This window comes from Sinohyriopsis cumingii, chromosome 7 (assembly GCF_028554795.1).
Source record: "Sinohyriopsis cumingii isolate HCF-2022 chromosome 7, ASM2855479v2, whole genome shotgun sequence".
Classification (NCBI taxonomy): Eukaryota; Metazoa; Mollusca; class Bivalvia; order Unionida; family Unionidae; genus Sinohyriopsis; species Sinohyriopsis cumingii.
In genome coordinates, this window is record NC_142967.1 from 35,443,232 (window position 1) to 35,587,410 (window position 144,179).

The 144,179-nt window shown below is 38.1% G+C and overlaps 2 protein-coding genes across 2 annotated transcripts in view; one reads left to right on the forward strand and one right to left on the reverse strand.

The window, feature by feature from the left end:
* Window positions 1-588: 588 nt before the first annotated feature.
* LOC149795013 (uncharacterized) lies at window positions 589-70,673 on the reverse strand. The gene is made up of 16 exons (XM_089964678.1): window positions 70,476-70,673; window positions 58,910-58,983; window positions 58,052-58,171; window positions 57,123-57,174; window positions 50,348-50,497; window positions 49,707-49,783; window positions 49,267-49,383; window positions 48,641-48,698; window positions 47,232-47,372; window positions 46,333-46,467; window positions 45,424-45,564; window positions 19,538-19,672; window positions 18,008-18,151; window positions 14,770-14,910; window positions 6,740-6,871; window positions 589-824 (listed from the first exon to the last, which is right to left on the reverse strand). Exons 1-16 carry the CDS (start codon window positions 70,594-70,596, stop codon window positions 652-654), a joined length of 1,911 nt encoding a protein of 636 aa, XP_089820804.1. The 5' UTR covers window positions 70,597-70,673; the 3' UTR covers window positions 589-651.
* Window positions 70,674-99,057: 28,384 nt separating this feature from the next.
* The window catches only part of LOC149795014 (negative elongation factor A-like), a 45,873-nt gene continuing 751 nt past the window's right edge, over window positions 99,058-144,179 (forward strand). The window contains exons 1-11 of the mRNA XM_089964679.1: window positions 99,058-99,262; window positions 101,612-101,783; window positions 102,592-102,753; window positions 106,000-106,089; window positions 108,603-108,775; window positions 115,002-115,065; window positions 119,546-119,670; window positions 124,724-124,832; window positions 133,110-133,378; window positions 138,582-138,681; window positions 140,547-144,179. The exon at window positions 140,547-144,179 is cut by the window's right edge and continues 751 nt beyond it. Of these exons, the coding sequence (XP_089820805.1) occupies window positions 99,062-99,262; window positions 101,612-101,783; window positions 102,592-102,753; window positions 106,000-106,089; window positions 108,603-108,775; window positions 115,002-115,065; window positions 119,546-119,670; window positions 124,724-124,832; window positions 133,110-133,378; window positions 138,582-138,681; window positions 140,547-140,722 (1,641 nt within the window). The 5' untranslated portion in view covers window positions 99,058-99,061 and the 3' untranslated portion in view covers window positions 140,723-144,179. The remainder of the gene's footprint in view (window positions 99,263-101,611; window positions 101,784-102,591; window positions 102,754-105,999; window positions 106,090-108,602; window positions 108,776-115,001; window positions 115,066-119,545; window positions 119,671-124,723; window positions 124,833-133,109; window positions 133,379-138,581; window positions 138,682-140,546) is intronic.

A 144,179-nucleotide genomic window follows, 5' to 3' on the forward strand; every position in this document is an offset into this window, starting at 1 on the left:
TCATTTTCTGAATTCCCACTTCGAAATGGCATTTTATGAGTTCCCACTTTAAAATGGCATTCTCTGAACAAGTTGTGGGATTAATTGTGGACTTATTACAATGATCTGAGTTGTGTATGAAAATGTTCAGATATTCTGACAATTTTAGAGCATGAATAAAAATATGAAGATTCATAAAAGTGACTGAGACTAAAGATCGAGATAGATTGTATATGGTTGATATTAATAAAGGCCTTTGGGAATTGGATGATTCAAGATCTTACGGTGTACTATTAAAATTCCTTCTTAAGACCCACTCCATATCTGAATTTTTTTAATTTTAGTTTACATTATTTTTTTTATTTTAATTCACAATTCGAACAAATATATTGTAATTTCGCCTACATTTTTGGGGATAATGAACATTAAGATATTGTTAATTACTAAATAGTCTAGGATTTTAAAATGGGAAGTGGTTTATGGCTTCATTTTATGGATAAACCTATTGTCGTGAGTAGCATCTCTGAAATTCTTTGGCATCCGCTATTATGCATGAAAATGAAACTTAAATTAATGTGACTTTTGAACTTAATAAATGAATGCTATGAATTCCAGTTCCAGTTTTATTAACAAAATTTCATTATTTGTAACCAAAAAAAAGGAAGCAGAAGTTTAGCCCACAAGTGGGTTTGCTGTAACACCCACACCTGCATGAGCATGTGATGTGTATGCAGCACACGTGGCACAACATTCCATTCCCCGAGACGGGCATATCCTTTGGGCGGTGGCTGCATTATAGATATCAAACCCACAGCTGACTGGATCTCTGTCTCCATATGGACAAACTGGTGACAAAATAATTTCAAACAGTTAAGATCTGTAGCTCTCTCTTCACTTTTAAAGTTCAGTATCATTCCCTTATAAGGCATATAGTAATTTATTTTGTCTTTTGATATTTTGGTGTTTTAATTTCTCCAGCTAATAACATTAACTTCTTCATCCCAGGGATTCAACCATCCCAAAATGATCCCCAAACTGTGTTTCACCACTGTACAGAGACACTAAAAAAAGTAGTATCTGTGAAAACTATTTACAGTCGGCTCCACTTAAATGCATATCGCTTAACTGCATAAATCGCTTAAGTGCATGTCAAAAGTATGGCCCCATTTTACGTTGTAAATATACATGAATTCCGCTTAAATGCATGCTCCGTTTATATGCATAGCTTGGGTCCGGTCCCAAGACTATGCATATAAGTGGAGTTGACTGTATTATAAATATCTAGTATTGCTGCAAGGTAACGTACATGTTCTGAAATTGTTAGATTTTTCTTGAATCTTCACCCATTCATAGCAAAGTTGGTATTTTGTTTTGTCTTTATTTTCTGTTTTCACCAATATTTTTGCATATTTTTTTTTGTCACTAACCATGTCACTTTTGCTGTTTGCACATTTTGTATCATGTCAGTTTGTCCATTTGCTGTTTGCATATTTTGTGTCATGTCAGTATGTCCTTTTGCTGTTTGCATATTTTGTATCACTTGCCACGTTACGTTTGCTAAGCAAATTTTGTGTCATTGACCATATCACTTTTACTTGTTTGCATGCCATGATAATGTTGTATAGTAGCATTGTTTAATTTTTTTTTTGAATTTGTGTACAGACTGCGCCTTTTGTGGTTATTGTAGTTTTGGGGTTTAACAACATTTCTCAGCACAAGGTAGGTCATACATGGCAGCCAGTATAACTGGTATAGGAAGAGCCCAGGGAAAACCACGATAAAAACCACTGTTGAGACTGGAACCCACACAGACAGGTGAGATGGTGGTGATTAGTAAAGACATGCATGTTAACTACTCAGTCACCTAGAGCCCCTTTGTGGTTATTGCATGACATTTTAGTAATTGTCATTAAAGATATACAATTGTGATAAGTTGCATAAAGTTCAAAGTCTCAGAGAATGTTGACGAGATGTACTAAATGTACTTATCTAAACTTTGCAAAGCCTGTACAAGATGGTAAGAAGGTGCCTAATGTTTTGTCAAAACAAATGAATGCAGGGGATGCTCGAGATGAATGACTTAGATATCAAGGTCTTGAGCTTTCATCCCTTCATCCCACACCGAGTTGGTTGTCGCTATAAGTGGGTGATTACCCTTTGCCACTGGCAACTATCTCATATATAACTTTTCTTTTCACTATCAACCCACCACAACAGCAGGGCCAGAGTGCCAGAAAATCTAGGCACATGGGACTTTTTGTTCATCTTGCCAGCTATCTGCAAGAGCCATATTTTGGACATAATGATCAGAGGTTAGAACTAACAAGTCAGGCTACAACTGTCATACTGTTCCTTCATTGATGGCTTCTGCAGGGATCAGTCCAGTGGGTTCAAACTTCTGGCCTACCACTAGTGTCTATGCTGGCTCCCTTGGCAATCCAAACTCTTCACACCAAAGGTCAGCAATGTATAGCTTAGCTTTTGACTTCCTCTTCCCTTTTGTCCAGTGTGATGTACACATATATGGAAGGCTTTCCTGATGAGGACAACCACATGCAGGAACAATTTCCGTTTGCCCGTGCATTCTAGTAAGATGAATGAGAATACCGGTCATCTGTCCAGACGCCAGTAACTCCTAAAAATTCTTTTTGAAAGCCAGCTGACATCATCATTCTCGGCCTGCTAGTATGAAATGGACTTGTACACCTACCATGTAGAATACCCAACAGTAATTATGACTGCCTCACCTTTCTTTAAAATAGATTGGAGGAGAGTGTCCCAGGTATGCCACTTTGAATTTGGTGAGGAATATTGTAGTGACCTCATTGCTTGACGTGGATTCACTTGCAATCATCATACATAAGATAAAGTGGGCAAATGATCCTATTTTGGAATTGACATGCTGCGTTGCAAAGGCAGTTAACAAGGCATCTCACGACACAAGCAGATGCAATGACTGCCTCGTGCAACCTTGATTTAGTGAGATAGGATACTTTACTTTGCTATTCTTCACCCGACACCATTTCTCCATGGTGCTTAAATCAGCACCGTTTTGGTTATGAGTTAGAAGGCCAAACAAGAAGCGCCTGTTCACCTCGTCTTAACCTTCCTATTAAAACCTAGAGAGAATCTGACGGTCACTAGAAAGCAAATGGACAAACTCTAGTCAGCAGTCACAACAGCATTTTATGTGGCAGCATACGTTAAAATGTCAAAACGGTATAATAAAGGCGAGAGGAAAAACATCTCCAAACAAATGCCACTGACGTTTTGATCTAGCAATACACTGACAACATTTTTGTACATGCCAGGATTTCTCATTATCTTCAAACTTGTATTGAACTGTTACGAGACGATGAATACTTGATCAAAGTTTCAGAGGGGCTTCGGGTTTTGTTCACCTAACTTCCTCCACTTTTGCAATAACTTCAATTTACCACAAGCAGGCCTCAGTTTTGCTGAAGAACCTTGCTGCTCCGCAACCAGGCAGTGACCTTAACAGGCTTTCATTTAAAATTTGTACTAATGTCATATGTAGAAAGAAAGCTCCGGCTGGTAATAGAACTATATTGGCTCAACAAGTTTATAACCACGCCAAAGTTCAAGATTGAGAAAACAACAATTATTGCCTTCCATAAAGTGGGATGAGTTCGTGATCAGTCTCAGTTTGACAACTGCATACTTTCGTATTTTGATTAACCCATCTTCGCACAAATTCTTACTGTTCACATTTTATGGAGTTAAATATCCAACTCAACCTAAGCCTATGTGCATTGACAGCTGCAGAATACCTGATACATCTATCAGAAACACTTGATAAGTTCTCTTTTGGGTCAAAATGAAATAGTGTCATATCAGTAATACTTTTGTTGTTGTTGTTGTGGGGTTTAACGCCATTTTTCAGCACACGATAGGCTATACATGGCGGCCAGTATTAATAGTGGAGGAAGAACCCGGGAAAACCTCAGAAAGAACCACCAACCAAAGAGAAGCTACTGGCAACCTTTCTCACATACCCACATTGGCTGAATCCGAGACTCGAACCGGCGCAGACAGAGGTGAGATGGCAGTGATCTGCAACGGAGAGCGCTTTAGACCACTCGGGGCCCCATCAGTAATACATTTTCTGTTTGGAAATAGTAAGCTTCGCAGTAGCAATATCAGTAATGCAGATGTTGCTATTGCGAAGCTTACTATTTCCAAACAGAAAATACCTGCAACCATATGATGAGAATTCATCCTTCCATTAGATGACTGTCAAGACAAAATAGCGAGTCTAAACCATGACCCTGGCCCATGCTCAATATGCGTGGTTCATCTTCCAGTCACATCCATTACAGCTGCTTAAAATACTTCTAAGAGAAAAATTTGCCTTTGCTTAGTGTCATATGTCGCAAATTTAGCGTATGCCTTATGTGCATCGTTTTTACCGTGTGAAACTACTCTTGGATTGAGTTTTTGTCCGGTCTGGAACTTTCTCTCGAGTTACTGGCAAGTTTTTGTTACATTCTTTTTATAACCTTGCATTAGGTTACTCCCCCTCCGCAGGGGGTCGGTGTAACAATTATTGTGTTTAAGAATTATTTTGTCCCTTTTTGTATCTCGGGTATGTATTTAGTTTTCCCTATCCTTGCGGATTTGGCCTGCAGACTCGTCTTGATTCTGTTTTATTGTTTTGAATACATCCATCTGCTTCCATTTAATCTGATTTTTGTTAGATTAAGTCTGTAAAAAGAAAAAGAATAATGGGAAATCCAGTGTCCTGAGGTTTAATGTTGGTGCTCTAATTTTTCAGGGCTTCTTATAACAATTTCCAAAACACAAGATATTTGGCTTGATCAAATAGTAGAGGGCCAGATTTATTCAAGTTTGATAGCTACTCAAAATATGACAGAAAATCGACTCCCGGATGTTTACAATGCTCCTTAATGAACGTTTCGACGATTTGTTGCTCACTTAGCCACAAAGCTGCTTGTCTGATAAATCAACCCCACAAATTTGTGTTGATACTGATGGATGAATTGTGACCATAATGTCACCAGTTCATTCGAATGTGCATAAGGATCTTTCTGGAACACACCTGCGTACGGTTTAGGCAATTACCGATATTTGGTAACAGCCATATCTAGCACGAAATTCAAAATGGCCACAGGACATCGGGTTGTGCTATTCCACTTGCATTTACAAGTCGTCAAACATACGATTTTGCGGGGCCCCGAGTGGCCGAGTGGTCTAAAGCGCTCTCCGTTACGGATCCCACCTCTGTCTGCGTGGGTTCGAGTCTCAGATTCGACCAATTTGGGTATGTGAGAAAGCTTGCCAGTAGCTTTTCGTGGGTCGGTGGTTCTTTCTGGGGTTTTCCCGGGTTCTTCCTCCACCATTAATACTGGCCGCCATCTATAGCCTATCGTGTGCTTAAAATCCTACAACAACAACAACAACAACATACGATTTTTATTAGTAAATGTTATGTACATATTGCCAAAAGAACCCTTAAGCCGACGGTAACTCAACAGCCGCGAGAAGTACTGGCAAGTGTAGAAAATGAAAACTGATGTGTGCAGACATGTCTGCAAATATTTGCATGTTTTAATAAATAGGTGAGACCAGCCCCTAAAAATTTTCAGTCCGTATTATTACAATCGTGGGGCTTAATTATCAACCTACCCCGATGCCAAATGGGCTTATGGTATGGACATTCATCCATCGTCCAACGTTTGTTCAGTTATTTTATGACCGTTTCTGAAAACCGCTTGACCAAGTAGTACATACTTTTACATGGAGCATTTTGTCTTCAGTGTTTTTTTTATATACAATTTCGTCATCCAAATGGTCAGCTTTAATAAAACTAGCAAACGTTTAACATCGTTTTCCAAAATGTCTCATTTGGATTTGACCAAATCGTATAGAAAATATTATGGCTTAAAGGTCTATAAAAAAATTATTCAAATGATGCTGATTTACCATTAAATATGGCCACAATTACTAAAAGAAATAAACTTTCAACGACTACGAGAGAAAAAAACAACCGGAAAAATAACGACCGCTTACGGGCCATGTTCTTGTAACCATTGAATTATGCAATGGAAATTCAACTTTCAGAAATCTCAGAAAATCTGAAAGTGAATCGGGTCGTTCAGCACACATTGATGTTCTTCAGCTATACAACTCAGTTTCCCACACTTCATCTGACTGGCTGATAAAATTAGCGAATGTTGCAATAACAGGTCACCAGAACATGATCCCTACGCGGTCGCTGTCCGATCTTCACGTAGGACAGTGGAGATCTGATTTTAGTCAGGTTGATCTTGTCTCTGACTAGCTGAGTAAGTTGCCACTCTGGGATGACATTTCTTAACTGTTCTTAATCAGTCTTCGAATTTGTTGCCACTCTGGAAGGACATTTCTTAACCATTTTTAATCAGGCGTCGAATTTGTGTTTCTATAATCAATATCTCTTCATTTAATTCTTGTCGAAAAATGATGCTGCATTTATTTTCAAATGATTTTCGTGGGGCATAAAAACATTTGTATAGTCAATAGGAGCCACTCTTGATTTTGAAATAGAACTGTGTGATCACATGTAAATCTACCAATTTTCGGGAAATCACCGACAGAGTGGGCAAATGTTGCTTGGAAACACAAACATACACCATTCTCATACCCTTAACTTATACCCCACCCCACCGCACACTATCCTCACGCATTTACTTCCTCATTCCAGTATTAAATGATGAAATATACAGTTTAGTTCACGTACTTGGATTGCTTGTATTCTTTATTTCCTTGCATATTGCACAACACTGGTCCTCGCCGTGGTAACAGAGGAAGGCATTGTGGGTATCATTTATACTGGAACAAAACGACTCGTAACGATTCCCATATTCGCAACCTGTAAAGCAATACAAATCATTTAACGCCATTAGCCATACACAGTGCATAACAACGTGCGAACATCATAGATCCTGGTGTGTCGTCTCATGATATATCGGTAGACCCGTGCCAGGAGATGAATATCAGCATCATCTGCCTGAGATCACTACAAGATCTCATTCACCCAGCTGCACTGATCCTGATCTATCGTCGCATGATGCGCCAGTAGATCAAGATCTGAATCATCCGCTTGAAATCACAATAGATCAAACAGCACTTGTCCTGGTCTGTTCTCGCAAAATGTACAAGTCAATCAATATCTCTAACGTCCGCTTACAATCATAAGAGATCAAGCAGCTTAGATCCTCATCGATCGTAGCATAATGCACCAGTAGATCAAAGTCTGACTCACTATAAGAGATCAATTAGCCTATAATTCTGATCTGACGTTGCATGATGCGCCAGTATTTGTTGTTGTTGAGTTTAATTATAGTGGCGTGCGCACAATTGTGCATGTGCCACTTTTTCTGACTGCACCGCAGCCTGCTAGTTGTTCCTGGGGAAGGGAATGGTGCCACCTCCCCCATGCTTTTATGGGTTCAAGGAACCCTGATAGTTTGGCCTCAATCTATGGGTCCATAAAGGTCCCTTACAGTTGAATGGTTGGCTGTCATTAGTGGGAAGGAGAGCTCGGGAACGGCCAGGGTTGCTTCACATCGCTGGTTTCTTGTTGCATTTGCCTGGTGTGTCTTGCTTTTTTATTTTTTATTTTCAAAATGTTCTAAAAAGGGGGCGGGGTGTTCTATGCTGTTTATAGAGATTGTTAGTAGAACTCATGTATGAAGAGAGATTTTCAAGGTTATTATGGTATTACTAGTCGAGGTGTTTAGGGTGTGCTTCCTACGTTGTTATTTATAAGTTTTTAGACATTGCCTCTTTAACTTATTTATTTATTAATGTTTTTAGTGATTGAATGTTATTTATACTTTATTTAGCAAGAAACCGGAGTCCTAGCCGATTACACGGTTCGTTAAGGACATCTAGGACCGGAATCCAAGCTGATTACTCGGTTCGTTAAGGACATCTAGAACATCCGATTTTGCGGTTTCCTTAGTTTTTGATAGGTGCTTCGTAAGCGAATTATTTATTAATATTTTTATAAAATTGAATGATATGTTATGGGGTTTTATGTGGGAGCTTCTAAATTTATTTAGCTAGTTACTGGGTCTTTTGGTTTTGTGGGAATAGTAATTATATTTTGTTCCTAAGTCCTGCTGAGTCAGTGAATTTATTTATATTTTTATATGCTGATTGTTTTTCTTTATTAGAGTCCATAAGTAACTCTGGGTATGTGTGTGGTGATCCAATCTCTTTTTGGTTTTTGATAAATATTTTCCCTGCGGGTTGATATTTTGGGCATATATTGCTGCTGCTGTTCTTTGTGGGTTGTTTGTTTTTGATCCATCGGTATATATTTTAACATAGTCCCGGTATTTTTGGTTGATTTCGTTTACCAGTACAGGTTTTAGTAAGTTTTCTTGTCCTTCTTTATTGCCTAATTTGGTAGCTTCAGTGTTAATCCTTGGTGCTTTTTGTAACCATGGTGATTTGTTCTGGTCTGTATTGTTTGTTACCTTTTTTTTTAGTAGAGGTATCTTTTCTCTTAGTTCAAGGATTACTTTGCCACTTGGTGTGATGGGTATGATTTTGGGTTTGAAGACAACTTTACACTTGTTTATAGCTATTTTGGTGGGATGGTTGTCTGGGTGGGTATCTAATCTAATCGAATGGAGTATCGGAGGAGCAGTTCTTGCCTACGTAATGTTAAGGGTAGTTCTCCTGTTAGTGTTTGTAGTTCTTCTAATGGTTTTGAGGGGAGTGTTCCTGTACATAATAGTAAGGCTTTTCTCTGGATAGTGTCAAGTTTTTGTAGTACAGGTTGCTTAGCCGAGTTATATGCTTGGCAACCGTAATCAAGTTTTTATTTAATTAGGGTTTTAAATATCGTGAGGAGGGTTTCCTGGTTGGATCCCCAGTCAATCCCTGTGATGTTCCCGAGTAAATTGAGATCTTTGTTACAATTCTGGGTGAGTTGTTCAATGTGCTGTTTCCATGTGAGGTGGTTGTCAAAGAACATTCCTAGGAATTTTACTACTGCAACGTATTTGATTAATTGATTTTGTATATAGAAGTTTAGATAGACTAGGTTGTTATTTCGTTTGGGGGTGAATATGATTGCCACAGTTTTTTCATGAGATATTTTGAAACCCCATTTGTCCGCCCATCTCCCTATGTTGTCTAGGCTCTGCTGGATTTCTTTAACTACTGTGTTATTGGCAGGATTTCCATTCCTTCATATGCCACTATCATCTGCAAATTGTGACAAGTTTATTTTTGTGGAGGCTGCATTGAGGTCAAGGTCGTTTACCATTAGGTCAAATAGTAGGGGACTTATAACACTGCCTTGCGGTGTTCCATTTTCAAGTGAAAATTCTTCCGAATGGGTGTTGACTATTCTTGTGGTAATTTTCCGGCCTGTGAGGAAATCGCCAATCCAGTTGAACAAGCGTCCAGTTATTCCAAATTGGTTTAATTTGGCCATTAGTCCATTGGTCCATACTAGGTCGAACGCTTTTTCTAGGTCTAGAAAAACCGCTGTGAGGTTGCGATCGGTTTTCCTATGTGCGTTAAAAGCGAGTTTAATGTCTGTTTCCAATCAGAGAAGTTGGTCAGTGGTGGACCGTCTGTTCCGAAAGCCACATTGTTTTATGGAGAGTAGGTTATTGGCTTCTAGGTGGTGTTTTAACCTATTTGCGATTATTGTCTCCATTATTTTGTAAATATTGTTTGTAAGGGAGATGGGTCGGTACGAATTTATGTTGTTGGTACCTTTACCTAGCTTGGGGTATTACTATGGCCTGTCTCCATTTGGTGAGTAGCTGGCCTTTATCCGATATCCTATTAAAGAATTTGATTATGGCTATTGTTATATTGATAGGTATTTTTTTTTATAGATAATGTAACCTAACTGATCCTTACCAGGGGATGTTTCGTTTTTGGATCGTAGGGCTATCTCCCATTCATGTGCTGTGATGTCGCTATTTAGGTGAGATTCTTTTGTTCCTTGGTCTTGAAAGATTTGAGGTTGGGTTTCCTCCATTAGTTTTTTGTGTTCTTGAAAGTTTCTGGTGTGGTTATTGTTGCTACTCATGTTCGAAAAATGCTTCGCTAGGAGGTCTGCCTTATCTTTATTTGTTATGGCATTTTTAGTTTTTGGGGCTGAGGTAGTTGCTTTCCCTTTTATGGCTTTTATCTCGTCCCAAATTTGTTTTGAATTTGATTTTAGACTCAGTTTACAGCAAAAGGTTTGCCATATATTAATTTTAGCAGTTTTTATAGTTTGTTTTAGTGCTTTTTCTTTATCTTTATTTTGCTGGAAGTAGATAGAATTTTGGTGCGTTTATATTTATTTAAGACCCTTTTTTGTCTTCATGTGCTATAGTGCACTGTTTAGTCCACCATGGTACAGGGTTTTTATTTTGGATATTAGTTGTCTTTGGGATGCATCGGTTAGCTGCCTCTATAATTGTGTCTGTTATGTTATCATAATACATGTAAATATTTGGGCTTTCTAAGTTATCTGGATTTACTCTAGCTAGTAATAATTGGAATTGGTCCCAGTCTGCCTGTTGGTACCTCCATTTAGGTGGGGTTTCGTTTGGAATGATTTGAGTTTTTGTTTGAATATTGATTGTGATGGGGAAATGGTCACTTTCTAACGTATCTTCTTGATCCACCCACCAATTTGTGATTTGAGCCAATTTTGGGGTAGTGATGGTTAGGTCTATGGCTGAGAGAGTGCAGTCCTCAGGGTTTTAATCTAGTGTTCGACCCGTCATTTAAGATGACCAGATTGTTCTCAGTTATCCATTTTTCAACCATGTTCCCTCTTTGATCTTTCTTTTTACCTCCCCATAATTCACTGTGTCCGTTGAAGTCGCCACAGATAATTAGATTGTTGTTGTTGTTATTAGTGATTGCCCTTAGTGAGATTAGGTTGGTAGGGCAGAAGGTACCCCCTAGGTCGTATGCATTTATTATTTTAATGTTTGTGGTTTCTATGTTTATCATTACTGACATTATTTCGATGCTATTATTGATGTTTAGGTTAGGGGGTACTTCTGTTATTTCATAGTAGATTAGTGTATCTATCAAAAAAATTGCTAATCCACCCCCTTTCTGCCCCTTGGGTCTGTTTTTAAAGATTCTCTAGGTATTGCATTGTAGTTTGGGCAGGCGTTTGTGTTCTTGTGTTATGAGGGTTTCCTGTAGGCAGATTACGTCTGGTTTTACGGGCGTATTATTCAGTTTGTTCCGCAGTTCTGATAGGTTTTTAAAGATTCCTCTGCAGTTCCATTGCCAGATGGTGATCTTCCAATAGATCAAAGTTTGAATCATTATAAGAGACCAATTAGCCTATAATTCTGATCTGACGTTGCATAATGCGCCAATAGATCAAAGTTTGAATCATTATAAGAGATCAATTAGCCTATAATTCTGATCTGACGTTGCATAATCCGCCAGTAGATCAAAGTTTGAATCATTATAAGAGATCATTTAGCCTATAATTCTGATCTGACGTTGCATGATGTGCCAGTATCATAAGATCTATGTCTTCTGCTAGAAATCATGAGATCAGAAGAGCCTAAATTTTGATCTGCCATCGAAGTGCGCGACTGCAGCTTAAGGTCTATGCTGTTCACACTCGTTTTCAAATTATTCATTTGCAAATTATGATAATGTTTGTGAATCTGGTTCTAGGTGGCCAAGCAAAAGAAAATGCCAATGCTTATATATATTTGCTTGTCTTGGTTCCGATATGTGAACCCTATCTACATAGGATTCACATATCGGAACCTTGGCTAGCGAAAATGATGCTCATGGTGTCATGGTAAATACTTTTGATTTAAACACAAATATATATATATATATATATATATATATATATATATATATATATATATATATATATATATATATATATATATATATATATATATATCACATTACAACCATACTTATTCTTACATGAGGAAAAACTCCTTACTGATACAGTTCCCTACACGTCACAGGGAACACCTGTATAAGAGTATCGCAAACGTCACATGACACGCTCGTTTCATACCTTTCATGTATTAATGACCTCGACATTTCGTGGTTGTCTGCTTTTTTTAAGTGTTGTTTTTCTGTAAAAATAAAATGCGTATTTTTCTTTGTTTTCTTCTGTATTGTTTTTTATTATTATTTAATTTTGAGATATTTTTGCTATTTTAAACAAAGAAAATAGATGTTAAAGATCTTTCCCTAGGAAACACGGAGACGGACAATCCACCCTGAACTGTACTGGATATCTAAACCAGAAACCATTGGATTACACGTCCAACAATCAATTACTGCGGCCCCAACTTGACATTTGAACTACGGACGTGACTAATATACGATAAGAGATCGACCTTAGTTAATGACACTACATGTTGGGGTTAAAAAGTGACAGCTTGGATAAGAAAACAAGGCACTGACTTGCATTGTTCTTATTTTGTTTTCTTGAGACCGGGGGGGGGGTAAGAATACTTAAAACTTATTAAACCAGAAAGAGTAGAATACGTTAATAAATTTAATTGTAAGAATGTAAGAAAACAAATTCAATGAAGGGATATGTAAAGCAAACCGGTGACCGTTGCTTTTGAAATTAGGTACGATATTTTATGTACTACTGGCACCGATTCCATCTATTTTTATACAATTAACAGCTACTTTTTGACATTTCTAAATGCAATATGCACTGATAACGTATGGATCTGTAATTACTTTTAGCATTTCCGAATGCAGCATGCATAGACATCACATGGATTTGTAAATATGATTGACAGCATACAACTGACCGGTCGTGTCCTTTTTTTTTTTGGAGGTGGGAGGGGGTTACTGTTAGAACCCTTACTAATTAGGTCAACTCTGTTTCAGTGTTGCGGATCTCAGATTTTTGCCCATGTTAGAAAGAAGTGCTTCAAAAACACACGAAAGTTCGTATTTTTGGGGTAATTGCACCATATTGTTAAATCCCTGATAACTACGCTGCCGTATCTGCGATCATATTTTGTAAGGAATATCCATTTTGTATATCATTCGTCCACTACTGACCTTTATTAGGAAAGAAACTTACAAAATAAAATCGTAATTCTCCCTCCAGTCCTACTAAATGTCATTTTTACCAAGAAATTCTCATATATTCCCCCCTACCCCCGCTTAATCGGGACACTCGTGCAAAACACTCAGAATTCATTTCCATGCAAAGATTCCGTTAATATATCACCAGAACTAATACTGATCGAGTGTACTATGCTCGTGATTTTGGAATTTATAATGTAGCTTTAACATTTTAGTCATGCCACTACGATGACTGCAGCGTGGCAGTTTTTAGTGATGTCTAGCACTGGGGCGTTATGCCGCATACATGTAGCATCATGTCCCACCCAGTCACATCGTCGGGACACGAGGCCTACCAGTCCTAACACTAACCTCACGCGAGGCAACTACAAGCACCATCGTAAGAAGTCTTTTGGTATGACTCGGCCGACGCCCTCGCCACTCACAGATCGTGTGTGTGTGTGTGTGTGTGTGTGTGATTTGGATCTTTAGCGTAGCTTTAACAATTTTTCAGTCATATCGCTACGATGTCTGCAGTGTGGCAGTTTATAGTGATATCTAGCACTGGGGCATTATGCGGCACACACGTACCATGATGTCCCACCCATTCACATTATCCTGACGCCAGGCCAACCAGTCCTAACACTAACCTCTTAACGCTGAGCGCCAAGCGAAGCAGCTGTTAGTACCATTTTTGTAAGTCTTTGGTATGGCTCGGCCGGGGATCGAACCCACGACCCCCACATCTGATGCGGACGCTCTAACCACTAGGCCACCGGAGCGGTCCACAGATCGAGTACTTAAAACTATGGGATATTTGCACTTATGAAGTGAAACACATAGAGTCTGTATGTATCGATGTATTTGTATTTACCTACAATTTGATTTCATGTATTCAACATTTAAAATTTGTTGCACGGCTGTAATACACTCACTCTATTTTTTATACGATCGTTAAGTTAAAAAAAGAGCCAGCCATTTAAGGAGGTGGGGGAGCATGAAATTTTGTATTGCTTTTACCTCAAGTTATTTTATTTGTTCAACAGATACAACGGATGTTATACTTCTTTTCTTCCACAAATTAGAGCAAGAATATTTTTTCTCATCTTATTTTTGGGTAGGGCATAATGTTGTAAAAAAAACAATCACACGTCCCTCTCTCCTCATTCCCACAACCACAATCAGTATCACTCGACACACACCCAACCAACACATTTGAAATAGTTGGTCCTTAATCTATTATACTACTAGTTCGTTATTTAAAAAAGAAAAAGAAACAAGTAGATGTTGAAAACTGGGTAAGAGTTCAAGGTTCAATCTTGTACCACATCCGTTCGTAGCAAAGGACTGGACAATATGGGGAACGCTGACAAAAAGGGTAAACATGTCGAGAAAGATATGTCAAGATATACAGCCCTATTTAATATGGCTCTCTTATTGAGTCAGCGTTTGAAAACAGCAAAATGTGCCCTCTAAAACTGGACATGTCTTGAAGACTGGGACTGTACGTCCTCTGGACTGTATGAATATCCAAGAACTGGGCAAAAATGACATCGGTAAAACTGGGCCTGTAAGCTAGACTAACCCATGACTGTTACCTAACGTTTTAGAGGAACTTTGCAACATTACTCAAGCAGGAAATATAGACAGGCCGCATTTATAATCAATGCCTATTTTCTTAAAGAGACCAGTATTAACAGGATCTGAGAAAACCTGAGTTGGATTCGTTTTTAAGTTGTCCACAAGTCCTACAGCACTCGGACTGAGTCACGATTTGATAGCAGTGGCCTGTTCCTACATCATCCTTCATCCATTCTTTGCACTTGGCCGGATTTCTATCACCATACTCGCAGCCTAAAATCAGATGGGTGGACCATGTTTATGCATTTAAAAAATTGATGTTGAATAAAACATACCATAAAACATCATGATTAAAGATTTGCTTTCCTCATATATTGTTTGTACACGTATGCGTGCACTCACACACGCACGTGCGTACACATACTAAAGTGTGAATGATAGGAAAACTTAGTGCATTGTATAAAATGAAATTTAATGTTCAGGTGAAAAAAATAAAATAATTCAATTACTTTCCATCCATCTTTTTCCTGAGTTATTTAAGAGTATAAAGAGAAAGCTGCCCTATCCCTTTCGCAAGAATTTCGCAGTCTTGATTTCTCCTCTATATCTGCAGCTGATGTAAAAACAGTGTGTTGTGTGTTGTGTGTGTGTATTTGTCAGTGTGTGTGTGTGTGTGTGATTTGGATTTTTAACGTAGCTTTAATAATGTTTCAGTCATATCGCTACGATGTCTGCAGTGTGACAGCTAATAGTGATGTCTAGCACTGGGGCATCATGTCGCAGACATGTGGCATGATGTCCCAGCCATCACATTATCCTGACACCAGGCCGACCAGTCCTAACACTAACCTGTTAATGCTGAGCGCCAAGCGAGGCAGCTATTAGCACCATTTTTATAAGTCTTTGGTATGACTCGGCCGGGAATCGAACCCACCACCTCCCGCATCCGAGGCGGACGCTCTAACCACTAGGCCACCGGATCAGTGATATAGAAAAATAAACAGACGAAGAAAAAAAAACAGTAAAGTGCTCTTTTAATGGTCAGTTATGAAATAGACCCCTAATGTAATGTCCACCCCCAACCCTTTTATCGGATTTTTAACTGCGTGATCTTGACGTTTGGCCAATGTTCCACTCATAATGTGGAACGTATTTATCAAGTTTACTGAATATTTCATGTGATAAACCCGTTAGAAATCAATGGTCAAAATAAAAGACGGACAAGATTAACCCACCGCACCTCACAAAAACAACAGACCAAGATTTGTGTCTATGAGGTGGGTGACAGAGATGAGTGAAGGCTAGACACAAAATATCGTAATACGGTCTGTAGCGCGCTCTTTTATACAGGAAACTGAAGAAGTATCTTTGTTTAAACTCTTAAAAATTAGATGAAAAAATCTCGAATTCATATAGGCACAGTTCTCGCATGCACATAATTTGTAGTGTTCCACGTGACTTTAAATAATAGCACATATATGACTTGACGTTGCTTCGGTCTTTATACAAAGTATGCGAATGATTTTAAGTAGCTCGCGTGTCTTTAAACAATGGCATGGAGATGACTTGAAGTAGCCATCATAACTTTAAGCAATATCACACAGGTGATTTGAATTAGCTCGCGTGTTTTTATGCAATAGTATGTAGATGATATAAAATGATCCGCGTTTTTTAAAAAAAAAATATTAAACGTAGATGATCTGAAGTAGCTCGCGTGTTTCTAAAGTATAACACTTTAACGATCTGAATTAACCCGGGTGTCTTGAAGCAATGGTAGATAGCTGATTTGAAATAACTCGCGTCTGTAAATATTAACACGTAGACGATCTGAAGTGGCCAACATGTCTTTAAACAAAAGCACGTTGGTAATCTGAAGTAGCCTGCGTGTATCGAGCAGTATCATGAAGATGATTTAAAACAGTAACAATTGTATGTGCAAAATGAATCACATTTTTGTGTTGTTACGATTATATGGTATAAAATTAAGTAACAGAAAAAACGAGACCAATAAGTTTAGTGAAATGAACAAATACATTTATTTATCTAAGTTACAAACCGAAAATTTAAGTGGAGCCTACAATATTGTGAGTGAAATCCCAAAATAATTATAAACGTTCTATAAGTCCTAAAGTACAGATTGATCCGAGTGAATTCCAATACTTAACGTGTGCTGATGTACCAATAGCTTTGAATATATTGATTTACCAACAGTCTTGATGTATCAAAATGATATAATCCAAAATTTCTTTGAACGAATTTACAATACTGTCAAAGAAGCGTTTTTGTCCAAATGTCAACGAGCACTTTATTTTTGCAATTAATAATTTTTAAATAAATGATTCCTCTCAGATTATGTTTAAACACAACTGTAAACGATTCTACACAACGACCTTGAGATAGGAATGAATAATTTTGTTGACCACAACCTTATATAAAAACCTAAGACAATAAAGCGCTCAGAACGTGGGTCACAAGTTCTCTTCCAGAACATTCTAAGTTTGTAAATATGGCTTGACCTAAAACTCAAATATCGGTAAACAGTGAATATATAAATTACAAACATGACAAATACATGGAAATAGTCAGGTAGGCCAAACCTCGATCCTCAATTATGGACATAGGTCAAGCGCACAACACGCATTAAATATACATAAAAGTGTTCCCATTTTATATGAAGTTATTCACAATGCGACTTAATTCTAAGGTAAGGACGTTGACTTATTATCCGCATCTCTCTCTCTTTCTCTCTCTCTCTCAGACACACACAAAACCTTTCCTACGCATATCATTGAATTATCACGCTTGTACACACACACACACACACACACACACACACACACACACACACATATATATATATATATATATATATATATATATATATATATATATATATATATATATATATATATATATATATATATATATATATATATATATATATAGTTCTACACTTTTCTCTACCTATGGCAATGTTCTCACTTTATTTTGCTTCCCTATGTAATAAATAATTATCTCCCTTTAATATTTATTTTGCTGGACAATGCATATTAAAAAACAAATAAAATCTATATTCATATTTAGATAACAAACGTTAGGATATATAAATCTGCAGGGTTCTGGTTATCTAAACATACAATTTATAGTAATTGACTGACAACATTTCCTTTTTAAAACATCATTTTAGACTTTTACAAAAACAAACGGATCTATTGCCATAGGAACAGAATGTTATCATTGATGGCCATTAAACAAGAGGTTTTATTTCAAAGAGGAAAAAAAAATCTAAAATGGGCATCACTGTCAGACTTGGAAAAGCAAATACTTTAACAGAAAAATAACAAGAAAGTGAAAATGCATAGTTAGATACCTGGCATAGACTTGTCCTCTATGTTGTGGCAAGTTAGGCAACAACGGGAGGTCTCAAAGATGTCGTAACAGCTGGCCTCTCTGAGGGTACTGTTGTGTACCAATCGGTCACAGTAATCAGGATCACGATCGCCGAACTCGCATCCTAACAACATGGATTTTTATTCAGTAAACATGTACTACTCATTCTGACACTGCTATGAAACGGAGAACTCACTTGGCGTCTGTATCTCCTCAGGTTCGATCCCTGAAGACGGGAGATAAGATCAGCATACATCTGAATATGGTTGTTGGTAGTTTAATCCACATCAGAGAATACCCGAGTTTCGCTATTTACATGTCTTTGAAATTACATGAATAGATTACGAAAAGATGAGAATATTCTGAGAACTGAATCGCCCCCGCCCAATATATATATATATATATATATATATATATATATATATATATATATATATATATATATATATATATATATATATATATATATCATACTTTCTTGAAAATATTTCAGTGGGATTTGTGCAATCACATTGGTCGACGGAAGTTATCAATGGAGAAGAACTAATATATTCGACATAAGATTATGTTGATAAAAATGGACGACATTATTGGCCAATTACTGTTGCATATCAAAGATACGGCTGTTGGGGATAACATAAATCTGCTTAATATCGAGATTAGCTTATACATATGTACATCTGACAGTCATCCATAAAAAGTTTATGTTCTGGTCACTTTGGGATTTCCTGGTCCATTTATTTTTAGTTACCCTACCAGTTATCATTAGAAACATTATATTTCCAATGACGTTTTCATCAATATGAAAACCATAATTTGACTGGTGAATCGAAAGTTTAGCAGAACATAACTTTATACTAGAGTCCGTCGGATCTCAGTTATGTCTGAGATCTCTATTTGAATACAGTTGGTGTCAAGTGGTCTTGACGATTATTGTACAACTAGAGAACGTCGTTTTGTGGATTTTTAACGGTACTTTAAACACTGGATTTGTTATGTCATTCCAAGGACACGAGACATAAGCACCTATTCGAAAGACACCGAGGCAGACAACCCAGTATCAAACCCACTACTCTTGGATTAGGAGTCCGACACTCAACCAACTGAACTACTGAGGAGAACTTGGAGTCAGTTTCAGCTTTAGGTGCGTCAGAGTAGAGGTAAATATGTAATTTTCATAAATATGTAATTTTCGTAAAATCACAAAATAATACAATTAAGTATAAAATGATTTCACAGTACCTGGTCACATTTTGTCAACAAATTTAAGCCCCTGTTATGTTATGTATGGAACTAACTCGATGATGAAACTACTGTCAGAATAATAACTAACTTGAATTAAGAAAATGAGAGAGATACTACAGTTTTTGTGTTGTTTTATTTGTTTACATCTTAGCTTCGTCCAGATATGATTGTCATGAAGACATTATTTACACACACATGCACGCACGCAAACACACACACACACACACAAACAGACAGACAGACAGACACACTCACACACAATCACCTGGGAAGCTTTGACTTTTGATCCTGGTACAGGTCCCACAACATTGTTGCTGATACTGAACACAAAGACTTGCAGCTTGAGTACCCTTGATGTTCGTGGCACAGTAATCCTTCCAGTAGTCTCCGTATTCACATCCTGTAATGATTTTGTAACCTGTAAATATCTTATGAATCCCTGTATAATATGCACACATATAAGGATTGCATGGACCATGGTCAAAACTTCAGCAGATCACGATCCTCTGTCATGGAACTCTACTCAGTATTTAAATTAATGAATATAACACCAAACTTGACAGATACAATTTTTTGATTGGTCAGAATATTTTCTAGCCAATATTTTCATATAAGATATGGAATAAAGTTGCATGATGACGTGGCCGCATGATCTAAATTGTTCTCTTCTAGTCAAAGAGGTAGGAAAACAGCATACATCCTGCCACACAATCGCATGAAGTGATCTGTCTTTTCTATGCTGTTTGGAGCGCCCTAAACACCAGTCATTACGCTAACGGAAAATATCCAGCTTCCGCATTCAACATAAATTAACTTTAAAATAAGGAAAAAAAATTAAACGAAACCAGCTTAATATACAAGAAAGGAGGCTCCAAGCAGCTAGGTGAACTCAGCCGTTTACGATATATTTACGGTCCAATCTGTCATCCAAAAGTATCGAAGAATAAAATGGAGAGAGGTTTTATTGTATCTTTGTGGATTTTGAGAAGTCATTTTAATTATATTGAGCAAAAAACGAAATGAAATAAAGAAGGGGGCATGGATATACAATGTACACATCTTAATTTCTATGAACAGTAATCTATGTTGACATATTAGGGTAAGCAGTATGTATACACCATTTTTAATGAATATTGGAAGAAGACAGGGATGTATTCTCAGTCCAGTTTTCTTCAATCTGTTCATTAATGATTTAGTAACAACTGAGATGCGTTAAAAACCAGACAAAGGTATATTGGTATACGAGACATCACAATTATACACGGATGATGTTGATAATTGCATTGATAGAACCAGAGGACGTTCAGTCCCAGCTGGGTGTTATAGAACATTTCTGTAACATAACACAAACGAGAGCAGATTTAGATAAAACAACGATACTTGTCTTCAGAAATGGGGCGTTATACAAATAAATGAAAGATGGTGGGGGGCGGTAAAATAAATAAAATTATATCTTTTATAAATATGAAGGCTTGCTTTATTCTTCAAAACTCAACTGGACAAGGTAAGATAATACCTAACAATACATGAATACAAAGCTGCTATTTTAATTAATACGACACAAAGAAAAAGGGTTGAATTGTAGAGTCTCTAAAATATAGTTGATGCTGTGGGGTTTTTTCATCTATATTACACGGTACTGAAATCTGCAAATAAAAATATGCTCCAGAAAATTACAAAAAGGACAAAATCGTTTTTGTACAAAATTCCTTTCTGATCAGCGGAGAATGTGCACCATACCCTCTATGTGTGTGACTACATTTTTGAAAACGAATGTCGACTGAATTGTAACGGATTTATCCTGTGTACCCGACGAGGAGCTTGACAAGAAGGAAAGACTTTGAAGATATGGTGATACCAGCCCTTCACTCGGCGGTACCCATCTTAACGCAAGGGAAAGAAATTTGTCAAAATTTAATCTTAGAGCAACAGAGTTCCAGACAAATATTACTGATGACAGTAAAATTTGTGTTGATCCAAGGAAAGGAACTCCTTGGCCGCCGAGCGCGAAGATGCCGTTATAAATTCACTTCACACATGTGTCGATGGCATTGATTCGTCCTCTGCGACACAGCGAGGACAAGGCAGATAGAGACGTCAGAAATCATTAAGATCTCACAGACATAACCGAATAAAAAGAATAAGGAAAGAATTAAAGAGATAATCACTTTGTTGATAACCAAATCAAAGGATACGCAGAGATTACTACCAATGTTCCAAGATAAAACTCAATATGTTAGTCATGCCCCTACCCCTCCTCGCGCGACGATAATAACATTCGAGAATCCAAGTGGGTAATATTTTATCCCATATTGTCTGTGACCATCTCAATTCCTTGAGAGTTTTTAAATCAATGGACAAACCGGAGATTAGATCGATCTGAATAATAGTTTTTGAAAGTTCTGAAAACGGACAACACCAATCCAAACGCCGATGACAAAGCGACACCCATTAACATTTATATGCATTCGTTGTTCGGCGAAATGAAATTGTAATTTAACAGCAGACAGGTCAGCAACAGCATGGACACTTACCCTTAAAGAGCTTACCTCGAGAATCTCCTGCCTTAAGGGAAAAAAGCTAAGAATGGGCACATAGATGCATGGAAATAATGGATCTTACACTTCGACATGTGATTGCGAGACAAGCATTTGTTGAATGGTGTGGATGTTCCATCTGAGACGGATCGAAGTAGTAACGTGTTTCATCTGATGACAAATACAAGCGAGTACAAACATAACATCACCAAACACTACGTAATACGTACGGAAGACTTACTAAAGGTTGAAAACTGAATCAGTCAAGCTCTTACCATTTATTGATGTTGTTTTAGCAGCACACATTATTTGCTATATCATATCAAGAAAATAAGAGCTACATGCCTTTCCCAATGACACATTGAGGCAACCGACTCGGGCTGTCCTGGGTGTGTATCGAACCCGCGACTCTTGCATTATGAGTCCGACACTCTACCAATTGTACATCTGCTCACAAACACAGCCAAGTATCCCCTGCACTGCATAGAAGTAAAAACTTTCACCACTGTATCTGTATCACCGCTCCGGTGGCCTAGTGGTTAGAGCGTCAGCCTCGGATGCGGGAGGTCGTGGGTTCGATCCCCGGCCGAGTCATTCCTAAGACTTACAAAAATGGTACTAGCAGCTGCCTCGCTTGACGCTTAGCATTAAGAGGTTAGTGTTAGGACTGGTCGGTCTAGTGTCAGGATAATGTGACTGGGTGGGACATCATGCTACATGTCTGCGGCACGATGCCCCAGTGCTAGACATCACTATAAACTGCCACACTGCAGACATCATAGCGATATGACTGAAACATTGTTAAAGCTACGTTAAAAATCCAAATCACACACACACACACACACACACACACAACCTCTGTATCTCTCTGTTTATAAGAACACTGGCTGTCCAGGAAAAGGATAGTTGGTTTTGAAGAAAACAAATTATAATCTTGACAACAGAAGTTTCAAATATCTTAAACGTTTTCCACGTCAAAGTCCATAAAAGTCAGACTGCTCATGTTAGTTCCACTGGTTGCTGCTGGGTCGCAGTCGTAATAGATGTAGTCATGGGAGGTTTAGAATAAGTCCGCTCTGCTACAGGCCCCACAAAATAGTTGGTTTGGAAAGGTTTTCCGTTTACTGAAATTTTCTTAGCGTATGTGTGACCTTTAAGCTGGCTCTTTACTATGGCGCATTGAATGCCGATTACCCTACTGTCATCCATAATCTGTCTAACGTGGAACATGCGTGTCAAGTATTACTTTAACCTTGTGTGCCCTTGGGACATTTCTGGGTCTTCGTGTCACAGATAGGCCTAATAACGTAATTGCTAATCGTAAATAGCCCCGTTCCAGCGTGTCAGGAATTTATCAGCTAAAGTACATTTCCAAGTATTAAGTGAGTTTTAATGAAGATTTTTGTTCTTCTTCAAAGTGCAAATTTGTGATTTATTCGGTCTTCGGAGCTTAGGAGTTTCGACTTACTGGGGAAACTGATGGTGCGTATATATATATATATATATATATATATATATATATATATATATATATATATATATATATATATCTATGGACAGAGAGATTATCTGAAAGAGAACGATCAAGGACTACAATTACAAACTACAAGGGGATCCAAGTGTGCTTTATATCCCTCACTGATTTACATCATTTAACAGATGAAAACAAAATTTTCACTTCGAAGACTTGTAGACTCGTTCGAACATGGACCAATGTAAACTTTTCCCCAAGCATTAGCTTATTATTTTGCATATATTTAGCACATAATAAACTCATCCAAAGGTCTTGCTGATATAACCCCAATTAATATTTTCTAATTTGTGTAGATCTCGCTTACTAAAGAACCTGTAAAAGATTATCCCGATGCTAGCTTATTCTCCTTGTTGGAGCACATTTTTCCGATTCGGTCTTCACAACGTTAACAAGCCAGATACAAGATTACTGTATAAATACAAATGGATCAATCCAGCTCAAAACCAAATCGAGTCAAATTCTGATCATAAAACAGTTGATAGAGTGTTCATAATCTCAAACAAACCAGTATGTGATCTTACTGATATGAGGGTATATTACAAGTCTCATTAATATGAACAAGCAAATGTTGACGGATGGAAAACGAAATCGACATACACTGAGCAACACCATTAGCTTAACTGACCTTGCGACCTGGCCATGTAGTCACATGGCTGATGGAGCACGAACATTTATATTTTATACGTTTCGCTTGAAGTGATATAAGAATAGCGAAAATGTCCAGATTATCTTATTATTGTTATCTCCACGTACATTCCAACTTATCTATATTTGTGTCCTCTGATTACGAGTTTCAGTTTTGGTGTTTTAAGACCAAATTCAGTTGCAGTTTTGGTTGTTTTAAGATCAAATTCAGTTTCTGTTTAAGTGATTTTTTTTAAGTGTGTATGTGTGCGAGTTTGTGTGATTTAGATCTTTAACGTATCTTTAACAATTTCTGTCACAGCGCTACAATGTCGGTAGTGTGGCAGTTTATTGTGCTGTCTAGCACTGGGGCATCATGCCTCAGACATGTGGCATCATGACCCACCTAGTCACATTATCCTGACACCAGGGCGACCAGTCCTAGCAATAACCTGTTAATACTCAGCGCAAAGCGAGGCAACTGTCAATACCATTGTTATAAGTTTTGGATATGACTCGGACAGGGTGATTTCAGTCCCATTCATTTTCACTTCTAATGTTTTAAGTCCCAATTCACCTTTTGAACTCAACAAATTACATGAATACGGGGATAGGAGTAGTGAATAGGGACGATTCAGGGACAATGGGACTTATCATTAAAAACACCCCTGGGACTATATAGGGACTATGTAAATTTAACATGGAGAAAACCCCTGGGACGATATAGGGACAAGGTGAATTAACATTAGGCAATAATTCGTGGGACTGTCTAGGGACAAGGTTAATTAACATGGGGAAAAATCGTGGGAGGATATAGGGACAAGGGAAATTGAACATGGGGAAAAAAGTCTTGGGTCACTCTAATTTTTAAAAAAAATAAAAAAATAAAAAAATGGGGTAGGCAATGGAAAGTCAGTCTCTTTTCGAGACCTATGAGTGGCCCTGAAAAGGGCCTTTGGGTTTATGTTAATGTATCCATTAACATAAGGGGCACCGCATTGGTCTTCTTCTTGTCCTTAGGCTGCGCCTCACTGTAGGACCGTAAATCAGCACTCTTTTGAGGCATCCTTGTCTTTCTACGTAGATCCTACGTATCCACAGACTGGTGTCTGTCCTGTGGACAACTGTCCACTTGGATCGGATATACATTAGCATGTCCGTCCTAAACATCATTGAAGACACAAGGGTGGATGATTCAACTGTGGTCCACATCTTGAGGCGACGAGAACAGGTGAATCAATGCAGTGAACTGCGCTTATTTATAGGTAGAGGAAGGATTGAAACGGATTGAGTTCATTCACCAATCCAAACACGCGTTACAAAATTCAGTCAGCCCGCATCCAATCCGAAGAGAGCAGTCTGTGACGTCACGTGGTCTATATAGATTCGCTAGCGCCTGTGTGCAGTCAATCTATGCGACAGTGATTCAAAATGACGGAAACTCAGAAAACGATCCATTGGGGTGCACCAGGAGTGGAGACCGCCCAAGGGAACCCGGACTTCCTTTCAGAAGAGGTAAATTGGGATTTTGTGGATTTTCTTACCTCGCAAGAATTTGTTCCGGAACCTTCGTCACCTTCTTCATTACCGCAAGTGGAGAATTTTAGACAGAGACAGAAAGAAGAATTGGAGAAATTTATACAACGACGAAAGGAAGCGGAACAAGCTTTTCTCCTACAGCAACAGCAGCAAGAAGAAGAGGTAAGAAAAAAAAGCAACAAGAAGAAGTAGCAGCAAAGAAACAAGAGGGTGAAAATCAAACGGTCACGGTACTGTTGGACATTTTAGCGGAGTTAAGAAGTCTGAAACAAATGTATCAGACTTCTTTATTACGACCGAAGAGAATACGACCTTCCCGAGCTAAACACGTCAACCCTGTGACTAAGCCTACCGTACCACCCTTAGTGATTTCAACCAAATCATCATCATCAACAGTACAAAGTCCAGAAGTAGGCCTTGGCCGTGGCAAAGGCTTAAGACAGTTAAAGTTGATTGCTTAAACTCACCCCTACACCAAAAAAGGCCCTTTTCAGGGCCACCCACGTCTCTCGAAAAGACATACACTTTCAATTTGCCAATAACTCAAAAAAAAACATTTTACCCCTATAGTACGTGTTTATGAGTGCGTGAGTGTAGCTTCTTATTTTAAAATCAAAACTCAAAGACACTTACCTTATATAATTAATGTATTTTTTTCTCAATAGTTACAACCCAATTCACAATTCACAACAGAACACTTTAAAAAGTTCATAGACTTCTTCTATCTCATTGTTTACTCTCTCTGTTTTTTCAATTTCTTCACCGTCTCAGTCTTTTCATCTTCTTCCCTTCTTCTTTTCTTCTCCTGTTTCTTTTTCTTCACCTGTCTGCTTTCTTCCTCTGAAGAATCCCTCTCTTCTTCTGACTCCTCTTGTTTCTTTTTTGGGCAATCTGGAGACCAATGTCCTTTTTCTTGACAATAATAACAGGTATCTTGACTTTTGTCTTTTCTAGCCCCTGTTTTTCTTTTTTGATGGTTTGGACACTCTGAAGACCAATGCCCTTTCTTCTGACAGATATAGCAAGTATCTTGACTTTTATCTCGAAAGGAAGGAGAGTAGTCCGTGGGCTGGTCTGAAGAGAATTTTCTAATGACCCCTCGCAAAGCTCTGATGAAACGTTCGATTTGGCTAGTCTCTTCCATCGTTGTGCTCGGTTAGAGAGTGAAATGAATAGTGAAAGGACAAGACACACACCCTTTTATATACGCTGGTCTGCCATGACTATAAATTAGTCCATGGTGTTTAAACTTGAGTCATTTGACGTTTTTCACTCAAGATGAAACGATCCTATTCATTCGAGAAGAAAGAAGAAGAAAGTAAGAGGCAGAAACGTGATCTATCGCCTGGTACCAGAGCTGAAGTCTTGGCACAAATTCATGCCAGTGATTTTGAGGAGGACATGAGTGAACCAGAATCCGAACCCTCTAAACAAAGTTCACCACCCTTAGTCAACCCTGAAAAGTACTATTCCATTCGAGAGACGGAAAAGCGCTCCTCTAGAAAATTTAGAACCACAGCTTACAAATACACGGTGAAGTTTAAAGATTTCAAGTCCGAAGTACCGTTAGAGAAAGCAGAAGGGTTCATCACTGGGGTGTGGGATTCTTTGCTCACCACACTCAAGCGACAATGTCAACCCAAAGAAGACGATCGCTTGAGACTCTCCATACAACACGACGGTTTGAAATCCCCTGTTTGGATCGAGTTTAGCACCCCTGCAGAATTGACCGCTTCCAAAGTCATGGACAAGATTCAACACGTGCAACAATCCAATGACCAGTTTGACATCACCGATGGAAAAGCCACACTGGACATGACCCACGTCTCTTCTCCTCAAGGGACCGGACAACGCAATAAGGTGTTATTGGTGAACGACCTTCGCAGCACCAAAAAGAGTCTCGTCCAAATTCACAATTCTCAAGACCAGATGTGTTTAGCCCGAGCCATCGTGGTGGGACGAACCTATGCCAACAAGAACAACACGGTAGAATGGAAAAGAGACTGGGAGAACATTCGAAAATCGAACCGAGCCAAACAACGAAGTGAAGCAGAACTCCTGTTGCAACAAGCCGACCTGTCCAAAGACACACCCTGCGGCATTCCTGAAATGCAAAAATTGCAAGATGCCCTAGCCCTATTCTACACCTTGAAAGTGCACCCTCAAGAAGTGCGTGGGTCTCTGTTGTTTCGAGGCCAAGACTTTAAGGACGGAAAATACATTCATGTCTATCATCACGATGAACATTTCGATACCATTACCAGTATCACTGCATTCCTGGGATACGGTTATTACTGTGAGAAATGTGACCATGGTTATAACAATCGAGAGCAACACAAACATTGCGGATTGAAATGCTCAGGATGTTTGGCCTCTCCACCCTGTCTGAGCGAAGGACAAGAAAGAGTACATTGTCCTGCTTGTCTGCGCACGTTTGTCAGCCCTGCCTGTTACCAACAACATCTGAAGACGCAAGGATCAGAGCAGAATGTGCTTGTCAACTCCTGAGATTGTGCCCTACCTATGGACAAGGCCTATGTACCAATACTGTCAAGGCACACGTATGTCGAGGAAAGAAAAAATGTCACATTTGTCATCACATCGTGGACTTGGAACACCAGTGCTACGTGCAAAAATACCAACCCCCACCAGAGAAAGAGGATGGTCACAAGAAGAAGAAAGGCAATTTCATCTTTTTCGATTTCGAATGCATGCAAGAGACCGGCACTCACATTCCTAATTTCTGCATGGCTCATCGAGCGTGCGAGAAGTGCATTCAAGAACCTATCTTGAGTTATTGCCCTCACTGCAGTAAGATTCCTGGAGGACGTGAAAAAATCTTTCGAGGGCCGAACACGCTAGCCGATTTCGCTCGATGGGTCTTAGACCCCATCGACAAGACGTGGAGCCAAGAGGACAATCGAACGTTACGGAGATTGTCATCGTCATGCCACAGTGATGGCTCACAATTTCTCCGGATACGATGGACAGTTTCTTTTTAGGTACTATACGGAACATGGCACCGAACGTCCTAAAGTGACTCTGAACGGAGCCAAGCTCATTTTCATGCAAGTGGGACAAGTACAATTTAAAGATTCGATGAGCTATTTGGCCATGCCTTTGAGCCGAATGCCTAAAACGTTTGGAATGACAGAAATGGCTAAAGGGTACTTTCCACACTTTTTCAATACGGAAGCCAATCAACACGCCGTTCTACCCCATTTACCTGAGGCTCACTATTACGACCCCGACAACATGCGTACCGAACAACGAGAAGCTTTCTACGCTTGGTACCAGGCCCACGCCTCGGACCCTTTCGACTTTGAGGAAGAAATGCTAAAGTATTGTCGTTCCGACGTGGACATTTTACGGCGTTGCTGTGGAAAATTTCGAAAACTGTTCATGGAGCACGGAGGGGTCGATCCTTTGAAAGAAGCTTGCACCATTGCCAAAGCGTGTTCCTTAGTGTATCGACAACGATTCATGCCTGAAAACACCGTGGCTGTCATCAGTCCTCAAACGACCCACTATGTCAAACGTCAATACTCGGTCAAAGCCCTACGCTGGTTACATTACTTGTGCGACAAGGAAGACAAGTGGATTCAGCATGCCCGCAACGGAGGAGGCGAAAAGACCATTGGAACGCATTCGGTCGATGGCTGGGACTTAGAAAACCCCAAGATCGTGTACGAGTTTAACGGTTGCTTATTTCACGGATGTCCCGTCTGTTACCCTGACCGCGACACTAAAAATCAGTTTTTACAACGGACCATGGAAGACTTGTACCAGGACACTTGTCAGCGACGCCTAAAGTTAGAACAGCAAGGATACCAAGTGGTGGAAATGTGGGAACACGAGTACGATCACCGTTTGAAAACCGATCCCAAATTTAAACGCCTCGTGGAAAGTTACCAGTTCATGGACCCGCTGAACCCGAGGGATAGTTTGTACGGAGGAAGGACCAATGCCACCTGTTTGCTGTACCAAGCTGACGAAGAAAAAGGAGAAGAAATCAAATACTTGGACGTGTGTTCGCTGTATCCCTACGTGTGCAAATATTGTCGCTTTCCTGTAGGGCACCCACAATTGTTGACGGAACACATCGACATGAAAAACATTCGACAATACGAAGGCTTGATCAAGTGCAAAGTTTTGCCTCCCAAGGACTTGTACCATCCCGTCTTACCTCACCATTGCCAAGGCAAACTGATATTTCCTTTGTGCCGTACTTGTGCCGAAACGTGCAACCAAGATCAACCTTGTCAGCACACCCAGGAAAAACGGGCTTTGACGGGAACCTGGGTCAGCGTAGAATTGTTCAAAGCTCTGGACATGGGATACCAACTGTTAGAAGTGTACGAAATTTGTCACTTTCCCAAGACACAACAATACCACAAGGGTGACCCCACGCAGAAAGGCATTTTCGCCGACTACGTGGATGCCTTTTTGAAACTGAAACAAGAAGCCAGCGGATATCCTTCCTGGTGTCACACTCCCGAAGACCAAATACATTTCAAAGAGAAATACTATGAACAAGAAGGCATCTCTTTAGACCACATCGAGAAAAACGAAGGCAGGCGATCGTTTGCCAAAGTGATGTTAAATTGCTTGTGGGGTAAAATGGCACAACGCCCGTGTTTACCCAAGACGGAGTATTTGACCGAATCTTCCCGCTACTTCCAGATGATTCACGACAAAACCAAATTCATGAAACACGTGGACGTCGTTCGTGAGGATTTGATCTTGGTCAATTACGAAGAAGATCTGGACTTTGTACAAGACGACCCTTTTGGAAATGTCATCATTGCGGCTTACGTGACAGCTCATGCTCGCTTAAAATTGTACGAAGCTTTAGAACTGTTAGGGGAACGCGTTCTGTACTTTGACACGGACAGTTGCATTTACATCCATCACCCGAGTCAACAGCACCCTGACATCGAAGGAGACCGTTTAGGAGCCTGGACAGACGAGCATCCCGACGACAAGATTCTAAGTTTCGTCAGTGGCGGTCCCAAAAATTACGGCTACGAATACCGGGACCCACAAGGAGAAGTGCACACGAAGTGTAAAGTGAAAGGATTGACTCTGAATTATCGTACCAGTCGAGTGGTCAACTTTGGGGTATTGAAAGAAGCCTTGCAATCTGGAGAGGATGAACATTTTAAAGTCACCACCTATCAACCGAACAAGATTGTACGTTTACCCACTCACCACATCGTCAGTCGACCCTTGGAAAAAGTCTATCAAATCGTGTACCAGAAGCGAGTGCGACTTCCCAATCATTTCACTTTGCCGTATGGACATGTTGGTATAAAACTTTGGTTGTAAGCGGATAGCCACCCACCAGAAGGATGACTTCGCCACAGCAAGAATCGAGTGAGAAACCCGATGAGAACTCCAAGTTCAAACCCTACATTTTCCGGTTTTCTTGCCTGACTATTGTGATTGGACACGTTTCAAGCATGGCCTACGGATAGGAAAGGATTACCTTCTTCGCATATTTTAGCTAGAACAGGATTTGTCTACTTGGGACCTGAGTCAGGATTGGGATATGAAGTACAGTGTTTCGCTTGTGGCCTGAAGTTACGAATGGATCTATGTATCTATAAAGATTCAGCTATTCTGGAACATACTCGAGTGTCTCCGCACTGCCCTTACCTTTCTATGGCCTTTCCACCCATGACATTACGGTACAATGATGACCGTACCTTAAAGACGGTACCTTCCAAAACAAGACATAAAAAACATAAAAAAGGAACGATGTACAAGCTTGAGACTGCATTGCGACTAGTATAAAAAGGGGCTATGGTCAAGATCGATAGTTCATTGGGACTACCAAGACCGAGCGAACAAGATGAATACGTTCAGAGAAACACAAAACAAGTTTAGACAGGCACAATTCAAGTGTGGGGCTTCGGAAGTGGAATGCGATTGTGAGCCTTGCGATGGGTACGATGCTGTGCGTTGTGACCTTAGCGATGCCGTAAAGCATCATGGGAACTTTGTTCTCACTACACCTATCATGGAAAGTGATGCTGTGCGTGTCAAACCTGAGGGATGCGAAAGCGATGCCACTCGTCCTCTTGGACATTTTACTGGGTTTCGTTTTAAAGGGGAATGTTCACCTTCACGTCTACCCCCTACGGATGTCATCCAGCCCTGAGCAAACTCCTGCCCATGTCACTCAACCCTCATCGAAACGAACCTGTGAAAGACGAATATACGTTTCCTGTGCGTTTTTCGGAATACTGCGACTTTGAAAATCGTCTTGAATCTTTCAAAGGAAAATGGTCTAAGTATCTGGGAGGCCCGACCCCCGAAGAATTAGCCAGAGCCGGATTGTTCTACTTGGGCGAAGGAGATAAAGTCAAGTGCTTCAGTTGCGGTGTGTCACTTCACCACTGGGAACCGCAAGATTCGGCCTACGTAGAACATGCTCGATGTCACCGAATTGTCATTACTTACCCTTAGTGGGACCGAGACATTGAAGTAACTTACCATAATCTGTTCATGGATACTTTACACGAGAACATTCGTGCTTTGCCTGTGGAGTTGAGAGAACGCATTTACCGAGAGCTGGTCAAAATACAAGTCAAACGTAAAGACCAATTGCATCCGTTACGTCACCATATGTTTAATCACTGGTACCTGAATGCTATAAAAGGACTGATTCAGTTGAAAGTGTTCCATTGGACAGACATTGATCAACAACCCCCTGGTTTTAAAAAGGTTTGGTTTGTTACTGACGATTCTATCTACTACAATGTAAACGTACTGCATCGAATTCCAGAGGAAGAGTTAACGAATTACCGACATCTTTTACACAATGTCAGCTTAGTGAAAGAGGAAACTTCTGAACGAATTGTAATGTGTAAATTAGTGACTAAACGATTTAAATTTGGCACTGAAGTAAAACCATGTCTGTGCAAACGGTACATTTCTTCTGTCAGACAAAAGAGGATTTAGTATGACCTGTTTATGGATACTTTACAAGAGAACATTCGTGCTTTGCCTGTGGAGTTGAGAGAACGCATTTACCGAGAGCTGCTCAAAATACAAGTCAAACGTAAAGAACAGTTGCATCCGTTACGTCACCAGATCTTTAACCACTGGTACCTGAATGGTATAAGAGAACTGATTCGTCAGAAATTGTTTCAGTGGTCAGACCTTGTTCAATACTTTCAAGCCCCCGATGATCCACGTGTTGATCATTTTGGTTACTTCGAGATTCACCTAGTACAACACATTGAGGAAGACAAGGTAAAGGATTACCGACATATTTTACGTGGAATCTACTTAGCGGAAGAGGAAACTTCTAAACGAAGTCTGACGTTTCGGTTACAGTATGCAACATTTAAATTCCCCACTGGAGAACGAAGATCTCTGGCTAGAAAGTACGTGTATTGTTTCCGAAACAAAGAGACTATAAAAACAGGCTGCCATGCCACGACTTTTATCGCATTTAATCCAACAGATTCCGTGGAAGGAACTCAATGACCATATTCAAACCGTGGATCATTACCATCGGTTATTACAAGAACTGTATCCATTCAATTTGGGTCGACAAGTGGTGTGTGTCTTAGTGACTTGTTTTCTGGGATTTCGTTTACCAGCCGATTCTTTGTGGACTCTTTACGAACAGTATTTACCACCCATTCAACATGAAAGTGGTGCCTTTAAATGTTCACGAGAGACTCATTTTGCTCAAAGCCTTACGTTTTCATCTGGATACTTCTCGACCTCTGCGGGAAAAAAAGATTCGTCAACTTTTAGCTACCTAAGACGTGTATGACGATGTGTGTGTAGCTTGTGACTTACACCCCCATTGGACAGATGTCCGTGCCTGCAAAAAATGGGATTTTGAGGCTTGGACCCAAGAAGTGGCCCAGTATGCTCGAGAGTTGTGATCCTTCCTTTCAACGTCCAAAGAAAAAAGTTACTTTTCAACCAGTGTTAGTGATGGTGCCAGAAGAACCCGTCACCCAGGACAGAACTGTCGTGGACAGGCCTGAAAGACCCTTTCGGGAGGACACTTGTGTGACCTTACCCCCTATAGAACTGGTTAGAACATTACCCAAAACATGTTGTACAGACACTTGTTTCTATTCCACGTTGATGGTTATCATGTGCCTTTTATCCTTGTACTTAAGCCTTTGGCTTTTATGTATTTTTGTCTTTCGTATTCATGTTTAAAACATTCAATAAACGTGTCCTGAAAAAAGTATATAAACTCTCGTCTTGTCTGTTTTCGTGTCACAAGTGACATTCCTACCACAATGGCTACCTCTACTGTCTCTGCTCCCTCTTCCTCCACTGTCAAAGTCATCGACGAACACTTAGATCGTGCCAGTTGGGAGGCTTTGTATCTTCGCCATCCCTTTAACATGCTCATTGCTGGACCTAGCGGTTCAGGCAAAACCGAATTCGTCAAACGTTTGATCGAACATAAACATCATTTGATCGATGGACCACCTCAGCGGATCGTGTGGTGTTACAAAGAGTGGCAATCGGCGTACAGCCTCTTGCGAGAAAGTCAAGGCGATTCCATCGTGTTTGTGGAAGGCATTCCTAAAGAAGACGACGGCATCGTCTCCGACTCCCGTCAAACCCATTTGGTCATTTTTTACGACATGTTAGGAGAAGACGAAGAAGAAATTAAACTGTGGTTCACGCGCAAAGGGCATCACCGTAATGCCAGTGTCGTTTACATCACCCAAAATTTGTTTCAACAAAGTAAAGCCCATCGCACCATCAGTCTCAATGCGCATTACGTGGTCTTGTTTAAAAGCCCTCGAGATAAATCGCAAGTGCAAGTCTTAGCCAAACAGTTAGGAACGCCTTGGCTGACTCAGGCGTACGACGATGCCACTCAAACTCCACACGCCTATTTACTCGTCGATTTGAAACCTACGACCCCCGATCATTTGCGATTTCGTACCCACTTGTCTCACCACTGGTGCCAAGACGGAGGGCCTGTCCTGTACACGTCTCCGTCCTCGACTTAATTTCACTCCACAAAAAAAATCTATAAAAACCTCAGACCCTTTTCGTCTGTCTCACACACATTTTGAACATGACTTCCCTTCAGTCGCATCTTCCCGTCAAATTGATTCGTGCCTTGTATGGCATCAGTCGAGAAAAAAATCCACAAATACGAGCTCGTGTCTTAGAAGCTAGTCTCAAAGAAGTCTTACGATGGTTCACGGTGACGGCACGTCAATTACTCCAAGGAATCATTCAGATTCCTCATCAAACCAAACGCTTTTTTGATCGAAACAAAGTCGCTTTGACCCAACTGGCCGATCGACACTCAAACCAAAAAACAAATCATTTTGAAACCTGGAGGGAGCGGTACTCTAGGAGGGGTCATCATTCGCTCTCTCGTAAGATGGGATCCTAATGCCCCCAAACTTCTCCCCAAGAAAAAAGTCAAACGAAACCCCAAGAAGAAGAAAAAGACCAGGTCCCCAAGGAGAACTTCTCCAGTGGCGGGACCCTCCTCTTACCAGACACCACCCCGGAAAAAGAAAAGAAGCCCCCAGAAAAAGAAACAGAGAAAAAGCCCCCAGAAAAAGAAAAGTCCACAAAAGAAATCTAGTCGCAAGAGAGGCACTTCGGCCAGGACGCAACCTTACACTCGCAAACCACGACCTGCCACGGCGGTGACTGCGTCTCCGGCAGCCTCACGTTCATCCACTTCTCCGTTGATGACACCAAGAACTGAAGAGTACTTGGAGACGTTGATCACAAAAAGAACTTCTCCGTTGATGACCCCAAGAACTTCCCCATTGGCAGGACCCTCCAATTTAGTGGCAGTGGCTGCTGCTCACAAAGTACCTGCTCCCAAAATCAAAGTTCAAGAAAGATCGGGCATGTTACAAAGTTTACTGGATTTGTCCAAGCAAGAACTGGCTCGATTTAGTCCGTTGCGTACCCCTGCACGACGTGTCATGCCTGTCCTGAAGTTGATACAACGTAAAGACAATCAGTGGCGACGCGTTCCAGTATAAAAAACGCCTGTGGCCAAGTCGGGGGTATCAGTGTTTTGGTGCTCCTGAAGATGTCACCCTCCAGAAAACATCCCTCTTCTAAACAACCCCAAGGAAAGAAAAGAAAAGGACTGCCTCCTCGTTTAGTCAAACATGGGGACATGTTATCTGTCCTGTCCAAAGCTTCTCCACCCCTACGAAAAAAGCTCATTCAATCAGCCTCCAAAGAGGTCATCGATACCGTGTGCGAATGTTGTTTGAACGTCTTGAAAGGCACGATCCCTTTGTCCAAATACCAGAAACAATGCTTAGGCAAACATCGTCACGTTCTTCGCCAAATGGTTCAAAAGAAAATTCCCATTCGTCAAAAGAAGAAGATGTTGGTCCAACGTGGAGGTATTTTACCCCTCTTGTTAGGCCCCTTACTGAAAGGAGTCTTGGGAACCATGTTGGGAGGATTGGTGGGAGCAAGATAAAAAGGCCCTCGAAAGTCCCAAGATCTCAGAATCGACCCCTGACAACCCCATGGAAGGACGAAAACTAGCTTTAGTGCCTTACAAACGATGGATGGAATACCATCGTTGGCAAGAACAACGCACCCCGCATTTACCTCCCAATCCCAATTTGAGCGAGATGTCCCAGTTACAACACGAATTGCAGTCCATGATGGATCGCCAAGATTTGTCCGAAACAGAAAAATCGCAAAAGTACGGTCAACTCTTGCAACGACTGCAACTCTTTCACCAGAAAGCTTTAGACGAAACAGCTCTACCCACTCTGAAAGATTTTAAGACCTTGACGAAAAGTCCAGCACAATAACCAGTACCACGACCACCACCACTACCAGTGACCAAGACAGAAAAAGGAGAAGAAGAAGAAGAAGGGTTTCAAACTCCACCAGAAAAAGTACGCAAGTTAACGACACCACCTACCTCCAGAATTGGATGGATTAAAAAGATGATGACCACCCCTTCTTCATCAGAAGAGAAAAAGAAGGTGAAGACAGAAGTGAAACAAGAAAAAATATCCCCTGTTCAGACATTCTCCTCCTCCTCGACACCTATTGCCGGTCGCACACGCAAAGCATTACAATCCAAAATAATACCCCAAGAGAAAAAGAGTAGCATCTTCCAAGAGTGGGTGCCTTATTAACACACAAGCCAAAAGAAATGGAAAAAGTCTTAGCCAGCATTTACTACGATCCCTCCCATCCTGCAGGTTACGCAGGAGTTCAAAAATTGTATCGTGCTGCCAAAACGCGACTGAAAAGTCTCCGTTTACCTCAAGTGCAACGATGGTTACAAGAACAAGCTACTTACACTTTACACAAACCCATTTGACGCAAGTTTGCCAGAAGTCGCACCCAAGTGGAAGGCATCGATCATCAATGGCAAGCCGACTTACCCGATGTCTCTCATTTGGCCAGCTACAATCGTGGCTACAAATATTTGTTTTGTGTCATCGACGTCTTTTCCAAATTTGCCTGGGTCGTACCCTTGACTTCCAAATCGAGCAGCGAGTTAGTGCGAGCCCTGCAACGGGTGTTGAAACAATGCAGTCGTCACCCTCTTTGATGGCAAACGGACAAAAGTACCGAATTTCTGAACCAAGCTTTCCAAAAAGAATTAAAGAAACGTGACATTCATTTTTTTACCACCGAGAATCCTGAAACCAAAGCCAGCATCGTGGAACGTTTTCAACGCACTTTGAAAGAACGCATGTGGAAATATTTTACGCATCACCACACTCTGAAGTACATCGACATCTTACCGCACCTGGTGCAAGCGTACAACCAATCTACCATCGAAGCATCGGACGTGCCCCGCAAGAAGTGACTCCCGAGAACGAAGTGTTGGTGTTTGAGCACCTGTTTGGTACGTCCCCGACGAGGACTGTCCCCAAGAAAAGTGGAGAGTTGACCGTAGGAGATTGGGTGCGCATTGGCAAAACCAAACGCACTTTCGACAAATGTTACTTACGTAAGTGGACCACCGAATTGTTTCGTGTCACTGGACGAGTGCATGGCCGTCATCCTGCCGTCTATAAATTGGAAGACGTGAACGGAGAAGTGCTCAAAGGAACGCTTTATTTGCCCGAGTTACAACGTGTCACCAAAAAAGAAGACGACGTGTACGACATCGAAAGCATTCTCGAACGCAGAACCCGTAAAGTGGGCAAACGACGTGTCAAAGAAGTTAAAGTACGTTGGAAAGGATATCCACCCAGTTTTGATTCTTGGATCGACGCTTCGCAAGTCATCGACTATAAAAAGAAGTGACCATCATGCCCTTTCAAACAGACGCAGCTACGTCGACCACTCCTTCACCTAGTTCTTCTGTGCAAGATTTACAAAAACAACCCTTGTGGGTATGGTGTGGAGAACGTGTGCCTGAAACGCAAATCGTCTTTTTCTGCCAAATCTTCGTGGTGTATTGTGTCATCGGGGCAGCCATCGCCAATTTGAGTTTGCAACAAGGAGACAAACAATTGTGGACCATTTTATTGAGCAGTTGCATCGGTTACCTGCTTCCTAATCCCTCCCTGAAATTCACCTCGAACGGGAACCACGAGAACCTTGTGTCCAGTGCCAGTGCCAGTCACCATTCCAACCACAACCAGAACCCCATTTTGAGCGGAGACACGCCTCTGACGTCCAGTAACCCCTCGGACAGCCACAGAACTCTGGAATTATGAGTCACCAAAACCAATTTTACTTAACCTTACCCAGTGACAGTTCCATGGAGGTGTTTCCCCACAACACGTTGTGCTGTTACACGGCCAAATTACCTCAGGCCATCCAGTTAGATCACGAAGCCCATTGGGAAGTTGCTTTGGTAGAAATGATTTATCCAACACAAATCAAAAACATCACTGAAACTCAAAACACTTTTGACGTCGAAATTCTGGACCCAATAGTGCAGCAAACCATGACGACCACTTCTCAACATAAATCACTTCCGAAGACCCCAATACCCCGCAGCAGCAGTGACCCTTCTCCTCCTTTTTACGTTTATCACTTTAAAATTAACTCAGGCCATTATTTTAGTGGTCAACATCTGGTGGAGGCCATCGCTGACAAATTCTGTGCAGCATTTGACAAAGTTCTGACCGGACTAAAAAAACGTGTCACCATTGAGTTCCACAAACTGTCTCACCGTCTACTCGTCAAATTTGAAAGTGAGGAAAAAACTATACGTATTAAATTTTGCCCTGAATTGTATGACATTTTGGGTGGAGACCTCAATTTGGTCACGGATAAAAAGACCAAAAAGATTGAGAAAGCAGAGATTGACAACAACGGGCATTTTGCAAGGTATTTTCGTTTCCCGGTAGAACTGAACCAGGGACTGAATTTGATGTTCGTGTACTACAGTGTGGTGGAGTACAACGTGGTGGGACACACCTCTGTGCCGTTACTGCGTGTCATTCCTTTCAAAGTGGATTCTGCCACGGTCACTGACCAGGAAGGTGGAAACACTTACCACGTCCACCGCGAATTTGTACATCCTCATTATTTGCCTGTCAGCAAATCGTATTTGGACACGGTCAACATTGCTATAAAAGGAGATTTGGGACAAAATATTCCATTCACCAAAGGAAAAGTCACGGTGAAACTCCATTTTCGAAAACGGTTCTCTAGCGACTCGTAAGTCATGTATCCAGTGTACCGAGGGGTTGCTCGACAGCGAGGACACGGTTTAGGAGATATGTTAAAATCGGCCTTTCGTTCGGTGGCCCCGGTGTTGAAACCGATGGTGACACGCGGATTGCACGCCTTGAAAGATGCGGCACTGACGCAAGGCAAAGAATTTCTCCAAAATGTCATCATCGACAAACAAAACCTCAAAGAAGCCTTCATGAGGGCAGGCAAAAATGTCTTGCTACAAACGGGTAAAGACCTTTTGGGACGACGAGACACACCTATAAATGCCCTGCACGCTACCGAGTCAGGTATTCAGCAAGGACAAGGCAGAAAGAGACGACGAAGAAAACACCCTTTCACCAGACTTCACACGTCTAAAGCTAGAAAGGCAAAGAAAAGAAGAACCGTTCGAGACTTAAACGTTTTCGATTATTGAGAAACAGCAACAAAAAAAAATGATGCACCGAGAGTCTTGCGCCTGTTCCAGGTCGGAACTGGATCTGTTTGCCATGCCCCCCACCATGATGACCATGCAAGAATCCCAATGGGTGGAATTTCACCCCGTCTCCTCTTTGACAGATTCCGCTCCCATCGAGTTTGAAATCAAGGGACAGCCCGAAGATTACATCGATCTGAATAGAAGTTACTTGTACTTGAAAGTCAAAGTTCTAGATAAGAATGGAGGTGGTATAGACGGTGACGAGAAAGTGGCTTCCGTCAACAATTTCATGCATTCCTTGTTCAGCTCAATGGACTTGTACTTGAATAACAAACTGGTCAGCAGCAGCGTGGGTACTTACCCTTACCGTGCCTACCTGGAAAATCTCTTGACGTACGGAATAGATGCCAAGAATACTCATCTCAATGCTTGCGTGCTATGGGAACCTGACGAAGCGACCAAGTTTGACATAATAGATAAAGACAATGACGGCTTTGAGGAAAGACGAAACAAAATCAAAGATGGAAAGAGTTTAGAACTGATGGATCGTTTGCATTTGGACATGTGGTTGCAAGAGAAATATTTGCTGAACAGGGTAAATGTTCGCTTGAGACTGAATCGTAGCAGTACTGCTTTCCATTTGTTGGCTGATGCTGATGCTACTACTGGTGGCAATCCTAAAAGCAAAATCGAGGAGGTCAAACTCTACGTACGACGCGTGGAAGTGTTACCCAAAGTGGGAAACGACATTAGTCAGACATTGAGCAGAACGACCGCCAAATATCCCATACGACGCGTGGAAGTGAAAACCTTCACCATTCCCACTGGACATCATTCCATGATCGAAGATCATCTGTTTCAAGGACAGTTACCCAAACGTTTAATCCTTGGTATGGTCAAGAATTCAGCCTTCAACGGAGACTTCACTAAAAATCCATTTAAGTTTAAACACTTTAAGGTGAAGAAAATCGAAGTCAGTCGCGATGGCAAGACCTTGTGTACCAGACCTTTCGAACCTGACTTTAGTGACACGAAGATGAATTACTTGAGATCGTACTTGTCCCTGTACGAAGCCACCGGCCAGTTAGGGACCAACACCAGTCACGGCATTACGTACGACGATTACGCTGGAGGCTATGCTTTGTGGGCTTTCGATTTCATTCCAGACCAAGGCAGTGACGAGGGACATTTCCACCCTATAAAATCCGGCCAGATTCGTGTGGAACTTCAGTTTGCAGAAGAAGTGAAAGAGACAGTAAACGTCATCCTGTATGCAGAATTCGATAATACGATACAAATCAACAGTTTGAGAGACGTCATTCTAGACTATTAGAAGCTATGGAAGACTGTTATCCCTCTTTACCTAGTGGAGAAACTTTGGGCATGGAATGTGAGGAGACCGTGGAAGGAGAATCCCAAGACAAAGACGAAGAAGTTGTCATGATGAAGTCAAGATGGCCAGAACAAGAAGCCCATTTAGTCTCCTGTTTTGCCAAACACTTGGTCGAAAAAATGACGGAATTGATCAAGAAAGATTGCTATGGATGTCAAAACGATCATCCCAGTCAAATTCAACACGATAAATGCCTGATGCTGAGTCAAGAAGAAAAATTGGACGAGTATCTGGACGAAGCTTGGAGTCTCATCTCGGACGAAGTCGTGTTGCATCAGTCGTATAAAGACTTGCGTGAACATTCTTGTCCACCATTAACCACTCAAGAGATCCATCGTATCGAAGCTCTCCTGAATCAGAGTGAGGAGACGAAACGAAGAAACGGTTATTTGTCAAACATTTTCAAGCAAAAAGTCAGGATCGAATTGATGACTTATTATTACCTGTGAAGAAGAAAAAAAAGACACAAAACATGGATACCTGGGAACTTTATTACCTTTTGAACCACAGTTCGTATACGGCTTCTTGGAATCCTGTCGTCTGTGCTAAAGATGAACTCCCTCATCGCAAACCTCAAGACCATCTAGCTTATGTGATCAACACGGACGACAGTCATCTCCCAGGAACCCACTGGGTAGCCGTTTACTTTCCTCAAGAAGGATGTGTGGAATATTTTGATTCGTACGGATTGCCCCCTTTGGAAGACGATATCATTGACTTTATGAGAAGAAATGCTCAGACCACCCGATTCAATAATGTGAAATTACAAGGCACAGATTCCTTGGTGTGTAGACAGTACTGTGTGTATTTTCTGCATCATCGCAGCCTGGGCTATTCCTTAGAACATTTAGTGACTCATTTTGATCCTCGTTCTTCTTCTAGAAACGATGTGAAAGTAGATAGATGGTTTTGTGACCATTATGCTTATCTTTTGTCTCAAGCTAGGAAACGTAGTGTCCATCAATGGCCTAATGACTTCCAACAGTGGAAATCACAATTTCATTCACAACGTTGTCAGCCCTGTTTAAAGTAGAGTGTTAATTAAAAAAATGTTTGTGATTTGAAAAAAAAATGTTTGATGTTATATTGTTGGATTATTGTTAAAAATGTTAGAGTTGTTTGTTAGTGTTAAGTGATTTTGAATAAAAAATCTTGTTTTGAAAAAAATGCCTTTGTCTTTTGTTTGGCTATAAGAATGTTGATTCATGCTCTTTGACTTCTTACTATCCCTCTCATGACACTCATTGAACGTTGCGGCTCGAAAACCGTAGAGGGATGTTTTCCTTCACGTCCGCGCTTGGACTTTAAGAACCGGGGAAGTTTCCAGTCTAACCATCCATTGTCGACTCATCCTCCTACGAAGATGTGCTCCAAACTAGCTAAGCTAAACGAAGCCTACGTGAATTTGCATAGGGTCAGACACAGTCTGATACCGAAGCCAGAAGAGATAGAGAATGTGAGAATGCTAAAAGTCACTGAAGACCTGATAGAAGAGCTCTTCAGAGAAGAAGTGAACAGGGAGAAAGAAGAATGGACAGAGAAGTACAGACTTCAGAGACAGCAGCAACAGCAACAACAGCAGCAGCAGCAACCTGAACCTGACAGAGGCTTTGTCGATTGTCGTATCGACACCAAAGAGTTCTTCTTCTCTTTCCGAAGAAGCAGACCTATCGTCAGAAAGTCTATCCTCAGAGGACGTCGCATTCTTAGAAACTAAAAGATTGCCATAGCAAACAAAAAAACAGCCCTTTTCAGGGCTACCCAATACTCTAGAAAAGAAATAACAATCGATTTGCCAATGTGTGTAGGTAGAGTAGCGTGAATATAAACACTGACTCTTTTTTATAGTGTGAGTGTATGTGTTTGTGTATAGGATTGTGTGTTTGTAAGTGCTCACGTACGTTTGTGTGGATAGTAGATTAAGATCATGTTTTTTTTTTTGCTGTTTGACGTGCGTGGAGAGTAGATTTGGGGTTTGACTGGATTGCTTTGCGTATGTGAATAGTATATTATTTGTTTAATAAAATTTTTTAGAATAGTGATGGGCAGTATAAAAAAAGTGAGTGAGTGTTTCTTTTAGGTCCGCGCGTTGTTTGGTCATGATCTAGCTAAGATCAATTTTGTTTTAGGGGATGTTTTCCTTCACGTCCGCGCTTTTAGTATAAATTTAACATCACTGGGCAGTCTAGCTACCCTGTTCATTCGTTGACAAGACAATGAATACCACAATTGTGGAAAGAGGAGGAGGAAAGAAGAAAAAAAGAAGAGGAGGAAAAGGAGAGAAGAAATTTCAGAATCCCAGAGACAGAAAATTGTGATTCTGAAGCCACTTATCCCGCCTCTGCACTCCCAAGAAAAAAGGTAAAAGGAGACTGGGGAAGAAGATGTGTGTGTGGTGCCAGGCCAGGAAGGTGCCAGCATTAGATAGGTGCATCTGGAGTTAAAAACAAACAGCCCTTTTCAGGGCTACCCAAACCTTTAGAAAAGAAATAACAATCGATTTGCCAATGTGTGTATGTAGAGTAGTGTGAATATAAACACTGACTCTTTTTTATAGTGAGAGTGTATAAGTTAATGTATATGATTGTGTGTTAATAAGGGCTAGCATAGGTTAGTGTGAATAGTAGATTAGGGTTTCATTTTAATGCTTTGCGTGTGTAAATAGCAGATTAGGGGTTTGTTTATTGATGCTTCACGTATGTGGATAGTAGATCATATGAAATGAGAAAAGTAGGGGATGTTTTCCTTCACGTTCGCGCGTTTTAAGTGATGATCTAGGTAATATCAATTTTGTTTTGGGGGATGTTTTCCTTCACGTCCGCGCTTTCACTATAAGAACCCACAAAGTTTGATGTTGGAACCATTCTAAGGAATAACTGATGCAAAATGACTCAAGTATCAGTTTTATTTAATCTATTGAGAGACATCTATTTTTGGATAATGGATGTAGAATATGTTGTAGGAAGAATAGAAGAGGAATGGAGGCATGGAGATATGAAAGACTTGGTAACCAGTCAAGTTCAAGGCCTAAAGACAGCAAGAGATATCATAGCAGGCATGATAGAAGAAGAAGTCAATAAGTCAAGAGGCTTCATTAACCCACCTTACTTCAGAGTGGGAAGTTTGAAGGAAGCACTGGATCATGTCATCCAAGTCCGGTGCTTCCTAGAAAAGATATTGTACTGGACAGAGTGGAGGAATGTAAAATGGGGGTTGGACAAGATGAAGAAAGGAGAAGATCTGATGAGAAAAGTAATGGAGGAAGAAGTAGAGAAGATTAAAGAGAGATGGAGGGAAGAAAGAAAAGATGAGGAAAACAAAAAGAAAAAGGAAGAGTTTGAGAGGCTTAACAACAATTGGATGAAAATACAGAGGAAGTTTAGAGAGTTGGGCCATCCTGACTGGTTACCGGAGTCAGATATAAAGAAGAAGAAGAAAGGATTATTAGAAAAGATAAGGGGATGGATGAAGAAGTGGAGGAAATAAAAGAAGAAAAAAAAAGAAACCCAAAGGCCCTTTTCAGGGCCACTCATAGGTCTCGAAAAGAGATTGACTTTCCATTGCCTACCCCATTTTTTTTTATAAAAAAAAATAGAGTGACCCAAGACTTTTTTCCCCATGTTCAATTTCCCTTGTCCCTATATCGTCCCACGATTTTTCCCCATGTTAATTAACCTTGTCCCTTGACAGTCCCACGAACTATTGCCTAATGTTAATTCCCCTTGTCCCTATATTGTCCCAGGGGTTTTCTCCATGTTAAATTTACATAGTCCCTATATAGTCCCAGGGGTGTTTTTAATGATAAGTCCCATTGTCCCTGAATCGTCCCTATTCACTACTGATAGGTGATATAAAAATGGAGATAAATAGTTGCCATTGTTATGTCAAACACCTCATGGAAAAAGGGCTTGATCAGTAAATATATTTAAACTTTGTTCACGCAGATTATCGGGTTTATATGAACCTTGTGTTGTATAGATTTTACTGATGTGATGAGCACACAAAGACAGCTAATGTGACAGTACGTACAGATGTAATGAGTACACGTAAAGACAGCTAATGTGACAGTACGTACAGATGTGATGAGCACACAAAGACAGCTAATGTGACAGTACGTACATATGTGATGAGTACACGTAAAGACAGCTAATGTGACAGTACGTACAGATGTGATGAGCACACAAAGACAGCTAATGTGACAGTACGTACAGATGTGATGAGTACACGTAAAGACAGCTGTTGTGACAATAAGTACGTATGAGATGAACACTCAATGACAGCAGATGTAACAATACGTACAGATTTGGTGAGTTTACGTAAAACATCTGACACGACAGTAAGTGCATGTGATATCAACACACATAGGAACAGCTGATATAAAAATACGTGGATATGAGATGAACATACACAAAGAAAGCTGCTCTAGCAATACGTACAGATGAGATGAACGTACCGCTATGTGAAGCATTGTAGTATTTAGGGCAGGTCTCACAACAGTCTTTACTGTTCTGATAGTTGTAGCAGTTGCCTGGTCCAAGGGTGTCATCCATGAGGGCCTTACAACGGGCCGAATTCTTGTCACCGTACGGACAGTCTAAGAAATACATTAAAAATACGTCAACTGATCAATATTTTATGTGATAAACGTCATCAACAGAACACAATTACAAGTATGAGAAAGGATTAAAATGTTTGTGTTATATCTGGAAAGACTCCAGAAACTTGAGATCGGTTTTGTTCAGTCTGATCTTTGGCTCTGCCCAATAATGATGTGTTGCAACCAGTGTTATTTTCTTCTTCTTCTTCGAATTATTTCACGATCTGGATAACAATTCAGTACTGCACTCGTTCTGCACCTTATTAATCTCGGGGTTGATTCCCTCTTCTTGGTTCATTATATCGCACCAAGTTATGTGATTATCGCTTAGTTTTTGGGTTATCTCCATCTCTATGACCCGTTACAATAGCTGAACTGTTAGAGCAATGTTAAGTAATGAAGTTTACATACGTTAAAACTTCAAACACTACCAGAGGACATTTCCAAGCAAGATTACACAAGATTTATTTGTGCTATATTCGACTTACACCACAAAGAAACAACATTACCCCGACATTCCTTGTGCATCTATCTAAATGTCTGTTTGTCTGCCTGTCTCTCTCTCTCTCTCTCTCTCTCTCTCTCTTGCACACACATACAAATACACGTACAAAGAAGTGATTTTATTTATATTTTCTTCCTTCAACTCTAAAAGTACAAAGATAGTGTGTATATACATTGTTATGCATATATAAGACTTAACTAAAACAAAACGTAGAATAAATTTCACACCAAAGTCATCAACATTTCAATATGTAGACATACTTGGGTTACTGACGTTCTTGTGTCTCCCACACGTGTCACAACAGTCTGCATCATGGGCACTGCAGTATTCACTGAAAGAGCTGGCCTCCACTCCTTTCTTACAATCATCTGGCTTCTTGTCTCCATACTTACAACCTTTAGGCAGATGAATATATATGTAGATACATAGGTATATAAGTAGGGAGTCAAGTAGTTAGGAAATGATGTAGATACTATGTAGGTGATCGGTCAGGAAGGTGCATACATAAATACATATATGCATAGTTCAGTAGGTAAGTATGTAGGTACATACATACATACATACTAGCTTTGAAAACCCGAAAAACCCCAAGCTATACTGTTTTGTTCGACTTAGCGATTGTTCGAATTTTCGATGACTAACACATGAGAATGCTTTACAACAGGACTTTAAAAAAATATTCGAAGGATGCAGAGTATTCGAGTAACTGCTGATTGATTTACTGAGATGTTACTGTAAACAAGTGCAGCCATAAAAATTATAGAATTAAAATAGTTACATACAGAAAAATATCTCTCTGCTTTTCTTTAATTCAAGATACGATTCTTTTATACAAAATACTTGATAACTGGTACAATTTGCATATTTTAGCGTAAAAAATGTGAAATTAAATTAAATGGCTATTAGTGGGTCCACATTATGTATAAAAAAGGTACATCTTCTCTAGTAAAAGCCGATATAAATTGTTTATTCATTTATATTTATTTTTCTTATTTTAATTTGAAATGGTGATCCATTCCTACTATGTGCCAATTCTACAGGAAGAGTTAACCAACGCAAACAGACTGACTCATTATTTGATGCTAAAATGCGTTCTTTCTGTGTGTGTGTGTTTGTGTGGGGGGGGGGTGGGGCAGACAGAAAGAGTGAGTCATTTTACTTGGATTTGACTCGTTGGCATAACGTTTGCACGTAGAACAGCAACTCTTGAAGTAGCCTTGTTGCGTGCAGTAAAGGGCCACATTTGGGTACTGAATGTTTGTCTGGCAGAATGCCGGGTAGGCATCACCGTAGAAGCAATCTGATGAATTATTATCAATATCATGGTGAGATCGCTGCTAAGAAATTCATTTAAATCGTACGATAAAAATGCATCACATTGTACAAAGTTTAATTGCAAATTTCGCTATCATTTCTATATTAATTTGCAATACTTGTCGATATTTAAATTTATCAGACCTATTTCTGCTATGGGGCCATCCATAAATGACGTCACGCGATTTTGGCCGATTTTTTTTACCCCCCCCCCCCCCCCGGTCACACATTTTTAAACAAATTCCTTCCCCTCGTCACACATCGTCACAAATGTGTGACCCCCCTCCCCCCCCCCCAGGTGCGTGACGTCATTTATAGACGGTCCCTATGGTATGACCGAGTAGTTTCTAAGATGTAACTAGGTTGCATTTAAAATTCAATGAAACCAGTATTACAAGAAATATTATTCCCCCCGCCCCACCTCCGAAATTACGTTATATCAGTTATCAGACACTCGCTTGTTATTGATAGTATATATTATACAATTGTACATTAATATATGTACTTTTGCTTTATCCAGTAATATGCAGCAATATTACATCATAACGGAAGGTAATATACTTGGAAATGATGTCACAGCTATTCTGATTGTTGGTTCAAATACATCCATAAAGCGTTGTATTGTAACATGGAAAAATATCGAAGTAATCAAAGCAAATATCATTTGACTGATTTCACTATTTTCTTAAACTACATTGTAATGATGGCGTTTTGCTGTACAAACTGCGCCCAAAGGAAACAAAACTAGGAAATAACTGTTTACAAACCTAGCACCCACTACAAAAGGGAATATATTTTACCCGTACTGATTTTAGCTGCCTTCGAGGAAAGTTGTTTTTTATAGGGATATGATTGGCTGGCTGGCCTGGATTACTAATGACTAGATATTGATACATGTTGATTGACAGATATAGCTTGAAATGTGTTATTCAACTGGATAATTTAGTCGATACCCGACTGATCACTTAACAATGTCTACTGGTTGTAAAGGACTAGGCTAATTATTTAAGCCAGTCAACTATGAGAAAAAATTTCAGATTTTGATTATAATTGTAGATATATTCATTTTACATATGCAACCAGCTGGTTTCCAAAACTCGGCATTTCAGCTGGTCCGGTAGCGTTTTGCACGCTACACCGGCAATGCGATGATGGGGATGGAGTAACCAGGTTTTTACAGGGCCTTGAAAAACCGCAGTAGAGTTTTTAGATTTCCAAGTTGGGTAAATTAGAAAACTTTTATAAAAATGTTACCGTTCCCGGGGTCAGCCGGTGCAGAACTAGATATGACGCAAACTCCTCCGACACACCACTGAAATAATTACGAATGACAAAATTGGTTAACAAGTTCAACCCAACATGCATTATGTAAAGACCGACCAAGCTAATAATTGTGAGTCATTACAATCTTTATACAACCATTCAAATTCAGACGATGCTAAGCGCCGGTGGTCACACATTTACCTGTATAAAGGACAAACGGACAGCTAGTCGCCATTTTCATCAACGCATAGTGTGATCAGTCAGCATACATAACTAACATTGGCACTCACACAAACCATTTTTCCATTCATTTCATATACGCATGTTAACTGATGTTTTCTGGCGATTCGTGGGTTTATTTAACTGTTATACACAGTATATCGGTGTTCAGTTACGTAATAAAAACTTATATTTAATAAGCTAGATCATTTTATTTAAGTTTGGAACATTAATAACGCCAAAACGTTAAGGCTTTTGATATATAGATAAAGCGATATTTGTACTGCATTATGTAAGTGTAGAGGCAGTAAAAACATTCAGATGATATTAAAGTAAAAAATGGTCCATTTTTCTTTCTTTTCTTTTCTTTTTTTCTTTAAAATGCATGTCTTACATACCTTGCCCGGTGCGCACGGGGTACCGTCATCCGCCCCTTGAGGGACACATGTGCCTATCTTGTCATCATAACAAGACATTGATTTGCATATCGACTCGTATGAACCGCTGTATTCATTCTAAAAATAAATATATTTTTAACAGTCTGCAATCACGACGTCCAAGAATCTCTCTCTCTCTCTCTCTCTCTCTCTCTCTCTCTCTTATATACAAGCAAAGCACATTTAACTCAAACATTAGCATTTTACTCACACGCGTAATTTTTTTTTTTTGTACAAATAATTTAGATCAATTTAAAGTTTCGTTGTGCTGTCTGCAATTAATTCTTCTTCCTCTATTAGGCTTTGGGGAATTTTCGTTTACAAATTGGTCTTGTGAAATCAACAAAAATATATCGGGATGTAAAATATACTGCAAGATAATGTATGTAAAGGGAAAATACCCTGCAGAAGCTGGATTTGGATCCAAACATGTCGACACATTGGTCATTTGGACTCCGCGCCGGCCCGATAAATCTGTCTGGAAATAATCATTAGAAATTTTCACAACAACAGCTCGGTGGATTTCGTTTTATTTATACTCCTAAAAACACTCCTTTACGGTGTTCATCATTTCTTTCTTGTGAAAAGGTAGTTCCTGTAAATACAATCGTACCGAATCTGTTGATTCGAATATATATGTACCACCTCAAGACAGTGAATAGAGAACGTGAAGTTAAGAGTTCCTCTTGCACGGCAAAGAAATGTTCAAATTAGCTAAATGTATATGAAGGTGCATTTATATATACATGTATATGTATGTTTATATATATATATATATATATATATATATATATATATATATATATATATATATATATATATATATATATATATATATATATATATATTTATTTATTTATTTATTTATTTATAGATTTAAATGTTTAGTGCATATCATGCGTTTGGCGTGGAAAGTCACAACGCTCTCCAGTAACATTAAATTATCCATTGTGTCTATTGAATAGAAGATAATTTACAAAATTATTATTCAAAATATTACGTTTTAATAAGTATAACAGAGGAAAGCACGTGCATTGTTTACCTGGCGTCGGATGATCCACAGTGGGACACGTGTCACAACACCATGTATTATTTATAAGCGGATCATAGCAACTGCTGCTTCTGGCTTCCACCAGTCCTGTACAGTTCTGTCCATTCTTCAGCACCAGTGTGTCCCCGAGTGGACAAGAATCTGCACGCATATACAGTATTTAAAACATAACAATTTAAAAAAATAACCTGCATGAATAATAAATGTTGATTTTATTTTGTATACAATTATATTCTTGCTATTACGAAATCCATATTAACTGATCGCCAAGTTATAAATAGGTCATAGACCACATTTACAACGTATGAACTGATTGTCCAGGTCGCGAGGTCAGTTTTTTCTTTTGTTGGCAAATTTCAGACGCTTATATGACAGTCTATCATTCTTCCATTACTGAAAATATTGCATGTTTCTAATAATAGTAATTAATGGTATTAATGACAAGAGGCATAACTCAAATTTCCTAAAATGGAATAAATGTGACACGTTATATAATTACTTCTGATTGATTGGTGGCTAGTAGTAGTAAAAGTACTATGATAAAAATCTGTTTCAGTACAATAATGTCTCTAAAGAAGTTCATGCATGTCAGCTATTGACAGTGGTTTCATACACATCGATTTCATGTCTATCAAATATCTACGGTGATTTCACACACACTATATACGGTAGTGATTTCATACAGATCAGACATGTACGGGTTTTAAAATTATTTTTGTTTTACACTGTGGTGATTTCATACATGTCAGATATCCACGGTGATTTCACACATATCATATACCATGGTGATTTCACATATACTATATACCATGGTGATTTCATATATATATATATATATATATATATATATATATATATATATATATATATATATATATATATATATATATATATATATATATACAGGTTATCACATTTATTTTGTTATCCCATGGTGATTTCATACATATCAGATATCCATGGTGATTTCACACATATCGTATACTACAGTGATTTCATACAGATCAGATATATACGATGATTTACCGCATGTTACATACCATAGTGATTTCGCACATACCATATACCATAGTGATTTCATACAGATCAGATATATACGGTTATTTCACACATATTACATAAAATGGTGATTTCATATGGTGTGATGTGATTTGGATTTTAACGCAACTTTAACAATTTTTCAGTCATATCCCTACGATGTCTGCAATGTGGCAATTTATAGTGATGTCTAGCACTGGGGGCATCATACCGCAGACATGTAGCATGATGTTCCACCCAGTCACATTATCCTGACACCAGGCCGACCAGTCCTAATACTAACCTGTTAATGCTGAGCGCCAAGCGAGGCAGCTGTTAGTACCATTTTTGTAAGTCTTTGGCATGACTCGGCCGGGGATCGAACCCACGACCTCCTGCATCGAGTTAAACACTTGGAAAGTATAATTTTAAAAATGGAAAACTGGATGTAATAACATAAATAATAATGCCCAATCAGCCTAATAATATATATATATATATATATATATATATATATATATATATATATATATATATATATATATATATATATATATATATATATATATATATATATATGTATGTATGTATGTATGTATGTATGTATGTATGTATGTATGTATATATATATATATATATATATATATATATATATATATATATATATATATATATATATATATATATATCCACGGTGACTTAATACTTATTATATATTCATGGAGATTTCATACAGATCATATATCCACGATAAGTGCATACTTATATTTGTGATTTAAACAAGGGAGACAATTTATACGTTTAGTTCAACTAGTAATCGCTAAGCAAGGCTAGATAAAAAAATCTGCGAGAATCACTAGCTAATTGGCTGGCAAGATCTGCGATGAAAGGCAAATTAATGTTGGGGGCTGGGTAATTAATCGGCCGATACTTATTATTATAATAATGGAGTCAATGTATTATAGCCGAAAGGGATACTGGCGGGGTAGGGCTGCTATTAGTAAACTTGCTGACGCTGCAGGTGTTACACGTGCTGCAGATGCAGATTGGTTAGGACGACAGGTAATATGGCATATTTATCTACCACCCCCTAAACAAATTCAATATGGACATTTTGTTGTCAGTACCCCCAATGAAGTTCATCAGGCCGATATTTTGTTTTTACTCAATGATACTAGTAAAGTAGCAAAACTAGCCATTCCGCTAACGGATCACGTACATATAAATATGCATTAACTGTTGTTGATGTTGCAAGTAGATACAAAGAATCAAATCCGTTATTAACTAAAACAGCAACCGAAGTTGCATCTGCCTTTGAACGAATTTATCGACGAGGGCCTCTGCAATGGCCCCAGTTACTGCAGGTTTATCCTGGCAAAGAATTTCTTGGTGCAGTAACGTCGATGATGAAACAACATAACATCAAAATCAGACGAGGGTACACTACGTTTCATTGTGATCAGGCAATCGTTGAACGATTTAATCGAACAACTTGCCGACCGATTATTTGGATATTAAAAAGCTCAAGAAATGTCCTCAAGCACAAGATCTCGTGAATGTGTTACAAGAGTGCCAAGTGTGATAACCGTATTAAATAAAGAAATCACACGTGGAATTTCTATGAAACCCATCGATGCAATCACGAAAAACTCATACCATTACAACGACATGACTCTTTCTCAAAACAACCAGTACTCGGTAATGTGACTATCAGATATTTATATGAAGCTGGAGAGCTTGAAGGAGGAGGTAAGCAAAAGAGCGACTGATCCAGTCTGGAGTGTAACCGCACATAAAATTTACAGCGTGGTAAGATCCATGGGTAGACATGCAATCTACAGATCAGATTCAACTGCTTCTCAACGTGAATTTGTCCGTGAACATTTACAAGTAATTCCTGGAGATATTAAATTACCATCGCCTTCCCGAAAGTGAAAGTTTCACTGACCCCCAGGGAGCTAGAGCCTCGACATCTAATACACTCAAGACGGATCAGCATCACATTTTCACGTGTATGGCCACGACTACGAATAATTCTATCCACGGTAAATTGTCTTGGATTATTAATCAAAAACTGCTGCCTTAACATTACTGCGTTACAGCTCGCACAGTGATTATTTTGTTGTTGTCATAGCGTCATGATCATCGACACATCAAGATCAAACTCACATTCCTTTGTTTTTTTTTTTTGGGGGGGGGGTCACTTCATTCATACTCAGCTTATTTTTTTCCTTATTTCCTTATTATAATATCATCGCCATTGCCCCGATTTTGATCCTTGTCCACAATGGTGCAGTTATCGATGGATAACTCTTGAATAAATTCAGGGATAACCCTCGGTAGCTGAGACATTTTCGTAACTATTGACACTGCTAGATAAACTTAATTTGACCATTGACACTGCTAGATAAACTTAATTTGACCATTGACACTGCTAGATAAACTTAATTTGACCATTGACACTGCTAGATAAACTTAATTTGACCATTGACACTGCTAGATAAACTTAATTTGACCATTCGAAACGGTCATCGATAATCCAAATCGTAGTATCAGAAATTGTTTCAGCTCTTTCTTTGACTCAGCACAAACATATCATTGTTCATAAAAATATTAATCGTGTTCAACTTCGTCGATAATGCGATGAGTCTCTTTGTGTAAATTTGACAATGATTTTTCATTTATCATGGATAATCCAAGTTACATCGCCTCTGTGGTCGACGGCAACGATAAATTATATTCAGAAAAAAATATCTTTTTCCGTCCTGTAAATAATCCACGATTTTTGCTGCTCGTTGCTCGTTTATGGTAGCATCTATGAGAGTAGTGTCCTTGTCATCCGACATGGGTCTGGCTGTCAATGTTGACCACACATGAATTTCCCCATCACGGCTAAAGTCGTTATTGGACCCGCGAGTTATCTTTATTACACGACCCTATCTCGCACATAAAGACTGATCGATAGGACTTCATTTCTCGTGTCCAAAATATAATTGGTTTGGTCTGTGAGGCGAAAGTGTATACTGGATTTACGGAAACTAGATTAATTAGGTGGCCGGAGGGGTGGCTTTGTGGTAAAGGAATAAAGAATATATCCTTGGGCTGCTTGTTTTTCAAGGTCTGCGTGATAGCTTCCATCGACCATATTGGCAAGTGAGTTGATATATATCGTGGAAGTGATTGCGACAACACCAGGGGATATACGTCGTCCACCCCGGTTTGAGTCGTTATTGTGTTTGAGTATCGGTGCTGTGTCCAAACATTTCATCCATGATTCAATACTCGCGGGAAGATATTTATCGATGATATTGTTGAGTTGGGTTGGGGTTTTTCGCTCTTCAATGTCAAATCTTTCTATTTTGAAAGTTGGCAACGCTTCCTCGGTGACCTTACAGTACTCGATAAACAACCTTTTGGTTAAAATTTCGAGCTCAGTTTGGTGTATGAGGACCCCGTGCATATAATCAAAATAAGCACCATATTTAGATGCTGCATCCTCGCAACGATTTGTTGCTTTAGATAATCGTTGGGATATTCATTTACGTAATTGGAAAACAATTGCAACATCGAATCTGTCCCCTGATTGTACTAACTAGCATCCCGGTCAAGAAATTCGCTAAAATTTGTGTCAGAGTAACGGCCGTCTTTTTTTCTCGTCCAACATTAACCCACGTGGAAATACGTGGAAGAGGTGCAGTACCAGTGACATCCATAGACCGGTCTTCGAGTATGTTGTATTGATCTATGAGCGACCACGGGTAGAAATGCAGATAATTTGGCTCTTTTAAAAATACCCTCTCATTTGTCTGATAGTCAGTACGCTGTGGTTGTGGCAGTGGTGCTGGTGCTGGGGGCGCCACTTCTGACCATCCTAATACAATTCGAATCGATGATTGATAGTAATCAACGGCATACTCGGGGTTGGATATTTCTAACTCAGCACTTATCGTTGACTCTTGTACACTTATTGCATTTTTTTATTCTCGCCCTGTGATGGATTTAATTCGACGTTAAAATTTATCATTAATTTGTTCGATTTTATAATTACCTGTGGGAATGCCGGTTTACCAATCGGGGGTTCCATCGTTGAGATTTTTATACGCAAATACCAGTGAATTATTGGCGGGTAATCAACCAAACGATTTTGATCTAATATTGGGCCAACTAATGTACACTCGCAATTGGGCAAGTGCTATTTCAAGAGACCTACCGCTCGGTGCTCGAATCGGTGTAGGAAAACTAATGTAAAATTCTGGTTGTGTTGACGCCGCTGATATCATTGTAGTGGTGGACGGTGCTGTATTCGCAGCTATTTGTTCTAGTAATACTCGAATTTTACGGTCTGCCATCGCCATTTATTACATTTTATACCCTTGATTCTAACCGAGGTCTTCCCGCATTCCCTAAAGGTGGAGGAGGCACGGGGGGGGGGGGGGGGGGGGCGGCACCACCAATTGCGTGATAGTAAATTTTAGTCATCGTATCAAATTCGCAGTCAGTAATTCTAACGTCATTCAACGCCGACCTAATCAGCGATGATAATCTGGTGTACGCATGTGTTGCCGTTGATAGCAACTCTGTATACTCGTGTAATTTATCAGTCGCGCATGTCCATAATTTCTTGGCGATGATATTAGCAACGCCTGTTATAACAGCCAGACCGATTCACATTACTGGGGCTGTCACGTAGGTGGCGGATAATGTGCCAGTTAACGTCATCGTTCCTGCAAATGTGGCTGATGCAGCGTAGACAACAATGTCAATAAGCACGATACGTCGTCGCTATTTTTTTAATTTTGTTTTGCTGTATACGCGTCGATGATATCGCTCAGCGATCGCGGCCAGTCATGGGGGTGGACATTATACGAGTAACTAATACTCTAAGTGACCAATGGAGGCGCTGATGCTACAAATTCCAAACATCACCAGTAAGTGGTTGCGATTAATTTTTATAATTGGGGTGTAGTATACATGTTTCTTCGGGGTTTTGATTTAATTCGATTGTCACAGTTCCAGAAAATTCATCGATTGAATGGCGCCATGGGTACCTTGTAAATATCCTAAATTTTGCAGCACTAAACACGGAAGGCTGTACAGACCAGTGGCCGTAGCGGTATATTTGAGGGTAATATTTTGCTGTGACCATGTTGCGAGTCCTGATGCTACTGTGTATGGAACGTTGATGGGCGGAATCGTATGCGGGACATTAATCGCTTTTTTTTTTCTTTGATTATTGCTAGTTTAATGTTGGCCACCATTGGATTTCCAAAGAACTCAACGTCGACTCTATTTATGGTTCTGCGAAAATATGTAAACGCGGTCACGTGAGTGGGATAATTTGATCTAAAATTAGCTAATCGGTCATTAAGTGCCATTAACGTAGTCCTCATCGCATTGTCATTGTTGTAGACTTATAATGTTGTTGCAGAGTCGTCGCCTGAGTCTGGTTCTCTCACATTAACATTTTTTTTCTATTTCATACTGAGTTCGCCGGCCATCGTGTCACCGGCCGATTGTACACACTTGGCAACACTTTTTATAATCTCGTTTCTGATAGCTGCGATTGATACAATGAAAAGGCCACCCTATTCAAAGTCAGTTAGAAATTCTAAATCAACGAATTAAATCACTAAGTTCTGTGCATTTGTTTATCACATTAAAGGTTTTCGTTATTAAAATCGGGGGGTTGGGGTTTGAGTTTACAAACAAACGTGGATTTATGCAAAAACAGTTATAAATTTGATCTTACCAGAAGTTTCTGGAGCAGCCTCGGAATGTGTACACGAGCCACGAACACACCACTAAAACAAGATAATAATAGTAAGAATAATAATGGAAACTAGATAAATATTTGTAAATCATGTTTGCAACCACAATCAATAAATTTAGATTAAAGTTTGGAAAATTTGTATGATGGCAAGAAAATCTAATCAGCTAATCGACACATGCGTACAAATATGCAAACCACATTCTTTTGTTGTTTTTGCCTAATGGTGCTAACAACGTTTTTGTCAAAATACTCAAAGTTAAAAAAATTAAAGTAATGTCTTCAAAATTTAGAAAGAAATGCTTTAATGGACAGAAAATCTTATTATGGTCATCAGCATATAAATTCAAACATGCCTATCACACGAGTGGCTTTGTTTCGCTGTGCTAAGAAGTTCTTTTTGCTTTTAAAAAAGTATTAATTAGTAATGGCATTCTAATCTAATCAGGTCGTCTACACAAATGAGCCTACCAAATTTAGTTGAACACTTATAGCGCATTTTAACAACCTTGCTAAGAAGTGTCTCGAGACGGAAGGAGAAAAGGACGTTCAGAACGAAATCGAGATGTTCCCGCTGCAAGCATTGGCATAATCAGGATGACTAGTACAACGGCGACGATGATGATGGTGATGAAGACTTCTATGCTACTGCTGCTGATGACAACGTCGATTATTATTATTAGAACAAAAACGTCGATTTCATTAATGCCGGTGATTTTCTCATTGTAACGTTATTTATCAATTGGGAAAGGAACCCGATAGTAGGTATTGCTTGTTTACTTTGGTATTTAATATTTTGTTTCTATACATTCATTATACTCATGTCAAATACAAACATTCATGTGACAAGTAAATCTTACTAATTCGCATTTATAAATCTTATAGACATTTAAGCTGAATTGATATATCACCTTTTTATTTCCACATATAGTTCTGTCCGGCGGTGTCGTGTGGAAGACGCACTTGTCGTGCACTGCATCGTAACAGTACATAGAGCTACATAAATAATTGTATCCTGTAGAGTATGATGCCTGAAAAGGACAATCAATCAATCAGTCAATCAATCAATCAATCGATTTATGGGACTGAACAAAAGTCAGGCCATGAGATAAATTTCGTAAAGTTTTCAATAGCATTATACTGCATTTACTATTGCGTAACATCTTTTTATAATATAAAATTAACATTTCTTTCTATATATTTATCTAAAATAAAGGTCGCAGCAATACATAAATACTGCTCAATTGTGTCAAGCCGATTAGACGGGCAATGCAAATCTCTTATCCACTCATATGTTTGTTTGTATGTACGTCCCTCTACAACAAATATTTTCTTTAGAATCTTACTAGTGTGCATCAAATGTCTGTTGTATATCACAGTCACACCTTTCCGAATGAAATGACCATACGAAATATGACATAGATGTTATCTCATGCTGAGATGGATATAACACGCATCGTTCATTTCTCGCAACAAATTAAAAATTCCGTTTATACCTATCGAATATCGTATTAAATGGAATCGCGTGATTGCCACGCCTCTTAAACTCGCATTCATGAAAACGAGGGTGAATTTTCGAATTTAAAATAAATACGTTTGAAGCTTAGTGCTCAGGATCGCATTGTTGGCATATGGGTCCTCCAGGAAATCGCTGACAATTTCAGGTCTTGGGGCAGATTAGAAGTTCCTAGAGGGCCCACCAGACCATGGGGTCCACTTGGACATTCTCTGGGTATCAGTATGGTCCACAATATGTATTCGATACTTACTCTACATAAATAAGACCTGTTGCCTAAGGTCTCTTGGCATACCTCGTCTGCAGTTCTCATACGAGGCAGCGCACCTGGAATTGAAAATAGGAAGAATAAATACAAATATACAAAACGTGAGAGCATTTGGCATATTTAATACCCAATATCCTTTCTCGCCTAATGTAAATATTTCATTTTTTATTTATTGTGTATGAGGAAACATTTCAAATTACTATTTTAAGCATTCAAGGCATTTATCAAAGACTATTATTTATTTGGTATACCTAATCGCCTGTCTTTAAGACAAGTCAGTTGCTATCTAACACAATTAGCCTTGGCTCAGCTAGAGTTCACATTTTTCTATCGACATATTTGTATCCATGCGTAAATAACCTGATTAGAAGTTTGCATCCATACGTAGATAATCTAACTTGAATTTTGTATCCATATCTAGATAACCTGATTAGAATTCTGTATCCATATGTTGATAACCTAACTTGAATTTTGTATCCATATCTAGATAACCTGATTAGAATTCTGTATCCATATGTTGATAACCTAACTTGAATTTTGTATCCATATCTATATAACCTAATTAGAATTCTGTATCCATGTGTAGATAACCTGATTAGAATTCTGTATCCATATGTTGATAACCTTATTCGAATTTCGTATCCATACGTAAAAAGCCTGATTAAAATTTTGTATCTATATTTAGATAGTCTGATTAGAATTTCAGGTACTAAAGTCTTGTTTTACCCTTACTTCTTACACAATTGTTAATTGTCGGGGACTTTTTCCCTCTCCCGAAAAACGAAATTTGTAACACAGTCAACAAAAAAAAAATACTTTACGTGGGAAACTTTTTTTGTTGTTGTTGAAAAACCGCTTGTTAGCATGAAAAAGCGAAAACCACTTCACACTGTCAACTGAAATTTTTTAGATTTAGTTTTGTACACGTTATTAGGCTGATTGGGCATTATTATTTATGTTATTACATCCAGTTTTCCATTTTTAAAATTATACTTTCTAAGTGTTTAACTTGATGCAGGAGGTCGTGGGTTCGATCCCCGGCCGAGTCATGCCAAAGACTTACAAAAATGGTACTAGCAGCTGTCTCGCTTGTCGCTCAGCATTAAGAGGCTAGTGTTAGGACTGGTCGGCCAGGTATCAGGATAATGTGACTGGGTGGGACATCATACTACATGTCTGCGGCATGATGCCATAGTGCTAGACATCACTATAAACTGTCACACTGCAGACATCGTAGCGATATGACTGCAAAATTGTTAAAGTTACGTTAAAAATCCAAATCACACACGCTTCATTCCATACACTCAGCCGCTCTCAGGTGTCATATAACAACATCCAGTGTCTCACCAATTGTACGTTGACGGCGCTCAAATATACAAATCAAGCTGCCCAACTGAAGTCCATGCTACCATCTAAGGCGCAAAGAGTTGCATTTCTGATGTGAAGTCATGGAAGACATGTAACAAGCTGCAGATGAATGACGATAAAACTGAATCCATTTTGATCACCACAGAAATACTTTCTCATTCACATTCTTTACATCAAACAATAAGTATCAAAAATGCCAATATTAAATTCACTCTAGCTAGTACTCTCTCATTACATTACCATTCCCAGTTTGTATGGTACCGATTATCCTGCCAATACAAGGGCTGCATTTGTTAACAACGGAATCATGGCGCTGTTGAACAGTGATAGTTATTCCATCGATGGAAAGGAAATGAAATCAATTCTTGATAACGTCGATGTTGCCACGACGATTTTCGGACTTGCCAGATACAGCGATAATTTAATACTAATATTAGTACCCCTACTCCAACCTTGTGGACGGGGTACTAACATTAGCTTATATGTGTCAATGGAGCAAGCCGGGTGTGATTCACACCCGGTGCTCTTTTTAGCCTAATATCAGCAATTCGAACATATTCCTTGCATATAATGAAACAAATTAAGCAGTCCTCTTACTTAATACCGGAAGTATCGCAAATAACAGCGTAGAATATCCAAACGTGGTCTCGCGTTATCTGTCATGGCGGACACGGTGAGGTTAGTGTAACCATGCCAATTTATTTTATCGTGTAAGGGTTTAATACATTCAAAATACGCCAAACTTCTTTCACAACATTATTATTCTTATGTAGTAGATTTCTACACTTTTTGTTTTTCTGACTTTAGTGATGATTTTGTTTTTGCTCCATTACATTGTATAGGATCAGTTCGTTGCCTCAACCACAACAAATCAAGTTGAGACTAAGACAACGTAGCCAAACTATGATTATGCTGAATCGGCTGGTCCAGCTATGATGTTTATCAAGGATACAGCTGCTAATGCGAATTCTCAACACTATTCAATTAAGTGACCTCAAAATTTTGCATACGACGATGGCACATTTAATAACAGATTCGCACAGCGTCAAGGAAAACTTCGTGGAGCCTCGTTACGTTTTTCATGAGCATTTTAAATTCGTCACATACATTATTTGGTTTGTGCAGAGATGTTCGCTGGGCTATTTTTGGATCCAGGCATACAGTCACACTAACTCGTAACAACTCCATCGATGCAACTTGGCGTGATGGAACTGCCGATGATGGTAGAGATGTATTAACACTGTGGATACATGTGTTATCTCTTTCACTGTGGACAGAATCACGTTTGCTGTCGTTTGTGCGGTCGGGAACCGCTTAAACGCTGTCGTTTCTCGCGCATACCACAAAAGTTTGTGTGGCAATAAGTACTCAAGATGGTCCTACCGGATCAAAGCGTGTTATAGGCGTTACAACTTATAAATGTGGCCCCGAGTGGCCGAGTGGTCTAAAGCGCTCACCGTTACGAATCACTGCAATCTCACCTTTGCGTGGGTTCGAGTCTCGGGCTCGGCAAATGTGCGTACGTGAGAAAGCTTGCCAGTAGCTTCTTGTGGGTCGGTGGTTCTTTCCGGGGTTTTTCCAGGTGCTTCCTCCACTATTTATACTGGCCACCATGTATAGCATATCTTGTGTTGAAAAATAGCGTTAAACCCTATAATAACAACAACAAATTACAAATGACCAAACTCAGTAAAACGGTTAAACGGTCATCAGGAACATTCGGAAGAAATCGACTACACATCAATCTGTCATACCGAATGTGCATATCCCAATCTGTGGTCGTATATGGACTGGCACCAAAACGTTGACACTGATGAACATGACTCCATTACACAGTACTCGATTTGTTAGATGTCATTAGAGCACATAGAGTTGTTCAGGTAATCTTTTTTTTTTTATTTTTGGAGAGGGACATAATTTTGTATGCACGTGTCGATGTTGCTGGTACTAATTGCAGATGTGATGCTGTGACTCTTTCTGACAAGAATGTTGTTGGAGGGTGCGAGTGGACGAATGAGGATCCTTGATGCGCCTATGGAAAATTCATAGAATTTTTATCAGATTCATAATTGATCCTACTACGTCATTAAATAACATAACGAAAATAACACCTCAGTGTTATTAAAATTATCTAAGTCAAAGGTGATGCCCTTGTGAAAGACCTGTGGAATATTTCAATTCTTTTAAGCGATTTCAGCGTTACTAGCAGCAGCGGCTCCAGTGGTTGCAAAAGCGGCCTCGTTTGGAGCTGCCGCAACTGCATTAGAGATGGCTTTGAAAAAAAGAGACCAAGGCTTCCTATTCAAATGAGAAAGGAAAAGGCCTTCGTTTATCAGGAACACGTCATCGAATACCATCCGGAAGAGGTCTTTGAATATCTAGTACAAAAAGCAGTAGGCCACGCTGTTAACCAATCTTGATTTATTCTTGCTGGCAAAATCAATTGAGCATTTTCGTGCTGTCTTTATACGAACTTGCATCAATGGTTCCATGCACACGTGTAACCGGCATTGTCAACCTGGATTTGACAATCGGACATGACGTTCATGTGTGTGTGTGTGTGTCTGTCTGTCTGTCTGTGTGTGTCTGTGTGATTTGGAATTTAAACGTAGCTTTAACAATTTTTCAGTCATGTCGCTACGATGTCTGCACTATGGCAAATTATAGTGATGTCCAGCACTGGGGCATCGTGCCGCAGACATGTAGCATGATGTCCCACCCAGTCACATTATCCTGACACCAGTCAGACCAATCCCAACACTTACCTCTTAATGCTGAGCGCCTAGAGAGGCAGCTGTTAGTACCATTTTGTAAGTCTTTGGCATGACTCGGCCGGGTTTTGAACACAGACCTCCCACATCGGAGGGGGAGGGGGGTAGGCACTCAAAGGGACGCAAATGTAGTGACTCCTCGACATTGTTTGTATTTCGCCTCATTTTGGCTTGCACCACCTGTTGAAGTTGCTATTTGTTTAACCCTGTACTGTGGACGACAACTACTGTTTTATTCGACTCTGCCGTTACAAACTCGTCTTAACACTGGTATTCCAAAATCTTTTGCATACATGGCCGGATCGAGTTTTTTGTTTCTCTCAGGATTTCCGGACCCCCCCCCCCCGCCAGATCAAGGAAAAACGTACACACACACAAAAGTACAGTCAATTGTCACTTGAAATTCTTGCGTACGTTTCCTGCTTATTATGCACACTTTCGTGCCCTTTCTAGGAAAGTCAGAGCCCAGTTGAAATTGTGGGAAAAACAACAACAACAACAACAACACTTTATGGTGATTTTGTTTCACTGCAAAAGAGTGATGATACCTCACCCTCGTATACACTCAGATATAATTTTGCGAAGAGTCAAATCAAAACTGATTGTTGGAACCACGTTGATGTGACAATACCAACTCGAGGTCAGCTTGGTGTCTTAACATTAGCATGTGAAAACACTAAATCGTTAGCGGCATAGCCAGGTACGAAAACCCTCAGATAATATTTCTATAACGACGAAGTGGAATTCACTGACAAATCCACTAGAATCATGGCAACATCAACGATAATAGTTATACTAATCGGAATTGTGAGGGCTACTGTTATGTATATTTGACTTAATTTAATTGTCTGTTTGTAAGTTTAATTTTCTTTTAAATTTCATTACATATCAAAATAATGTAATCTTGTTTTCTTGATTTGGCATTTTTTTTCCCCAGAAAATTCAGTTTGACCTGACTCTTTCTTTACACACCTAATAATAGAAACACTGTTTCGATTTTTGACGTAGTTCCCGACCTTGATTCAAAAATCAGTGATACAAGTAAATAAATTTCTATTTTTATTTTATTCTCAGAGTAAAATTATTGGTTTGAATCAAGGTCATACTAGGAGTATGTGACTTTAGATATATAAACAGCCTCTATTTCAATATTCTCGGTTTTACGAAATTTTGCAGTAGTTAGATTTAATAGTGACGTTGAGAGCGATATTTCTCAGTTGGGCATTTACACTAGAAAGTGTTTGTTTGTGACCAGTTTGGAATTACATTTCAATTTTTTCGTAAAGTTATTTGCATCCTAAAAGATTAATTCTTTTTCCTGGAAATATTTGAGTGTTCATACAGAATTCTTGGACAAAGGCATTTCTTAAAATTTTATTCGAAAATTCAAACACTGGAATATTGTTTGTGGATCAACAAAGAACTGTAGACACATTTGTACTATAAAGCCTACAGTATACGTCATCGCCTTCCATGAAAACCCAATCAGAAGATACCTAAGGCTCATCTGCAGCCTATTCTTGCATTTGACGAACCATTTAGTAGAATTATGGTAGACTGTGTTGGTCCCTTACCTAAGACCAAGTCCGGTAATCAATGCCTGTTGACCAATATGTGTGCTTCAACAAGTTTTACAGAGGCAGTTTTTTTGAGGAATATTAAATCTAAAACAATAGTAAAAGCTTTGATAAGTTTTTTTTTCTAACTCAGTTTCGCATTCCTAAATCTGTTCAATCTGATCAAGGCTCAAATTTCATGTCTGGAATTTTCCAGCAAGTAATGTAAGAATTAGGCATCCAACAATTCAAATCGCCTGCCTATCACCCTGAGAGCCAAGGGACATTAGAGGGATTTCATCACACTTTGAAAAAATTGATTCGATCGTATTGTTTTGATACGGGTAAATGAATGAAGGCATTCATTTACTTTTGTTTGCTGTTAGGGAATCAGTTCAAGAACCGTTAGGCTTCAGTCCCTTTGAAATGGTTTTTGGACACACTGTGCGTGGACCATTGAAGTTGTTGAAAGAGAAACTTCTTTCTAATGAAGATACTGAAATCAATCTTCTTGATTACGTTTATAATTTTAAGTATAAGTAGTCAAATGCTTGTGACGTCGCAAGAGCAAATCTGCACTCTACTCAATAAAAAATGAAGTCAAGATATGATAAAAGGTCGAAGGAAAGGATTTTCCAAATTGGTGATAGAGTCCTGGCAAGTAGTATGGTCCCTACACAGTTGACAGGAAAGTAAATGATTTAAATTACATCATAAATACTATTGCGAGGCGAAAACAAAAGCAGCTCTGTCACATTAACATGCTAAAAGAGTATTTTGAAAGAGACAGTCAGGTTAAACATGCAGTCAGTTTAGTTGTACATGTCTCACTCAGTGAAGATTTAAGTGAAGGAATATCATCGTAATCTACTGCTACTGGAGTGACAAATCTTCGGAATTCAGAAATTATGAACGAGCTGGACCAGAAAAGTTCATATTTGCAAGAGCAAGCAAGAAATGAACATAAACAGTTATTAGTTAAATATAAGCACTTATTTCCAGATGTTCCTACAAGAACAAATAAAATTTTCCATAATGCTGAAATTGTAAATGCCAAACCTGTGAAACAACACCTATACATAATGAGCCCTCTCAAACAGGAATACTTGAAAAAAGAAATTCAGTATTTGCTGGAGAATGATTTTATAGAGCCCAGTAAAAGTGACTGGACTTCACCATGCATACTTGTTCCAGAACCAGATAAAACTTTCCGTATATGCACTGATTATAGGAAGGTGAATAGTGTGACAAAAACAGATTTTTTCCATTACCAAGAATCGATGACTGTATTGATAAGATCGGAAATGACAAGTATGTCACCAAATTTGACCTTCTGAAAGGATTTTGGCAGATTCCACTATCTGGAAAGAGCAAAGGAAATTTCGGCATTCATGACTCCAGATGGACTTTATCAATATAAAGTAATGCCATTTGGAATGAAAGTGTCGCCAAGTACTTTTCAACGTCTTATGAATATGATTACCTCTGGTCTAGATAATTGTGATGCTTACATAGACGATATCATCATCTACAATTACACCTGGAAAGAACATTTAACAACAATTCGGTAATTCTTTGACGGACTCACAGATGCAAGTTTGACAATTTATTTATCCAAGGATGAGTTCTGCAGTGCCAGTGTATCTTTTCTAGGACATATCGTGGGACATGGACAAATTAAACCTATATATGCTAAGGTCAAGGCTATCTCTGAATTTCCTGTGCCTATTAATAAAAAGCAACTGATGTGATTTTTAGGTATGGCCGGATATTATCAAAAAATTTGTTCCAATTTTTCTATATTTGCTGAACCCCTGATAATTTAATTGTGTAAGAAAAACAAGTACATTTTGACTGAAAAATGTCAAGAGGCTTTTGATATGTTAAAAGCCATACTTAAAAGCGCGTCAGTTCTTACAGCTCCAAATTTCAGCCAATCATTTAAACTGTCTGTTGATGCAAGTGATGTTGGGGTTGAAGCAGTTTTGATTCAAGAAGATGAAAATGGTACTGATCATCCAGTGTGCTATTTTTCTGAGAAATTAAATAAGCACCAAAGAAATTATTCAACAACAGAGAAGGAATGTGTTTGGCTTTGATATTGGCATTACAACATTTTGAAGTTTACCTAAGTTCAGCTCCTTCTTCGATTATTGTGTTTAATAACCACAAACCCCTTACTTTCATCGGCAAGATGAAAAATAAAAATAAAAAACTACTAAGGTTGAGTTTGTTTTTACAGGAATATGATATTGACACCAGGCACATCAAGGGGAAAGATAATTTAACAGCAGATGCACTTTCCCTTGTATAACAATGTATTATTTCATGTACGCTTTGTATAACTTACGAGTTATTTTTAACCTCGCGTATAATTAATATATGGTAACATAAAGCTTTATCATATAAATATTTCATTTTCTTTGTTAGGTAAGTGTCATGTATATTTTAGGGCTCATACAGAATTCTTGGACAAAGACATTTCTTAAAAGTTTATTAGGAAATGCAAACACCGGAATATTGTTTGTGGATCAGCAAAGAACTGTAGACACATCTGTACTATAAAGACTACAGTATACGTCATCACCTTCCATTTTGGATTTTTCGTCGAGACTCGAACTTGAATTCATTAGACCTTTTCATTAATAGGACTTCTAAAATATAATTCGTGGAATATTCTTGGATTATTTCTGGTTTTGTTTTCTTAAAACCGTACGTTCTTATTTTTTAATTTTTCGCATTGTTTTTCCAGGGAAATAAATTATTTGTTACATTTTTCACTCTTTCTTTTCTAACTGTTTATTAGAGCCTAAACATGTAACATAAGACTAGATTAATGCTATAGGGTGTTGTGGGTGGTGCTGGTAAAATAACTTCGATACGGTTATATTTAAGAGTACGTGTCTATTCAGGACTGCTTGCAGTGGCACAAAAATAGTCTCAACACGATCAGTAAACTGTACTCGTTGGCTATAGGGGATGTAATAATTATCAGGGCCGAGTTCGAAACTATTGAAGAAAATGGAAAATCACTTACAACTCTGAGCGTAAATAAGGAACCGCGCAGTGAATTTACAGCCAATAAAAGGTCGAGTTAAACGTCTGCCATCGGTAGTGTCAGAGGCCGTTTTGCCGGTTACTGATCTAGGTCACTTCGACTATCTTGTATGACTCTGTTCACTGTCTGACCACTTCATTTGCGTGGATAATTAAAACCCACGGGTTGTGTATAATATGCGGCTTTTATGATAAAATCATGAAAAATCTTGGAGATAGAAGGCAGTGACGTGTATAAAACTAAATATTTTTTCTAAAAATCGCCATGATTCCTTTTCTGTACGTAACACAAACTTTGGTGTGCTAGTGCAAGAACCCAAGTTAAATAGATCATAAAAGTTGTTTGCTTATAACTTGAACCCAAGTAAAATTATGGAACATCCGAGGTTTTGGACTGCAAAACTAAACTTGAGTTGAACGCACGCACGCTCGTACGTACGTACGCACGCACGCACACATGTATGTATGTATGTATGTATGTATGTATGTATGCCTAACACAAGCAACACTTGCAACGCTAGTAAACAAATTTCACTTATCTATTATTGCCAAGTCATAGAGGTCAAGTTCACCAGATCGTATTATAATCCACGTGTCTCTCTCTCTCGTCATCGTTTCTTTTAAATACTATTTGGAGTGTTTGAAACCTCCATTTTGTAACTTAATCTCTCGTTAGCCGCCATCACAATCACAGAGACACGCCCATTTATTATAACAGAGTTGAGCTAAAGAGGCTAGCTCGTTCAGAATGCCTTTCCCTTCATTTCAGTGAACCATGTATATAGTTTGCCAGACTATGTACCTGGATTATGACCAATAATAATAATAATAATAATAATAATAATAATAAAGACTTTACTTTCAGAGATTGACTCAATTACAAACAAGAAACTAATATACCTTGAGGCCCTCTATTATGTATATATAAAATACAAGCTAAGAATAATATGTTCAGACACACACACAGACACAAACACATACATACACATACGCGCGCAAATACACAGTATATAAACAACTGTTCACATAAATGCTACATTGATGAAGAAATGAAAATGAAGCACAGGAGGTGGGTGGTGTAACATGTACTTAAAGAAGTAAACCATATTTTATGATTTCATCTACCTAATCCACGTAATACACCTATTATGAAAGGAAGAGACGCTTGGAGCTGATTTAATATCATGTGGAATGCTATTCAAAACAAGCGCACCAGAAAATTTAAAGCTATTTTTGAATAGCTCCTTTTTGTTGGCTTGGGTACATTGATATTACTCCCTTTTGATTATCTGAGATTTGGGGTACCAGTCGATTATCTTTCCTTGAAAACTGTGTTTAAGTAAGTGGGGGCAGAATTTGTAAAATCCTTCAAGATGACTTTTAAATGGTGTAAGGATAGTCAGGGGTCAACAATGAGTAAAACAAGTTAGACGTCGAAAAAGGAAGAAAACGTCAACCCGTCACCAATTCGTTCATTCGTTCGTTCATTCGTTCATTCATTCAGAAAGTTAGTAATTAAGTCAGCAAGTAAGTAATGCCCAAATTTGTCTCTTCTTTGCTCCATATTTCACTACTAAAATCACAGCCACTCATATAAGCTCACATTACTGAAGTCTGAATCAATGATGGTCATATCATGTGTTCAAATATGATTAAAATTTATAGTAAAAGTTAATAGTTGATCATTGCGATGACGATATCGAGAAGAAAATGAAATTAATTGATTTGTGAATACTTAATTTTTTAAAAATCTATTTCTATAACAAGGGTGGCCGAATACAGCATCGGTAATTAAAATGAAAATGATGAAGATTACAAGGCGATGTTTGATAAGCTGATTCATGGATGCGAACTTTACAGGTTGGACAGTAACACAGCATGCGTAAAAGGAAATATTAGGCAGAAAAGAAACAAACAAAAAACATATCAACTACACAACTAATGGATTAGCTTCGAGGACAGAAAGAAGAAAGAGTGCTGCAGGAAGTAAGGAATGCACACGTGACCGTTTAAATGGGAGTTCCCATTTTATTCAGGATTCTGGAGAGCAACTTCGGTCAACCATGGAAAACCATCCGTACAGCTTAAAAAGTATGTATATCGTATGTAATGCATTTTATTTTGTTTTAAAGATATTAATTTGAATGTTGAACAAATTTTGATCTAAACTCTAGTTCTGGAGCTTAGAAGAAAGGATTAAAGAGGAAGAGTAAACATAAAAGAAAATATACTGATTGATGAAAAACATGCATTGACGTGAATGTCAACGAAATCAGAGAAAAGGTTTTAGAAATGGAACCGAGACAGTGAAAAACAGTTAAGATCCTCTCAACAGATTTTCGAAACCACAAATGAGGACTCCCGTCAATTTCAAATATGTGTCAGTTCATAAAACTACAAAGGATGACTTCCTTCTGTTCCAAATCAGTGACAGTTCATAAAAGCACAAAGGATGACTCCCTTCAGTTTCAACTTTGTGACAGTTCATAAAACCAAAAACTGAAAAGCGTCAAACATACAGAATCAAGTCGGGAAAACAATGTGAATCGTTGCAGACAGATATAAAACAAAGTAGATGGGAGTTTATAAATTTGCAATTTTCTAATTTACAATAACAACAACGATGACTAAATCGATAAAAGTGAGGCGACAGGACTTAAAACAATAGTACGATCTTAATTGCAAAGAACTCGTGAGCTGTTTATTTCTGCATATTTACGTCCGCTTGGTTTGTATCATCCTTTTATCATTGGTATTTATTACTACTTTGAAAGTTTATCTAGCAGTAGATTCACTCACGTTGTTGGAGATGTAAATGAACGTCTAAATCATCCGTGTCGTCATCGCCGTTGCTAGTGGAAGTTTGTTCAGTAGTTCCAAAAATCAGAATAAACACAACAAAATTCTTTAAAATAGACATCGTCTCTTTTTCCTTCAGCTCATATGTTTTCTTGGTACTTATTTATCTCTCTTATCAGTCAAGAATGTACAGATACTACACTGTCTATATATATGTATGCACTTACATTTGATAGGACAAAGACAAAAATGGAGGTACCTTGCTTATCAGTAGCTCTGACCTTTTGAGTCATCCTATTTAAGAAACATGTCTGAAATGTTAGTAGGTCGAATATGAGGACATTAGTCTTCTAGAAATTGCAGAAAATGTGGAGGAAAAAAAAAGGTCTCTTTAAAGTTTGAACTTTATCCATACATATTGATTGTGCAGTAAGTTCCCACAGCTTACAGCTTATGCAGACTATGGGAAGATCTTTAAGGTGAAGGAGGCGGCGACGACTCTCACAGACAATCACTTGTCTCATGCATGTATCTGTACCTGACTTTGAATTAGGGGCCCGCACAGGTGCAAACCAAGCTTTCAAAATGCTGAAAACTTTGTGATAATAGTGTGAATTGTGACCATTCATTATTGTCAGAGGAATATTCAGTGGGGTTTTTCGAGTATCTTCGACACTGAAAACTGAATTCATAAGAGATATTGATATTGACAGAAACATGGCAACCCATATATATTACAGACTAACCAGGATCGAGTGTCATAGCCTATACCTTGTGTGATAGGTTTCACAATACAATCAAAGTCCGGTTATGCATCCTAAAAAACAAAAATAATTGTTTCTTTCATAAAGTCCACTCACGTGTCCCAAATGCATGCCGGTGTACGATGTGCAAGAGAGAGAGAGAGAGAGAGAGAGAGAGAGGTTACATGACACAATGGTTACATGACGCAATGGTTACATGCGAATGAAATATGTAAGTGCCTATGTGTTATGATCCAGCTACAATCTATTTTATTTTAAGTTTCAACTGTCCAACAACGTACTACAAGCTGATAAGTAATCAGGGCAGCAATGAAAGCTTTCACACACACACACACACACACACACACAAACAAACAAACACACACACTATGGAGAAGAAAAATAATCCAGTTCGAGTAGGGGAAGCAGTAAAATATAAAACAATAGTTTAATGAGCTAAAAAGTATTGAAAGTTACCAAAGATTTTGTAAAACTGGATATATAGATGTATATACTGTGACGTATGATTGGACACATATGCATTTGGTGTGACATATGACTGGACACATATGTATATGTGACGTATGACTGGACACAGATGTATATAGTGTGATTATGTACATCTCTTTGACGTATGACAGAACATATATGTATACAGGGTGACTTATGACTGGACACAGATGAATATAGGGTATGACTGGACATAGTATGACTGGATATAGATGCATATTGTGTGACGTATGACTGGACGTGGATGTATATAGTGTGACGTATGACTGGACATAGACGTATATAGGGTGACGTATGACTGGACAGCTGTATATAGGGTGATATATGACTGGACATAGCTGTATATAGGGTGACATATGACTGGACAGCTGTATATAGGGTGACGTATGACTGGACATAGCTGTATATAGTGTGACATATGACTGGACAGCTGTATATAGGGTGACGTATGACTGGACATAGCTGTATATAGGGTGACGTATGACTGGACAGCTGTATATAGGGTGACGTATGACTGGACAAAGAAGTATATAGTGTGACGTATGGCTGGACATAGATGTATGTAGTGTGACGTATGACAGGACATAGATGTATATAGGGTGACGTATGACTGGAAATAGATGTATATATGGTGATGTATGACTGGATATGGATGTATATAGAGTGACGTATGACTGGACATATATGTATATAGAGTGACGTATGACTGGCCATATGCATATGTAGTGCGATTATGTACATCTCTTTGATATATGACTGAACAAAGATGTATGCTGTGTGACGTATGACTGGACATAGATGCATATAGGGTAACATATAACTGGACATAGACATATATAGGTTGAGTTGTCTTAGACTGGACATAGATGTATACATGACAATGGAACGTCTATTTCAGGGCACCTTGAACACGTTTCAGAACATAAATAAATAAATAAATAAATAAATAAATAAATAAATATAATCATTAAAATCTAGAAAACTATTATTAAAACATAAATACGAAGGCCATATACCCACGGTTAAAGTATTTTTATCATTAGATCCTTAAACTAATCACATCTCTATAATAGACTGGAGAGGCTGTGTATTTGTGATCAGCCTTCGTTTAAATACGCCTCACGAAAACAGTCCTTACACAACAAAATTCCAGTGTAGTAATCAGCAGTTTGTATGTTTTAAAAAAAAAGGACCGCCGCGAAATGTTCCGAATAAACACGTATTCATTAATGTGATAGAATCAATTTTTTAAACCAGTACTGACTGAGACATCAATTGATACTGACAATAATTCCGATTGATGTGCCAATAATAGTTGCTGTGGTCACACACCCAGCAATACCAAGGTCAAGATTGTTTCCGCGGCGAGTCCACAGATACAATCAACTAACATATACACTTTTTAATTTTACGTGTACCGCAGTTATCTCGGTGATTTAATCTCGCAGTTAGTTGTTCCGCTTTGATGATTTTTCACGTCGGTCACATTGTTGGTCCGTCACAGTTCTTCTAGCAATAATGTAATTGCGATGTATAATTGTTCGACAGGCTAGCCTTCTACAGGTGCAACATCCACATGTACTTCTAACCAATTACTCTTTATACTGGTACAACGGTCATACAATCAAGGAAAATGTCTTTCGGTGGAATATTTTAATTTACGACGATTTGTGTTCTTGGGGTCTAGCATTAAGTTCATTTAAACCATAATAATTACGTCATTGAATAGCTTCTAAAACGATCGTTCTCGTCTTCGTGCAAACACTTTTACACAAGTTCGTCCTTGTTGAATAACTCTTCTTGGTTGAGTCACTGTTTGTGCAACATGATCAACGGGGAATGTAGAAACAATTCCTGCGTGTTTTCATGTCAAGTTGTGAATTATGCGACTGAGGCTTTTAAGCTGACCTCGAGAATGTATTGTAAAACAACATGTTGAATGTCCACGTTAGAGGTTTTAAAATTTCTAATTTTATTTTTGGAAAATCACATGGTCTCCCAGGTAGACGTCAACAACAACCCGGTTGGGAAACTCGGTCAAATCAGCTTTGGTGGCAAGCCTGCGCAGGTCCACGTCAGTGTTGCGCCGGGTTGAGTAACGTCCGTAAATGTTAATAATTGGTATTTTGCGTACTATAAAGTGTACTTTCTAAGTGACAATGTCAAATCAATAAGCGCGAGTGGTGTTGGTGAACACTTGAAGGCATGCAACGCTTCAACAAGATGTTATATATTGGCCAGTCCAGTATTTCATAAAATATAGGTTGTCCTCCACCGCTAGCGCCACGAGTTAAATAAATTCGGTTTCCATTAATTTCCTCGCCAGACTTCGTAACTTTCGATACCATATATGTGTTGACGTTCCCTTTGATAAACGCAACCGAATCACCAGAGTTTCTGATTCCCCTGAATTAACTGATTTCTGCCAATGAGTTCCAGGTCCTGTTGTCAAGTTCAGGTTGTAGATGCCATTTTCATTTGTGTGGGCTCCGACTGTCCCTAACATAGCTGTTTTTGCAACTGCAGGATACGCAGCTGCTAACAATGCTGGAATCACAGCGATGAATGGAAATATTCTACCGGTCTTTTGCAATTGTGCCACTTTTGAATTAAATACTTTTAATGTTAACGAGGTGGGGTTTATTTGGTCGCATTAACCTGATCATCTTGCGTTTGGGTCAGCTACATGGGAATAATACCATTTAACATTTCCGGAGAAAGCCTCATCGTGAATCTGTATTTTTTTTATTTTTTTTTTATTCCTCTCTTTATTTTCGCAAGCTGACTTGGACTATGGACAAACTTAACTTCGTGATAGGACATTATTATTTGAAAACGTAATAGTATCAATTACTATAGTATTATCACATCATCATGTTTGTTTGTAAACCCCACACCTCATTTTTATAACAGAAATCATCAACGATTTAAAAAAAATGCAACAACTAAACCTTTATTCATTTCATTCATTGATTTATAATTTCTAACCTGATTGTCTCCAGGGAGTTCCAAACACTCAACATGTTCGCGTTTCAAAACGAACGGGAGTTTCTTTAGCAACACGGTCGCCATTTGCTTGAGGCAGTCAATGTTTTTCAAGCAACAGATGTCTTTGAAAATCTCAATAATTCAGTAAATTTTGGATTTACATCTCTTTGAACACATGTATGCACGAGTTCCTCATAGTTCTTTGTTCAATTTATTTTAGAAATTTTAAAACTAGACATTGCAAATATTGGACGCAGACGACACAGTCTTTACTGAAATAGACACGGCCTATTCTAGACACAAGAAATTAACATCAGCAGTCTATTTGCTTGACTACATCGGGATCTTCCGTTTGCATTGAAAACCCAGTAACTCGATAATGTTAGAGACCCCTTGGCGTCGATCACTCTAGAACTTATAAATCAGTGAGTGAAATGGCTATGTTCTGTGCATTTTTATATCCTTTACGCTTTTCGGTTTTAAAATCGGCGGGGGTTGATGGGTTTGCAAACAAACGGGCGGGTATGCAAATATTATAGTTTGAGAAAACTTTACTAGTGTTCAACGAGGCTCATCGATAACCCTCATACGGCCACCTACACCCTCCAACAACGTCATCTTTTCAGAGGCAATCATAGAAATGCATGTGTAATTTAGGAAATTTAGGTCAGGTGGACGAAAAACTAGTGTATGAAAGTGCATGCCAAGCACTCACTGCTTAATCATGTCCAGGTGTTCAAATGAGACATAATAAATCGGATACAACCCAGTGAAGACTTGCTGAGAAATCTACAGACCTGTGTCAAAGTTTTGAGCCAGGTCCAAGAATGATAACAGCTTGTGATCTGCACGTGCATCACGCTTATTGTCGAAGTCAAGAATCATTTCTTCGGTTTGTTCCTGATAGCCAATTAAACTTTAACCGCAGAGAAACTCCAGACACTCCTAAAATATTAAATATCATTTTACTACGGAGCTGTCCGCAATGTACATAAGCAGTTTCTTGAAATGCGATGAATATATATTTTAGTGCGCTGATAGCTTGTTTTTGTTAGTTATTTACTTTGAAAACTGCTGGAAAATGCTGTATGGTTAGAGCGTCCACCTCGGAGTCGCGGGTTCGAATCCCGGCCGAGTCATACCAAATACTTGTAAAAGTAGCACTAGCAGCTGCCTCGCTTGTCGCTCAGCATTAAGAGGTTAGTGCTAGGACTGGTCGGCCTGATGTCGGGATAATGTGACTGGGTGAGACATCATGCTACATATATGTGGCATGATGCCCCAGTGCTAGACATCCGTTTCAACTGCCACACTGCAGACATCGTAGCGATATGTCTAAAATTGCTAAAGCTACGTTAAAAATCTAAATAACACACACAAACACACACACACACACACACACGAATACTGCTTTATATCGAGCCTGTTCTGAGCGTGTGAAATGACATCGGTGATGTGCCTACAAACCACATAAACAACTACAAACACGTTTCTACAACCGTTGAAGGGGTTATTACAGGCATCCACAATGTCAATTTTTACAATACAACTTTGCCACCAGCGACACCAGCACGTTTTTCGGTATAAATGTTTCCATTGCTATTTTCATTGGTACAGGAGACGACCCAAAAACTTTATTTTCTTTAAAATGTTTGATGACTGAATAGTACATTTATGCGATAACCCACACAGTTATTTCGAAATGTCTGTGACCGATAGCCAGTCTGGATATGCTTCTTACTTTTCGACATTCCACGTCATCAATTAGGAACATATTGGTTCCATGGTACATATTAACCAGTGATTAAAAGCACGTATCTAGTTTATCTTCGGGTCTCGTCATAAAGAAAAGTTCGATAACTGAAAACGAATCAATAAAAAATGTATATATTCAGTCTCCGTCAGATTTAGTGCAAAATAGATAAATAAATAAATGTTTTCCCACAATTTATCATTCCATAAATTATGAGGATCTTTTATTTACCTTAATCGGTTGGTAAAACTAATGGGACCGGTCGCATTCCTTTACCTTAATCCATTGGGAAAAGTAGTGTGCCCGGTCGTATTCAACATATGAATGATACATCTACGCTATTTATTTATGTCTAATGTGTATTTGATTGTAACCGATTTTATGGATATTCACTTGAACTTCACATACTAAATATATAAACATGTTGTAAGTAGTGTTATGCATATTTAATTTTTATTGGTTGTTGTCTTTTGTCCATGATTATATGTTACGTATATTTAATTTGTATTGTGTAATTGACCTTTGTCCATAACTGATGCTAGGAATTGGGCCTACCTGACTAATATTTTTTTCTTTTGTAAACAACATCTTACATAATTAATACTTGCCTATGACTGTTAATTATACATTAAGATTATTATTTGGAGGAGGTAAACATATTTACTTAGAGCTAAATTCAGGACATTGATATTCCCTGTGAAAACACGGTCTACCTGCTCTTTCCCAGGTGGCTTGCTAAAGTTTATAAGTATGAAAATATTGATACAGCCCACATTATTTTCCCTATGTAAAATATAATAAAATATGGCTCTGTAACATTATAAAATTCAAATGTCATTATAGGATTATGTTTCAATCCAAAACAACACAACATTGTTCTCGTCGACATATTTCCGTGATTCTTTAACTCTGATTTGCTTTATTTGAAGAACACATTGCTGTGAATAAATGAATGTGTGTAACTGGTATTTAGAAAGAACTGATAAAGCGTATTCAAATTCATGTGTTTCGACCAATTTTTGCGGTGTTGTCTCTGACTTAACAAATTCACCAATTCATGATGCCAGTTTCTGTACCTGTTTCAGTTGAGAATGCCAAATGCCACAATTTTCCATTTGAGACAGCAAAATAGCATATTGTTCCTGTTGAGACTTCAAAATACCATACTATTCCATCTGAGATTGCAAAATAAGACTGCAAAAATGCCATAGTGTTCCAGTTCAGAATGCAAAATGCCATAGCGTTCCAGTTATGACTGCAAAATATCATAGTGTTCCAGTTTAGACTGTAACAAGATAACAGGGCGGGATTTCGGATTTACAACAGAACACTTTTGATGGTGATACAAATACAATGTTTAATGACGAATGACTTGAATGAGAAAATAACTATGATTAATACGTGCGTATAATATCCAAATATTGGATCAATTAACATAATCCGCACGAACTAAAAGCAGCAGAGGGGGCGAATCGGACATTTTGTCCAATCGTTATTTGGCTTAATTATTACTTTCTGCACTCAACGATCTAGTGTCGTCAGCGCCTGGTAAAAAAAAAACGACGACGTCGTCGGGGGGTCGTCCAAACGTCATTTGGTTTAATTAACACCTTCTGCGCGCCGATCCCCAGCGTCGTCAGCGTCCGGTAAGCACATCGACGACCGCGTCGATGTCATCGCCCCCTCTGCTGCTAAGTGGTTATTTACAATGAAAATTATTTACAACTAACCGAATATTTGGTCAAGTCCGATACGATATCGTGTCCGAGGATCATGTAAATTTATCGTTACGAATCCATGTGGGGTCGACTGAGCATGACTAAAAAAGTTTCGAAAAACATTGAAGTCCATGTCACCGCCGCACCATGTCTGCCAAATATTTCGTAGCGTGTGTGTATCAACGCCGTTGAATACAGCAAGAATATTACAGTTGTCTCTGATTACTTTTGGAATCTGAGTGTATCGTTGAGTGACATATATCACGTCAGTGTTTTTATGCCTGCCTCTGGAAAATATCCTAGCTGGGTTTTTTTGATTGTCTAACATAACATCATCGTACACGACTAGATTGTTAACGTCGCCATCAATATCATCAATACCCGGTGCATCATTGATATCCGTAATAAACTCAATAACATTTTTTTTAGCGATCGCTGATGCATTCTCGTTGAAATCTTTTAACACCTCGTAGCATCGTTGATCATCTACGCTAGGAGCCACCAAATACAACTTATCCCACTTCATCCATCTCATTATTAAATTGAGTAACAATTGCGTCTTGCCGGATCCAGATGGTCCGATGATAATCATCCGGATCGAGTTTGGTAACGCTGCAACATGCTTAACTGGTTCTCTTGTTTTAGTCGCCGAAAAATCAATTATATTCATATCTCTATACATAAATTATGGATCTATATTGTGTGAAGTGCAGAGTGCGTACTGGCACAAATGATATGACAACCGTTACAACAAGAAATAATAGATCGGCGCTTACTGGCAAGTGTGTACAATGCGGTACAAAGAAATTTAGATTTATTTCTATTAGACCCGGAGATGTTTTAAAAAAAAGCGAGGAGGTGACATCGCAGCCAAATTGGCAAAACTCCCCGGAACACCTTGGGCAAAGTATCCAGGAGAAAAACACCTCCCAGGATATAACTACTGTGGCCCCGGAACACGATTAGATATTAGACTCGATGATCAAAATCAGCCCAAACCCGGTGAGTATCCAATAAACGCTATCGATAAGGCGTGTCATGCTCATGATGTTGCTTACAAAAGTAGCGATCTGCAACAGCGTCATATCGCGGATGTAAAATTAATTCACGCATTAAATGCTATTCCTGATAAATCCGTCAAAGAAAAATTAGCCTCATGGTTGGTAAAATCGGCTATGAAAGGTAAATTAATGATTGGAAGCGGAGCTTCTGGTGCTGGTAATTGAAAACGATAGCGTTTATAATAACAACATGGAATCCATCTATTATTCTCCGAGAGGATACTGGAAGGGGAAGGCCGCAATTGGTAAGCTTGCAAGCGCTGCAAAGGTAACAAAGACCACTGCGGCTAATTGGTTATCCAAACAGGCTATATGGCAAATCTATCTACCACCGCCTAAACAAATCAACTTCTCGCGCTTTGATGTCAGCGTACCTAATGAAGTTCATCAGGCTGATATACTATTTTTGCCGCATGACAACGGTTACAAATACGCGCTAACCGTAGTTGATGTTGCGAGTCGATACAAACAAGCGGAGCCGTTAAAAACAAAGTCGGCAACTGAAGTAGCCGCTGCGTTTGAAAGAATTTATCGAAGAGGCCCTCTGCGCTGGCCAAATCTATTACAAGTTGATCCCGGTAGTGAATTTCGAGGCGCTGTTTTATCAACGCTGAAACATCATAGCGTCGCGATACGACGAGGTCATACTGCGCTACATCGTGATCAGGCAATTGTTGAACGATTCAATCGGACTCTCGCTGAACGGTTATTTGGATATCAATACGCGAAGGAATTCATCCAAGAAAAACGATCTCGTGAATGGGTTAAAAGGTTGCCAGGCGTAATTGCAGCGTTAAATAACGAGATTACCCGAGCAATCAACATGAAGCCCAGCGACGCGATTAAATACGAGTATATACCCGGAAAATCAAAAATAAATAGCGTTTCCAAGCCGATTCTTGGCGATGTCACTGTTAGATATCTATATGAACCAGGAGAGCTTGAAGGCGGTAAAAAAAGGGCTACCGATCCTATTTGGAGTGTTACCACACATAACATATTAACGATAACACGATCAACTGGTAGACCACCGATCTACAGACTGGATTCAACTGCTCCTCAGCGCGGATTTACACGCGAGCAACTACAAGTGATACCTAACGATACTCAATTGCCCCCACGTGGTCTTAACTAGCGCCGTTGCGTCTATTGCACTCAAGACAGGTCAACCTCACATTGTTTTTGACATGACCGAGACTGTTATCGATCCTATCCACGGTAAATTGGCGAGTGTCTTTATCCGAAAAACGCCAACTCATTATACAATTGCAACTCGCGCAGTGATTATTCTGTTGTTGTCGTAGCGAGATTATTAATTCGACATCAATATCAAAACGCCGCTGTTTTTTTTTATCCTGTTGGCGGTAACCCGAGAGTTTTCTATCAATGACGCTTGCATCGATGGTGACTTTGTCGCCGGCTTCGTCGGTGGCTTCGTCAATAACAATTCTTCGAAGCTGATTTATCCTTCGTACTCTGGACACTGCAAGATAGACTAGATTCGACCATTCGATGCGATTATCAACTATCCAAACAATTGTGTCCGTGATGGTTAGTCCCTGCGAGGAATGTATTGTTGTTGCGTATCCTAGCGTCCACGGGGATTTATCAGCACGTAGCGCGTCCTCGACGACACCGATATCAACGAGCACGATATCATTCAGCACGAGAATTTGTTTTTCTGTCCGGCCTGGAATTTCAACTTCAATGTTCTGCCGCCGTGTGTCCGCGGGTCTATAACATAACGGCACTGGACGCGTTGGAAACTTTTCCTTATGCAACGTAAACAATTTCCGCTGAAGTGTGTCTCTGACTATCTTTCTACTCGCTACAATCAAATCGTTTGGTCTCCATGTTTCCCAGAATTCATTCAACGGCGTTTCCGGAATCACCTCGCGAATTATTTCACATTGAATTTTATCCGGCTGTAATCTGATTAGTTTTTTAACCTCGCGCAGTTGTTCATCAAGTGCTCGGTAATCAGTATCGGTTTCTTCATAATAGTCCACGAACCCGCTCAACCAATCATGTGGACCCTCGCCGACAAATGGTGGTGGTTGGCCATGGTCCCCACACATGATTACCGCTGTATTCGCGCGCAACAACCACTCAAGAAACATTTGTAAAGTATCTAACGAAACAGTACATATCTCATCCCAGATGATAATGTCGGGAATAAATTTTTCACCCATTCGATCAGGAGTCCACTCACCGCCGCTGTATCGAAAAAAGCTGTGATAAGTAACGGCGTCAACATTTCGTTGTTTTATCTCTCGCGCTAGTCTATGGGTCGGTGTAAGCACGATTATACTTGCCCGCGTTCGAAATAATTCAATTGCCCGAGTCGTCTTTCCTGACCCGCCACAGCCGCTTAAATAAACTGTTTTGTGTCTACAAATTGGATCAGAACACGATGGTGCATTAGACCATTCTGACAATTTATCACCGCGTAAGTAGTTGTTCTCAACGGTGACATCTGCTGACGGGGAATAATCGCGTCGTATTTCATTTTTAATTCTCCATGTACCCCAACTCTCGTCCGGACTAGTAAACCCGGCTACGTTTCCCTTATACGCTACGTCAATATAAAATGAATCAACGGCTACTCTAACCGCGGTATCGGGGAATCTATTTATCATCGAGAATAAATTGATAGCGGCATAACCCAGCATAGACGCCCTCAAATGTGGATACGCCGGGCTGTCTCCATCGCTGTAGGTAACAACTGTACCCAACCTCGTTCCATTGGACAAGAAAGCTGTTTTGCAGTTCACGTATCTATTTTTCGCCACTGCGTCCTTGATTACGAAATCATATTCTGCGTCATCTATAATCAGCCGTGAGCAATATCGTTTGTAGTCGTGGTTTTTTCCACCTTGTGTGAACTTACCAATTATTCTTCTACCGAGATCTTTTGCCTCGCGGTTTCGTTGGTTAAATATCCTCCTGGACCATTCGATGATATATTCCTCGTCGGCATCAATGTGTTTTCTGGACTCGTCAATTATGCTATCTAGACGCTCCGGTTCTGGTAACCAGACTTCAGTCTGCGCCCGGTATGATATAATCGCGTCACTGACAATCAACGAAACTAGCATGCTACAATCAATCATATACCGTAGCAGCGCTATTGGCAGCCACTTCTTTTCAACCATGTGTCTACCGATCCAAATATAGCAACAGCGATGGAGTCCTGCCGCGAATTCAAATGATACTATGCGAGCGAATCCGGTTAAATCAAAATCAGGCAGTGGTCCATTAATAGCAACACGAGTCATTTCATGTCTGGGGTGTCCAAATCGTTTGAAATACTCAGCGGCGGATCCATACCCGAGAAAACTCGCTGGATAACAGGCAACCATATCAACCGAGATCATAGCGTCGCGGTTGTATTCAGTGTTCCATAGTCCACCGTGATAGTATTCCAAACAACTGGATTGTACATCCGGTAGAAATTCCTTGCGCGTTGGTCTCCACGCATTTTTCCTTGCTGCAACATGAGCCGCAACCGATGGAATCGTGAAACAATTTGTTAGCAGTTGTTCATCATGCTCCTCAAATTCTATGGCGGTTTTTTTCATCCTGTTGTGAAATGCTTCAGTGCGATATAATTCGCCGTTTGGTCTTACAAACTGATCAAAGGTATCCGCATCGTTTTCAGCGCTGCGAAGTAACCACACTGATACAGGGTCGTTTTTACACAAGTAGGCAATAGCATCAAATAGTTTCCTCTCCGCGAGAAAACCATCCCTGGAGAATTCTTCTCCTAAAAATCCTTCGGGTATATACTTTACTGTTCTATCCCGTGGAAATATTGTGATCACGGGCGTCCATGCGTGTTCGTTATGATCGATAATTTTGATTGGGGTTCCCTTCGATTTATACTTCGATTCGTATAATACTTCACCGGTTATCGTTGTAACGGTTATTGGAAATCTCAACGACGTTTCTAATCTCGCTATGTCGCTGATGGTCGCTCCACGCTCTTTTACGGTTAGTTCCCACTGGTTGATTTTGCTACGTCGTAAATCAGTCAATTTGTTTCCTCGACATGCATTTGTAAAATGCTCTATTATTCGTTCTGCTACACAATTTATCCCCGTTGACTGTTTCATCGGTTTCAGTTTTCCGATATCAGGTTTCTTATTTAACGGGTATATTCCATAAACAACTGCTGTTTCAGGATACGCTCGTTCATAGTATGGTCTGTCAACTCCGGTTAACAAACCCGGCTTGGAGTCGCGGCTGACAGTGACTGTTTTCTTGTCGCTGAAAACTGGTTCAAATTTATCACGTATGATCCAATCGCCTGATTCCACCCGGACAATGAATTTTACTCTGAAGAAATACCTTTTACCGTCAAGTTGTGATATTATCATTGCTGCGCGGTTGTCGTTCATGGTAGCATCAACAACACCATCAATTCGAAATGTTGACCAACTATGAGATGCACCATCACGCTTGAATTCATTGATACAATCGCGTATTTTATTCAACAGGGTTCTATCGTTTATTAACGCTTTTGGTGTGTCCTTGAGGACTCTATCGAGATTGAACTTAATATTTTTCCAGGGCTTAATTGCTGCCAATCTCTCGAACTCATCCATATAATTAAAACAAGTATTTAAATGAAAGAATATAGTATAATGAATCACTGCAAATGGTTGATGATTGGGTCGACAACCCCGTGCAATAAATCATGTAGAGGTGAATTCTGCGGGTACCATTTACAAAGCGTTCGTAATGGTTCTCTTGGCCCCCTCCCGTGCTTGGTTTGCCACGTCGGTGTAAGAGGAAAATCGCAGTTGTGTATCAATTGTGGCGGAAAGCGATACAGGGAACTAAAACGCTATTATGACAAACGAATAAAAAACGCCGTCATTGACCCCACCGCTGACTTCGTCATCAAAACCCCCCAAGACTACGTTGAAAGATTCATAATTAAACCAAATAATAAATTAGACAAGTAGTATTATTATACAAATGGACCAAGAGTTCAGACCTCACCCCTTGCTCGTCAATTACGAGGCATCTCGCGACGGCATTGTTAGAAACCGCAAACTGAAGAAGCCGGTTGGTACCGTAAGTAATCAGGGGTATCTGATGTTTGGTGCCGGAAAGAAGAAGTACCATGTTCATAGGGCGGTATTTGAGGTATTCAACGGATTAATCGAAAATGGACTTGTGATTGATCATATTAATAATAATAAGACTGATAATTCTCTTATAAACTTGCAAGCTGTCTCGCAGAGTCAAAATACCAAAAAAGGCCAAACCGGTAAATACCCAAAGAAAGCAAAACCCGTAAAGTCATTTGATACAACAACTCACGAGGAAAAAATATTTCAGTCGATGAATGAAGCCAGTAGATACTTTGACATTTGTATCGCCTCAATACGAAAAGTAGCAGAACGAGTATATCAAACAGCAATCTCAAAAAAGACCGGGCATAGAATTCGATTTTCATATATAGATACGAAGTCACCGGCGCCTATGGCGCTGACGAAGTCGCCATGACAATAAATTGTCCATTTCAGAAGAAAACAAAGTATTCAGTATTGTTGAACACCTCGGGATTGATACACGGGGTTTCATTTTTTTTTATTTAAAAACAAGATGTTCTATAAGAATAATGAATATCGAAGACATCAATAATATATTAGCCGAGATTTCAAAATTAAAAAATCAAGGAATTGAATTATCTGATGGTCTCGACAGTGAAAAAATATTATCCGATTATGAGATTATTAACGAACAGTCGAAACGGGGGCGTTTTACCCTGGCCCGCGAGTACTTTTTTATAAAACGATTACAACATACGATCAATGAAAACTTGTACCACAATGACGCAAATGCATTCATTGGACTATTTACTGCCGTTGAAATAATACGAAAAAAACTCAGACGTGTTTATGAACGACGCCGGGAGATTTCTAGTAAGATCAAAAACATTAGAAGGATTATAGACGAAAACTCCGTGGAACCCCCGATGGTACACTCGGCGGAAAATTAGAAAATTGCGGATCAATTTACAATAATGGTAGGTGAATCACTTACTACTCGGCTAGCCAGAGAGCGACTAGCAGCGCTTAGAAAGTTTATACCGTTACGAGACAGAGTGAGAGAGAAACTTCAAACGCGACAACAAATGCAAACTGATTTTGCTGTTGGAAGTGAACAGTTATTTGCCCCGGTAACTAAAGCGACTAAGGATGTTACGGCGGTAACTGTACCCGTTCTTGGTGCGCTTGAAAAGATAGCAACTCAGACCGAACAAACAAAAAGGTCTTTAGAAACACTCCCTGCAAAAATAGCGGCTGCTACAACACGGAGGCCACCACCACTCGCTATAACCGAACCACAAGAACCTTATGTTACAATGGCCGACGAGGAAGAACTAGGCGCTGCTGCGAAAGAACCAGAAGAAGAAATACCCGAAGAAACACCAGAAGAAGAAATACCGGAAGAAAAAGAGGGGATTATACCCCGTATTGTACTCAAGAAGAGCACAATAGATCAAATTAGAGACTTCAGCAACAGGGAAGAATTAATTAATTTTGCTGCCAACAATTTTGCTAAGAGCATACGAGATAAGAAGCATATCAATAGCGGTTACGAGAAAAATATAAAGTCGTTAAAGGACTGGGCAAGAATAGTGTATTTAGCGAGTAAACATAAAGATGCATTACCACATCGTAGTAAATCCGATTACGACGCATTCCACAAGGAATTTAAGAGTATAACACCAAAAAAAGGAAAAGGATACTCTGTTGGTAAAGAATCCTACGGCGTTACCTGCCCTAATAGTGTTCTCAGTGATATATCACGGCTGGAAGTACTAATCGGAGGAAAACGAGCCGGAAATAACTCTACGGAAATAATCAATGAGGCCGCTGATATTTGCAAGCGTTTATTTGCAGGTGGTATTATGGACATTAATGCATATCGAACGCTCATAGACGAACTCGTGGATGATTAATTGGAAAACTGGTGTTTTTAATAAGGATGATCATACACTACAACCATGATAAACCAGTACTCGTCTACGTGGTAAACTCGCGATTGCCTGTTTACCGCGCGTACTATGGAGATGGTCTCGGTAGCACCATTGCGGGGTTATTTACAAGAATGGCTCCAAAAGTAGCACCGTTAGCCAAACAATTAGGAATGAAGGCTATTGATGTTATTCGTGATAAGGGTATTAGTGCCATTGGAGATGTTGCCGGAAGGGCGTTTTCTGCCGCACGAGACAAACTAATGTCGTTGGTAAAATCCAGGAGAAAAAAACAGAAACCACCGGTAATGCCATCAACGACAGTGATGCCTGCAAATGTCAGTAAAGTAATAAATAACGCCGTGGAAGAAAAACTAGAGTCGTTGGCGGCTCAGTCATCCACCAACGCGCCCATGAACGCAATAGCGGGGGAGTGGTCTTAAACAGAATTCAAAGAAAATCGCAATTGAAAACATCAACATGATAAATAATAAAATGTTTGCGCGAACCGCTGATCCCGCGTTTGATATGGATGCCCCAGTGCGCAGGGATGATTCTGTCCGCGATTATCAATATTATTCTTATTATGCAGCGCAACCTGACCTACGATCGCGAATTGAACTTCAAGTCCAAGATACCAGTAGATACTTTCTGCCATGTGAAGCGTTTATCGAAATTGAGGGAGAACTCGTGACAAATGCTGCCGATAATGCACCATACGCAGATAACGATCATGTTCGAGTTGGTTTCGTCAACAACGGTATCATGGCGTTATTTGAGAGCGCCAGATATCTTATTGACGGGCGAGAAATTGAGTCAATAGAACGCGAGGTTGATGTTGCAACGACGATAATTGGGTTAGCGAGATACTCGGACGATTATACGAGATCGGCGGGCCCATCTATGATGTTTGCGAAGGACTCCGCCGATAACGCTGATCATTTTCAGTACGTTAACGTGCTAGTGGAAAAAGATACCGCAGTTGACCAGGTTGAAGCAACCAATCCAGATCGCAGAGCAAAACCAGGCGCTGATTTCACTGTTATAAAAAGTCTTAACGATAATTACAATATGGGATTCGCAGCACGAATGTCGATGCTAAAAAGACCACGCCGGCAGTTTTCATGCGCGATTCCACTCCATCACATATTTGGATTCTGCAGAAATGTCAGGAGGGTTATCTATGGGGCCAAGCACACAATCGCGCTGACGCGAAGGGGCGATGATAACAATGCAATATGGCATGCTGCTGGCGTCGCTGCCGGTAAGGTTGTTTTAACTAAAATGGCATTGTGGATGCCGGTGCTGACTCCATCAGTTACCACGGAAGCACGATTGTTAGCATTTATGGAACAGGGAGGGAAATCGTTGTTGAGTTGGCTAGCGGTAACAACTGATGCTAAAGAGGATAACGTCGCCGATACGTTTACATGGCACCTGGCATCAAAACAAGGTGTTTCAGCCCCGCGTCATATATTCATAGCGCTACAGAATAGGAACCGATTGGGCAGTCAAGAACACAGCCATATGATATTTGATCAATTAGGAGTCAGGGATGTTTCGCTGAGAATAAACGGACAACAGGAACCATCCGAGGATATACAGCTTAATTACGGCGACAACCATGTCGCACGTGTGTACCATCGATTGCTGTCATATATGGGTCGTGATCAAAACGTCGACACTGGTTTGCAAATATCACAACTTGATTTTAAAAAGCTGTATCCGATTTATTATTTTTCATTGGAACATCTTGATTTAACGAGACAATCCGTCGTTGATATACACTTCCGAGCTCGTATAGCCCCGGGTAATGTTAATTATAGAGCGGTTGCTGTCATTCTCAGCGATAAATCAATGCTGCTAGAAGGTGTTGGTGGACGAATGAGAATCATTGATGCACCAGTAGAAAACATGTAATTGAAAACACAAACGCGTTTACAATAAAATGTCGTATAGTGTCGTCAGTGTAGAGTTGACTGATGGTCAAGTCAAGAAATTACGATCAAAGTCGGCTAAACAATGCGGAACCACAATAACGCTGAAGCCGTCGCAGATGGCGGGTGGTAATCATAAGATATCGTTGACGGCGCGTCAAATAAAACATTTCAATAATGCGATGAAGAACAGAAAGGGTGTTCAGGTAGATTTCTCGGCCGCAGCAATTAAAAACATGGAAAAGACCGGTGGGATATTTCCGCTGTTAGCTGCGATTCCGGCATTGATTGCCGCGGCGGCCCCAGCAGTGGCTAAGGCGGCTGCGTTGGGGGCCGTTGGTACCGCGGCGGGGATGGCATTGAAGAAGGCAACCGGGAAAGGCTACAAAAAAAAACGACCCGTGGCCGGAAAGGGTCTAAGACTACCGGGAACCCCGTATTCATGGTACTCGGGAAAGGGTCTAAGACTACCGGGAACCGTTTATTAACTCGGGAGTCAATGACTCCTGAGTCAATGACTCCTGAGTCTATGACTCCCATGTCTAATTTTGATTTAATAGACGCCGCAAACGCGCTAGCGATAAAAAACTTCAGAGGTGTTTTTATGAGGGATCAATTACCGGCGGCCCCAAGGAATACTGAAACAGGCATAATTAACCTCGATGGGTCCTCCGGAGCGGGAACTCATTGGGTTGCGTACGCGATTGATCCGCGTGCAATCGTCTATTTTGATTCATACGGGTTAGCCCCGCCGAAAGAGTTCATGCGGTATGTCCGGGCGTGTTCAGCCCGGGCGTGTTCAGCCCCGGTTTTTTATTCCACGCTGCCAACACAGCAGTTAAGTGACCCACCGATATGTGGCCGTGAGGTATTGAACGTACTTGCGGCGATTTCATCATCGCGAAAACCACCTCATATGGTTGTAAACGAATACACTAGTGGGGTCGTAGAAGCTCAACGGATTTTAGAGAATAACATTTACAATAATAATGATTGATATCTGGGGGCGACCGGTTTCGGCGCTGAAAGAATCCACGGAAACGGCCGCCGCCGACATAAAAAAACTAATTGAGGATGAAATCGCTGATATGTTGAATCTAACAAGTGTTGACCCGGGCGAAATAGTTGTATTTCAAGACCGCCAGGGTAAATTGAAATCCGGTAATGTGTCACTGAATGACGTTTTAATACGACAGCGTGATGCCGCCGAGGACACTATCGCGCTGTATACCAGCGACGGACGACTCAAACCGGGTGAATCCATCTTGACGATAAATGGAAAAATAAGTACACTTGGCGACAATTATATAACCATGTCAAATTCGTTAAAAGGTTTACGTAGTGAATTTAACTTGCATGAAAAACAGTTCATGTCGACGCTAACGCATTTCGACGATGTGCGACACATTGTCGATAGTTTTTTTCGGGGGCCCCCGACGGCAACCGAACCGAATTTTATAATAATAACAAATGCTATTTCGGATCTTATGGAGATGTCGGCCAATTTACCCCCGTTGCGAAAAAATGTTAACAGGATCGATGACAACTTTGATAAATTCTTTGGTAAAAAAAATACCAAGCCGGATGAGATTACAATAACTATAAATGATATCACTGCGTATGGACAGGAAATAGAAACAATCAAAACTAATGTTGCAACGAACAAAAAGAGTGTAGACTCGCATGAACGGGAAATAGAAACAATCGGCGCTAATGTTGCAACGATCATAAATAATGTAGACTCGCATGGACGGAAAATAGAAACAATCAAAACTGATGTTACAACGATCATAAATAATATGGACGCACATACACAGGAAATAGGAACAATCAAAACTGATATTGAAGCGAACAAAAAGAGTGTGGACGCGCATACACAGGAAATAGGAACAATCAAAACTGATGTTGAAGCGAACAAAAAAAATGTAGACGCGTATTGGCGGGGAATAGGAATAATCAAAACTGATGTTGCAGCGAACAAAAAAAGCATAGACGTGCATACATATGAAATAGGAACAATCAAACTTGATGTTGCAGCGAACAAAAAAAGTATGACCGAGAATACACGGGAAATAGAAACAATCAAAACTAATGTTGTAACGATCATAAATAATGTAGACGCGCATGGACAGAGAATAGAAACAATTAACACTAATGCTATAGCGAGCAAAAAAAGTATAGACGTGCATGAAGGGGAAATAGAAGTACTCAAAATTAATGTTATAGCGAACAAAAAAAGTATAGACACGCATATACAGGAAATAAATACACTCATTACTAAGGTTGCAGCGAACAAAAAAGATGTGGACACGCATATACAGGAAATAGGAACGATTAAAACTGATGTTGAAGCGATTAAAGACGGACTACCGAGAGTAGCAGAGCAATTCGAAAAAATAAAAATCCCTCATGAGAACATCATCAACACAGTATACACAATTCGGCATAGATCATTCGATTGGACTCCTACACAGAATACAGTAAATATTACCGCAACTGTCAAGGGTATTTATCGATTGACACTGGTTTCAATGATGCAGTTTAATATATTATCGTCGAGTTCATCCGGGTTTAACAATACAATATCAACAATTATAGACAGGAACGCAACTGAACAGTTTACAATTTATGCCGTTGATAGAAATCTAGCCCGGGCAAACATTACATGGTATGTGGAATTTGCAGCGAATCTAAGTAATTAAAAACACTAGCTCTTTTAAAATAAAAATGACCACCAAGGAAATTGAATCAGAGGTATCACCGACGTCACATCAATATCGATTCGATACCGCAAAAGAATTTTCCGCGAACTTGAAAACGCTTTCCGAACAATACCGTGCAAAAATAAAAAAATACCGCAGAAAAATAACCGCCATCGACGCGGTCGTGTACTCGGTATCGGGTATAGTAGCTGGCGCCGGTGTTATTTTATCCACGGTGACCACGATAACCCCGATCGCTGTTCCAATCGCTGTCTCCGCAATGACAACAGTTGCTGAAGTTGCCAACGCAATCACTAGGAAGATATCATCGTGTTTTCAGAAAAAACTCAACGAGTATACAGTAAAACATCAAATAGTATCCGACGCATACTCGAAATTATCCGGGTTGATCTCGTTATCGATTGATAATTTGTTCGTATCCGATGTTGAATTCTCCACAATGGTCCAGTTGTATAGCTCCGCGATGTCAAAAATCGAGGATTTTCAACTGGAAGCCGGAACCACCTGGTTGCTGAAATTAGACACTAAAGACAACGAATAATAATAATGTCGCTGAACCCCGAAGGGTTTCAATTACTTCAGCGGATCGCGGAGAACACCACTCCGGTACAAACAAATATGATATCGATAACATCAACGAAACCCGAATTCAGTGTAAACTTTCCATCACCGGTTCCAGTAAAGGAAATAGCGCTGGCAAAATTGCGAGTATATCACAGTTGGCCTAATATCCGAGCGGACGCATTTAACGGACAACAACCTAATAACTCGCTGGTTTTTGCACGGAAAAATAAACCCGATGGGACCCCAGACTGGGAGGAGGTTACAATACCAACTGGGTCATACCAAATAGAGCAAATCAATAAAGAATTTCAACGCAGAATAAAATCGATCACAGGAAAGGAATCAAAAATCGCTATTACGGTTCATGAACCGACGTTATCGTCGACGATTGAAATAAGCACACCGGGGTATATGGTTGATATTTATAACAGTTCAATAAGAACCATACTAGGATGGCCTAAGAATCCACCCGCGGATGCCCCCCCATCAACTTATATCCTCAGACACGATAACGGAGATGATGGTAGGCATATTGCCCCGTACAACGTAAATATCGCATCGGTGATAGCGATTAATCTAGTGTGTGATGCTATCGAAGGAAGTTACCAGGTGGATACCAAGCAATCAAATCAGGCTCAACAGGGATATATCCTTTATTCATTTTCACCAACAGCCCCTCCGGGATTTTTAATCGTTGAGAGTCCGATTAATCCGGTCTATATGCGATGCCATGATCGGTTTTTAACGAGAATTAATTTTAGAATTACCGATCAGTCAAATAACCTAATTGATCTGCAAGAGGAGGAGTTAGTGATCACTCTGTTTGTAAGATCATTGTAAATAACCACTTAGCAGCAGAGGGGGCGATGACATCGACGCGGTCGTCGATGTGCTTACCGGACGCTGACGACGCTGGGGATCGGCGCGCAGAAGGTGTTAATTAAACCAAATGACGTTTGGACGACCCCCCGACGACGTCGTCGTTTTTTTTTTACCAGGCGCTGACGACACTAGATCGTTGAGTGCAGAAAGTAATAATTAAGCCAAATAACGATTGGACAAAATGTCCGATTCGCCCCCTCTGCTGCTCTAAATAATGAAAATACAAATAAATGACCTTACACATTACAAAGACAAGGGGTAAATGATTCACAGTGATTTCACAACGAAAGAATGACGTGTTTTACTCAAATAATAAAACTGTGGTATTTTACTCATATAGTAAAAATGTATTCACTCTAATGGTGAAAATGATGAAAACAAAGGGACAGATGTACAAAATATCTTTACAGTCCCAAAAACACACTGGGTATTACAAACCTCAAAGATTAACCCACCGCTAAAAGATTACACGTTTGGAGTTACACACTCCGTCACCAGCACACTTGGCTACCAGTCACACTGGTCAGTCAAGCAGTCAGTATTCCAGGTTGGTCAACCAAGCTATCAGCGCCCACTAATCTCGGTCAGCAACGCCCGATCACCTGCTACTCGACCAGCAACACTTTACTCTGCTCTACGGCTGCTATGGTTCAGCTTCACAGCTGCTATAGTCAACTTCTGTGGTTAGCTCTGCAGCTGTTACCACCGCGACTCCGATCACTCCGATAACTCTGATCACCCTGGTCAGCTATACAGATGCGACTCCGATCACTCTGGTCAGCTAAAAAATACATCTAACACCGCGTACTATGCATGACACGGGCATATACGATAAAACGTAATGACGTTATGTACGGTAAGCTACACAGACTGCATTATCGGCACAATAATTACAAAAACAATACACAAGTTTAGAAGTGAACATGACCGTGCCCGAGAAAAATCCTACGGTACTAAACGTTTCTTTAAAAAAAATGCAGCTTTATATATTGCTAATATGAATCTCTTGCTAAGTTACAAACGAAAATAGAAAATATTTGCATGAACTATGTCAGCAGAATCTACATAGAAAATATACAAAAATTAACGTGGTAGCACAATAATTATAACGTATACACAAGAAATTAATAGCTCACATACCTCTACAGCTGAAGATGTGCAAGTCCTTCAAGTATTTGTTGACATTTTTCACTTCTCCCCAGCACAAAGCTGGTTTGAAGGCAAGAGATGACACCCTGGTTTTCTAAATGTGTGTGTTTTGCATTGTTTCCTTGCCCACCCATGATGTACGTGCAGTGTTGATGTAATAAAAGTAATAGCGCTACATAAATGGTTTTTGTCAGGGTTCATCTTAGTTCTGTTCTTTCAATGTTTGTTTAGTTATCCCTTCCGTTGGGTCCTGGTCTGTACTTACGCCCCATGGAACTCGTAAATTCCTCAAAACAAGTTTCTCTGGGTATTCATTCGAGAAGCTTGAATGAAATACCCTTGACTAACATACCGGTGGAGTTTCTGGTTGGGAGGACTCTTTGCTCCCACCAACCACTCCCAAAAACCTATCAGAATAGGATTATCCGTGGACATAGTCCTCGTGGATTATTCTCTTAGAGCTCCGGGGGCACTTTCCATTCCTAGACCCTGCAGGCTTGAACTTGGGTTCGTACTCCCCTACCCTTGTCACCGTTAAGGGATCAGGTTTCCGCTCCCTGTTTAGGTTTGTTTATTTTCAGTGACCTTTGCCAAAGTCGGATTTTGTCCTCTGTTAGGTGGTGTGTTTGCATTGTTGAGTTGCACCCCAGTTTTGTGAGAGGACTGGCACTATCTAGAACTTGGTGTGGGTTATAGTCTATCTATAATCTGTTTAAAATGGGAAAGTAGTTTCTTTAGTGTAGTAAATATATAAATTAAAATTTTTAGATCAATGCAAAGTGGTCTGAGCAGTTTTAAAAGACAAAATGATTATATAGAAATAAATAAAGTGTCTCATAGTATGTGTGTGGTTTTTTTTGGTGTTTGCATGTCTGCAGTTAGATTATTAGAAGTGTGGAAGATAGAGAAAAAGAGAGAGAGAAGGCAAAATGCATGTTACAGTAATTCTACATGCATAAAATCTGTTTTCTTTTGGTTCCTTTTCTGTTTCGTTGTTAAATTGTGCAAGTTCGTTTTTGTTGGTTATACTGTTGTCTCAGCACTTGAGTAATTTTGTGCTCTATTTCCTGTTTCAGAGAACTTTTTTCTTCGCTTCGTTTAGAATAAGTTCTGTCTTGTTTGTATCACTTATGCACATTTCCACTTCCGTTCTGTTATATTCCATGGGTTTACTAATCGTGTTCTTTGTTGGGTTCCGTGAAGAGTCGCGTTTTATGGGTAATACTTCATAAGAAGTACCTTATTTAAAGTTCTGTATGTATTTTACCCATAGTTCTGAATCGAAGTCCGTATCAGTTCCTAATCCGTTGCCCTTACGTAGTATGGTATCTTTTATCGGTTTTATTTCTTTATAAATTCCAAGTCAAGAGTTCCATTATCCTTGATTTAATTCATAGCCATGAATCAAAGTCCATATCCGTTCCTGTTTTGTTGCCATGGTATTGAAGATTTGTTTACTGGGTTATACTTCCTAAGAAGTACCAGGTGATTCACTCTCGCCTCGTGGTCGCGCTTATACACGCAATTTCCTCCCTTGTTTCTTCCCGACATTACTTATGTTCAAGTGAACAACAGAGTGAATCAGACCGCTCACTGACAACACGTTCCGTAATGTAAAGATTTTTAACTACGGTGAAGTATTTATACACAGATGATGCCGCAATACATCGTCTGTGTGCTGGAAGTATTTGGTTCTTCCCATCAAAAGCACTTGGCACGTGCGGCATAGGATGAACTCACTGTTTCGAAATCTTTGTACAATATACATAAATCACCCTCGGGAATCGTTGTACACAAAAAATGAAACCAGAGTACATGTATTTAATAAATAAAAGGATTTATACAATTCCGTGACACAGACTGCAAAATGTCAAAGTACTTCATTTCAGACTGCAAAATGTCATAGTAATTCAATTCAGACTGCAAAACGTCATAGTACTCCAATTCAGACTCCAAAATGGCCTAGTGCTACAGTTCAGACTGCAAATTGTCAAAGTACTCCAATTCAGACTGCAAAATGTCATAGTACTCCAATTCAGACTACAAAATGTTATAGTGCTCCAGAGATTTTTAAACTTTTCTCTATATCACCATCTAAAGCATAAAACTCTGTGTTATGCAAATCGTCAATTTGTTGTGTGTTTTTGTCTTCTTCTTTTTTACTGTTCGCAAAAACAGCAGTGAATAAAGCACCTGAACTCTGGCTGAACAATTTATGTGCATCTTTTTTCTGTTCTCGTCAATCTGTGTTTGTAAGCTGAAATTGTACCAGCAGTTTGATTAGAATCCGTTCAATAGGTTTTAATTTATTGTCATTTTGTTCCCTTTGCGTAGTGATTTCATTCATTAATATTAATACCATTCTGCATCGAATTTTGCACTTGTCTTTCAACTCGTTTTTGATCATAATTTCGGTGAGTCGCATCAAGTTTGTGTGCTGGATCTGCAAGAATAATGTGCTTTCTTGTATGGTTTAGTTCACTTTAATTTATTTACATGGTGCGGCATTTTATTTATTTTTATTTTTTTCTGTAAAAAAATGTTAGATTGTCAGAACTGACTAAAACAGGATATATTATTTTTCCACTCATTCCATGCATGACAAATGCTTATTACGTCACTGGAAAACGGCTACAAATTGCTTGAGTTGAGCAAGACATACGTTAGATGCATAAAATGAATATCTGTCGCTTTTCTATCTGTACCCTTGCTGTTGATACTCGGGCTTTTGGAATTGCTTGCAGCAACCATAGCACAGTATAAAAGGAAATCTCCGTACAAAAACACTTTTAATGGATAAAGACTCTAGTAAATACAAATAACGTCCATTAAAGAAGTAATGCTACCATTGAGTTCATAGACATAAATATACAACCTTTTGGATTTAGAAAACCTGCAGACTGTTTAGGATGCTTTAGATGTCTGTTTAATTTCGACTCGGTAGCAAGGGAATTCTAAAACCCCGGAAAGAACCACCGACCCACGAGTTGTTGCTGGCAAACTTTCTCATATACCCACATTGGCCTAACCCGAGACTCGAACCCGCGCAGACAGAGGTGAGATGGCAATTATCCGTAACGGTTAGCTTTAGACCACTCGGCCATTAGGGGGCCCAACCTTCTAGTCAGCAATTATCAGTGAAGCATGTTTAACTCTCTGATGTGCCTCTAGTCAGGCTGTCGTGGAAGTTTAAAATTGCCGATGAAATTAATATATATATATATATATATATATATATATATATATATATATATATATATATATATATATATATATATATAACAATTTAATTTCATCGGCATATATTCGGATAACCAGTAGTTTTGGTATCTGGAGGTGAAATTGAATTTGTATATTAGTTTCGCGAACTCGAGTACATTTTGTTTCTCGAATGTCAGTAAGAAATACCGTAACAACTGTGGATATCCAGACCCCTGTTTATCTGATTCATGTTACTATGGGATCTCTATCTTTACAGTCATTAATTATCACAAACGTTCAGTGACTTATATATATGAAAACACATTCTTTTCACTGCAGTAAATTTTCGTTCCATATATGGGCATAAATCAGGGCCGCGTTATAAAAAGTTAGGAGACATGGTAAGATGCTGTACCTAATAGTTGTTTTTCAGTCTGTATTCCATTCTTTAAAATCAAGATATTAGTGTGGAATTGGCTTCCACGTACATTGATTATTTTACTTCTTGATCTGGTAATTTCCTTCATTGTAATACTAATAATAACGTTGACCTTTACGCACTTATTGAGATATTAATAATTAAGAAAATTAAGCACTGGTGTGCCTTGATCGACTTTACTACAGCTTTTGACTCATTGTGGTTGTAAGCGACGTTTGTGAAGTTACTATAAAACAAAAAGTTAACAGGAAGATTCGTCAAATATTAAGCCGCGTGTTAGATTTGCAGGGGAACAGTAAGTTTGTTTCAATGCAATACGTGGGTGAGGCAGATTGAAAAGTTCTCACCAGTTTTATTTTCCATCCTTTGAATGACTTGTTAAGTTTTCTTCTTCACCATAATTGCACTGGTGTCAACATAAGTTTTGGACAATGCGATGTAACTTTCCCTTAAAATTCTTGTTCTGTTATACGCGTATGATGCTGTTATTTCTAGATTGACAAGAAATCTTGCCAGGATAAAGGAATGCAATTTATGAATACTCAAAGCTGTGGAAGCTGTTTATAAACTGTACGAATGGAATATGAATTTTCATTTGGTGAATACGTGATTTTAAAAATCGAAGTGTTATCTTTTTCTAAGAATAAAAGAGTTTAAATTACAATAAAACAAATGTTAGCCATGCTAAAAAGGATTGTTCATTTACTGTGTGAAAGAATTCCAAAGTTTAATCGTCCTATTCATATGCAGCTGTATTTCTGTCATAGTACCATTTTACTTAGTTTACTCGGGGGGGGGGGGGGGGTTGAAAATATCTCAGTCCTTAAAAGTACGCATAGCTGTTTCTTTTTGTTGTTGTTTTGTTTTGATTTGCTTTTTATATTTTTTTTTAAAAAAGAGATCTTACACAATTGTGAAAATCACGCCCACATATATATGATGTACTGTGGATTAGGTAGAAAGCTAATAGACACCGCTATCACATTTTGATAGGGAATTTAATTTCGATTATTGAATGACAAGGTACCGGATTTCGATTAATGAATGATAAGGTACTGTGTTCCGATTATTGCATGATACGGTACCGAATTTCGATTACTGAATGATAAGATAATGGGTTTCGATTAATGAATGACAGGGTACTGGATTTCGGTTATTTCATGAGAAAATGCTGAATTTCGATTATTACAGCAAATAGACTAGTGTCCATACTCGTATATAAAATGCTCACTTAAACGTCTATAAATGGATGAAATGTATCAATAATATTTTCATATCAGTCAGATATTTTTAATTATGAATTTTCAATCCTCAAAGAACAAATTACATAATTACAGAAACTCTGCATAAACGTTATATGATGGCGTGATTCTATAGCCTTATTTTAGAAAGGGACAATTTTAATAACGTATTAAACATGATCTACATCTCTAAAACTGCATGTTACTTTCACTAACAAATGTGCATCTGTCACTGATGTCTAGGACTCCTGATCACCAGATTCTCATTGAAACTAATCTTAAATAAAATATGCCATTCGAGGAAAGAAAATGCATTTACTGTAGAGTAAATTATATCGAGGAAGGACGAATACAATTGCTTCTTTGGGGGTGGGTGGGTTTTTCTTTTTTTATTTCTCCTCTATTCCTCTATTTTGAGACGATATAATACGGCTTCTGTAACCCTTCTACTACCGCAAACCTTCTAATTTAAAATTGCAAAAAGTGTGCCTGGCGTCTGTAAAATAGTTAAGCCAGTGCTAGTGTTGTTGTTATCCAGACGACCAAAGTAAAACAAAATTTCTTTTATTTGGCTTCAATTAGAATTCGCTCGATTTCGGTTAACTAGACATGAGCCAAGGACGGTAACTTGAACCATCCAATCAGAAGACTTCTTTCATTCGTGTCAGGGTTTCTTTTTCAATATGGCTTCTGGAGACACCGCTCTATGGTTGCACAACAAATTAGGTTCCACGGACGATCTATGGTCAGGGAAGACAATATGTGCTCAGTTGACTCTAGAAAAACTGAAAAATATTCATGGATGCTTTCACACGTTGCAGCCTCACGTGAAAGTCAAGTTAATGCTGTCCTTCCTTCACATTCCCAGGCGAAATGTAGACATGGTACACTGAAATTACTGTTTTCACTTTATACTAATTTCGGATGGCCTCAATTTGTGAAAAATCTATTCTCATATTTGCCTTCGGTTTCTATATAAATACGAAGTCTTTCAATAAAAATAACTAACACCTTTTTCTTAAAGGCTTCAATGAGTACGGTGAATATTTTCATTGAGGGCAACTTCTCCCTAATATCGATGATAATACTACGTAGTTACACTTTGTATTGTTTTAGTTGCACTTACTATTTAAAAATATATGTTTTGGTGTATGCAGGCATGTTCTTGACTTTGAAAAGTCCGTATATAATAGTGTCAAGCGCCTATTCTTTTGAAAAGCTAGAGGAGTGTCTTTTACTTGGACAGGATGTGACTGATGGTCCCTTCACATAGAATCAGTATTTGCCATTTTAATTCTGCAAATTGCACATTGTTTGGCATAATATTGAGGTGATGATAATAATAATGCTAATGGAGTGGTTAAGAAACAACTTATTGTCGAAGCTTGAAAGTGGCACTTTTGTACCTTTATTTGGGATCAAGAAGCTAGTAATTACTGTACTCCTTGGCCACCCCTAACCAGTAGGTTTTAAGTGGATTTTCATGAAAAATGGAATGAAACGGATCAGTGTTATGTGAATTGGAATATTTATAATAATTATTTCTTATTATGTACGTTTGAAGTTAATAACATAATTATAATTATTATCTTTGTGTGTCTGTGATTTGGACTTTTAGCACTGCTTTAACAATTTTTCAGTCATATTGCTACAATGTCTGCAGTTTATAGTGATGTCTAGCACTGGGGCATCATGCCGCAGACATGAAACATGTCCCCACCCAGCCACATTATCCTGATACCAGGCCGACCAGTTCTAACAAGAACCTCTTAATGCTGAGCACCTAATGAGGTGCTGATTTTTAAAAATGTTAACAGTCTTTGGTATGACTTGGTGGGGGTTTGAACCCGTGACCTCCTGCATCTGAAGCAGATGCTCAAACCACAAGGCCACTGGAGTGGTATATTGTGTTTGTTATGACTGTAATCCAAATAATAGTTTACATGATGAAATAGTTTACATATTCAAATCAGATTGCCTCAGTTGGGAAAAAGGGTTGTTATTGTCAAAAAGGACAGTCATTATGCGAAAATAATTCAGTATATAAATGTGGAATGGAATCATGTTAAACTATATCCTTTTTCTTAATTTTTTATATTATTTGCTATTTTACTTCAAATTTCATGCAGACATTAATTTATTTGATTGTTAAAAGTAAAAAGCAGTCATCACTTACCGTGCTGTTGCATATTAGTTTGTGTTGCAAACAGGAAAATTGTATTGTGAAATGAAGCATTGACAAGTAAATGATGAACTTGAAAAAATATTTTTGATTTTAAGTTTAAGTTATAAATATTTTATTTCAAGTTTTTCCCAGTTGTTAAAAAAATAAATTCATAAAGTAAAATGGAATTTTCAGCATATGAAATGGAACCATGTCTTGAATCTGTTTTCAGATGAGACATAATTATAACATTGATGAAATCTGACCTATTGCACACCACTTGTATTGCTATAGTCACATGACTTAAATGTCTGTGAGCAGATTAAATGCATAACAAATATTATACTCACAATTTCTGTGAAAATATGTCATCTTTCTATTGATTTTAAGCAGGTATGGCTCGATGTATGGTCATTTAAGTTTGCTAAGCCTACCAGTAAGCCACTACCCTACCTGCCACCAAATTCCATCAGTTTGATGGGCCATTTATGCTGACCAAACACCCTAACATACATGTAAAAATATCTCAGAATGCATGGGAAGGATGAGGGGAAAATTGGACTATGTCAAGTGTTTGAGAATTCATATAGTTATATCATCACATATAATAACAATTATCATGGTTTTCAACTGCCTTAATTTTTCTTTCATTTATTATAATACTGAAATTTTCATGATGAATGAGCATTTGTAATCTGATGACACATATTGGTGACACAATAATACACATATATATATTTATGAGTTATTATGGGGGGGGGGGAATATTTGTTACTGGGACTTCCAAGTTATAGGACTGGGACAGCAACATTTTCCAATGGCAGCAGTCCTGGTCTGCAGCTTTCAGAATCCTATGGAGAACCGTTTGGTGTCATGAAATCAGGCAAAGCGATGTAAACTTCCCATTATGGATGTGTGTGTGTAAGTCAACATTTTTAAGGTTAATGATTGTGTTCAAATGTCTCTTTAGTGTGGATCCTTGGATAATCATTGTTCTTTAGATACTGGTAAATATAACAGTAGATTGTAAATATGTGTTTCTTATCCAAATATATGTTTGTCGTTTCAGTGGAAGGCAGACCTAGAGGAGATATTATTGATGGCTATACATGACACTGATCAATGGGTGTCCATGGTTGGTGAGATTCTCAGGCCATATCCAGCCACTGGGAGTTTAAACCTAGAACTGGAAGATAACAACAACACCTTTGCAGAGGTTTTGTCAGATCTCAGGAAGCTAGGTGAGACATGCAATACTTATATGGAGCTGTCACTTGTAGGAAGTCTCAATATCAAAATATTGTGAAGTTACTTATTTTCCTGGGATCTGAAACAAGAAAGATGCCTTTCTGTTTCCATTGAAGAATCACTGTTAATTGATCTTTAACCTTTTGATGTGTAGCAGCAAGGAAATACACAAAAATTTTATTCCACCAATAAATAATAAATTCAGAATATTTCTTTAAAAAGACGTTATATAGCAGTGTATCAGTTGATTAATTCTTAGATTATGACATCCTTCTATTAGAGACATAAAATCATAGCATATAGCTTTTGGCTGTTGTGATTGTAAATTATGCACAAATGATTTAGAATTTGTATTCTGGGTTTCAGTCCTCTTTTATGTGTAGAATTAGAGCAGAGATTGTGAGTCTTGGTGGAAGGGAAAAATAACTGAAAGTAGCTAGGAAATTGGCTGTTACAATTCAGATTTAGTTAAATGTATACTGCTGGTAGTCTAGATGTCTGTCTTGGTGGGAAGGTAAAAATAACCAAAAATAGGTAAGAAACAGGCTGTTAGACTTGAGGTATAGTTAAATGTATAACATTGGTAGTCTAGGATATAAATATAATGCAGAGTATTACATTCTAAGGGAGGCAACTTACAGTTTCAGTACATGATCACATTGTTTAATAATTTTGTTTACGGAAATTTAAAATTCATTATTGAATAACCATTATGTTGCAAAGTTCTGTTCTTAAAAAGTACTACTTCTAACATTGTTATAAGTCTTTTATTTCGTTAATTTCTTTATTATTTACCTGCAGTAAAGAAAACAGCAGATGTGAGAATGCTGCCAATGGAATGTCAGTTTCTGAACAAAACAGCCATGATTGCCACAACAGGACAGCAGCCCCAACCAATCAAACACTTTGCCCTGAAAAGGAAGCCTAAGTCTGCTACACTCCGGGCTGAGCTTCTTCAAAAATGTAAGTATGACAGGGAGTTAGTAACCAAACATTGAATCAGACATACATTGATTTTGTTATGGAAAAATGTTGTAGTCTTTCAGTGTTTTGTGGAAAGTAGAAGGCTTTTATGCAGAACTATTTGTTCAGTGTTTTCAGAGGCACAGATTTGATTAACACCTATCTACTTATAGTTTTTCTACAAGTATTGAAATAAGCATGGTGAATTGTGGCCCAGAATGACAGCTGAGCTTGTACTTTCCTAGCTCAGACCTAACTCAGAAGGGTACCTAAGTGTGTGCTTAATTAGGTCAGAAGGGTACCTAAGTGTGTGCTTAATTAGGTCAGAAGGGTACCTAAGTGTGTGCTTAATTAGGTCAGAAGGGTACTTAAGTATGTGCTTTGCCAGGTAAGATGGGTATCTCTGTGTGTGCTTTTCCAGGTCAAGAATTCACCTTTGTGTTTGCTTTACCAGGTCAAATTGTCACCTAAGATACATGCAGATTCAGAATGGCTCTCGTAATGCATGCTAATCCGTGAGATAAGAAATATTTTTCCAAAATGATTGTTAAGAGATGCAGTTATGATGAGGAGAAAGGTCATTATAGAACTGAATTGAAAATGCCCTAATTAATTGAAGGATGGAAGGCATGGATTTTGCTAACAGACACTCATAAGTACTACAGTATGACCCTGCATGCTCAGATATAACATGATTGTGGTGTGGCTCTCGAAATTTCATAGAAAGTATTTTTCTTGTAGACAAAGAAATCTTTCTTAAAAGTACAAAAAAAACCCGTAAAAAATTGATTATCATTTTGGGGGAGAGATCGCATATGAATAGTACAAGACAATCGTGGTGTGGCTCATGAAATTTTATATGTATTTTTCTTGTACACGAAAAATTAGTTTTTTCTCCTTAAAGGTGCGAAAAATAATGCATAAAAAGTTTATTCTGGTATTGTGTAGGTCTTCGCCAGTGTCGCGAACTTGGATTGTTTTTCCTTATTGGCGGCAAAACATATCATGTGGCAATTTTTTTTATTGGCGACATTGTTGGCTGTTTAAACTTTTATATACAACCGTCAGTTTGGATTCCAGAAATTCAGAGGCCTCATGTAAGGAAGCCGCAAACTGGATATAAAATGCACTGAAATTTATCTGTTGTTACACAAACAAAATCTTTGTCCATATTGACAAGCCATCTAAACAGTGCATTGTTATATTATAATCTGCTTATCTTGACATCTAGCACGAGTACTGTATGTTGTGAAATATCCACTTTTTTGTTGTTGACATTTCTGGTAACAGAGATCAACCGGACGAGGTATTATCTTGTAAACTATCTTTCATCAGATTTTCAGTCGCTCGCTAGTAATTAATGTATTTACAAAGAGTGATATTTGTATGTGGATGGTAAGTAAAATTCCTCTTCTTTTCACTCAGAACACCTGCGTCTCTTCATCCGTTGACCCTTTGTTAGTTTTCAGATGCATGCGTGGAAGGCAGCATCATGCTGCTACCACAAATGTAAAAAAAATAATTAAAAAAATAAAAATAAAAACTACATCTTACTTATTGGTTTATTCAGTAGGCATGGAGGGACAATAACTAGAATAGTCCAAACGAAGGCCAATACCTTTGAAGCACTGATTAATATGAAAACATACTCAGCAAATGGAGAGAAAAAAATCAGTCTCAATCATGCAATACAATTATTTGAAGTTGCCGCCGCAATAAGAAATGGGCATTTGTTTAGTTCTCCAAAGCTGTCCTTTAGCTGTGACTTAAATAACACATGAACCCTTCATCAAAGAAAGCCGACTACAATCTTTCAATAAAAACAAATAACTTTTCATCAAAGGAAGTCAGTACCAAACTTTAATAAAAGTGATGGAATGTGATGGATTTTTGCATTTTCCACTGTGACTGGAACACGTTAACTGTGCCGTGAAAGTTACCTTTTTGTAGAGAAAAAGTGTATGCTTTTGAATGCTAGTAATGGTGGCTTAAAATGCTAACTAACTTTTGCTGACTTGGGACGTACTGAAAAGTAAATGTGCTTCGTAATTCGTTACGTGATTGTGCTATGTTTTTTAAATTGAATTCAGACCAATATGACCTGTGACAAAATTATTGAATATTTTAAAGCTGTGTGTGTGCATATTTTCAATGGAATCACTTGTATTGTGGATTCAATGTATATGATGATAATTATTTTGTGGGGTACATATCAGCTGATGCATGTCTTGGATAATCATATATCAGTAATGAAAAATGCTTTAAGTCCATACATTACATCTTATGCAATGGATATCAGTCATTGGAGAAAAGAGAAAAGAAGATGCCAAGCAAAACTGTGTCAGCAAAGTTATCAGAAATAAATGATGAGAAATGAGAACAGGTTAAAGTGTAAAGAATAGAACTTTATCAGTATTGTAGTAAATATTTTGTGTTTCAGAAATATGCATGACAGTTACTTGTTAGTTATTGTAAACTTGAATCTGACAGATGCTAGAGTTTTGTAGTATCTCTAAATTGGTTAGATACAATGATTTATGTGCCAACTAAAAAGTGTGCCCATTGCAGCCTCAGTTTCCATTTGTAGTGTGCCCATTGCAGCCTCAGTTTCCATTTGTCATACCAAAGACTTACAAAAATGGTACTAACAGCTGCCTTGCTTGGCACTCATTATCATGAGGTTAGTGTTATGACTGGTCAGCCTGGTGTCAGGATAATGTGACTTGGTGGGACCTTGTGCTACATGTCTGTGGCATGATGCCCCAGTGCTAGACGTCACTATAAACTGCCATATTGCAGACATCATAGCAGTATGACTGAAAAATCGTTAAAGCTACATTAAAAATCCAAATTACATCACAACACCTCAAGTAAGGAATTACAGGGAGATAATTTTGTAACAATCTCCTAACACTCAACTATAGAATTACAGGGAATTAATTCTGGTACCTACTGTAGTTACCCAGATAGACAGTGTAAGGATCAAATGTTTGGTTCTGAAATATTGTTTCTAATTCCATTAAAATTTTAAAAATTATTATGTTTTATTAAAAATAAATTGAGTTGCCTGTCTAAGCTTTGATGTTGATAAATATAGATGCCTTGCATTAAGTTTTAGCTGTCCTGGACTGCCATGAAATGGATTTGTCTATCCCTGAAATGAATTTTATATACATAAAAATTATGATTAATTTGATATAGGGTAGTAAATCGTGTTTTGTAACTGTCCCATTATTCTTTTGACAGCTACAGAAGTGGCAAACAATAAGAAGTCAAATGGATCCAACAGTCTGCCAATCAAAGTACGCAGTTTTGCCAAGAAGATGGATGATACAAGTAAGTGATCCATTTTGACCTTTCTTATGCCATACATATGTGGTAAGATCATAAGAGTGTTTCCATTTAGACCTTATCTCACACAAATTTGGTAACGGCAGTGTTTCCATTTAGACCTTTCTTATGCCATACAAATGTGGTATAAAGGCATATAGTGTTTACATTGTACAGTCATCCATTCATCCAGTTAATTTTTCAAGTTACCACACTTTGTGGATGGCTTACATATGGGATAAGGAAGAAACTTGGTTTCAGCACAGTGGCTTAAGTTCTTCGCCATCTATAGTTACCAAACTTTGTCGATAGCTAACACTTATGGTAAAGAAAAATCTTACTGATTTGGGGTCACGGTCACTGTGATAGAAGAAAACCACACAATAACTTGGGTTCTTCTGCATGTAGAGTTACCTGACTTTGAAGAGGGCATGAGCTTGGAGGTGATAAGACCATATTGAGTTCATGCTCAAAATGCCAGAGGTCAGGGTCACTTAGACCAAAACAAGGAAAATCATTAATGTTAATGTTTGAATCATCTGTGGCTACCAAATTTTGTGGATGGCATACACTTTGGGTAAGGAAGAAACCTTCTGATTTTTTTTTAATGAGTTCAAAGTTTTTGTGATGGAAAGAAAAAGACTGATTTTTGCACGATACCATTAGTTTTTATTGTTCCTGGACCAGAGATTTAGATGGCTTGCACTGTGGGTAAGGAAAAAGCCTATGGATTTTTGGGTTGTATATTTTGGGATTGAAATGTCAGAGATGAAAATCACAGAGATTGAAAGAAAAAAATGGTTTCTATACAAAAATTTCAGTTTGCTACACAGAGGACTGTTAAACATGGGTCAGATGTTTAATGTGTTCTTGTTAATGAATTTTTGATTTTTGACTATTTTGACAATACCCTTGTTATTATAATTAACCAAAGGGCATTTTAGGTATTCATATGAAATATGTTAGTTATATTTGTATTCACGTTTTAATAGTTGACCTGATAAGATTTTCAGGTCTTTACAGCAGTTCTTCTGTTTATAAAATTGTATTTGAACTGTTTGGACTTAATTTACTGAAAATCATGTGAGGTAGACAAATGAAATTTAATATGCATAAAGCGAGCAGATGAGATGTTATATGGCAGTTTGTCACGTTTTTGAACATTCATTGTTCACATGGCAGTTTGTTACACTTTTCTACATCCAATGCACATATCGCAGTTTTTCAGATTTTTTTGTACATCTGAAGCTCAAATGGCAGTTTGTTACATTTTTCTACATCCAATGCTCATATGGCAGTTTTTCAGATTTTTTTTATCATCTGATGCTCAAATGACAATTTTTAACATTTTTCTACATCCGATGTTTATATGAGCAATTTTTCACATTTTCCTACATCCAAAGCTTATACAGGCAAATTTTCCCATTTTCCTACATTTTTTATTTTTTTTGACAGGATAACTGCAAGAATTCTTACCCATCATAGCCTAGGTTCCAATATGTTAACCTGTCTACTCCTGGGTACATAGGTGGATTAATCAGATATTTCATTCCTTTGTCCTATGTGACATTAATAGGATTTCTTGAGTTGTCTCCCTTAGAATGTAATGCCTACTAACCAGTAACAGCAGTTGACTTAAAAAGAATACGGGGGCCTCAAGTGGCTGAGTGGTCTAAAGCGCTTTCCATTACGGATCACTGCCATCGCACCTCTGTCTGCATGGGTTCGAGTCTCGGATTCGGCCAATGTGGATATGTGAGAAAGCTTGCCAGTAGCTTCTTGTGGGTCGGTGGTTCTTTCTGGGGTTTTCCTGGGTTCTTCCTCCACCATTAATACGGGCCACCATGTATAGCCTATCATGTGCTGATAAATGGCGTTAAACCACACAACACCAACACCAAAAGAATACTTTGTATGTTTAACATTGAAAGTATTATTACTTACCAGAGAGAAGCCATTATAGATGTATTTGCAGCAAAGTATGTATTTGTGTAAAGATGGATTGGCAGTGTAAAATTGCTTATATGTGAGTCCATTCCAGTCATGTGCTCCCCTTGTCTCAATCCTGTAGGAACAGTATTGAAATTTGAACAACTTGATTTTGGTCAGATGCAGAGGCTTGTCACCACATCCAATGAAATTCACAGACCTGTGGCATTGAACTGTCTGATTGATCCACCATGGTGTAGATAGGTTAACATATCGGAACTTTGGCTAGCAAAGATGTCTTATCCATAGGCATGGTATTTCTAATACTGCAATATTAAATGTTGATTTGAATCAACAATCAGAACTTGAATTATATTACGATCTGCTTTGTTGGGCCTCTTTTTGCTGTGTCCTAATTTAACCCCTGCAAATCAGGAAGAAAAATAATGGGGCTATAACTAACTGAATAGAATGCTTGACTGTGTAGTTAAACAGCAGATTTGTTAGTTAAAATTAAGATCATTATATTTTATGCATGAAACCTGTGTTTTTGTACATATTGGAGATATTATTATTTTTTTTATACATAGCTCCACTGAAAGGTTTTTCCAGCCGACCACCATCATCTGGTGGGTCTGGGGGATTTATGTCTCCCACAGCCAGCATGAAGCGGCCAGCGCTAATGAGTACTCCAGTCACACCTTTAGGGGGTGCTCCTCTTGCCCAGAGGTCAGGATCAGTTAGGAAGGAAGGGGGAATAAAGGTAATTGCTTACATTTTTTGCAAAGAAATGGTCAAAATTTTCTCATGGTAAGCAGGATCAGAGGCCTTAGCCCATTATTTTGGTACAAAATGAAATAGACTGGAATGTGAGTTTTCACAAGTAAATTGCTTAAGTTGGAAATCTGCTGGATTTGAAAATTGTTCTTATCACAGCAGGGACAGGGTTTATTATTGGCAACTACCGACCTATACAAATGTCTCTGTTGGAATATCACATGATGTTTTCCATGTATGATGCTCTTGTCTTTATGAAAAAAGGTGGTTTCCTATAAAATGTAGTTGGATTGGGAAGGCACATAAATGAAATATTTAATAGTTGTTGTCAATTTTAATTGCATTTTGATTTACATATTTGTTGTATTCTTAATCACAATATAACATATATTTAAAAAAGAAATGCTTTCTAACCAAGAGATGAGATTTGGTAGTCATTATTATTTAGCCTTGCAGAAGCTTCCAGTCATAAAGTTGTTTGAAATATCTGTTCATTTGTTTCATAATTGAGATTGATATTAACCCAATTAGGTGCATATTTGTTGTCCTGGTGAGGTCATTTCTGTGCATGATATGAACCTCATTAGGTCCATTCTGACCTGGAGAGGCAATTTTTGTGCTTGGTATCAACCTAATTAGGTCCATAATTATTGACCTGAAGAGGTCATTTCTGTGCTTGATATGAACCTCATTAGGTCCATTCTGACATGGAGAGGTCATTTCTGTGCTTGATATGAACCTCATTAGGTCCATTTTGACCTGGAGAGGTCATTTCTGTGCTTGATATGAACCAAGTTAGGTTGAAATTCGACCTGGAGTGTATTTTATAATTCCTTGGACTTTTATAAAGCTTGCAATCTTTTTGATTTAGGTGTCTGTCATCATGTGCATTTGGAACATAATAATTCCCATGAACGCTATACAGTCCATGTGATTTACGCATCTGTCATTACCATGCATTTGGAATATAATAATTCTCATGAACACTACAGTCCTTACGATTTATGAGTCTGTCAGTACCATGCATTTCTGGGTATATTAATACCCATGAACAATGTACAGTCATTATGATTTATGTGTCTGTCATACCATGCATTTGGAATATATTAATACCCATGAACAATGTACAGTCCTTATGATTTATGTGTCTGTCATACCATGCATTTGGAATATATTAATACCCATGAACAATGTACAGTCCTTATGATTTATGTGTCTGTCATACCGTGCATTTGGAATATATTAATACCCATGAATACAGCAGAAACCATACACTATTATTCATTGTAACTGATTGATTAGATTATAGTCTTCTCCTCCAACAAATTTTATTTACTATTATCCTATTTGGGCACCATCTGTGGTAACGTTTAATGGTGAACAAATCCATATAAAGATGCAAAGTAAGATAGGAAGAAATAATGATAAAAATGTGCCCATCAACCCATAGAGCCAGGATACATTGTGTAATGACCAAAATGGGCAGAAAAAGTCATATGGTCCAGATATGGTGGGGTAATGAACAAAATGGGCATATCAACCCATAGAGCCCAGATACATTATGTAATGATCAAAATGGGAACATCAGCTCATAGAGCCCGGATACATTGTGTAATGACCAAAATGGGCACATCAACTCGTAGAGCCCGGATACATTGTGTAATGACCAAAATGGGCAGAAAAGGTCATATGGTCCAGATATGGTGGGGTAATGAACGAAATGGGCATATCAACCCATAGAGCCCAGATACATTGTGTAATGACCAAAATGGGCACATCAACACATAGAGCCCGGATACATTGTGTAATGACCAAAATGGGCAGAAAAGTCATATGGTCCAGATATGGTGGGGTAATGAACAAAATGTGCATATCAACCCATAGAGCCCAGATACATTGTGTAATGACCAAAATGGGCACATCAACCCATAGAGCCTGGATACATTGTGTAATGACCAAAATGGGCAGAAAAGTCATATGGTCCAGATATGGTGGGGTAATGAACAAAATGTGCATATCAACCCATAGAGCCCAGATACATTGTGTAATGACCAAAATGGGCACATCAACCCATAGAGCCTGGATACATTGTGTAATGACCAAAATGGGCAGAAAAGTCATATGGTCCAGATATGGTGGGGTAATGAACAAAATGTGCATATCAACCCATAGAGCCCAGATACGATGTGTAATGACCAAAATGGGCAGAAAAGTCATATGGTCCAGATATGGTCGTGTAATGAACAAAATGGGCATATCAACCCATAGAGCCCAGATACATTGTGTAATGACCAAAGTGCACATAAATCCATATGGTCCAGATACATGGTGTAATGAACAAAACAGCACATAAAGCGATATAGTCCATTTATATAATGTAATATCCAAAATGATATAGTTCAGATACATGGTGTAATGACCAAAACTGCACTTATAGCAATATGTTCATGATACATGGTGTAATGACCAAAATGGCACATAAAACTATATAGTCCAGATACATGGTGTAATGACCAAAATGGTACATAAGGCTACAGAGGTCCCGGAAATGTTTAATCACGCTTATTTGGATGCCAATTTTTTATCTGGGACGCAGAGAGTCACTGAGGCAGGAGTCCTCCGTATTCATGTAATAGGTGTGCGGCAAAATTCAAACACTTGCCGGTCCTGCTTCAGCCACCTGCTTTGTGGGAAAATGTGTTGATCATTTAATTGTGGTGATATTTACAATGTCAGAATTCAATGGCTGAAAGACCCCTTGATGTACATGTTGCCATTATAAGAGTACATCAAAAGAACATGATGCAATAGCTGGGCAGCAAGTTGAAAGGCTTTGACTGGCGGTTGAGTGGGAAAATGTACTGATATTTACAGTGATTGAATTCAGAGGCAGAAAGACCCAGAGATGTACATGTGGTCATTTATAACAGTACATCAAATTAAACAACTTTAGTTTTCATTATTGTGTTAATTTCCGCAGTGCACGTGAGTTCAGAATCAAGACATGTTGAGACTTAGACAAAATGCCATTTGCAAATTTGGATAAGTATTTTGGGGTTAAATGGCAAACTTATGAAGATATTAACGATATTCAGAAGAGTGCTAAAGCTGCTAGAATTGATAGTTCGGATAGGACAGTAGCTAAGTGTAGGAAAGCATGTGATGTCTAGCTTAGTACTTGGAATAAGTCCTTACTTGGATTGACAAAATTCAGTCTCATTCTGATGGACAAACAATAGCTATGTCTGTGTTATAAAGAATGTAGAAATTAAACTCAATGGTAATCAATAATTCTTCTAATTTTCATAGTATTTTGGGATGGCCAGGGGTCATTCTACCAGGTGAAGTGGGCGACTATGTCACCTAAAAAATGTAAACTTCTCTTTCTTCTGTTAGGAAAGTGAAAACAATTTCGCCTTGTGATTTTTTAAGAGGGTACATTGCCCGGTTCTAGTGTGTAGCAAAATGGATTCATCAAGACATCAGTAGCTAGGCCTAGTTTTGATATCAGTTATGTTGACAAACTCTTGCCCATTCACCAGCATGTGTTTTGATGGCTGATTGACCATTAACTCTTGCCCGAGTAAGGTAGCATTTATCACTGCCCTATTTCTGCATGTTTCCTTTGATGATAAAAACATACAAACTTGTGTTTCGAAACTTTAACAATAGTGAGTAGATAGCAGTTTGTGTTTTAAGATCAGAATCTATGATCTGGATATATATTAACAACCTCTTGTACACTATTTCCTCATAAAATTAGTTCGAAACTGTAAGTGAACCAGTAGCCTAACGGGAGGTAGTGGCGGACATCGCTAAGTCTTGGATGTAACAGTTTATTAGATTCAATCTAAGATTGTCTGTATTCATAAATTATCAGTTAGATATATCCAGAAACATATACATGAAAGCAAAGCCTAGGTATTATTTTATTAAAGATTTAACTTTAAAATGCAAATTTTATGGGTCAGAAACGTATGGGACAATGCTATGTTGTGGAATTCGTGAGATGCGTTGTAAGGTCTAAGTTGTTTTCTGACTTGACACGTATTTGTGAAAACATGGAAAAAAGCAGCAAAGCAGATACTGTTTAACCATTGCCTAAAATTACTACAAGAACATAGACAAATAAATAAACCATAAATTTGCAATCCTGACAATGGACTGTTGCAGTGAAGCTTTATTAAAGTGAGTGATTACATTACAAAAACCTCTCCTTCTAAACGTAGATGCACTCATGTCTGTGTTGATTCTGTAGGAAAGAAGGGTTTAGGTCACATACCGACTATAACTGAGACATGTCTGTAATTTTATGCATTTTAGTGTATTATGTATGAATAGCTACGTTAATGTTTTATCTGCAACGAAGAAATGAGGACGAACAGTATGATCTGAAGACGTGTTTGCATTTGCCTTCATGTACATGGTACAGGGGTTGTTTCAAATGCTTTTAGAAACCTTTGAAAATGCCATTATTGTGAACTTTTAGAAAGTATATAAAAGAATTATAAAAAATTGATTAAGGGTAGTTGATTAAGCATTTTTACTAACTTGAATCACAGTAATATAATCTGGTTACTCAGTTAAAATTTGTTACAATGTAGTTTCTTTTATTCTCTTTTAGAGTCATTTGTCCAGAATAACTCAGAAAATTGTCTACTTGAAAATAACGTATTGCTTAAATCCAAAGTTAAATGCAAATATGAATACTTGGAAATAGAGGGCTTAATTCAAATAAGAGAACATATAAGTGTGTGTGTATGCATATATATTGTATTTCTTGCTTCATGTCCACTTTGCCCTTTTGAGCTCTCACTTCTTCCTGTTCTGTCCAAAAGGAGAAATCACTTTTTCCTAAAATTCAAATCTAGCTTGACCCCTGGAGGGGACTGCAACTTTTGCTGGTGGAACTCCTGTTTATACCAAAATGGGAGTCCTGGACTCCTAGTTTTAAAATCCTAGCGAAACCTTTGAGCCATATGGTCCAGATACATGGTATAATATCCAAAATGGGTACATACTGCTATACGGTCAAGATACATGGTATAATGACCAAAATGGGTACATATTGCTATAAGGTCCAGATACATGGTATAATGACCAAAATGGGTACATACTGCTATACGGTCAAGATACATGGTATAATGACCAAAATGGGTACATACTGCTATACGGTCGAGATACATGGTATAATGACCAAAATGGGTACATCCTGCTATATGGTCCAGATACATGGTATAATGACCAAAATGGGTACATACTGCTATACGGTTGAGATGCATGGTATAATGTCCAAAATGGGTACATACTGCTATACGGTCGAGATGCATGGTATAATGTCCAAAATGGGTACATACTGCTATAAGGTCTTGATACATGGTATAATGTCCAAAATGGGTACATACTGCTATAAGGTCGAGATACATGGTATAATGACCAAAATGGCATATGCAGCCATATGATCCAGATACCAAGATTGGCACATAAAGTCATAAAATGGCACATAAGGCCATATATTTCAGATACATGGTTTGATGACCAAAATGGCATATGCAACCATATGGTCCAGATACCAAGATGGGCACATAAAGTTATAAAATGGCACATAAGACCATATGGTCCAGATACGTGGTGTGATGACCAAAATGGGCTAACTTCATCTTACAAATATTTTTCTGTGTGCTATGTTAGATCCTTGTAAAAAAATTTAGGTGAAAATTTTAAATAGGTTTAACAAATAAAAAAAATGAATTTGCAAGGATCTGAAATAGAGTCCAGATAATTGGGGTATAATCTATTAATGTTGTAAATGTTTGTATGAGGGATATTTCTTCAGAATAACAGTGTTGATGTACATTGTTATCACCTGGAAGCAGCTGTAGATTGTTGGCAGACTTAAGAAATGGATTCAACTGATGATGAGATATAGTCTTTATCTGCAATATTCCACAAATTTATGGTAAAGCTTATATTTAATGGGAAGAAAGTTAAAGATAAGATCATGAAATTAATTAATGGTAAGACATCTATCACAGACTTACCTACCTTGTAGAGAACTCATTGATTTGTAATGCTATTTGTGTCATGTGCACAATAATATTTGGAAAATATGTGTCCACAAAGACCAAGCAATCCTGATTACTATTATTTTTCTTAGTTTTCAGACAGACACATTTATTTACTTCTTTTTTTTTCTCATTTTTCCTTCCTAGTTGTTAGACATCACAGAAATGCCAGTGGGTGCAAAGGAGGCCAAGAGAAGAAGAAAACTGGCAGGTTGGTTTACATGTCCCCTAGCAAGGGGCTTGGACTCAAGTTTTAGGAATTTAATTCTCCTGTGATGAGACTGGAAGAGCTTATGCTATGACCCTCGTGTCAACAACTACACCCAGGTTAGACTGAAATGCTTTGGTTCACGTGGCTCAAAAAATCCAAAATTGTTTTTTTTCTTTCTCCAGAACTGAGTTTTATTTATTTTCTTTTTATCCCATGTGATGTTGACCAAATATCAGGGGCCCTGAGTGGTCTAAAGTGCTCACTGTTGTGGATCATTGCCATCTCACCTCTGTGAGGGTTCGAGTCTTGGGTTCAGCCAATGTTGGTTTGTGAGAAAGCATGTCAGTAGCTGCTTGTGGGTTGGTGGTTCTTTCCAGGGTTTTCCCAGGTTCTTCCTCCACTATTTATACTGGCTGCCATGTATAGCCTATCTTGTGCTGAAAAATGGCATTAAACCCTACAACAACCAAATTTCACTTGCAAATTAAATTTTCAGTTTGTTCCTAGATGCTCATGGGGCTTTTTTTTAGTTCTGAGTTAATTCACTATGCAGTTAGAAGGGAATTTGATTTTAATGATAGAGATTTTTTTCTTAATACTTTTTGATAGCCAATTAGTAAAAACAATGTAGTTGATAAGTAGTAGTCAGTGAAATTTCATCCAGGGAAATTATTCTGGCATTAATGTAAGAAACATGAGTGCAGTTCTACTTCCTAATAAGACCATTTTTGGGGAAAAACATTTCTGTCATAATAGTGAATTGGTTATTAAACTGAGACTGGGAGCAGACATAGTGAAAAATATATTGCACATCAATACAGTAGGATTAGGAACTCAGGTAACAGAATTCATTCGTTAATCTGACATTATTTAGCCTTAGGTTTTATTTTTTTTAAATTAGATATAACAGTATTGCTTCTAACTGTGGCAGCAATATCCGACGTTTGCAATGGTTTTGATTAAATTTTATAAGCAAATTTTGATATGTGCACGACATACTGGGCCCGGCCTTTTTATTATTTTAAAACTTTACTTTGATCTTGTGTTCAGCATTGGGACCAGTCCTTCCTGTCATTGTAAAAACTTTACCTTGATTATTATGTGTTCAGCAATTCAGATCTCACCTTTTTATCAGTTTAAAAATTTTGCTTTGATCACATGTATGACATTGGAACATTTCAATAACAGCATATATATTTCTCTTATGTTTTGCAGTATCTATATTTATCAGTTTTGCTCACAAAATGCAGAATTTTAGGGTGTTTATTTTGCTCTACTGATCATAGACTGTAATAGCAGATGGCATGTTCATTTGTTGTCTTTTGTCTGACATCCGTCAATCCATCCTATAGCATAAGTTTATTGTTCAGTCCATTTTCTAGTTGGCACCAAATGAAACTGTTACTGCTCAGGAATCCAGCATAGATGCTATAGTTGCCAGCTTTAAAATCTTGTTATCCCTACTCCTTCTAAATGGATGATATTCTAGTATGTGGTTTTCTTATTTGTACTCCTCCTGAATGGATGATCATTTCAGGATGGGGTTTTCAATGAAATACTTTTCGCGGCGTCAAAAAGGTCTAAATGAAAAGGGTTCCAGTTCAGGCATCCAGATTGGCTGCCATGGAAGCGATCTTGAAAATCTTATTCTTTTCATCTCTAGCTGAAGCTAAATGAAAATTGAACCAGTCAGACAGCCAATTTGGCTGATACAGTGGCCTTCTTGAAAAGCTTTTTATTGTTATTCATCCTGAATGAATGATCACATCAGCATGGGATTTATTTAAACCACATCTTGTTGGTTCTAAACGAAAATGGTGCTGTCCAATCTTGCCACCATGGTGGCTGTCTTGAACATCTTGTTATGGCAACTGCTCCAAAATGGAAAACTATATTGACAATGCATTTTTACCAGGAAACTTCTTTAGCCTAGTTGGTCTCAAATGAAAATGGTGCTGATCTGACATCCAATATGGCCAACTTTAAAAACCTTGTTATTGCTACTCCTAGTTAGATGATTGCAAGGTTTTCACCAGAAGACTTACTGTGATATCTAGTTAGACCTAAATGAAAATGTTGCTGATCTGACCTCTAGTATGGCCACCATGACTACTGCAATCTTTCCTAAAGCTTCTCCTTAGCTGAAAGCAATATCAACATATTCATTTAACTTGTTATGATAGCTAGTTGATTTTAAATTAAAATAATACTTATCTGACCTCCAATATAACTACCATGGTGTCCATTTTAAAATCTTTTTATTGTTACTTTTTCTAGGTGTACGGTTGTATCTGTATGGGGATTTTGATCAGAAGATTCTTTATGATGTAAGTCCAGAATAAAAATGGTGCTGATCTGAAATTATATACAGCTACCACAGAAGCCATTTTGAAAACCTTGTTATTGCTACCCAGATTGGATGGTGATGTTCATGGGGTTTTCATGAAAAGACTACTAATGATGTTTAGTTGGTCCTAAATGAAAATGGTTTCAATCTTGCATCTAAAATCTTTTTTTGTGCAGAAATATTAGATATGCTTTGAACCCTCTGCAATTAAAAAGAAGTAAGTGTCTTATCTGGAATTCCTGGAAAGTTTTAATGGCCAGTAGATGGACCATGGATGTTTTACTAAATCATTGAACGAATAAACAGGGTTCCCATACCACCGGGAAATCAGGGAAAAGTCGGAAGAAATGATAATTTTTTTCCTGACTGAGAAAATTCCTGGAAATTCACAAATATTGATGAAAGTCGAGAAAAACTCTGGATTTTCTGCCACCACTTGATGTCCGAAACAATCACTTAACTGAGTCGTAACTAAACTGATCTTGAGTTACATTTGTCGAGTTCTAACCAGAATATTCAGAGGGTGCAGTGTGTACCATTTAGGTGCTTGCAATAAACATATATGCTGAGTCAATCCAAATTCTCAATGGATTAGATGCATCTAGTAGACTTTTATTTTCAAAGTCAGCTTGATATCTATATCTTTCCTTACGTGGAAGCTATGAAAACCACTCTAGCATCACAAGAGGCAAACATCATGTTGGCAAAGCTTAACCGCTTACCGGATGTCCTAACAAACTTTAAACATCGTTAAATCGAGTGATACTTGCATGAAATGGATATGAAAATTACTTATTGTCACAGAAATTGTGAGTATAAAAATCACAGTTGATGAAATGTGATCTGGTACTCATGATTTGCATTGCTAGTCACATGAGTACAGAAATCTAGCAACCCAAATTTTCAAATGTTGCAGAGAAAGAAAGAAAAAAATTTAAATGAAAGTCGTATATTGGTTAATATCAAAGTACAAAAATGAAAAAACGCAAAGTTTTCCATATTTATATATTCCGAGAAGAACTTCTGGAGTTTTGTTGCATCACGGGACTACCACGTTGACATGTGCTCTCTGCTTGATAAATCAGACTAGCCAGATTGCTGGTTTTTACAAAAAGTATCTGACTTTCATTTAATATAATTGAATTTCTTTACAACAGCATTAAAATAAAGTTTGTTGTTGATATGACATGACTAATGGACTTCTGATGTCGTCGTTTGAGATTTGTGAAGTGATTAGTAATGCAAATGGCGAGTACTGGGTGAGGTTTCATCAATGCCGTAGTTTGGTCTAGTCTGTCAGCGGAATAAAGACATAATGAGAAAATGAATCATTTTTCTATTGATTTCATGCAGGTACAAGTCGATATAACTTAAGTTTAAATTTTCTAGACCCGTTGGTAAGTGACTACCATATGTCACTATCACACCGCGGCGGCAAATTCCAAATTTTCTGTATGCATTTGCAATGAACCCATACCCCAACCTAAATGTCCCAAATATGTTACATTGGTAATTTTCTTACATTGGTAATTTTCTTACAAGATGAAAACAATTGAGATATTTCATCAGAGCTTAAGAAAACATGTATTCATGTTAAAGAAAGAATATACAGGCTTTACAGAATAAATTACAAAACATAAAGCAGTAGAATCTTGTCAAAATGATGACAGGTGTCTCAAATACCCAGGATCACTAAAGCTTATTTTTAGGACCCACTTTATGTGTGTCTGTAATTATATAAAGTCCTTGTTGACTAAAACTACAAATTGCTTTGATTGATACACCAGAACTAATTGATACAGTGTGGCTTATTGATACACTATGACTCACTGATAGGACTCAGTGATACACACATCACTTCACTTGGACTCATTGATACACATTGACTTATTGATTCACGAGGACACATTGATACACTAAGACTCACTGATACACTAGGACTAATCGATATACTAGGACTCCTTGATGCACTAGGACTCATCAGTACACTGGGACTCATTGATACACTAGGACTAATTGGATTCAACATACATTAAGATACATGGAATTATATAAGAATAGAAACTTACAGATGTAAAGCATTTGTAAAAGCATTGCATGTTTTGAGCACCAAAATATGAGCTTTGTTTACAGAGATGGAGGCAGTGGAACAACAGAAGAAAGACAAAGATGCAGAGAAAACTGTGGCAGCTGCAGGCAGCACTGTGGCCCCATATACCCCAGATTATGCAGCTGGGCTTGTGGCTCCGGCAACCCCGGTATGTCTTCACATCCATTCTTATCATGATTATTACATTCCATTCTTATCAATGATATTCATTGCTTATTTCATTCCCCTGACTATACATATGGGCTTGTGGCTTCAGCAACCTCAGTACATCTTCATATCCATCCTTATCAAGGGTATTCAGTTTATTACATACCATCATTATCAAGATATTCACTGTTTATTACATGCCATTCTTATCAAGGATATTCACTGTTCGTTACATGCCATTCTTATCAAGTATATTCAGTTTATTACATACCATCATTATCAAGGATATTCACTGTTTATTACATGGCATTCTTTATCAAGGATATTCACTGTTTATTACATGGCATTCTTTATCAAGGATATTCACTGTTTATTACATGCCATTCTTATCAAGGATATTCACTGTTTCTTACATGCTATCCTCATCAAGGATATTCATTGTTTATTACCTACCATTTCTATTCAAGGATTTTCACTATTGTATACCTGTTAAATCATGCATGAGTGATCTGGCATTTTGATACAGATGTTCAGTCCGTATTTATGTAACAAACGTAGACTTTTAGTATTTGTGTGTTTTCCCTCACCCCTTCGTTTTGATATTCTTAGATTGACATATTCATCCTTTCAGCAATAACAATTTGTTTTGAAATTTGTTACAGTGTTGAAAAATTTGCGGAAAGCTTGATAGAGGAGTGGTGTAATAAGTAAAGTAGTATGTTCGTGTGTTGTTAAAAGTTATGGGATGGTGTGCAGAAATAACTTGGAGATAAATTCTGATGGTTTTGAATTATTCCTTTGTTTTATCAAACTTGTTCTTTTTGTCAACTCATAATAAACACATATTTCTGCATCTCACCCATGCTGGCTGATAATGAAACCTCAGTACTTTTGACTATGTCTCACCCATGCTGGCTGGTAGTGAAACATTGGTACTTTTGACTGTCTCTTCTATGCTGGCTGGTAATGAAACCTCAGTACTTTTGATATGTCTCACCCATGCTGGCTGGTAGTGAAACATTGATACTTTTGACTATATCTCACCCATTCTGGCTGGTAGTGAAACATTGGTACTTGACTGTCTCTTCTATGCTGGTTGGTAATGAAACCTCATTACTTATGACTATGTCTCACCCATGCTGGCTGGTAGTGGAACATTGATACTTTTGACTATATCTCGCCCATGCTGGCTGATAGTGAAACATCGCTAGTTTTAGCATTGTCTCACCCCTGCTGGCTGATAGTGTAACATCAGTATTTTAGCTATTTCTCATATGTGCTGACTGATTGTAAAATGTCATTATTTTTGGCTGTATCTCAATTGTACTAAGAGTGGAACATTTGTATTTTTTGCTCTGTCTCACCTGTGCTTTTCCAATAAAAGACATGGATGTTAGCCTCAGCAACGTTAAGTTTCATGTGAAGATTTTCATTTATCATGTTTGTTAAGGTTTATTACAGGAAAGGTACTATGATATTATAAATAACATTAATTCCAGCTAAAATGTCATGCGTGTTTAAATTTTGTGATGAAGATATGTTTGATACAAGTGCTGATGTTGACCTCAATGACATTTCTGCAAGTTCATAATTCTAGATACAGACTAGTAACCACTGTATCGTTAGCAGCAGGTTTTTATTTAGGATACCATACCATTGAGTAAAAATTTGGTCTTTTGATGTTACTTTTTTTAATGTGTTTTGTCAAGAATTTTTTTTTGAACATACCTTAATTGCCAGCAGTGATCATTGATATATGCTGTTAAATAATTCCATGTTTGACTAAGTAATTACCTATTCATTTCATCTGTGCATACGTAGTTTAGTGTGCAAGAATACATTACTACTAGCTAGAGTGAAACTTCAGTTATAAATATCAAGTTTTGCTCATTAGTAATTTACTGAACTTGCTATTCAAATATGCTGAATTTAAGAATTTGCTTATATGTAATGACATGGAAATATTAATTACAGTATTAACAAAGTGCACAGACCCAGATCTGTCAGTGCATTATGCAATGGAAAATCTGGGTAGGTACATTTTGCAGTTAGACTTGTCTTATAAGTGAGTATATACAGCACTCAAAATGAAATTATACTGGCTTTTTTTCCCCTGCTTTTATCGTAATCAGTTTTATTTTGGAAATTGTATGAAACCTTCATTTGCAGTATTTTATGGTATAATGAATGGTAGTTGAATACTTCTTGCTTATTAGTGTGTCCAGTAAGTATGCAATCCATCACCATTGTTTGTTTTCTTTGTAATCTTTTGAAACATTGAGTGGTTTGGAGTAGTCTATACGGTCCTGCTTGTCATGTCCATTCATTGTCCATTGTATGTCATGTATCTATCTGTCGGCATTTACCTGTTATGATACTGGAGTTCATATTTCCAATATTAGTCTAATTTTAAATATGGGTTTTTACCATGAAAATCTTGAATAAGCATATATTCCAAATCTGATCAAAAACTGGATAAGAAATAAGGCCTCTAGATTGATAGCAATGTTAACCATTAAGATGCAAGATCACCTCATTAGTGTACATGGAGCTGACTCATTAATATATATGGAGCTGACTCATTGATATATATGGAGCTGACTCATTAATATACATGGAGCTGACTCAATAATATACATGGAGCTGACTCATTAATATGCATGGAGCTGACTCATTAATATATATGGAGCAGACTCATTAATATATATGGAGCTGACTCATTAATATGCATGGAGCTGACTCAATATGCATGGAGCTGACTCGTTAATATGCATGGGGCTGACTCATTAATATGCATGGGGCTGACTCAATAATATACATGGAGCTTACTCATTAATATACATGGAGCTGACTCATTAATATGCATGGGGCTGACTAATTAATATGCATAGAGCTGACATTAATATACATGGAGCTGACTCATTAATTTGCATGGGGCTGGCTCAATAATATACATTGAGCTGACTCATTAATATTCATGGAGCTGACTTATTAATATGCATGGGGCTGACTCATTAATATGCATAGAGCTGACATTAATATACATAAGGCTGACTCATTAATATGCATGGAGCTGACTCATTATCAAACTTGTGCAAGGTGTTAATGACTTTTAAGTTTTGTTGGGCAAGGAGGTAATTGGTGTGCATCAGAAAAGCATAACTAATACTTTCATGGTTTGTAAACACTACACAGAAAAAGTATTATCAGCATTATATATAAAGCATTAGTTTGCTTAAAACTTTATGCATCTTGTATTTTTATTTTTATATATTTTCTTCAGCTTTAAATGACAGATTATTCGATTAATTTTAACATTGAGGTGGTTCCATTAGTCTTGATAATAAAGATGACGAGGCTCCATTGTTCTTGGTGTTAAACATAAGGAGGCTCCATTGATCTTAATTTTGACCATTAGGAAGTTTCATTGATCTTGACTTCAACCATGAGGAGCCTTAATTGATCTTGATTTTTAGCATGAGGAGGCTGCATTGATCATGATTTCAATTATGCAGTACCTCAGATAATTGCTATCCAATTCAATATATTTCACTGTCTTTACATCATCTAGAACTACAGCAGAAGTTGAGATCTAGTAAAGAATCACTTTTACAAAATCTTTAAGGAAGTTTGGAACATCAGTGTCATAAGGTTATAACATTTGGCTTTCACCATTTGGAACATCAGTGTCACAAGGTTATAACATTTCACTTTCACCATTTGGAACATCAGTGTCACATGGTTATAACATTTGACTTTCACCATTTGGGACTCAGCCACATTTGTCAGTAGCACCACATTCTACATAGTCACTTGAATCAATTTTGAGCTTAACAGTCTCTGTATACAACTTAGTCACTGGAATTAACTTTGAGCTTAAGAGTTTCTGTATACAACTTAGTCACTGGAATTAACTTTCAGCTTAACAGTGTCTGTATACAACTTAGTCACTGGAGTTAACTTTGAGCTTAACAGTCTCTGTATACAACTTAGTCACTGAAATTAACTTTGAGCTTAACAGTTTCTGTATACAACTTAGTCACCGGAATTAACTTTCAGCTTAACACTCTCTGTATATAACTTAGTCACTGGAATTAACTTTCAGCTTAACACTCTCTGTATATAACTTAGTCACTGGAATTAACTTTGAGCTTAACAGTCTCTGTATATAACTTAGTCACTGGAATTAACTTTGAGCTTAACAGTCTCTGTATATAACTTAGTCACTGGAATTAACTTTCAGCTTAATAGTCTCTGTATATAACTTAGTCACTGGAAGTAACTTTGAGCTTAACAGTCTCTGTATACAACTTAGTCACTGGAATTAACTTTGAGCTTAAGATTCTCTGTATACAACTTAGTCACTGGAATTAACTTTCAGCTTAACAGTGTCTGTATACAACTTAGTCACTGGAGTTAACTTTGAGCTTAACAGTCTCTGTATACAACTTAGTCACTGGAATTAACTTTGAGCTTAACAGTTTCTGTATACAACTTAGTCACTGGAATTAACTTTGAGCTTAACAGTTTCTGTATACAACTTAGTCACTGGAAGTAACTTTGAGCTTAACAGTCTCTGTATACAACTTAGTCACTGGAATTAACTTTGAGCTTAACAGTGTCTATAGAGGCAAGTTATAGATTGCTGATGTCATTCCATCAGTGTCACAGAATTTGGTCCAATGGTTTATGTTGACTTAGCGGATGTGCAAATTCAACTCAAAACGTATTTCCCCGATGAATGTCAGATTGAAACATGTAAACTGTTGAAGTCAATTTCAGTGTTTCATTGTGTATATGTACTGTTAATTACATGTAAACTGTTCAAGTCAATTTCAATGTTTCATTGTGTACATGTAAATTACATGTAAACTATTAAAGCCAGCATAAATGCTGTATTGTGTACATACACAAAGCATATGTAAACTGTGCTACATTGTATGCATGTAAATTACAAAACTTTAGTGCAAAATTTGTGTGAATTTGCAAGGAACCTAACTTGGCAAACAGTATTTGTAAATTGTACAGATTCCGTTTACTTTTTGTGTGGACAGAAATTGCCAGTTGTTGTGGGGTCCTTACCAGCATCGTTACCTTCCCAGACAGTGTCATATATTCCATCTGCCAATGCTCGGCTACCAGCGCCACCTGCATCATTTCCAGGTACATATGTTTTCATTACTTTGTTTTCATTATACTAATTCATTTCCTCCATTTCTTTTATAATTAAAATAAAGTCAAGAAAGATTAAAGTTCATGTTTTGGTACATATGTCAGAAGCACATGTTGTCTTGCAGGGAATCAATAGTGGAGATATTTTTGTTTGTGGGAATTCAGAGAGCTCTGTGGCACATGATGAATCTTTTTTAATGTCTTTATCTAAATTATTTGTGTGTAATTAATACTTGTAAGGCCAAAAAAAATATCTGAGTTTCTGGTTACATTGAAACAAAATTAGGTAGGTGGGTACAAATATTTTTTTTATTGTTTTCTTTTGGGGGTCTGGACAGATTTAAACTAGAAAATAAGCTTCATTCACAACATGAATTTAATTTACAGCATAATCACATCCCTTTGTTAATTTATTTTCTCCTGAATTTTTTCCTCTTTTCCCCCCAATATTTTTAAATTTAAAAAATGTATGGTTGGCAGGAAAAAAATAGGGTCACTTGGATAAACAGAAGGACATATACTTTTTTATTTGACCTAATACATCCCATTTCAATTCTGAAACCATTTTAATACATTTCATGATAAATCATAAAATTACTCACCTATAACATCAATATGTTCTATTCTAGTACTGGAATGTTAAATGGGAAATGTCCTCTCCAGTTCAAGAACATTTATCACTGAAGAGAGACCTGCTGTCACAGCACAGGGAGTCTCTGCTTTACAGCAGCTCATAGGGATTCTAACTTCACTCTTGGCTCATAGAGACTCTAACTTCACTCTTGGCTCATAGAGACTCTAACTTCACTCTTGGCTCATATCAAGTAATAAATCTGCAAGGACCAGTTTTTGAGCAAGGTTGCAAGTTGCATTGCCCTGGCTAAGAGGTGGTCTACAATGCAGAGTAAAGAATATCTTACTGGTGCAGTAGGAAACTGGTTAATCCAACCTGTTGCCCTTCCATTGATGTGGTAGACTTTCTCCACTTCCTTTTCAATAAAAGCATGTTCAGTCTTCACCATTAAGGGCTATAGGTTAGCTTCGTCTAACACATTCTTAAGTTCTTTAAGGGTATGTCTATTGGATCAAACCCTCAACTCTCCAGTCTTATCAAGTATTTAGAGCTACATTAATCATTGTTTCATTTGCTGATGCCAAGATGTAACCTCTTGTGTCTTGTAACCTTTTGTCACAACCTCCTTGCAAACAGTTGAGTGAATTCATCCCTATAAAAATACCTTCCAGCTGTGCTTGTTATCAACAAGAGGGAGCTTTTTGTCTTTTGTGTTTGTATTTTGTATGTAGAAAATGGATGTTCTTGATTCAGTGGTTATTGTGAGTTGGTTTCTTTCCTTTGTGACCCAGGATTCTTAGAAAAGAGTCATCTCCCTTTGGTAACTCCACTTCCTATTGAGAACCCCAGTCTCAGTCTTATCTATGCTGTGGATAAACATCTCTTACTGTTTTTTTTTTGTTTTTTTACATGTTTGAAAGAGGCAAAGAAAAGGTTAGGTGTAACTCTTCCAATATATTGAGGGCACTGCTGATATTTTGGGCAACCAGTTTCCAAGTGGATTGCCCTAACTATCCAGAAAGGTTATCAGTCCCGCATTGCTGTTTAGGGCTATTGCTAGTGCCTAAGACTATCTGAATCATTCTTCGTTGGAGAATGTTATGAGAGCCACATTTTGGTGGTCACACTTCATTCTCCTCCTTTTACCCTTGATTTTTGGCACTCCAGAGCAAAAGCATTTGTTAATAGCTCTAAAATTGGCCCATCCTTCTGCTAGATTGCAGTAGGAACACTCCTGTCGTAAGGGCGAGTATATTAATTTTTATAAGTTTCTTGAGGCTCCAAACTGGCACAGTCAGCAAAGCAGTAGTGATAGATACTGTATTACTGCTATTAAGTTGGTGTAAAACTCAGTTTAATAATATAATACTTACCTATCATTATTGCAAGATTTCTTTCTATTTGATGGCAAAAGCTTATTCAGGGTCCAGGTCAGAGAAATGGGTAACTGTGATGTGGGAGTCAGTCTGATTCTGGATTATCTCTGTTTTATATTTCTATATTGTTCCATCTAATGGGAGCTTGGACATGGTAAGGGCTGTTCCAGTAAAACATATATCCCCCCCGGGGACGGCACTTCAAAAAAACTTCTGTAGGAGGTTGTGTTTCGAACTATTTTGATTCTGACAGTGGAAGGTTGGTTAGGAAAATCACTTCTGTTGTGGGTTGTGCTAACAAAATGAGAAATCGCTGGTGGGTTTGTCAGAAAGAAAGAAAAAAAAAAAGGAATATATATTTAAAATCGCATCTACACCCCTCCTAGCGGTCTAACGTGAATAAAACATTGGGTCAAAAAATGATGCCAGTACACGCGAGTGCACGTACTTTGTACGAATTCGCGTACTTTTAAAGCACTGATACGCGTTCGGCAAATTACGTCAACGCCGCGGATATAAAAAAAAAATGTGCTTTACGCAGTATGCAATTTTTATTAAGCTTTTAACTTTAACTTTAAAAGTGCATTTCGCGACGTAATTCACGCTGCCGCAGCTGTCTCATAACGCTTGATGCGACATCCAGATATCTGGATACTTCGGTTCGACATGAATGGCTTGTTAAACGAAATTTGATTCGTTCATTGGCCCTGGAACAAGCATTTTATGGAGTTTTAGCCTTACTTTCATCTTGGAAGTTTTACACATGCGTGTTTCCAATAAGGGCCACACAGGAAACCAAAATGGTTGAATCACAACACGGTTTGTCTTCAGACGACGTTTTTCACTCGGCAAATACTGGCTGGTGATAGCTATGATGACAATGAATTTCATGTATATCGGTCTGTTGGACATTGGAAAAATGTCACTGGAAATACCAGTGTGTGATTTTTAGCCCAAAATTGATGTTGAGCGCGAGTCCGATGTACGTGTTGGATGGACAATATGCCGGTTATATTTATTAAATATACCCATGTCCAAACAAGCAGACTATGGGAATGTTGGACTTAAAACCCTAATACAGCATTACAGAAGAGAAAAATCTGGCATAAGAGGCAGCAAAACACTGATTCAAGGAAGTGAAACTTTGGCAGAGTTCATGTTAGTGAAAACTGAGGTCTCGGAAACGCTTATAATCACGCGTATTTGGACGCCATTTTTTTTTTTAAGCGGGCGGTAAAATTCAAATACTTGCCAGTCCTGCTTCAGTCACCTGTATAGTGGAAAAATGTGTTGATCAGTTAGCTGTGATGATATTTACAGTGACAGAATTTAGTGGTTGAAAGCCCCCCCCCCCCCCCCACCCGTCGTCACCATTATAAGAGTACATCAAAAGAACATGCTGCAATAGCTAAGCGGCGAGATCAAAGGCTTTGAGTGGCAGTTGGCTGGGAAAATCTACTGATATTTACAGTGCTTCAATTGAGAGGCAGAAATACCGAGAGATGTACATGTGGTCAAATAACAGTACATCAAATAAACAACTTCTTGTGTTCATTTACGAGTGTAACGTAATAAGCAGTGCACGTGACCTCGGAATCATGACGTGTTGAGACATAGACTTGAATGAGTATTTTGGGGTTCAACGGCAAACTGACGAAGATTGTGAGATTCAGGAGAGGGCTAAAGTTGCTAGAACTGATAGTTTGAAAGGGACATTAGCCAAGTGTATGAAAGTGTGTGATGCCTAGCTTAGTGCTTTGAATAAGACCTTCCATGGATCGAAATAATTCAGACTGATGGACAAGCAAGAGCTATGTCAGTGTTATAAAGAATGAAGAAATTAAACTCTATGGCAACCACTAGTTACTATAATTGGCATAGTTTTCTGAGAGGGGACTGCAACTTTTCCTGATGGGACTAATATTTTTAACAAAATGGGAGCCATGGACTCTTTGTTTTAAAATCCTAAGAAGACCTCTGGTTCAAAACGTTTTTTTCTGGGACAGAGATATCAATGAGAGAATGCCCATGGGGCCATACATGTGAGATGTTGAAAATTGCACAACCATAAAGAACAGTAACTTGTTCAAGCTAGTTATGCATATGCGTTTCAGACAGCAGGCAATAAAAGGAGTTCACAGCACAGAATAATATTTGTACACCGAGGAGGAGGATCATATTAAATTCAGAAACAATTAACAGATTAATGCTCATAAGGAATATCAGAGAATACCCATACAACATAATTAAGTGTGTGTAGATCTCAAGTTGGCAGAACCACTGAGCAACAAAATAATAAAAAGACAAACTTTTGTATCATATGCAGATGTATGACCAAATGATGTACATCCTCTCTATGTGTAAAAATGAAATGACATTGAACGTAAGAGACTGACTGATCTGTGTAAACTCAAAGCAAGATGGATAAAATTTGACCTGTTTATGTTCGATTCTTCCATATATATAGATAATGGTGGTAATTTCTGCAGAACTTTTGGCACTTAGTTCCAAGCCATCATTTGGTATTTGTATTGAAAAATGGATAACTAAAAAAGTATATTATCTAGTACAATACATTTTTAAGCAGTATCATTAACTGATGATGAAATTGATGAAAAAATACTTGATGTCATTCTGATATATGGATTCTTAACTACACTACTAAACTGTTCATCCTGATTCTTTTTGTTTTACCATCTCCTTTAGTCTTACTAGTACTAGTGCTTTTAATAAAATTGTAACTTCTATTTTCTTGCAATCTAAATATTTGTAATGATGTGTTATTGTCAAAAGGTAAAATGTGCTTAGTGTTGTAAAATCTAAAACTATTAATTAGCAAGGGACTAAAGTAAAAAGTGGACAGAAATTATTGCCATATTACAGTGCTGTTAGAAACGAGAATAGTTGTACAGGATGTATTTTGCAGAAAGTTGTAGAACTAGCGCTCATATTGTCACCACATATTCTACTTAAATAATTATATCATTATTTCTGTATATTCCTATCAGTATTTTCCCAGTGGTAGTAATTTTCTGATATGATGTTCATTTCTTGTGCAATTTTTACACATCAAGAATTCTCACCGTATCATTAAAAAACAATGTAATCTGCACCAAATTGAGTTGTTTGAGAAGAAATTAATTTTTTTAACCCCAAAATCACTGAAGCTATGAGTTCTTGCATTAAAGTCTCACATTAAATAACATTTGAAGTAGCCACGATAGTAGTTTAGGATGCAACTGTACCAATTTCACCTTTGTTATATCCAAATCTTGAATGTGATGGAGGAACATAGCTCCAAAATAAACACATCAGTATTAGAACCTGTTCATTGACTATGAATCAAGTATCCGAGTCCAACTGAATTGCTAGAAATTTTTTAATTCTTTTGACAACATCATAATTAACTGTCAAATATGGAGTAAGCCTATAGTCTTTATGCCATCCCAACCAAGACCGCACCACAACCACGTGACCATGCCCAATGACATCACAGTAATAATCGCTATACAACTAGAGATGACATCTCTTCGAGAATTTTGATTTTAGTAGAGCTGTAACAGAGTGGAACAGTAAGAAAGAGCAACAGATATTTAAGTGTTAGGGAGATATTTAACAATGGCTATTCCCACCACCACCACTTCCTCATTGGAGATCACACACACACAAAAATTGGAATACATCCTGAAATCCTGGCAGCATCCCTGCAGAGGAGATATTTTGACTATTCAATTTTATTGGTCTCTGGTTATCCCATGGTATTTCTGTTTCTTGAAGAACATTATCTTACAGTGTGTCCATTCAGCATGGTCAAAAAAGGCTTACAACCATTGAGTTGTTCAAGGACTCCCATTACTACAGATGTGAAAGAACGAGAACCATACTTTAAATCAGTGAAGATAAAGTAGAGTGTATATGTGTTTGACTGTCCCTGATTGATTGATAATGAAAGTAAGATTTGAGTAAAAATAATCGTTTGAGAGCTTGTCCTACTTGTAACTGAAAAAAGTGAGGGACATTGTTCTATTAACATAATTTCCATCCCTTTACAGACCCGAGTTTGGACAACTCATTACTGAAATCAGCAGCTGACTCTTTGGTGCAGTATTGAAAGCACACATTTCAAATTTGTATAGATCCAGAAAATGGTGTGGCTGTTATGTTTTTTTTTTCTTCGCAAAAGACGTTGTCATAGATGTGTCTATACTGATATAAATTTGATCATGAGCACTCAGAATTTTAAGTTACTAAATTTTAATATCGTTGTGTTTGCACAAATTTACAGTGGTAACTGAATTAGTGCAGAGTCCTGAACTCTTGAGTTTTGTACAGAAATATGGAATCCAAGCAGAATATATCCAGAAATGTAGAGGTTTTTAATCTTGGATTTAGTCTCCCCATTGTGTTTCACACTGATATGCGTATTCACAGAACATTTGTATAGTAGTAGGAAAAATAAGTGAGAAATTTAGATACATATCATAAACAAGACAAACAGTATGTGGGGGGAGAAGATCATTAGAACAGGCTGGAATGGAGAAGTATAATAAAAACAATAATGAGTAGAAGTGTGCCTCCTTTTTTATGTGTGCAACATTATTTTCTTAGTTTCAGTAAGAAATTTCATCAAAAGGAAGACAATAAAGGGTGTACAGTTAACTAAACCAATATGAATTTAGCTACTTAAAAGCTGTATCAAATTGATTTGAACCTTCTGGTCTGTTTCTGTCCATTCTGGTGATATGTCCACTGAATCAGTATGGCTGGAAAAAATATTTGGCAAATTTAAAAAGTTAAAAATCTTTTGGCAGATTATGATTATATCCTACTTCTGCCTGAGAGTTGTGAATAATTTTATTTCTTGGTTTGTTGATTGTGGTTGTTGCTCAATTCAAATGCATCATTGAAAAACATTGATGCATTCTCATACTTTGTTACAAATTTTTATTACAGATGCATATCATCAGATATTGGTGAATATAGCCTGAATAAGTTATAACAGTTCTAGTTGGAACAATGAATATTGTTAAGGGAAAATTTAAATTAGCTAAAATGTAAACTTTTCGCCAGTGTGTGATGCAGGATTGCTCAAGACTTTTCCATCTTGTATGCTTACCATGAAATACTCATTTGTACCAACTGATGATGACTTTTTGGTAACTGTCAGAAAGGCATAATTGACGATATTCTATGGTCTACAAAAATTACTTGAGTCAAAAGTTATAAACTCTTACAGCTGTGGCAAAAATGATTGACTAGTACCTTTGCTGCAATGACATTGATTTTATGAGTGCTCTGGGGAAAATGATTCCTTGACTTTCATCCATTTTTTAAAATCTATGATATAAAAATGTTTGACTTGCTATATTTTGTTATAACTTTATATTAGTCTTGCAACAGGGCGTAAAAATAAGACATCGGTAACTGAAAAAGATGTTTGTACAAGAAATGATATAGTGTAAAAGTAGACAAATGAGGCAACATCACTTCCACAGGCATCATTGTTTTTTTTCTCTGACAAATCATAAAAGTTTACCAAAACATTTATTGGAAAAAATAGTAACAATGAATCATAGAATCTGACCACACATTTAAAGCAATACAAGATTTAACTATTATTCTAATCAAAAGCAGCATGCCTGAGAACAAAGAAAAATAGCAAGACATATTGATCACTTTAGGAAAGACAGAGTTTAGTAAGGATACAAATTCATGATTTCTGTATTAGAATAGAAATATCTATTATAAAATCTATTCATGGATGTTAAATTAGTAGGTATTAAGGGACTGATCAATGACGTCTACAAATAATAAGCCACCATGAAAATCTGTGATTTCACAGTATCAGAGACATACTTGGCTGACAGACAAACAAACGGACAAAAGACTGATTATAATGAATGAATATAAATAAAAATATGCAGTAGATTATATGGTGTATATGAATTCAGTAGATTACCTCCAGCCAGCTGTCATTTAAATTGCTTCTGTCCCCAACCCAATATTAAAATCGCTTATACCGCCCACTAACCCATAGCCAGAAATTTTGTTAAAAAATATACTTCTATAGAGGGCAGTGTTTCTCAATTAAAACACATCTGACGGTGGATCATAATTTTTTAAAATTGCTTCTGTTGTGGGTTGGTTGAATTTGAAAGTGCCTTCCCCCCTGGGGGTATATGTTTTACTGGAACAGCCCTAAGCAATGCAATAGTGACAGGTAAGTACTATGTTATTAAAGTTAGTTTTAACCCCTTAAAGCAAAACAAACAAAAACTCTATCTCATAGTAAATCTGTTTATCTGTTTATTTAATCAGGTGTACCATCAGTCACTCAGCAAGCAAGAGAAAATTTGTCTCAGCAACTACAGCAACAATTGGGATTGGGTCAGTCACAGATAAGGACACAGCCAGCTGGTCAGTCGCAGACTCCAGTACAACTACTGACAAACAGTGTGGTATCCCAGCCACTGCCAGGTATACAGCAACTTTTACAGCCTAATACTGCACAAGCATCAGCCTCTTCCCAAATCCAGCCTACAGGGACTCTAACTCAACAACCTCCTAGAAAGGGACTCTCTCTCACGGTGAGCAGATTTTTTTTCTCACATGAATTTTATGTTATTTTATTAATTTATTTTGTAATGCTGCTTGTTACTTACAAGTCAAGAGATTATTCCAGTTTGCATTGAGTGTAGTCATAGAAAGTGAAGTATAATGTACAAATACCTTCATAGGTTTACTTGCCCCATCCCAAACACTCTACAATCCCCTGCAGCTGCTGCTACTAATTTACCGCTACATTGACTAGATCTCTATGATGCAGCTTGAATTAGAGAAACTCAACCAGGGTTCACATTTAATACCACTTTGCTTCACTGCCTCATTGGGCAATATAGCAATATCTATGATGATATTTGAACTCACTACACAATCATCCAAGGTTTGCAGTTTATGTTACTAGGCTGCACTGTGTCAGTAGTTTTTGGTAGGTGGTGGCAACTTTAATTAAATTAAAATGAATCACTCACATTTTGCACCACCTTATTGCCACAACCTTCCTTCTGTCATCTGTTTTGCAACTACATGAATATGTCTTTATGGAAGGAAAACCAATTTAATGACAAATATGGATTTAAACTTGTATTTTAAACTTTTTGGAATCGACGAAAAGATAAGCCTGAGGCTGAATAAATGTTATTTACAGTAATATTATGTTTGTTTGTGATGCACCCTCACAAACATCTTCTGGCAACTCATCTGAGGCTAGAGACGACTTTCTTTTTGTCAAATTTAAATCAACCATTATAAGGAAACAATCTGAACTCTGTCAGAGAGTCTCTGTTTCTTTTTCTGAACCCTTCAGTTTTTGTCATTTTGTCTTCATGATGGAAATCCATGGTGATCACATGAAGTGTGGTGTTTTTACATGAGGAAATTGTGTTTTCTGCTTGTAAAGGTTCAGTAGGAAAACTGCACAAATAGAGTTTCTTCTCTAGAACCGCTCAAATTATGAAGTCTAAAGGCTTTTGAGGTCTTTGAGATGTGACAAGTACTTGATAAGTTTACATGTCCAATGTGTACTTCCATATACAAATTCATATAGCCTCTAGCTTATGCCCTTGGGCCTTTAATGAAAGTTCAGGAAGTCCACCACAGCCATGACAATATTACTGCATGGTACACAACAAAAACATTTGGTAAGTTTAGTTTTTGGTTTGCAGCATGAACAACCTTACTGCTCTCATTGTGTGATGAATAATCAGTGTAGAGAAGTTGAGCTTTGTCCTTTCTCAATTTTTTTTTGTCCATCTAGGTTTGGAGCCCTTAACACCCATCAACTTGGCTTCTTTGTCCCAAACACATAAAAAAAAAATTCCTTCATGTGTCATGGAAGGCATAAACCAAGATGTTGAAGTTGTACCTTCATGAAGACATTAAATGTCATATCCCAGCTCAGGACATCCCACACAGAGAAGATAGGCATTCCTGGATGACACACTGTACAAAGTAAGCATGTACAAAAAATACAGATTTGTATGGTTTTTGGTTCTTGATATGAACAACCTTACATCCCTAATTCGGGTGGCTGAGTGGTCTAAAGCGCTCTCCATTACGGATCACTGCCATCTCACCTCTGTTGGCATAGGTATGAGTCTCAGATTTGGCCAATGTGGGTATGTGAGAAAGCTTGCCAGTAGCTTCTCAAGGGTCGGTGGTTCTTTTCGGGGATTTCCACCAATACATCCCTAATTCAAAGTTCAGGGCGGATAATTAATGTAGAAAAGTCTGACCATTTTGTCTGTCTAGATATGGAACTCTTAATATATATTAACTGGGGCCCTAGGAGGCAGTGTGGTCTAAGGTGCTTGCCTTTACAGATTACTGACTGACATCTCACTTCTGTCTGCATGGGTTTGAGCTCCATTCTTAGCCAACATGGGTATGTAAGAAAGCTTGACAATAGCTTTCCATGTGTCATGATACCTCCTGGCATTTTCCCAGGTTCTTCTTCCACCAGATATAATGGCGACCAATAACATCAGCAACACATTAAATTTGCATCCTTCTCCCAATTGCTATTGAAAGTTTAGCTCAAGTTTCAGTGGAAGCATCAAACAAGACATTGTCAAGTGAAGAAGTTTCTTACACATTGGCCTACTTCCTGTTTCAATACCAGTTTACTGTTGGAACTGCAATGTTCAGTGGAACATGGATTCCTTAAGAGAATGCTCATCATATCAACCTCTTGAAAGTGAAAGCCATTCACAATGCTTGCCACACCTGGATAGTACATATCCATGGAAACATGATCCTGATAATGAAGAACATTGCCCTTGTGGTGGTTTGCCTCAGCGATGGGGGAGTTATCACCAGACCTTTGTTTCATGATAGGGAGAAACCTTTATAGTTACTCCCAATATTAGGTAATATTAAAGTCTGACACACTACTGCCCAGCTTCTTACCTCCCTCAGTTTTAATTAAGAAATCGGAGCTTAAGTCTTGGGGAGGATTGCAGCAACTGAAGATCCTCTGCTTTGAGGACATACAAAGGGAAATTGTGTGTTGGCAATGACTTGCGTCACATCCTTGATGTCAAAACTCAGTATTCATTCCCCATGGCAAACCTCTTTCACAATCAAGGGATACTGTTCCATGATCATATACAAAACACATGGTTGAGAGGAATTTGGCTGCAACAAGGTAATCTCTCGTGTGGTCCAGTTTTGACATATCAAGGCTGCATTCACTCACACTATTCCCCATTGAAATTTCTTGTGGATTTTGACATAGCCAAACTAATCAAGCTTGAGCCATCATCTTCCGCTCTGACAGAAGCAGCTATCATAGATGTCTTGCAGTTTATAATATAAATAATTTCAACATACAGAGTGAATGAGATATATATGATATCCATAGATCTGAACTTCATGCAGTTCTGTTTTGATGGTTCAGTCATTCTAATGATAGAACCTGATTCCTTCCCAAGAGCAGCTTGCTGTGACTTTCAGCCATCAATAACTATTCATTCCCTCTCATTAAACAATCTGATGAGAGAAGCAAAGCTACATGACCCTGCATGTGCCCTCAGATGTTACCCAAGATAACTGGACAATATCCATATCAACAGTAAAAGACAATTCCTTCCTTCCTCTCCAGTAATCCTTCCCTGCAATGCGAACATCCTTTAAGGTTTTGCTAAACTAAAAACCTGGCACATCCTGGCATAAAGGTGGCTACCGAGCAGGTAGAAAGGGGAGTTAACCTGTAAGAGTTGGTTCCCTTTACAATCAGTGTGTGTGTATATATATATATATATATATATATATATATATATATATATATATATATAGTCTGTCAGCAATTAAAATATGTGTCATTTTTGAGAAAATAAATAAATTTCCTATCAATTTTATGCAGGTATAAGTCGATATAACGTAGTTTAAGTTTGCCTGGCCCGCTGGTAAGCTATCTTATGGCAGATTCCAGATTTTTTATACGTAATTGCTTTGAACCCACACTCTGTCCTAAATGTTCAGATGTGAAAAATGGGGTTAGAATATTTGGAGGAAACCCAAATTAGAAAAATTTCAAGTCTCTGAGCTGAATTTTGGTGTGAAACTATTACACAGTGACATGTAGCTTGAAGCATTGGTTTCAAATCTTAAATAGAATGCAGGAGAAATAGGAAATTGTTGTCCCTTTTATTATATTTTAAGAAACAATAAGAGCCCATATATCCATACAGATTTGGGGACTGGTTTATTGAACTACAAGAACACAAGTTGACTTTACAGAACAGTATATAATTTTGAAGGTCTTTTGTCAAAATTTAAATCAACCCTTTTGTAAATGTCTTTAAATGATGGAACTTTTAACCAAATTGACTTAAAGAGTTTAGGTTGGTTGAAAAATATTGTTTGTGATTTTATTGGCACACATAAATTCAGAGTTAAACTTTTCTCGTTACAAGATAAGGTTCTAAAACTTTGCATTTATTGGGTTTTTTCATACTGTGATAGGAAATGTTTACTTTGTATAACTTGCACATATATTGCTCTAGAATTCTTTATAAATAAAGGCTTGAAAGGAAACAAAATAATTGGTGCTCATTATTTTTTCTCCACATTGCAACATAATGCAGGTCAGCAAAGTAAAGTTAGAATTTGTATTATGTGCGTTGAAATGGCTTTAAATGCCAATTTATAGGAATATAGTCAGATTTGTTTCATGTGACTCAATTTGTGGTTTTCTACATGATCATCTTTTCTGACTTAGATGTTTTGGAGAGTACTGAAAGAGAAGCATCTTCAGATTTGGAAAATGCATATTTTTTAATCCAAAATGTTCTTTAATTCCATTCAGGAATGGTCATATGTGAACCTTGAAAAAATTAATTTCATCCTGGAAAACACCTGGTAAAGACCTGGAAATTTATATTTAGAAAAGAGTGGGAACCATGTGGTTATCAAATGAAAATGTGCATGTTGGCCAATCATTGTAATCACACTGTTTTTGAAGAGTTGTGCATCATTTTTTTTTTATACCATGAATTCATTTTATCATAAGGGTTGAGTTGGATGTTGGAGAGGCAGGTGTACATGAGCTAATTGCTTACTGCTCCTCAGGTTTCTTTTCTGTGTTGTTATTTTCTTAATGATCATATATCAGAAGCAAAGTCTGAGTCTTAGGACACATTCTTCCAATTTTATAATGGTGTTTATGATAGCCCTGAAAGTGATCTGCATTGTAAATGGGGGAACCTAGCAATAAGACTGTTCAAACTTGTCTATCTCTGGATAATTAATACAGTTGCTTCCACTTTATGATATTGTTTGTGGGAGACATGAAAGTGATGTTCATTTTATGTGAGAGAGCATTATACTGGGAATGTACTAACATGGCTGTGTCTTAAACGGAAAACACAATAATAGATTATTTAAAGATGTTAAAGCAGAGTGTAATTTCTGATAAGAATTACAGTTAAGGGAAATAAATTAAGCACCAATGATAAAACAGTTATAAAAGAAAATTGTTTAGAATTCATACAAAATATAGGAAATTTTACAGGCTTATAACATGAAATTAAAGAATTATAACTTAAAAATTTGAGCAGAATCGAAACAGTTTGTTTGAATTTTGTTCAGAGTAACTGCAAATTGCCTACATTTTAATTCAGTACGGGTTGGTACCCTCTGATGTTTGTTGTATCCATTATTAGGTGGTGTTTCTCTGTACCATGATAGTCTTACACTTAAGTACATTTTTTTATTTTTCGTTTTCTTTAGAGGGAACAAATGGTGGAGGCACAGGAAATGTTCCGCACATCAAACAAAGTAACACGTCCAGAAAAGGCACTCATTCTTGGTTTCATGGCTGGATCGAGAGGTACAACAGCTTTTAAAAAATATATTGTGAATTATTTTATACTATTATTTTAAGAAATAAGATGGTGATGCTGGAGATTGAAGATATAGAATAATGAAGTAACTATTTATGCAAATATCATCAGAGATATTTAATGTTATGTCATGTGTGTCCATCCCATACAGGCATCCTAAAACTCTTCTGGATGTAACTACTTCTGCATCTTTCCATGGTCTGTGTTGACTCACAGCAAACATTATTGATTGCAGATAAATGTGCATATCTGTATGTTTTCACTCTCAAAAAGTTTTTCAAAACCTGTACTGTTTGCGTTGTCAGATGTATATATTAACAGTGTGATTGCATATTCAAAATCTGTTCAGATTTATTGAATTTAGCCCTGCTGGTCATAGACCAGAAGAGTTTATGGGATGGTTTTTCATCCCTCATCTGTACTTCTGTCTGTTAGCACAGCACAAGTCTGTTATCACTTCTCCTTCTAAACTATTTGGAGGATTGCCATGAAACTTTTGATTTGACTCCAGTATGTCCATGACAGTGGCCACGTTGAATATCTATTTATTGCTAATTCTTGTGAATGGATGATAATATCAACATGAGGTTATCACTAAAAGACTTCTTAATGAAAATGGTGCCAATCTGATATCCAGCATGGCCACCAGAGCAGCCATCTTGAAATTCTTGTTATCACTATTCCTTAGTGGACAGTCATATTGACATGGGGTTTTCGCCAAAAGACTAGTGACATCTTTTTGGTCCTAATTGAAAATTATGTCAATGAGATCCATTGTGTCTGCCACAGCAGCCATCTTGAAAGCCTTGTTATCACATTTCTCCAGAATGGAAAGATACATGACATGATGTTTTCACAGGAAGTCTTCTTATGATATCTAGTTTATCCCAAATGAAAATGGTGCTTCAAAAGGGACTGAAGTTCACATTTCTTAGGAGTTCAACTTGTCCCAGAGTTTTTGATGACTTGCCTGGATACTTAACAGGCATGATTAACATGAACAGGACTATTTGGATGAGTTTTCTTATGTTTCACCCCTTGTTAAATTTTTTTTATCTTACTCTGAGGCTAGATAATGTTGTGTGCATAGTGATCTGATTTCCAGTACGTAAATATTTTTTCTTAAGGATGGGTTTTTGTTTTGAATGATGTCATATACAGCATATTCTGCTGACACTATATTTAAGCAATCTTGGGAGTTGTTTTTTTGGCAGTAAATTAATCTGCTGTAATATTCTGTCTGCATCCCCTTGAGATCAACAATTATATCATGGTTAAATCATTTCACAAAAGTTCATTCCTCTTTGGTTGAATTTTTCTGTCAATCAGTGTGAATATTATCTTTGTCCATGATATGAATACCAAATTATATGAAGATGATTATCTCCAGACAAGTCAGAATAATCAACTGTATGCTCCACATGATTATTGTCTTGGTTGAAGTCAGGATAATTGACTAATATGCTTCACATGATCACTGTATCTAGACAAGTCAGGATAATTGACTATATGCTTCACATGATTATTGTCTTGGTAGAAGTCAGGATAATTGACTATATGCTTCACATGATTATTGTATCCGGACAAGTCAGGATAATTGACTCTAAGCTTCACATGATCATTGTATCTGGACAAGTCAGGATAATTAACTATGTGCTTCACATGATTATTGTCTTGGTAGAAGTCAGGATAATTGACTGCTTCACATGATCATTGTATCTGGACAAGTCAGGATAATTGACTATATGCTTCTCATGATTATTGTATCTGGACAAGTCAGGATAATTGACTATATGCTCCACATGTATAAAGTTTGCTGGCAAATAATGTGGCTTCACTTTTCTTCTTTCAGAAAACCCCTGTCCTCAGCAAGGAAACATTCTTAGTATTCGTTTAAGTGAAAACAAAGAAATAGTTATGCAATCAGATGGCATACAGAAAACCATGTGTGTGGACACTTTCTTCCAAATGAATTATGCCACAGGCGAGTGGAAAAGGGTCAAGAAATATCGAGAAGTTGAAGATTGATGTCATTATAGAATGAATTGTATGTTTACCGAAGATATTCTGTGGTGTTTGTTTGATGTGGCAATTATGGCCATTTTTTCTGCACAGTATATGTGCTGTATGGCAGGGCTGTCACCAGCAGCAACATAGTTGATTCTGAAATAACTGCTGAAACAGTGTGTTTGTGTTAGAAGGAAATGTGTTATTTTTATCACACTATGTGAACTATAGATGAAATTGACACCACATCTTGCACTCTTTGGTGTAGCTGAGAACATGCAACAGAGAAAAGGAAGCTATTCAATTTTACAGTTGTATCCAATCAAAATAGCTGCTTTCTCTTCTGTCAGAAATCACTTAAAAAAGTACTGTGATCAAGCTACCCAGCATAACAAGGGGATTTCAACAGAAAGTGACAGAGAAGTTAATCATAGATGATGACCTGTAAGGTGCAACCATTTCATAGAAGTCCATATTGCCATTATTGGACACAATGCTAGGCTTTTCCAACATATGAAGTCCAGACTGCCATTATTGGACACAGTGCTAGGCTTTTCCGACATAAGAAGTCCAGACTGCCTTTATTGGACACAGTGTTGGGCTTTCCCAACAGATATAAAGTTCAGACTACCTTTATTGGATGCAGTGCTGGGCTTTCCCAACAAATATAATGTCCAGACTGCCTTTATTGGATGCATTGCTGGGCTTTCTCGAAAGATATAAGTTCCATACTGCCTTTATTGGACACAGTGCTTGGCTTTCCTGACATATAAAGCCCAAACAGTCTTAAAATGAGTTATAGCAGTCAGTAGATGTAATGAGGGCTTTGATGTTGTGCAAGACTACTTGAAATCATTGGGTCAGAGATACAATTTTGTGTGCAATGGTGACATTCTTAGTCTTCCCTTGTTTCTTTCTTTAGGTTTGTGACAAAACAAGGTTAAGATTATGAAGGGTAAAGCTTGAAAGACTGAGCAAATTCAATGCAAGACATCTTCTGCTTAGAAATAAGCTTAGTGGTATCAAAATAGTGGTGCTTGAAATTAGCTTTGCATTTTTAAGCATTAGAATCTTGACTGTCCAAATCGTTGCTACTGAATTAGAACACAATATGTTAGTTGGACAATTCTAACATATACTAATATGAATTCCTAAACTCACAATTCTCCAGACCATTGGAGGATTGCATGTTGTTAAGTCAGGAGTATTTGTTGAAGATTTATTGGTTTATTGGTGGTTGATGGGGGGAGGGGCAGGATCATGAGTAACAAATATCCATGAAATTAAATCCACCCTGTACAGATTGAAGATTGGGTGTGGCAAAACATTATGATTTCACAAAACTGTATCACCATGAAATTATCCAGTTTTACTACCAACCCATTTAATTGCATATAAGCAAATATTTCAAATTTTACAGTAATTGAGGTTCTGCTGTATATACTTGTGTGACTTGGGGTGTAACATACAGCAAAATCTGTCTCTGTAATGCAGGTTCTGTTGTCCTTTGTAGACGGATGTCCAGTTTAAAGGAGTTAAATATGTAATGTAGGTAAATCAAGAAAGGAGTTTATCAGCATTGTCCTGTATGTACAGGTCTTGTTAGATGGAGTTTTCCGTATAGGCATTTTTCACTGTATTGAGTTAAAGGATCACAACAAAAGGAAGTAAATACTTGTATAAAAGGTTTGCAGTCATTATCATGACTGGTTTATTTTCTTACAAGGACTTGTTAAGACTTTATCATGACTGATTTTATGAAATTATTTGTTAGTCAAGTAGATGCATCATATATACCAAGACCAATCATTGCATGAGTATTTGTCGTATTTTGCATGACCTCTTCTGAAAGAGAGAAGGAGAGAGAGATTTAATTTCATATAAGGAAATACATACATACTAGTCAGTCATAATTGTGAAATATTTATCATGTTTTAGTTTATTTATTACACCCACTTTGAAACTGACAATAATACCAAAGATTCATTATATCTGTCCATACATATATTTCTATCTTTCTGTCCCCCCTATCCAGTTTTGCAGTGGAACTGTTCAGATTAAACTTGAATAGTGGGTACATCTTGGTATGTCCCTGTGTTGCACACAATACTTAAAATTATGGTGCCCTACATTCCAGAGTTCATTTAACATTAAAAGTATGTCAGTGCTCTAATTGAACCCTGTATCAACTATTGATTATCAAAGTTTGGATACATCTTGGTCACTGTGACCTACTTTGTGATGTTTATTCATCAATTCTTAAACATTCAGACTTTTCCTGCAGAAGGAAGAGTGAATTATGAACTTCAGCTCACTGATGTTTTCTTCAGTAGTTTAATTGTATTGCTTTGTCCGTAGCTGGGATAAAAGTGTACCTTATCCAGACCTGCTGCAAAAGTTATATTTCTATTTTCTGGAGCATTTCAAATTTTTACTTTGATTAGTATTACTTTATATTCTAATAATGTGAATGTTTATTGACTGATCATTCAAAGATGCTGATTTGATTTAACGTTGCTTAATTATTTGGACTTGGCATCAAATTTATCACTGAACAGCTGGCAAGCTGAGGTTTTTTTTCTGTGTTGTGTTCCTGTGCATCTTTAAAATACCAGTTTGCCGACTAGTAAAAATAACAGAATAAAAAGCATATTTGCTGTAACATTGACCTGAAATTGTATCAACACAAGTTTTAAAGATAAATTTTTCCTTAAATTAATCAACAGGAGCGGGTAAAATGATGGATATTTTTGTCATTTTCCCCAATTCCTGAAATTTTTCAGATGTTTAGATATGTTCACTTCCATGAATGGAAGGAACTAGGCTAAATTCTTAAAAAACAAATAGGAAATCATGTTATAAATAATTCTCAAGACAAAAAGATCTACTTCTGATTGTATTTGGTTATTTACCTGTAATTATTTTATAATTATACAATTTTGCTCATACACATGCCAGAAAGGTTAAGCATGTATTGTTAATGCATCCATCAGTCCATCAATCTTTCTCATTTCTTTACAATAATTTTAATCTTAACCATCTTCCTTTATCATGCTTTGTAGAGGCATGCACTAGAGTTAAGGAAAATGATTATTTCTTTGGGGTCAAAGGTCAAAGTCATTGTAGATCAAGACGAAAATCACTTGATACAGTAACTTCAGTTCTGTATCACAGACATCGAATATTCTTTGTGGAAGGCTTGCACTTGACATATTGTAGAATCTGTTGCTTTGAGGTCACATATTCAAAGGTGAAGGAGATGAATTACACAACAAAAAAAAATCCTTATGCCCAAGGTCTTTAGTAATACGTCACAGGCCGATACTAAAGTTTTTGGGTGGCCTGAATTTGGGTTAAGAAAGATTCCCATTGATATAGGAGTCAGAAGGTCAAGGGTCAGGGTCACTGGCTGGAAAATTATAATGGATATCTACACAGAACGATCATTACTTAACTTTGTATCTTTACAAGAGTTTTT

Coding starts and splice junctions, on each gene's coding strand:
- LOC149795013 (XM_089964678.1), bottom strand. CDS start 70,596: ATGTCTATTTTAAAGAATTTTGTTGTGTTTATTCTGATTTTTGGAACT. Junction 19,673..45,423: donor CTACAATGCTTCACATAGCG/GTACGTTCATCT, acceptor AAATCATTACAG/GATGTGAATACGGAGACTAC. Junction 18,152..19,537: donor CAAAAGTCAAAGCTTCCCAG/GTGATTGTGTGT, acceptor CCATGTTGTTAG/GATGCGAGTTCGGCGATCGT.